Here is a 121896-nt window from a genome sequence, read left to right as displayed (position 1 = left end):
CACGCTATCCCTTACTACTCCTGTTCTCTCCCACACAGACAATACACACATACAGTGTCTACTGACAAATATTTAAAACCGCTTTATGCTTTGTTTATTTTGTTGAATCACGGCCTATCTTTGAGATAACACAGCAACTTGGGAGTAGATCCATTTGCAGCTAAGTGCCCCCTCCCCACCCAAGTGGAAGCTGAACATAGTGAAGCACCCCGGACCCTGGACTCCCACCCCCTTCCCAGGATGCACTTCTCCAGCCAGGTCGTTGGGTTTATCCTCCATTGGTCTCGTCACACTGATGGACAGGGACAGTTGGGTTTCCTGGCTCCGAATCAAGGCCGGTACTCTGTCTGGGAGACAACGCTCTATTCAATAAGGGGGACCATTCCACAACGGAGAACGCAGAGTTGGGTTATTCAATACACTGCTGTCTCACATGCCCTACCCAAACAACTCTGTCGAAAGAGGGGGTGGTGTGTGTGTGTGTGTGTGTGTGTGTGTGTGTGTGTGTGTGTGTGTGTGTGTGTGTGTGTGTGTGTGTGTGTGTGTGTGTGTGTGTGTGTGTGTGTGTGTGTGTGTGTGTGTGTGTGTGTGTGTGTGTGTGTGTGTGTGTGTGTGTGTGTGTGTGTGTGTGTGTGTGTGTGTGTGTGTGTGTGAGAGAGAGAGAGAGAAACACACACTCATTCAGGTTGACATTTATTGTCATGTGTCTTGTCCTGGAGGCAGAACTGTGCGATTTCCCCTTAGATATGCCAGGCAAAGTCAAAATTGGCTATATTGTAAAAATGAATGAAAACAAAAATGTGCTTTTTGGTCTTAATTTAAGGTTAGAGTTAGGCATTAGGGTTAGCAGTGTGGTAAGTTTAGGGTTAAGGGTTAGGTTGAGAACAGATTTTATGCCTTTGTGGCTGCGCCAAGTAGTTACCACTCTGCAGAGCTGCCTCTAGAACAAGATTCATGACGAAAAACACTAACCTGCCGATTGCACACACACACACAAAAACTCTGGATTACAGAACTAAGGACTTCATGAACAAAAACATTGTCAGTCGTCTGTGTCCAGTGTTTCTGCAACCTGAAAAGACCATTATGAACAGAGAGCTGAAGCTTTAGTTTTGATTTTATGCGATCAAGATAGAGTACTATGACCCTGATGCTTGAAACAGCAAACATCAGCTTTAGAAGGACTAAAACTGTAATTGGGTTCTCAGAGAGAAAAAGGGGACTCTCAGAATGATGAACAATGCCAGATCCTCCATTTGCTTTTGTAAGCCATAGTTTATCCACATAATGATGTTATCAGATCCTCTGTGTGTGTGTGTGTGTGTGGGGGGTGACCTGCAACACAACCTCTGTGACTGTCTATTTATTATTTAATACATAATATTTCTATATGTTCAGGATAATAAAAAAAAATTAACTTCTATGCCACCAATCCACATGAAATAAATTGCCTCTGAGATTCAATATGTATAGTATAGTACATCCCAGCTTGACTACATCCCAGCTTGACTAACCCTATGCCAGGTTTTACAATATATACAGTTGAAGTCGGAAGTTTACATACACCTTAGCCAAATACATTTAAACTCTGTTTTTCACAATTCCTGACATTTAATCCTAGTAAAAATTCCTGGTGTTAGGTTAGTTAGGATCACCACTTTATTTTAAGAATGTGAAATGTCAGAATAATAGTAGAGAGAATGATTTATTTCAGCTTTTATTTCTTTCATCACATTCCCAGTGGGTCTGAAGTTTGCATACACTCAATTCGTATTTGGTAGCATTGCCTTTAAATAGTTTAACTTGGGTCAAATGTTTCAGGTAGCCTCCCACAAGCTTCCCACAATAAGTTTGGTGAATTGTAGCCCATTCCTCCTGACAGGTTTGTAGGCCTTCTTGCTCACACACTTTTTTTCAGTTCTGCCCATACATTTTCTGTGGGATTGAAGTCAGGGCTTTGTGATGGCAACTCCAATACCTTGACTTTGTTGTCCTTAAGCCATTTTGCCACAACTTTGGAAGTATGCTTGTGGTCATTGACCATTTGCAAGACCCATATGCGACCAAGCTTTAACTGTCTTTAGTTGTTGCTTCAATATATCCACATAATTTTCCTCCCTCACGATGCCATCTATTTTGTGAAGAGCACCAGTCGCTCCTGCAGCAAATCACCCCCACAACATGATGCTGCCACCCCTGTGCTTCACGGTTGGGATAGTGTTCTTCGGCTTGCAAACATCCCCCTTTTTCCTCCAAACATAACAATGGTCATTATGGCCAAACAGTTCTATTTTTGTTTCATCAGACCAGAGGATAATTCTCCAAAAAGTACGATCTTTGTCCCCATGTGCAGTTGCAGACCGCAGTCTGGCTTTTTTATGGTGGTTTTGGAGCAGGGACTTCTTCCTTGATGAGCGGTCTTTCAGGTTATGTCAATATAGGACTTGTTTTACTGTGGATATAGATACTTTTGTACCTGTTTCCTCCAGGTCCTTTGCTGTTGTTTCTGGATTGATTTAGCATTTTTTGCACCAAAGTATGTTCATCTCTAGGAGACAGAACGCGTCTCCTTCCTGAGCGGTATGACGGCTGTGTGGTCCCATGGTGTTTATACTTGTGTACTATTGTTTGAACAGATGAACGTGGTACCTTCAGGCGTTTGGAAATTGCTCCCAAGGATGAACCAGACTTGTGGAGGTCTACAATTTTTTTCTGAGGTCTTGGCTGATTTCTTTATATTTTCAAAGAGGCGCTGCATTTGAAGGTAGGCCTTGAAATACATCCACAGGTACACCTCCAATTGACTCAAATGATGTCAATTAGGCTATCAGAAGCTTCTAAAGCCATGACATAATTTTCTGGAATTTTCCAAGCTGTTTTAAGGCACAGTCAACTTAGTGTATGTAAACCTCTGACCCACTGGAATTGTGATACAGTGAATTATAAGTGAAATAATCTGTCTGTAAACAATTTTTAAAAAAATGACTTGTGTCATGCGCAAAGTAGATGTCCTAACCGTCTTGCCAAAGCTATAGTTTGTTCTCAAGAAAATTGTGGACTGATTGAAAAATAGTGTTAATGACTCCAACCCAAGTGCATGTAAACTTACGATTTCAACTGTACATATACAGTATGTATATATATCATCCTTTATTTAAGCATGAAGTCATGCTGAGACCACTGTCTATTTCACATATTAGCCCTGCATGAACACATCAATAAACAACAATTACATTATACACACTGTATCTGTACAAGGACTTTTGGAGATCATTCCACATGAGAAGTGCAAAAACTAAAAGCACATTGACCTATCTCACTTGAGTCCAGGTCTGGTAACTTAAATGTTTGAAGGTTAACAATGAGGTTTAGGAGGAAGGAGGAAGTTTATGCAAGAGGGCTTTATAGACAAAAAGTCTTCAACACGTACTGTTGCTACAGTATGGACCCCACTCTATCAAACACTAGGTTATGCCCCCAGTCTAATATATTGCCCCCCCAGTATAAGCTCCACAGAAAGTTCAGCCCTAACCATGTATTTGACCCTCCATTTACACTCCTTAGATAGGACTTACCATGTCTAGTGGGAGAGAGGGGGCCCCGGGGACATGAGACTGACTGGGAGCTCCGAGGGAACACGAGGCGTGAGAAATTATGCATGGTCCTGCTATTCCTCAAGCAGGGCCAGTGACAGCTCGATTACGGGCGGCAATACAAACCATTAAGTGCTATTAATCTTACAGGCTGGCGACGAGTCATTTTGGGCCATTCATTTCGCTGGGCCGGGGTGTGAGTCATTATGTGTCATTACTCTCCTACCCGCTGGGCGCTGGGTTAGGGGGGCAGGCAGGACAGGGGGGCAAGTGGGGGTGAGGGCTCCGCCTGTGGGACCCCAAGCTGAGCGGGCAGGTCTACCAGGTCAGCTGGTTGGCACTGGTTCTGAAATATGTATGGAGAACTCATGAATAACAGCCAAGCCAAAGAAGCCCTTTTTGGGGGTAATTGTTTCCTTACACTGTCAACGTGTCACAGGGGTTAATCGGACGACTGTGGCTCCCCGTTCAGTCTTAGTCCCAGTCTCTCTAGACTCTCTTTCTGCTCTTTTTCTCTCTCTGGTTTTTTTTCTCTGACTCTCTCTCACTATCTCTTTTTGCTTTCTCTTTCTCTCTCCACTCTCTCTATCTTTCTCGACCAGTGTGCTATAACTTTCAATCACCCATTTTTTCCCCAATGCGCACTCAGAGAAAGGTTTAGGGCCATGTCAACGTGCATAAAGCCAAGGCATTAAACTGACTATGTGGCAAAGTGGGGTGGTGACCTCAATGAAACCGTAAAGCTATTTCATGGTTGTAGGGTGGGAGTTGAGGGAACTCATTCGACCTCACACCTGGACAAGGACCCTCTATATAAGGCCTTATGGTGGAAATATAGTAGACCTCTCCACCCCTTGCCCCCCTAAGCGTGTGTGTGTGTGTGTGTGTGTGTGTGTGTGTGTGTGTGTGTGTGTGTGTGTGTGTGTGTGTGTGTGTGTGTGTGTGTGTGTGTGTGTGTGTGTGTGTGTGTGTGTGTGTGTGTGTGTGTGTGTGTGTGTGTGTGTGTGTGTGTGTGTGTGTGTGTCCAGCCCATAAAAGTATGGGAAAGTCCCAGTGCTGCTATGTGTCTGTGTAAAACATAATACTGTCTGCAGGACTATGCCTGAGTCCTCCGCCACTACAGCGGCAGATGTTTTATTTAGAATCCAAAAACACTGGCAAGGTAATTTGCTTAAAGGAGGGGAAACAGAGCAGAGAGTGCTGTTGCGGTGTGACGACCATGCCAGAGCACGCGAGGGACAGAGAGAGCGAGAGACCAGCCTTGTAGAGTTTCCATTCCTCAGCTCTGTCATGATATTTCCTCTATCCAACATCAGCTCTTTCTCACACTCCTGTTTTTCACTGTCTCTCTTTCTCTCTCTCTCTCTCTCTCTCTCTCTCTCTCTCTCTCTCTCTCTCTCTCTCTCTCTCTCTCTCTCTCTCTCTCTCTCTCTCTCTCTCTCTCTCTCTCTCTCTCTCACAAACACTGTTAATCTCTGTCACAATCTCCCTCCTATCGCTTTGCTCTATGTCTATCTAGCCTTGTCTCTGTCAAGCACTCTAATTCTCTCAATTTCTCATCCATTTCATTCCCTCTTTCATTGTCTGACTGACTGTTGGCTATAGGACCAGGTGGTGTTTCCTCCTCTCGTCTCCCTCCACCCTCTTTTTTCTCCCCTCCTCCCTCCGTCTCAACAGGGGGTGCAGGTTGACCCTGCTCATTTAAGTGTGCCTCATGGTGGGGGTGGGGGGGTCTAGGAAAATGGGCAAGTCACTCACACACAATCACCAACACATATACTGTAACTCACTAACACACTTACCTACACTATTGAGATGTTTCAAAGGGTAAAACATGGTTGTTATTCATTTACTAGTGAGTAATACCACAGTGAGTGTCATATACTGTAAATGTGTGTATGTGTGTCTGTGTGTGTGCATGCATGTGTGTGTGCGTGCCATATTGTTCTAAGCAGAGCTCTGGTCTAGTGCGCTGTACCAGGGAAGAGTTAAACTCCACACTGGTTGCTGTGGACGTCTTGGCAGCCTCCCGATAATGACAATCCCAGATCGCTATTATCAGAGGTAATATGGATGCCCAGTGCAGCCCGCTCCTCTACACCCCACTCCTCTACACCCCACACACCTCTCCCTTCTCTGTCGCCAATGGGAATCCAGCTCACTTTCAACAGCTATCCACGTTGAATTATTATTGTTTATTGTGGTAAATGGGATTTTACACGCACCACTCTAATATTACATGGTGGTCACTCAACCAATATGGAATGGCTGTTACTCAATCCGCATGTTCTCATCCCCGACCTCCACAAACACAGACGTGCACACAGAGACGTACACACACACGAACAATCACCCACACACATATACAAACGCACATACGCACATGCACACACACCCATGCATACAACATGCACGCACACACACACACACACATACGCACACACACATAGCCCTGGGCTACGCTTCTATGCGTGGCCCACCCGCACCACACACCAGGAGTTTCCCTTACACACTCACCCTGGGAGAGAACGTGGAGCTAAAGTCTTCAGCAGACCCCGGTTCTCAACCCAACTCAACAACAGGCTAGAATCCACAACAGCAAATCACTCCAACAATGAATGCAGCTGTCTACCGGGTCTACTCTGTGAGTATTTGGATGTGGGTGTTATGTAAAAGTGTGTGTGCCCATTTTATACAGGTATAAATGTAAATGTAAACGAATGAAGATGGCGAGGGAGTGAGTCAGGGAGTGATTGAGTGACTGAATGACTGACTGACTAAATGTGTGACTGTGTTCTTACATACTGTATAATGTATGTGTGTGGGGGGGGGGTTCAGTAGCTTGGTTTAGAGCTTTGTTTAGAGAAAGGCAGGCAGAGTGTGTGTGTGTGTGTGTGTGTGTGTGTGTGTGTGTGTGTGTGTGTGTGTGTGTGTGTGTGTGTGTGTGTGTGTGTGTGTGTGTGTGTGTGTGTGTGTGTGTGTGCGCAGGCCGGGGCCGGAGGGATTGAATGTCCGGGGTTCCAGGGGTCCCTTCCTGCCTCTCTCTATCGTGATATCTCCAAGACGCTTGTCAAACTCAAGGGGAAGGGAGACAGAGGGGGAAAAAACACTTTGTACTTGGATTCTGTGTGCTACTTCAATCTGCCTCCTTTTGTGCCTCTTTCTGTCTGCTCACAAAGAGAGTTGCTAATCCGGAGCTCAAAGGAGAGCTGGCTTTTCCTGTGTAATTACAGACGCAACACAACACTCTGTCTGCCAGGCAATTGCAGCTGCCACACGGGAGAGATGGAGGGAGAGGGAGAGAGAGAAAGTAAGGGGGAAAGGGGGAAAAGAGGTTGAAACTGAGTAATATTGAGTTCAGTCAAATTGCTATCAAAGGAATGTCTTGGCCACACACACACATGAACCCACACGCACGCATGCACACGCACACACACACAATCATTGTGGGGACTTAAAATTGACTAGGTACTTGCAAGCTGACATTCTGTGAATGAATGGTTAGTCCAGGGAGGATCATTAGCTACCTTTTGATACCCATTCTCAACTGGATCCACCTTGACAGGGTCAGAACTGCATTCTGAAATCTCTATGAATTCTGAATATTGTGGTTTGCTTACAGCCAGGAAATGTAGATGGCCCGTTTCTATCAGTGAGATGCTTGTATTTGCGTGTAGGGAGGAAATTCTCGATTTATATGACACATATATTTCAATAGCATATTAATGGACATATACAGTGAAAGAGCAGCAGGTGAAATGTCCCTTTAAGGTTAGGGTTAGGATTAACGTGAGGTTTAGGGTTAGAGGTTAGGGAAAATGGGATTTTGAATGGCAATCAATTTTAAGTTAATGACAGCAAGACACAGACCATGTTTATGCCCAGCTCCAGTATATTTATTTGCTCATCATGGAGTCATGGAAAGATTTAGCAAAGGTTCCTGGTGCTGAGCTCGATGTTTAATGCCGCTGCAGATGTTGATGGAATCGGACTCTGTGAATAGAACACATAGGCCAGTCACGTTAGCCTCTGCGGTAGTTAGTTAGCTAGCTTAACGGTTAGATATGTTCTGGTAGTCTGTAGCTAATGAGTCCAAGGTCAGCTGCTATTGCCCAACACAAAACGAGGTTCACGCTGCCATGAAGATTCAGCCAACACAACATCCATATTCAGTTAGACTGATGTTGTAGTATAATATATAATGCCTAGTATACTCACAATAGCATTGTGGTATAGATATTGCTAGCTATTGTACATAAAGTGTCTTCGGAAAGTATTCAGACCCCTTGACTTTTTCCACATTTTGTTAAATTACAGCATTATTCTAAAATTGATTATATTATTTTTTCCCTCATCAATATACACACATTACCCCATAACAACATAGCAAAAACAGGTTTTTAGAAAGGTTTGCTCATTTATAAAATGTACAACAAAAAAAACTGAAATATAACATTTACATAAGTATTCAGACACTTTACTCTGTACTTTGTTGAAGCACTTTTGGCAGTGATTACAGCCTAGAGTATTCTTGGGTATGACACTACAAGCTTGGCACACCTGTATTTAGGGAGTTTCTTCTCTGCAGATTCTCTCAAGCTCAGTCAGATTGGACGGGGAGTGTTGCTACACAGCTATTTTCAGGTCTCTCTTAGAGATGTTCGATCAGGTTCAAGTCCGGGCTCTGGCTAGGCCACTCAAGGACATTCAGAGACTTGGGTGTGTGCTTAGGGTCGTTGTCCTTTTGGAAGATGCAGGTTTTCTCCAGCTGTTCTCTCATTTTCCCTCGATCCTGACTAGTCTCCCAGCCCCTGCCACTGCTAGAAAACCTTTTTCAGGTCTTACCATACATGTTCAAATAGATGAAAGTGAAAAGTGAAAGCTGAGAAAGTGAAAAGTGTAACAGCCCCTCAGGAACTTTCACAGACTTCTTGGTGAGCACCTACAGTGCTCATTGCCTTGGGTTTTATGTTGTGTCCTGCTGATAGGTGAATCCTTCTCCCAGTGTCTGGTGAAAACCAGACTGAACCAGGTTTTCCTCTTGGATTTTGCCTGTGCTTAGCTCCATTTAGTTTGTTTTTTATCCTCAAAACCTCCCCAGTCCTTAACGATTAGAAGCATACCCATAACATGATGCAACCACCACTATGCTTGAAAATATGGAGCGGGGTACTCAGTAATGTGTTGGATTGGATTTGCCCCAAACATAATACTTTGTATTCAGGACAAAAAGTGAATTGCTTTGCCACATTATTTGCAGTATTGCTTTAGTGTGTTGTAGCAAACAGGATGCATGTTTCGGAAATATATTTCATCTGTACAGCCTTCCTTCTTTTAACTGTCAATTAGGTTAATATTATGGAGTGACAGCAATGTTGTTGATCCATCCTCATCCATTCTCCTATGACAGCAATTAAGCACTGTAAAGTCTTAAAGTTTTAAAGTTGCCATTGTCCTCATGGTGAAATCCCTGAGCGGTTTCCATCCTCTTTGGCAACTGAGTTAGGAAGGACTCCTGTATTTCGGTGTTGTCACATCTTCTACCGAAGGTAACTCCTCTCCCTGTTCAGGCGGCGCTCGGCGTCGCCGGTTTACTAGCCGCTTCTCAGAAATCCCTGCTCTCCTGCGCCTGACTCCTACACCTCTCACCGAGACGCACCTTATCACAGAATCCTGCACCAATAAATGATGCAGTCAGCAGGAGCAGACGCACTCCCAGGGTCCATGGAGGAGCGAGTGCAACACCACACGGCAGTGTTACACCAGCTGGGGACCGCCATGGATCAGGTGATAGCGATGATGGAGAGATGGGAGAGAGGTGGCCTTCCCACACCTTTATCAGCCACACCCCAACCAGTACCACTACCCTCTCCTTCATTGCCTGAGCACAGTGGTATTCGAATCGCTCTCCCGAGGGAGTACGATGGGACGGTGGCCGGGTGCCATGGACCTATACCTGGCGACCGTTCGTCCGGCTCCTTCGGGGGTGAAAGCGTGAGAACGCCCTCATCTCCTGCCTCTCAGGTAAAGCCCTGTAGTGGGCCAACGCGGTATGGAACAACCCTGACTCGGCGAAGGACTACTACCCAGAGTTCACCCGCTGCTTTCGGGCCGTGTTCGATCACCCACCTGCGGGTCGAGCGGCAGGTGAACGGCTGTTCTATCTGAGGCATCTTGCTCTAGAGTTCCGGACCTTGGCCGCTGGCGCGGGATGGAACGACAGGGCCTTGATCGATCACTATAGGTGTAGTTTGTGTGAGGACGTCCGTAGGGAGCTGGCCTGTAAGAGACACCACGCTCTCCTTGGACCAGTTGATCGACATGTCCATTTGGTTGGACAACTTGCTGGCGACTCGCGGACGTCCAGATCGGGCTCTGTCAGTTCCATCCCCCAGCTCCACCACTCCAACACCCATGGAGCTAGGAGGTGCTGCAGCGAGGGCGACCAGAGGAGGGGGCCTTTCCTGTGCCATCTGTGGTCGCAGAGGGCACACTGTTGACAGGTGCTGGGGGGGTCCTCCAGGGAGTCGAGACGCCAGGCCGAGCACTGCCCGGACACCTCAGGTGAGTCGGCACCAGGCTCACCCAGAGCCCCCTGTTGGTCACATGTATGTATGGTTGTTTTTCCTGAATTTTCCAGTCTTTCCCGGCATAAGGCGCTAGTAGATTCAGGTGCGGCGGGGAATTTTATTGACCGCGGTTTAGCGCACAGGTTAGGGATTCCACTTGTTCAGCTTGACAAACCCTTCCCAGTGCACGCCTTAGATAGCCGACCATTAGGGTCAGGGCCAGTCAGGGAGGCCACAGCTCCACTGGGTATGGTCACGCAGGAGGGTCATGAGGAGAGAATTAGTCTCTTCCTCATTGATTCTCCTGTGTTTCCGGTGGTTTTGGGGATCCCCTGGTTGGCCCGGCACAACCCCAGGATTTCGTGGCAACAGAGGGCTCTACAGGGGTGGTCGGAGGAGTGCTCAGGCAGGTGTGTAGGAGTTTCCATCGGTGCTACAATGGTGGAGAGTCCAGACCAAGTCTCCACTGTGCTCATTCCCTCAGAATATGCCAATTTGGCTATCGCCTTCTGTAAAAAGGAGGCGACCCAATTACCACCTCATCGACGAGGGGATTGTGCGATAAATCTCCTGGTAGGCGCTGCACTTCCCAGGAGTCACGTGTATCCCCTGTCACAGGAGGAGACGGTGGCTATGGAGACATACATATCTGAATCTCTGGGGCAGGGGTTCATTCGGCCCTCCATCTCAAATGCCTCCTCGAGTTTCTTTTTTGTGAAGAAGAAGGAGGGAGGTCTGCGTCCGTGCATTGACTATAGAAGTCGAAATTCCATCACGGTGGGGTATAGTTACCCACTACCTCTCATTGCCACGGCGATTGAGTCATTTCACGGAGCACGGCTTTTCACAAAACTGGATCTCAGGAGTGCATATAACTTTTAGTACAACATCCGGCCATTATGAGTACCTGGTCGTGCCGTAGGGGTTGAAGAATGCTCCAGCAGTCTTCCAATCTTTTGTAGACGAGATTTTCAGGAACCTGCACGGTCAGGGTGTGGTGGTTTACATCGATGATATTCTGGTCTATTCCGCTACACGCCCCGCACATGTGTCTCTGGTACGCAAGGTACTTGGGCAACTGTTGGAGCATGACCTGTACGTCAAGGCTGAGAAATGCTTGTTCTTCCAACAGGCCATTTCCACATTGGGGTTGGTGATGGAGGGTGACCGCATTGCAGCCGTGCGTAATTGGCCGACTCCAACCACCGTAAAGGAGGTGCAGCGCTTCTTAGGGTTTGCCAACTACTACCGGAGGTTTATCCGGGGTTTTGGGCAGGTGCCTGCTCCCATTACGTCACTGCTGAAGGGGGGGCCGGCGCTTCTGGGATGGTCGGCTGAGGCGGACAGGGTTTTTGGTCGCTCTTTTTACCTCAGTTCCCGTGCTGGCGCATCCGGACCCCTCTTTGGAATTCATAGTGGAGGTGGACGCATCCGAGGCTGGGGTTGGAGCCGGGTATGCCCAGCGCTCGGGTACGCCACCGATGCTCCACCCCGTGCTTTCTTTTCTCGGAAGCTCAGTCCGGCGGAGCGAAACTATGACTTGACTTCTTGACCGATCTGCCACCATCACAGGGCAACACCACGATCCTGGTCGTTGTGGATCGGTTTTCTAAGTCCTGTTGTCTCCTCCCTTTGCCCGGTCTCCCTACAGCCCTACAGACGGCGGAGGCCCTGTTTACTCGCGTCTTCCGGCACTACGGGGTGCCTGAGGATATTCTTTCTGATCGGGGTCCCCAGTTCACGTCCAGGGTGTGGAAGGCGTTCATGGAACCTTTGGGGTCTCGGTCAGCGTTACCTCTGGGTTTCACCCCGAGAGTAATGGGCAGGTGGAAAGAGTGAACCACTCCTCTACGAACCTGTCGCCCTTCCAATGTGTGTTGGGCTATCAGCCGGTCCTGGTACCATAGCATCAGAGCCAGACCGAGGCTCCTGTGGTAGACGATTGGGTGAGACGCTCAAGGGAAACCTGGGAGGCCGCCCACGGGTACCTTAAACGGGCCGAAGGGCGGCAGAAGGCCAGTGCCGACCACCACCGCAGCGAGGTGTACACACCGGGGGACCGGGTCTGGCTCTCGACCCCGAAACCTGCCCCTCCACCTGCCCTGCCAGAAGCTGGGTCCATGGTTTGTGGGGCTATTCAAAGTCCTGAGGAGAATAAACAAGGTGTGTATAGGTTACAGCTCTGCCCTTATTACCGTATTAACCCCTCGTTTGATGTGTCTCTCCTCAGGCCGGTGGTGGCTGGTCCGCTTCAAGAAATGAGGTGCCTCCTCGGGGGGGCGCCGGCGTATGCAGTTCGGTCCATACTCGACTCGAGGCGTCGGGTGGGGGGTCTTCAGTACCTCGTGGACTGGGAGGGGTACGGTCCGGAGGAGAGATGCTGGGTGCTGTTGGAGGACACCCTGTGCCTCGTCGTCCTCGAGGCCGGCGTCGTCGCGCTGTGGGAGCCGGGCGTCAAGAGGGGGGGTACTGTTACGACTTCTACCGAAGGTAACTCCTCTCCCTGTTCGGGCGGCGCTCGGCGTCGCCGGTTCACTAGCCGCCACCGATCCCTTTTTCCTTTTCTGGTTGTTTTGTCTGTGTTCCTTTTCACACCTGGTTTCAATTGCGTTTATTTCTGTGTGTATATAGGGCACCTGTTGCCTGCAGGATTAAGCTTGTGTGTATTTGCGTTCAATGATCTATGATGTTTATTGTTTTCGCTATTACGTACGTGTAGTTAAGTTTCGGAACTGAGTTTGTTCCTCCGTGCGTTTGGCACGAGTTTCTGTATTATCTTCACTATTTAGGCACTTGTATGTAGTGTCGAAACTGTGGTTGCTCCTCCATGTATTGGCATGAGTTTCTGTTCCTTCGAGAGCGTAGTTTTGGATTTTCATCTGTGCCAATTTTGTATTGGTAGACTATGCATATATATATATATATATATATATATATATATATATATATATATATATATATATATATATATTAAACATGCTTCTCAGAAATCCCTGCTCTCCTGCGCCTGATTCCTCCACCTCTCACCGAGACGCACCTTATCACAGGTGTATTCATACACAATCGAAAGTAATAACTTCACAATGCTCAAAAGGATATTCAACGTCTGCTTTTTCTTAACCCATCTACCAATAGGTGCCCTTTGTGAGGCATTGGAAAATCTCCCTGGTCTTTGTGGTTGAATCTATGTTTGAAATTCACTGCTCGACTTAGGGACCTTACAGATAATTGTATGTGTGGGGTGCAGAGTTGAGGTAGTCATTAAAAAATCATGTTAAACACTATTAGTCCATACAACTTATGTGACAAAGCAATTTTGCACTCTTGAACTTATTTAGGCTCTCCATAAAAAAGGGGTTTAATACTTATTGACTCGATACATTTCAGATGGTCGGCTCCTCTCCTTGTTCAGGCGGCGTTCGGCGGTCGACGTCACCGGCTTTCTAGCCATCGCCGCTCCATTTTTCATGTATCCATTTGTTTTATCTTGTTCCCTGCACACCTGGTTTTCACTCCCCATATGTATCCATATGTATTTATTCCTCTGTTCCCCATCATGTCTTTGTGTAAGATTGTTTGTGTTACGTGTTTTTTGGAATTGTGGATATTGTTACACGCATTTGTTTTTGTCTATGTTCCGTGTTTGGGCACATTACTTTGTGTTGTCATTTTGAACCGGAATAAAGTGTTCACTACTGTTCACTACACTCTGCTCTCCTGCACCTGACTTCGCCTCTAATACACACTCCTAACACAGATTTTCATTTTTTATTAATTTGTAAAAATTGTGAAAAACATAATTCCACTTTGACATGATGGAGTATTCTGTTTAGGCCAGTGAAAAAACATCTACATGTATTCAATTTTAAATTCAGGCTGTAACACAACAATAAAAAGTCAAGGTGTGAGTATACATTTTGAAGGTGCTGTAGCTACTATCTTACTGCTAAAAAAGTTGGTTTATCATTTCAACTTGTATTTCTTGGCAAGTAAACATATTTCAATAAAACAGTAGCAAATAAATATAAATAGATTGTATTCAGATAATGCTAATTTGCTCAGGAGACCTAGGTGAGTTTACACAGCGGTATGCAGGAAAAGTTATGGCAAACCCACTGGCTCCAGATCATCTACAAGTCTCTGCTAGGTAAATCCCCGCCTGGTCTCAGCTCACTGGTCACCATAGCAGCACCCACCTGTAGCACGCGCTCCAACAGGTTTATCTCACTGGTCACCCCCAAAGCCAATTCTTCCTTTGGCTGCCTTTCCTTCCAGTTCTCTGCTGACAATGACTGGAACGAACTGCAAAAATCACTGAAGCTGGATATTCGTATCTCCCTCACTAGCTTTAAGCACCAGCTGTCAGAGCAGCTCACAGATCACTGCACCTGTACATAGCCCATCCAACTACCTCATCCCCATACTGTATTTATTTATTTATCCTGCTCCTTTGCACCCCAGTATCTCTACTTGCACATTCATCTTCTGCACATCTACCATTCCAGTGTTTGATTGCTATATTGTAATTACTTTGCCACCATGGCCTCCCTTATCCTACCTCATTTGCACATGCTGTATATATAGACTTTTTCTACTGTATTATTGACTGTATGTTTGTTCATTCCATGTGTAACTCTGTGTTGTTGTGTGTGTCGAACTGCTTTGCATATGGTGTGTTTGGTGGGTGCAGTGAGGTGTTCGGAGTCACTTTGATACAACAGGAGATTTCACATCTTATTTGTATCCAACATACTGTCCATTGCGTGAGGGATGTATGGCCCCAACAGGCAAGGGGATTCAGTGTCCTGTGCCTAGCTTCTCCCCACATACAACTAACTGCAAAAAGAATCCGTAGGCCATCAAACGGTATTGCCTGTACGAGAATGACAATTAAACGCTACTAGACTTTCCTACTGTTGCAGCACAATGAATGGTATTACACATATCACAGACACACGTTAGCAATCTAGCTACAACACACAGGTATAGTTACTCAAAGACTAATATGTGTCATAAAACCAAAGACTCTTACATTACTCTTCGTCGTCGTCGTCATCATCGTCATCATCATCAAAACATTTCTCCAGTTTTGCTAATAAGAATCTCCTAATAAGATGCACTGAGGGTATCTAGGCTTGCTAATAACGTTAGCTAGCTATCTAGCTATAACATTAGGCTACAGTATATTTTGGGTATAGAAAACAATTCTTCCTAGCTCAACTTGGCTAGCTTGCCTTGTAGTGGTACTAGCAAGCCCCGTTACGGCCGACTCGGTCACGAAATCACACTGCACTGGAGAACAATGCCTTGTGTGAAAAGAGAGATTATAGTGCTAGCTAGCTACTGACAGCAAAACAACTTACTCATTTGTCATTTAACCTCCTGGTCAAGCTGGTCTAGGCTGCTGCCGCCAGTTGATCTTGGAGGTTCTGAAGAACGTCTCCAACACACCTCTATCTATATCTGCATCGAAACATTGATGGTCTGTCACAGACGCACGATCCATGGGGTCTGTGACCCTCTCCAGTAAGAACTGTCCGCCCCGTTTGAAAATTCTGCCATTTTATAGCTGTCAGGCTGCATGTTGTGGCAGATAGGAACATCGTTGAGACAAGTCCAATGGCTCTATTGAACAAGAACAACCATATTTACGCACTGCTAGTGTGATTGTGTAATCGTTGACACACAATCGGCCTCCATAATTGCTACAAAAACATGACTCCATTCAATTTGCGATCATACTGCTATGGTGGATAATTATGTATGAAACACCTCTCATCACTAATAATTATGTAGGTAGACTAGACTGAAAAAAAAACCCCATTCCAAATAGTTTTGTTTAGCGGTGAGGTTTCCGTTTAACCCCTAACCCACGAGGGAAAATGTCCCTTGTTTTACTATCCTTGTGGGGACTTTTGGGGATTTCCAGTACCCATACCCGGCCAGGTCGCAATTGTAAATGAGAACTTGTTCTCAACTGGCCTACCTGGTTAAATCAAGGTGAAATAAGAAAATAAATAAAAAATTAGGGTAGCAATACACGCACACATGCGCGCGCACGAACACGTGTAAGCACGCATGCGCACACACAAACTGTCAACAGACATACATTTTCTGACAAGTAGCCTGAGATTTTCTCTGTGATAATCAGGGCCTGTGCATTGCTTCATGCTGATGTCACCGTTCAGAGTGCCTCTCTCTGATTTCATATTATTGTGTGCCGCCAGCTGCGGCTGAATCACCAAATCGCTTTACTCCCTCAGGAGGAGGAGCCCTTTCACCCCAAAACCCCTCACTCTGATCTGCTGGATACTCTCAGGCTTTCACTCTGTGTGTGTGCATGATTGCCAAGGAGGGAGAACACTTCTGAGGTATTGCAGACATCTAAAAGTGTGTGGTGTGTGCAGTATGGGTGTTTACAGTATAGGTGTGTGCAGTATGGGTGTGTGTGTAAGAGAGACAAATAATGCATGTGTGTATACGCGTGTGTGCGAAAGATTGAATGTGTACGTGTATGTGCATATGCATGCGTGTGTGTTTAGAGCAGAAAAGTGTGCATGTGCGTGTGTACGTTTGTGTATGTGTGTGTCAGCGGGGGGGGGAAGCTGAGAAGCAGATAAGACATTAAACGGTGTCGCAGAATTAAATGTGAAATCTCCAGCATTCCCACTATGTTTACAAACCCTGAGAGAGAGACTGGACACAGTAAGACGCGATGTGGAGAATCAAAGAAGAAAATGACAACCCAGTTACTCTGCTGTTCACTGCTCGTCCTGCCACCACAGCTGGTCAATGTCTAAAGCCCAAGAGCACTATACTCACTGAGCTGTGTGTTAGTGTTTCTCAGTTGAATCCCATAGCCCTGCACCTGTCAACCATTGGTAATCTTGTGCCGTTGTTCATCATGTTTATGACTGCCTATAACAGATGTCATAATGTCTTATGTAGCTATTATAAAGACTTTATGAATGCATACATATGGGAAGATGCATTAAAGTGTTCCCAACCCTAACAGGTTAGAAGTTCTTAGCTACTGTAGGTCTGGCAATGATCGAAATGCTATCTACTACTTTAGAAGAAAAATGATTATTTCTAATGGTTTCAAAGTTTTAATGTTACTTGCACAAGTAACCCAACTATGCAATAATCAATAACAATGTATTACTAGAAAAAAAAACACGAGAAATAAGAATAAGAAATATGAAATACACAATAAAGTAAGTAAGCATACTAAACTCAGCAAAAAAAGAAACATCCTCTGTGTTTATTTTCAGCAAATTTAGCATGTGTAAATATTTGTATGAACATAACAAGATTCAACAACTGAGACAAAAACTGAACAATTTCCACAGACATGTGACTAACAGAAATTTAATAATGTGTCCCTGAACAAAGGGGGGTCAAAATCAAAAGTACCAGTCAGTATCTGGTGTGGCCACCAGCTGCATTAAGTACTGCAGTGCATCTCCTCTTCATGGACTGCACCAGATTTGCCAGTTCTTGCTGTGAGATGTTAACCCACTCTTCCACCAAGCACCCGCATGTTCCCAGACATTTCTGGGGGAATGGCCCTAGCCCTCACCCTCCGATCCAACAGGTCCCAGACGTGCTCAATGGGATTGAGATCCGGGCTCTTCACTGGCCATGGCAGAACACTGAAATTCCTGTCTTGCAGGAAATCACTCACAGAATGAGCAGTATGGCTGGTGGCATTGTCATGCTGGAGGGTCATGTCAGGATGAGCCTGCAGGAAGTGTACCACATGAGGAAGGAGGATGTCTTCCCTGTAAGCACAGCGTTGAGATTACCTGCAATGACAACAAGCTCAGTCCGATAATGCTGTGACACACCGCCCCAGACCATGACGCACCCTCCACCTACAAATCGATCCAGAGTACAGGCCTCGGTGTAACGCTCATTCCTTCGACGATAAACGCGAATCCAACCATCACCCCTGGTGAGACAAAACTGCGACTCGTCAGTGAAGAGCACTTTTTGCTTTTTGAACACTCCTGTGTTCCAATGGCACGTTATGTTAGCAAATCCAAGTTTATAATTTAAAAGGCTAATTGATCATCTCAGACTGGCCAATGAAAATAAAACATTAAGGTATGGCAAAAGAACACAGACACTGGACAGAGGAAATCTGCCTAGAAGTTCAGCATCCCGGAGTCGCCTCTTCACTGTTGACGTTGAGACTGGTGTTTTGTGGGTACTATTTAATGAAGCTGCCAGTTGAGGACTTGTGAGGTGACAGTTTTTCTCAAACTAGACACTCTAATGTACTTGTCCTCTTGCTCAGTTGTGCACCGGGGCCTCCCACTCCTCTTTCTATTCGGGTTAGAGACAGTTTGCGCTGTTCTGTGAAGGGAGTAATACACAGCGTTGTACGAGATATTCTGTTTCTTGGCAATTTTAAAGCAATATCAGTGGGTTTTGTGACAAGGAACCATCTGATGCAATGAATGATGGAGGGGAGTTTGCCTTTTTGCCCAAAATTTCAGTTAAGGTGCTCCAAAGCTTTTTACTATCATTCTTTATGTAATTTATCTTTGTTTCATAGTGTATTCCTCTTATCTAGGTGGGTGAGAGCACCGTGGAGAGCTATTGAAATTGCGTCATCTATGGATCTGTTGGGGTGTATGCAAATTGAAGTGGGTCTAGGGTGGCTGGGATGGTGGAGTTAATGCAGAAGTGAGTGCTACAGGGTGGTAGTCATTGTGGAATGAAACCATAGAGTTCTTAAGAACAGGGATGACTGTGATCATCTTAAAACGTGTGGAGATTACAGACAAGGAGAGGTTTAAAATTACTGTGAATATATATGCCTCCCAGCTGTTCTGCGCATATGCCTCCCAGCTGGAACACGCCCTGGAATACTGCCGGGGTCCGCGGCCATGCGGGTGTTGACCTGATTAAAGACCTTTCTCACGTCGTCCTTGGAGAGCGAGATCACCCAGTCCTCTGGGTCGGTGACGGCCCTCACACCCGGCTCGATGTTGTGGTTTTCAAAGCGTGAATAAAATGCATTGAGAACGATGTGTTGAACATTGCAGTCGTATCCAACTTGATCATTTGAGAATAGAACTGTCCCCCCCCATTGGTTCAGGCTCAGATGATGCCAGAGTCTCGTTGGGTCCAGCAGAGATGTTGAGAAATGTTTTATGAGGGGCCAGATGTCTTTAGAGTGGAGCCAGGCACTAGGTTGGTCTAAATGGTGTGTGCGTGTGTGTCTTCCTGAGTTACCACACAGAAAGTCCAGCTCTGCCTAGGACCACACTGTCTTTATTTATCTCGGCGGTTACTTAGATATCTGCCATGTCATATTTCTACCTGGGCAGCCTGCCTGTCTCCCTTTCACTCTCAAGGTGAGAAGCGTCATACCAGAACGGACTGACTCAAACCTCCCACGTCCTATTAATACTCCTTCCATCTCTCTTTCCTTTCCTGCACCCTATCTGTGCACACACTCCCTCTTTTCTCCTCATCTGCAGACTCCCTTTCGTTCCCTTCTGAGTCCATCTCTGGTAGTTACCCTTCTGGAGAGTTATTCAATTCTGACAGACACTGTAAATGTACATTCGTGGAGTACTAACAACGTGCCATTCTAGCTTACCTCCGTAGCTTTTCACAGTAAGAAATAGAGAGAGATGCATTAGGTGCTTGTGTTGGAGATGTAAATGACAGCCCACTCATGCAGCATAAGAAAATCATACGGTTATTGTTTTGCTCAATAGGAGTGGCAAATTAATCTGTTTTTGAAACTTCTCTCTCAACATCTTTCTCAAGGTTTGATAACATTTATGTAATATCCTGCTTTGATTAACACAGATTAACAGCAAAAAGGAAAGGCGAATTGTGTTATTCCCTTGTAATTTAAATAATTTATTTACCACTAGAGTACAACAACAATAATGTGTTACAATACATCATAGTGGGTCAACAACAACAAAAACATAATCATCATAAACAACAACAACGAAAAATAATAGCTCTATCATGACAATATTGGTGCCTCGCTCCTCTTCCTGGTGTTCCAGGAAGTCCTCTGGCGCGGGTGCACAAAGGGGGGTGGGGTTAGGGGCGGGGTAGTATCACCTACACTTCCTGCGCTAAGTCACATCATCAACACTCCTCATTTAATAAGGGGGAAGTAACGACTATTAAAAAATAAAGAAATAAAAAAACAGAATCAAAATAGCGTCAGTGCAATTCTTTGTATCCAACAATTTTTATTCCACAAAAGGACAAAAACCTTTGACTGAATAATGGCTTTACACTATGAGGGAGGCGGGCGAGACAAAGCTTTTCGGATGCAAATGAGCAGATACAATGCTGGTGTCCATAACAACTACTGCACACCTGTAAATATGACCTTTTGACCTCTGACCTAAAGTAATCTCAGACCTAATGGAATGGTCTCAAAGGTACATGGATAATCTCTGAACCAGGTCACATCTACTGTCCATTCTCACCTATTGTAATCCCTTCTCTCTAATTGTCACGACAACACTAGTATACCTCCCTAACTAACATACTTCCACATTCCCATACCACTGCATCATATAGACAACGACAACCCGGTTCTACTCAGAACAATCCAACATATCCACACAAATCTTAAACGTGTGTTTATGATGACATACCTTGTGTCGTTGATGGAATCACTGTTGGGCTTCCTAAAGCATTCAAGATTCAATGCACAAGGTAAACAGAGTTCAACATTACTTTGGGACACTTTTCTTGTTTAGTTGTTTTGTTATCAAAATGTCAGGACTGTTCATTCCAGCAGAGTTTGAATATGTTGCCTGCTGCAGTGTTTAGGATGGGTGTGTGTGTGTTTTTTTTATGAGTATGCCTGTGTGAGGATGAGTCTGTGTTGAAAAGGTAGGCATGCCAGGTGTGCTTATTTTCTTTTGTTCTCTGTCTCTCTCTTACAGTCTCCTAGCCTCTTTCTGCCTAAAGTGGCTGTTACAGCACATATAAACAGCATATGGGATGCGATTATAACATTACTATGTTATAACATATTAGTAAACTGACATTGGGAAGTGGATTCATCCACCACTTCTCGAGAGAGTTGAAAACGTGTTGGGGGCTAACCATAAAACACTGGATATTAAATAGGCAATACAATTATCAAAAATCTAAACAAAATATAAAATTACAATAGTTTCAAAAGGATGCAAAACGAGACAAACAAAATCAAGGAGATGGCTTGCTTTGAATGTTGAAACCGGGGGGTCCTCTTTGTTTCTCAGACGTATTATTTCACATATAGACACGTATACTTTTTTCCAGTGTTTGCCGTACTCTTGTGTCTTTGTGTGACAAGTGTGTGAGGTGAGGCATGTTAACATGGCCTTTCTAAACACAAAAACACAGGCATACCTGTACAAAAGCCACAGCTGCGTGTGTGTGTGTGTGTGTGTGTGTGTGTGTGTGTGTGTGTGTGTGTGTGTGTGTGTGTGTGTGTGTGTGTGTGTGTGTGTGTGTGTGTGTGTGTGTGTGTGTGTGTGTGTGTGTGTGTGTGTGTGTGTGTGTGTGTGTGTGCGCATGGATGTTTCGGGAGACATGTTTTCTGTACCTAGATCTGCTCAGCAACTTTTCCACTTGTGCTTGTAGGAGATCAAATATGTCTGTACAATAGTGCAGGAGACTAATAGTGTGACTGACTGTGTGAATGTACAGTATGTGTTTGTTGATGAATGTGTGTATGTGTATATGTACAGTATGTATATTTATATGTGTGGGTGGGTGGGTGCATACACGCGTGTGTGCATGTGTGTGTGACTGAATGTGTGTGTGTGTGTGTGTGTGTGTGTGTGTGTGTGTGTGTGTGTGTGTGTGTGTGTGTGTGTGTGTGTGTGTGTGTGTGTGACTGAATATGCACAGTTCCTAGCTGCACTTGCAGGACTTGACGATCATGTTGGAGAGCTGCTCTATCTTGGGGGTCTTGCCGATGTAGTAGAGGATGGTGAGAGGTTCCAGATCCTGAGACACACAGCAGGGCGATGCTGACGCCTCTGGGTTGATGGTGTTGTACAGGCCTAGCACCTGAAGCGAAGAATCACACACAGAGGTATGAGTATGAGGCTTGATGTTGACAAAGCCAGTGGTCTTTGACCAGTGCTGCTTTGAAACTATGAACAAACTAAAAAGAGGAATAAGACGATCTACAGAAGAACTCCACTGCACAATGCTGCCACAATGACCACTACTCCACACTACTACTCTCACCACTTCTCTACTACCACTCTGACCTCTGCTGGCTCTAAACCAATCCCTTTGGATTATTTAACCTTTGACCCTTGACTTCTCACCTTGGAATGCTGGGTGTCAGCGCTCCATAGATAGGGACAGGCCCCGGCGCAGAAATTAGCATTGTAGCCCTTGGGCTCATGGATCCACCTCCAGCCCAGATCTTTCTTGAAGTCGATGTAGAGCGACCGCAAGCAGCAGTTATCCTGGACATTTCTGTGCGTAGGAAGACAGAGAGAGTTAGGAGTGAGGGATGGATACGGTTCTGTGGGAGCCACGTGTGTGTGTGTGTGTGTGTGTGTGTGTGTGTGTGTGTGTGTGTGTGTGTGTGTGTGTGTGTGTGTGTGTGTGTGTGTGTGTGTGTGTGTGTGTGTGTGTGTGTGTGTGTGTGTGTGTGTGTGTGTGTGTGTGTGTAAGAGAGAGTGAATACATGCATAGCTGTGAGCAGAGAGAGTTCTGCAATAAGAACAACTGCCAAGCCAAGTGTGTGTGTGTGTGTCACTGAGAGGGTGAGCTGCTGACAGAGAAGGTAACAATTTACTCGGTGTGTACAGTATCTATTAGCTGTGAGTGTGCATGCTTGTGTATGTGTGTTGAGTTCCCGCCAGCAGAGTGGTGTCGAAGTCAGGTGAGGATCAGTGGGGTCAGTAGGGGTCATTATGGGTCAGTACCTGGAGCAGAAGGCAGCATCCAGGGCTCGTTTGGAGCGGTGGCTCTTGTGCTGGGACTCTAGGCGGTAGGAGGGCAGCAGCATCATGAGCAGGTGTGGAGCCTGGGCGCTGTGGCGCCGCTTCCGATACACCTTCAGGTCTCCGCTGTGGTGGAAGCTGTCATCTATACCTGTCAATCACACACATACATATCATCAAAATCCATCATGTTCATACAATGTCAAATCAAGTTAGGGGAAATCAAGTGTGACATTTTAAAGTGGAAATGACACTTTTTGCATTTCCTGCTGTGCAGAGTGATCAAATTAAGATGTGTACCAGTGAATCACACAAACTGCATATCTGCTACTTACTGCACTTCTTATTTACACTTGCCAAACACATTGCTGCAGAAGTATTCATGTCAGTTAGCTACATATGAAGGAAAGTAAAATACAATGTACTTATCTCTCAATGTACAGATATTCTATCTTTATTTGATCACTCTGTTGTCGCAGAAAATGTTCCTGCACTGCAGGAAATGCAAACGGTAGTGTTCAAGGCTTCTAAAGTTTTTAATTTCCACTTAAACATTTCAGACTTGATTTTCTCGAATGAAAAATGTATCATCCCGTTCAAAAAAATTCCATAATAATTCACATTTCCTTTAACTGCAGGTTTCTTCCCCTGCCGTGAGAAACTAGTCGAATTAAGACAGCATCTGTATGCCTGTAGAGTAACACACATATACTGTCCAATACATACCTGCAAAGCGGGTTTCCAGCTCCTCACTCTTATTGGGGATAATGTAGTTGTTTGAGGGCACAAACGTACAGCACGGACAGTGCAAGCTGATCTTGAATCCACTGTTTCTGTCTGGGGGGAAAAATAGACAGGATTGTTAATATACAACAGGCCAATTAGATTTCCGCATCATGTATGATCAGTGATTCAGCTGTAGTATAGGAGGTCAAAACCTCTGCGTCCTACCTCTATGAAGCAACCATTCACTGACTGCCTCTGTCACGTCAAAAGACAGCCACTCCCCCTCCGTGCGCGTGCGCACCACCTTGCTGTCAATGTAGCGCTGCGTCGGGGACGCCAGGTCCTTGTGACTCAAAATCTGTGGAAACAACATGTGTCCTATGTATGAGAACAATCTGGAGGGAAATTCTGGCAAGAGTCCCAGAAGTCGCTCCTGGTTCAGTTACTCGGGTCTAGTAGTGGTCCCCCCATTCTCCAAGACTGCTCTCTCCCTGATCGATTGAGCAGGTCTAGGAGGAGCTGAGCTGGGCCGGAAACAGATGCCGGACAGAGCGTTGTTATTCTGCTGTCCTTCATAACCATGTATTTATGTTGGCCATGCTCTCCTTAATGTGAGAAACACTGCTTCTCTACTCCACCACTGTCTGCTACACCACTGTGATCTACTGCTGCTACAGGGAAGCCTAACGAGAGAGGGAGGGAGAAGAGGCAGAGAGAGATAGAGTGAGAGAAAAAGGAAAGAGAGGTTGAGACGAGTCAAAATCTCTGAAAAGTAAGCTTACAGAGACTGGGGCCAATTGATTACAAACCCTTGAGATGAGAGACCGACAAGGGGGCCCATCTACCTGGATGGTCACTTACTTCAACATATATAAGTCCTAGCTATCTTTCCTCTAGGCCCTGGCGAGTGAACCATCTCAGGGCCCGATCACTCCTCAACAGTCATGGCAAAGGGAGAACCTTCCTAGTAGTTAATGTATAGTAACACTGTTTCTCTGAGACACACATCATCGTGTATCGACTCAATTCCACTCTGTATCTGAATGTGTGTGGAACTACACACGTCCCTGTAATGTTTTGGGTGTCCAGTTCATGTAGAGCACGACTTAAATGTATTACTGAATGTTATCAGTTCATCTCCTTGGAGAAACTCTCCCTGGTTGCACCGGCTCTATCTGTCCTCCCTCACACGCTTTCAACCGCCTGTGTTGGCGTGAGAAAGTCCTCCATGTTGAGCTGTGTTTAGGTCACCTGTCATTCCCCTGGCTGGACATAAACACCACCACGCCCTGGGAATGGGCTGGTGCCGACGGTCCTACACCGTGTGGAGGCAGGAGACGCTGGGCCGGAGCGCAGCCCCCGGAGACTCAGCACTGGCTCTAAATCACCGCTCTGCATTCCACACTCCTCTCTCCACTCACAAATACTCCACTCACATTTCTAACAGGCCCACACTGGACTTCATAATGTGTGTGTGTGTGTGTGTGCACGCATGTACACTCAAGTATGGCATATACTCATTTAGTGGTAAGCATTTAGTCATCTATTTCATACTGGTCTCAAGTGGTAAAACTTAAAAAACAAAAGTAGTATATTTGTGGAATTCACCATATTATCATTCATCCTGTGTCAGGTGTGCTAATAGTGCTAATTGTTTTTATTTGTCAAATGGCAGCCAAGCATCGATGATCATGTGACTCAGCTCCAATGCATGCATTTTTAGCCACAAACATGTAGAGTTTGTTGCGTATATTTGTATCCTCTGGAAAGTTGAATAATTAGGGTCCCTCTATAATTGTCTTTCCCTTCTTTATACTCGATAAGACCCTCAATGTTTATTGGAAAGGAGCATCAAGCTCATCACATTGCACTTTCACAAACCTGTGTTCATCAAGTTCATCATCATTTATTTAATCTGTAACCTAATGACTCCGGTTCTATTTTGTGGGTTTTTCTTCTGAACTGGGGCCATGATTGAGAGGGCATATGTATTGTGCAGCTCCAGGTGAAATTCTTGGACCTGCGCTAGACAGACGAAAGCATTTGCCAAGAATGTTTTCATTAATCAAGAACGAAAGTCGGAGGTTTGAAGATGATCAGACACCGTCGTAGTTCCGACCATAAACGATGCCAACTTGTGATCCGGCGGCGTTATTCCCATGACACGCCGGGCAGCGTCCGGGAAACCAAAGTCTTTGGGTTCCGGGGGGAGTATGGTTGCAAAGCTGAAACTTAAGGAATTGACGGAAGGGAACCACCAGGAGCCTGCAGCTTAATTTGACTCAACACGGAAACCTCACCCGGCAGGGACACAGAAAGTATTGACAGATTGATAGCTCTTTCTCGATTCTGTGGGTGGTGGTGCATGGCTGTTCTTAGTTGGTGGAGCGATTTGTCTGGTTCATTCTGATAACGAACGAGACTCCGGCATGCTAACTAGTTATGCGGCCCCGAGCGGTCGACGTCCAACTCCTTCGAGGAACAAGTGACGTTCAGCCACACGAGATTGAGCAATAACAGGTCTGTGATGCCCTTAGATGTCCGGGGCTGCACGCGCGCCACACTCAGCGGATCAGCGTGTGTCTCCCCTTCGCCGAGAGGCGTGGGTAACCCGCTGAACCCCACTCGTGATATGGATTGGGGATTGCAATTATTTCCCATGAACAAGGAATTCCCAGCGTGGGTCATAAACTCGGGTTGATTAAGTCCCTGCCCTTTGTACACACCGCCCGTCGCTACTATCGATTGGATGGTTTAGTGAGGTCCTCGGATCAGCCCCGCTGAGGTCGGTCACGGCCCTGGTGGAGTGCCGAGAAGACGATCAAAAAAATAGTTTTCCGTAGGTGAACCTGCGGAAGGATCATTAACGGATTGCCAGCCGCAGGCGTGGGGCTGTGCTCCAAGAACAAAACTGCTGTGGGTTGGGTAGGGTGCTCACGCCCCCTGGCTCTCCCTTCCCTCGGCATGGGGCTCTTGACCTGGAGGGTGGCTTTGGCCCCAGCCTGAGCCCGGTTCCCCGCATCTCCATGTCGCCTGGGTTGCACCCGACCGTCTCCATCCCCCCTTTCCCCATTAGGCACGGCCACATGGCGCACCTCGGTCACGTCCGAATGGGATTGGGGTTTGCCGGTGAACCGGGTCTTCATGACTCAGTCTCCATATTTAAACTGCTTGGGTCTCACCCAGGGCCCTCGCGAGGCTCTGGGAAGCCAGCCAACCGCTCTGCGCCCCAGTGCAGGTTTAATGTCTCCCCTCCCGGATGTTTTTCGTTCAACCTCAAACCTTTTTGCTCCATAAACTGTGGCCTCTTGCTCTGGTGAAGGGCGTGCGGGGAAAAGGAGGGCAATCTCCTCAACACCGCCTAGCCACTAGCCTCTGCGTAAAACAAGAGTACAACTCTCAGCGATGGATCACTCGGCTTGTGCGTCGATGAAGAACGCAGCTAACTGTGAGAACTAATGTCAATTGCAGGACATTGATCATCGACACTTCGAACGCACCTTGGTCCCCAGGTTCCTCCTGGGGCTACGCCTGTTTGAGGGTCGCTTTGCCATCAATAGGAACCCCCAGATTTCCACGGCTGGGGCAGTCGCAGGCCGCCTCCGGGCCTCGGCTGTCTCTCCTCTGCCCCGTGCTCTCTTCCTTTCCCTTCCCACCTCGGCCGGAGGCGCCCACGTTCCCAGCATGGTCGGGCGAGGCTGCCAGGGGACTCTGTCTTTCTGTGCTGCCCACATTACGCATGCAGTTCCCGGGGTAGCGCTCGGGGTTAGGTTTGGGCCGTGGAGCTCCGACCGCCGACCTGATCTGGATTGAGAAGGTGACAACGCCACACTCCATTCACTTTGACTACGCCCGCAGATCAGACAAGACAACCCGCTAAATTTATGCATATTACTAAGCGGAGGAAAATAAACTAACCAGGATTCCCTCAGTAGCAGCGAGGGAAGAGCCCAGCGCCGAATTCCCGTCCATCCGGCAGGCGCGGGAAATGTGCATGCTTTTCCGGACAAGTCGTAGTGGGAGTACCACACAAGTTTACTTCGATATGATGGTTATTATATCAATATTTGTGAATAAAAGCATTTCCACTGACATTTCTCGCATGATTAATTATACTGACACAAAAAGATGCCAACTTGTTTAGCATATTTTGTTTAGTCTACATCTGGAAAGTTTACCGACAAATGTTCTGTTTACATCAGGCTGGTCGTAAAATGTTTTATCCAACATGTACTTCACTCACATCAAAAGGTTGGATTGGCCTCCCGAGTGGCGTCACTACAGACCTAGGTTCGATCCCAGGCTGTATCACAACCTGCCTTGATCGGGAGTCCAATAGGGCGGCACATAGTATCCGGGTTAGGGGAGGGTTTGGCCGGGGGGGGGCTTTACTTGGCTCATCGCGCTCTAGCGACTGCTTGTTGCGGGCCGGGCGCCTGCAGGCTGACTTCGGATGTCATTTGAACAGTGTTTCCCCCGACACATTGGTGCAGCTGGTTTACAGGTTAAGCAGACAGGTGATAAGAAGCGCGGTTTGGCGGGTCATGTTTCGGAGGACGCATGACTGGACCTTTGTACTTCCGAGCCCGTTGGGGAGTTGCAGCGATGAGACAAGATCAAAATTGGGGAGTAAAAGGGGGTTAAAAATGTTTTTACTAAGAAAATAAAAAAAGGTTGGATGGAAACCTGGTTAGAGATGAGGACAGAAGGGAGGTTTACCTGGTACAGTTCAATCCTCTGTTCAGACACGCGGGCCTTGGGGTTCTGGAGGCGGAAGACTCGTAGTTCAGCCTTGACCAGGTTAGAGGCATTCTTCTCCATGGAGGTCACGTCGAAGGTGAGCCGTCTGTAGTACGGGTTATAGTGCGTGGGAGAGATAACATCTGAAACAAAGGAAGGAGGACGTAGTTTAGCAACACAACTGACGATTTTGTTTATGTGTGTGTAAAGACAGACCAATCCAAATGTAATGGCTGACAGGGTGGAAATTCTTCCCTACTTTTACTCTTCCCCACTCACTGTGTTCAGTTGAGAGGTAATAAAAAGACAAAGAATGGTCAAATTCTCATAGTTTCACAGCAGTTATCAAAATGGCTCACACACCAGATTAGAATTTGATGACATTCGCTCACTTGCAATGTTAACACACACATCTCCCTGTCTCCCGCGTGGGTCACTTGGGGGTAATGCTGCAGTTCACATGGTTCCTATAGGAACCCGGTACCATGGTAACGCTCACTGAATACTCCCGAACATGTGCGTAAGTATCTGATACGGGACTTGCACAGTAGTACTGTAACGCTCACACAACTCAAAACCATGTGTGGTGGAAGCGTGTGTTTGACAGAAGCTTACACAGTAGAACCGGGTGACACGCTTAGCACTAACAACCTTGTGTGTAGTGGTGCGCCTGACAGTCGTGTGCTTGGGCGCAGAAAGTAATGCAACACACGTAATGCTGGGAACCATGTGTGCGGTGGTGTGTGCTTGACAGTTCCCTACACCACGGTGTATTAGGAGGCCCGGAGCCTTAAATTGATGGCTGCAACGTTAGGCAGAAGCCCAGGATTAACCAGCCACCATGGTTTGTTTAAAGAGAGTATACAACCGCAACGACCATCAGGACAGGATGGAGAGAAGGGGGAGAGAAACTGCTAAGCAGTTGTACTTGGAGCCAGACCTTAAAGGACAACGACAGCCAAAATACCATTTACTTTACTCAACACTGAGATAAATTAGTTGAATCATAATAGCTTGCGTGTGTGCGGTTTGTGTGCGTGTTAATCACAAAGCTGTGACAATGCTCTTGTGTCAGAGGGAGCATGTGTGAGGTGACTGTGTCTAATGTGACCTTTGACCTTCTTAGTGAGAGACCCATTCAGGTCTCTCACAGGCACCTACCAAATACCCGTCCCAGGGTCATGTTTCAGAGCAGATCCTGTCTTTTTTTTTATCAGCCTATCAATCTTTTTTCTCTCTCTCATTTTCTCTCTCTCTGTGTTGCGCCAGTGACCAATGGACTGGGCGCGCCAACACTAACCCTTCTCTGTGTGACCAGAGAGTCAGATGAGCCAAGACTAACTATGCTCTTGCTCGCTTCCTTCCCATCTGTCAACAGAGAAAGTCACACTTCCAAGTCCCAATGGGCCAGCTTAAGGCAGTGTGTAACTTCTACACAGCGGCGCTGCCTCATGAATGATGCCGCTGTGCTTAACACAACTGAGGGCACAGGAAATAGGGCAGCTGGACTAACCACAATGAACATACTAATGTACAGGGCAGCTGGACTAACCATAATGAACATACTAATGTACAGGTCTGGATATCCATTCACACACATACAATCTATTTGCATACACTTCAAACAGACATATACTACAAGTCAAAAGTTTTAGACCACCTACTCGTTCAAGGGTTTTCCTTTTTTCTGACTATTTTCTACATTGTAGAATAATAGTGAAGACTTCAAAACTATGAAATAACACATATGGAATCATGTAGTAACTAAAAAAGTGTTAAACAACTCAAAATATACTTTATATTTGAGATTCTTCAAATAGCCACCCCTTTGCCTTGATGACAGCTTGGCACACTCTTGGCATTATCTCAACCAGCTTCATGAGGTAGTCACCTGGAATGCATTTCAATTAACAGGTGTGCCTTAGAATTTAATTTGTGGAATTTCTTTCCATCTTAATGTGTTTGAGCCAATCAGTTGTCTACAAGGTAGGGGGTATACAGAAGATAGCCCTATTTGGTAAAAGACCAAGTCCATATTATGGCAAGAACAGCTCAAATAAGCAAAGAGAAACGACAGTCCATCATTACTTTATGACATGAAGGTCAGTCAATAAGGAACATTTCAAGAACTTTGAAAGTTTCTTCAAGTGCAGTCGCAAAAACCATCAAGCACTATGATGAAACTGGTTCTTATGAGGACCACCACAGGAATGGAAGACCCAGAGTTACCTCCGCTGCAGAGGATAAGTTCATTAGAGTTAAAAACCTCAGAAATTGCAGCCCAAATAAATGCTTCACAGAGTTCAAGTAACAGACACATCTCAACATCAATTGTTCAGAGGAGCCTGTGTGAATCAGACCTTCATGGTCGAATTGTTGCAAAGAAACCACTAATAAAAGACACCAATAAGAAGAAGAAACTTGCTTGGTCCAAGAAACACCAGAAATGGACATTAGACCAGTGGAAATTTGTTCTTTGGTCTGGAGTCAAAATTTGTGATTTTTGGTTCCAACCGCCGTGTCTTTGTGAGACGCGATGTGGGTGAATGGATGATGTGTATTTCCCACCGTAAAGCATGGAGGAGGAGGTGTTATGATGTGGGGGTGCTTTGATTAAAAAACTGATTAAAAATACATGGTGTATCACAGCACCTCCTCTTTCTAAAGATGTAATTTAACTGTACTGTATATAAGAATATGAATATGTATATATGAATAGTGTGTAAATTGTATTTTTTGTTGTCTCCATGTGTCTTTCCTATATAACATTTATTTAATATTTGTTATATATAATTTCATGTGATATCTCATGTTGTTCTTGTCTATAACTGTTCTCTACTTCGTTACGTATTTGTAAGTTTTATATGGACCCCAAGAATAGTACCTGCTGCATGTACAGTAACTAATGGGGATCGTAATAAACTAAAAACCACACGCAAGCACGCACACACATAAAGCTACTGTATATCCGTTATATAGATTTGGAATGCTCTCTCACACACAACTACTGCACAATAGGTCATTTTACTCAACAAAACATAAACAGTCAAGCAGACGCACACACACACACACACACACACACACACACACACACACACACACACACACACACACACACACACACACACACACACACACACACACACACACACACACACACACAGACACACAGACACACACACAATACAGTAATACATCCTCCCTCAAGTCAACTGGGGAATTCTGGGTGACTCAATAAGCCAACCACTGGTTGACATGAGGTTCAGTGGCAGAGAGAGCGAGAGAGAGAGTCAGTCAGACCACGGTAACACTGATTTATACAAACGTGACACCAAAATGATCCACCACAACTGGCGCCGCTGTGGTCTGTCTGTGTGCACTGCACCCGAGCTCATTTAGGGAATTGAGAAGCGAGGAGGCAGTGGTGATGTCACACATGGGAACGGAACACACCAAGCACAGGCTCATTGGGAGGGGGTGAGTAGGTTGGTTAGAGGGATGGCACTATACTTTCATTAACCAGACCAAGGCCTCCATTCCCTCTTTCCTCCCAGAGCAGCCTGATGTCACATGAGAGCTGTCACACACAGCGTATAGACAGCCCCCTGATCCCTCTAATCATTCCCTTCATTCATTACTCATCACTTCCATGACATCACAGGCCAATGGCAAAATAGTCAGGCATGTGCTGCTGGGAGAAAAAGACTATACTGCTCCCATGTATATTCAGAAGCCAAGCAATGATTGTCACAGACTTTTCAAAAATAAACAACAAGCACATACTCTTTATATATTATCACATTTTTCAAACAGGCAAGTCAGTTATTTTTTAAATTGTTATTTTACCTTTATTTAACTAGGCAAGTCAGTTAAGAACAAATTCTTATTTTCCAATGACGGCCTAGGAACAGTGGGTAACTGCCTGTTCAGGGGCAGAACGACAGATTTGTACCTCAGCTCGGGATTTGAACTTGCAACATTCCGGTTACGAGTCCAACGCTCTAACCACTAGGCTACCCTGCCGCCCTGGCAAGTGGCAAGTCACACAAGCAACTGAGGGAGGAAAAAAAACTAGGCCCACCTTTCAGGGATCATACTGTTTCATAATAATACAGCAGGAATGTCTCTCTCTTCACCTTGTGCTGCCGACACAGAGTATTGCCATGGCAGGTTAAAGCAACACCAGTGGGCTGGTGTGGTTACAATGGCTGAGTTAGCTGGAAGAGGGTGCCTGTGACACCAGGGTTGTGGGGTGGGTTCTTGTATATTAGGCCACATCCAAGACTTAGACAATTTAATGTGCCCTGTTATAACATGTATTGATTCCAACCTTTCCGAAGGCACTGTATAAACTTGCTCACCAAACATCTAATTCCAAAATTATGGGCATTAATATGGAGTTGGTCCCCCCTTTGCTGCTATTAACAGCCTCTTCTGCGAAGGCTTTCCACTAGATGTTGGAGCATTGCTGTGGGGACTTGATTCCATTCAGCCACAAGAGCATTAGTGACGTCGGGTACTGATGTTGGGCGATTAGGCCTAGCATGCAGTAGGCGTTCCAATTCATCCCAAAGGTGTTCAATGGGGTTGATGTCAGGGCTTTGTGCAGGCCAGTCAAGTTCTTCCACAACAATCTTGACTAACCATTTCTGTGTGGACCTCGCTTTGTGCACAGGGGCATTGTCATGCTGAAACAGGAAAAGGCCTTCCCCAAACTGCTGCCACAAAGTTGGAAGCACAGAATCAACTAGAACATCATTGTATGCTGTAGCATTAAGATTTCCCTTCACTGGAACTAAGGGGCCTAGCCGAACCATGAAAAACAGCCCCAGACTATTATTCTTGCTCCGCCAAACTTTACAGTTGGCACTATGCATTCGGGCAGGTAGCGTTCTCCTGGCATCCGCCAAACCTATATTTGTCCGTCGGACTGCCAGATGGTGAAGCATGATTCATCACTCGCGTTTCCACTGTTCCAGAGTCCAATGGCAGTGAGCTTTACACATTTACATTTACATTTAAGTCATTTAGCAGACGCTCTTATCCAGAGCGACTTACACCACTCCAGCTGAAGCATGGCATTGCGCATGGTGATCTTAGGCTTGTGTGTGGCTGCTCAGCCATGGAAACCCATTACATGACGCTCCCAACGAACAGTTCTTGTGCTGACGTTGCTTCCAGCTACACCATGGTGCTACCCTAGAAGGTGCTGTTGAAGCTTCTGTAGACATTCATTGCAAAACAGTGAGTTTTATCAGTTATTTGGTGACATAGTTTTATCTAATAAGGATAACTTGTTATTCAGCCACACTATGTACATTTCTATGAAATTCACTGAGTATGATGGTGCCCCCCTTCCTCCTTTGAAGAGCCTCCAGGAGCGTTAATCTTGGGGGAATTACATTAAATATGCATCTTTCCCACGGCTCCAGAGCCGGGAGGCCTGTGAACTGCTCAATGTCTGCCGTGCAGTTATCAAAACAGCAGAGTCACAGGGACCTGTGCCAACCAATGCAACCCCTCCCAGCGTCCTTCACTCCTCACACTGTCACTGACCTCCACTGACCCTACACACACTTCCTGCGCCCTGGCTCCACCCACTTGCTTCCTGTCCCCGGAGCGGTTCCAGAGCTGCAGCCAGCATCATCTTTGTCCTTTAATGCACTCCAGACATGCAGGTTTTATACAGTACACCGTGTGTGTGTGTGTGTGTGTGTGTGTGTGTGTGTGTGTGTGTGTGTGTGTGTGTGTGTGTGTGTGTGTGTGTGTGTGTGTGTGTGTGTGTGTGTGTGTGTGTGTGTGTGTGAGAGAGAGAAGTTAGACTAGCCTCCAGCTGCCCAAACTCTCTCAGTTTATACTGAAATGACACTAAAACTGGCCTTAATTGCAGACTGTTTGACAAAGAGCGATGTTTCAAGCTGTGTCTGGCTTCTACTTTACAGAGCGACATTAAGGAGATTTTGTTTTACATGAAAGGGACTTCACGGTGCTTGGCACAGCTCAGTGAAACACCTGCAGTGGGCAAACATTTGACCTTCGAGAAAGAAGAAAACAATTTAAGGCCTAACTGTTTCAATTGGAATTGGTCTGTGCTGGTTTCGGCTGAGCCCACTGCTCCAGCAGTACTAGACTCCTTTTGCTAATGGTTAGCCAATAAATATGTCTGCACAGTTTTTTACTTAGGATCTACACACTATATTTAAATCTCATTCAACAAGCTCTTTGAATGAAAGATTTTTCCTGCCCTTACTCCCTGATAATAAACAATGCAAATCAGTGAAAAACAGCCGAAGAGTGCCTACAAAAGTTAAAATACCTAACTCACAAGGTTCTGCTCTGGAGAAAACTTGCCTGGTCCCAGATATGTGTGTGCTGTCTTGCCAATTCCTATGATCATTGTCATGCCAAACATTTAGCATGACAACAACCAGAAGTTAGCTATACAGCACAAGCAGATCTGGTACCAGGCTAAAAACTGCGGTTTCAATAAAATCCTGTGATATTAGCACAGGCTATTAGGATTTCATAACAACACCTGCAAGTGTTTTAGCAGATGAATTGGCATGGTGCATGCAAACACAGTCACACACACACACTGGGGGATATTACAGGGTGTTTTGTGTAATATTAAAACATTTGAGTTGCCTGGAGACCTTTATGGCATAACATGTGGCTTTAATAAAATATGACATTAAGTGGTATATATTTTACGAGGAGACATTCATTTTCTTCATTGTTGGAATGGTCCTACAAGCCCTGAATTACGAGGAAAATATCAAAATGTTTGTTCAAATTCCCCAAAAGTCTGATTTATGACTTTTGTAAAATTACCGGATGCAACTGTTTGCTACCTCAGAGTCATTTTTACCATTTGAAAATGGAAATTGAGACCAAATATTGGTTTGCAGGGCTGAGATATCCCGGGATAGACCGAAGGGGAAATTATTTGACCTACTTTGGAGCATTTCTCACTTCTATAAGATATGCTCTCAGATTCCCCAGGTTTCCTCTATGCACTGACAGTCTGTTCTCTCTCACACACTCTGGACCGGCAAGTGGTACCGATGCACCGAGTCTGGAACCAACAGGACCCTGAACAGCTTCTACCAGGAGTAAGCCATAAGACGACTTAATAGTTAACTAAAGAGCTACCCGGACAATCTCAGGACTTTACAGTGCGACCATTTTACTCACATATGTGCCTAAACATTTTCCTGTGCAACCTGGAATTTTTATTTTAGGAGCACCAGTGCACCTAGAAAAATTAAGGAATCTAGCTTTATTACCTTACATATTTATCATTGTGCTCCAACATATCTTTGTGCCAGTCTTACATTTTCCCACTTAGGCACCTACGTGTTCCTTGTAAAAGAAAAGTCAGGATAGAGCCCTGTATCTGCATTTGACTCTCTTCGCACTAACTATATTGACTCATCACATACACTGCTGCAGTTACTGTTTATTATCTATCATGTTGCCTAGTCACTACCTATATGTACATAAAGTGCATTCAGAAAGTATTCAAACCACTTGACTTTTTCCACATTTTGTTACGTCACAGCCTTATTCTAAAATGGATTAATATGTATTTTCCCCTCATCAATCTACACACAATGCCCCAAATGTATTGCAAAGAAAAAACTGAAATATCACATTTACATAAGTATTCAGAACCTTTACTCTGTACTTTGTTGAAGAATCTTTGACAGAAATTGCAGCCTCGAGTCTTCTTGGGTATGACGCTACAAGCGTGGCACTCCTGTAATTGGGGAGTTTCTCCCATTCTTCTCTGCAGATCCTCTCAAGCTTTGTCAGGTTGGATGGGGAGCGTCGCTGAACAGAAATGTTAGATCGGGTTCAAGTCTGGGCTCTGACTGGGCCACTCAAGGACATTCAGAGACTTGTCCCGAAGCCACTCCTGTCGTTGTCCAGTTGGAAGGTGAACCTTCACCCCAGTCTGAGGTCCTAAGCGCTTTGGAGCATATTTATTTAATTTCTGTTTATTCAGTTTTACACACAAGACAACACAAAACAATATAAATAATATGCTCAACTAGAACAAATACAAATAAAAAAGAATAGCTTTAAAGATACCGTACTTTAGACAAGTTAAACACACCGGGCAGAAGGCTACAAAGGTTAAAGGGCAGTAGTACAGGGACAGAGCAGACACCTCACCATTGTTCCTGTAAGCAGGCAAGGGATAGGAGTGGAGAAATGCAGTCACTCACAGACAGTCATGGCCACAGACCGACCATCCACTGGAACGAAAACAAAGTTGACAATGCTTTAAAAAAAAAAGAAGTAATAATCATTTAAAAAAATTATACGCGTGAACAAAAATACAAATAAAAACAGGGAAAAACAAGCTCACATTTTAGTCTCTGACCGGGCAAGATGAACAAGGCATCCGCAGGTCACAATCAATAAGCACATCATCAACCTTAATGCCCCCCCCTCACAGGGGACTCAAATACAGTCTTATTTTTGTTTTAATATGAATGCCATCAAAGGATGGACTGTTTAAAGTAAGACCGGAATGGAGCCCAAGCCTCATAAAATAGTTTGGGGTTCCCACGTGTATTGAATATAATTTTTTCTAGTTTCAGAGAGCACAACACATCTCTCACCCAATATTTATAAGATGGGGGAACTGCCATCTTCCAGTTCTGTAGTATTAGCCGTCTAGCTAAAAGAGTTGTATAAGCAACAGTGTCCAACTGGATTCTTGACAGTGGGGTACCCATGGGCAGTACTACAAAAAGGGCTGTAAGGGGAGACGGATCTATAACAGTGTCATATATATCAGAGAAACATTTAAATATTAATTCCCAGAAACCTGACAATTTGTGACAGCCCCAAAACGTATGATACAGTGTGGCTGGTTCCGTTTTACATCGGACACAGGTAGGATCAAAATCAGGGAATATTCTTCCAAGTTTGGCCCCGGACCAGTGGATACGGTGAACCACATTGAATTGAATGAGGCTGTGTCTAGTGCTAAAAGAGGACGAATGCACACCGTGCAGCACAGATTCCCAGGTGTCTTCCCCAAGTTCCTCCCCTAAAATCCTTTTCCCATCGAGTCTTTAAAGGTACCAAACGGGGGTTCTGTAAGTCATGAATGATTGCATATACATCTGATATTGCGCCCCTAGGAAGCTTGTTCAGCTCCAAGATGCTCTCTGTAGCTGTATTCGCAGGGCTATGGGGAAATTCAGGTGTGTTAGCTCTAATAAAGTTCCTAGTCTGGAGAAAAAGTGGGATTGGGGAGGTTGAACTTTTCCTGTAGCTGAGCAAAAGAGGCAAATGTATCATCAAAGAATAATTGGGCGGGCGAGGAGAAGCCTGATGCCAAAAGCCCCATCATTTAAAGATGGAGGAAATAAAATGTTCTGATTGATTGGGCCTGATAGAGAAAAGCTTCAGAGGCTAAAGGCTAAATGGAACTGATACCAAATTTTAAGATACTGCTTTACAATTGGGTTGACACACCTTTTGCCTGGGGACACTGGGAGAGACGAGCACAACACAGAAGAAAGTGCAGCAGGTTTACACGATTCAGACTCCATCTGGACCCAGAGTGGTCTAGGGCCAGTAGGCTCAGTCTGCAGCCAGTACAAAAGGGCTCTGAAATTTGCAGCCCAATAGTATGTCTGAAGATTTGGTAGAGCTAAACCACCCAATGCCTTAGGCTTCTGTAAATGTTTTCTACCAATCTGGAGCAGATTTTCATCAACGACCTCTCTGTGCTCCATCCATCTTTCCCCTAGTCTCCCAGTCCCTGCTGCTGAAAAATCCCCACAGCATGATGCTGCCACCACCATGCTTCACCGTAGGGATGGTTCCAGGTTTCCTCCAGACATGACGCTTGGCATTCAGGCCAAAGAATTCAATCTTGGTTTTATCAGACCAGAGAGTCTGGTTTCTCATGGTCTGTAAGGCCTTTAGATGCCTTTTGGCAAACTCCAAGCGGGCTGTGCCTTTTACTGAGGAGTGGCTTCTGTTTCTCCCAACTCCACAGAGGAACTCTGGAGTTATGTCAGAGTGACCATCGGGTTCTTGGTCACCTCCCTTCTCCCCCGATTGCTCAGTTTGGCTGGGCGGCTAGCTCTAGGAAGAGTCTTGGTGGTTCCAAACTTCTTCAATTTAAGAATGATGGAGGCCACTTTGTTCTTGGGGACCTTCAATGCTGCAGAAATGTTTTGGTACCCTTCCCCAGATCTGTGCCTCAACCACAATCCTGTCTCGGAGCTCTACGGACAATTCCTTCGACCTCATGGCTTGGTTAAAAAAATGATCTAAAAAACATTTTTTTCATTGTCATTATGGGCTATGGTGTATAGATTGATGAGGGAAATTTTTTATTTAATCCATTTTAGAATAAGGCTGTAAGATAACAAAATGTGGAAAAAGGGAAATGGTGTAAATACTTTCAGAATACACTGTGTCTTCCGCAATTACCTCGTACCCCTGCAGATCAACTCGGAACTGGTACCCTGTGTATATAGCCAAGTTGTTGTTACACATTGTGTATTTATCCCTTATTATTTATTCTATATTTGTCTCTGCATTGTTGGGAAGGGCCCATAAGTAAGCATTTCACTGTTAGTCTACCCCTGTTGTTTACGAAGCATGTGACAAATAAAATGTGATTTGAGATGAGGAGACGTGGAGAGGAGAGAAAAGATAGAAGGGAGGTGAGGTGGAGAGAGGGAGAGACAGATCCTGTGTGGAATCAAGATGACCATCTGAGGATTAAAAAAAAAGCATGCGCAATAGGAAAGGAGAGAAACATTAGTCAAGAAATGGTAACGAAGAGGTAGAGGAAAGGAGAGGAGAGGAGAGGAGAGGAAAAGGCGACTGGCTGAGAAAGTCAACCTCGTCAGGCGGAATACGAGAACAACGAGACAGCGATAAAGAGAGAAGTTAAGAAGGAAATAGGGACAGACAGACAGGAGATCACAGAGGAAAGAGTGGGGGAAGAGTGAGAGTAAAAGGGGGGAAGAGTGAGAGTAAAGGCGGGGAATAGACGACAGAAAGAGCGAGAGGGAATGTGAGACGGAAGAGAGCTCCCGCCTGTCTCGTTCCCTGCAGACGCCTCCGCCCAGCCACTCACCTGCCAATAGCAAATTGAAAACAACTCTGCACATAATCCCTGGGAACTAAAAATACCCGGTGCTTTGAAGCCCCTTCCACGAAGGCCTGTCAGTCTCCACAGGCCTCTTTCCCAGCAACAGACCAACACACACACACAGAAACGTATATACACACATACACAGAAACACACAGTGTGAGAGTGTGAGAGAGAGAGAGAGAGAGAGAGAGAGAGACAGAGACTCAGATGAGAGGGGCTTTTGGGCTTCAGGCAAGAGACAGACACATGGTCCCTCTCCACTGTTGCTGTATGGCAACCAGAAAACAAGCAAGCAGCATAATAGAGCAGCGAGGGAGGAAGATGAGGTGAGATAGTGTAAGAGGGAAGGAGAAAGAGAGAGACCCCATGGCGGCGTGTGTATGTTTGTGTTTAAATGTGTGTATGAGAGAGAGAAAGCGAGAGCGAGCAAGAGAGAGTGAGAGTGAGAGAGAAAGAGGGCGTGCATGCATGCTGGGTAGCAGTGGCCTGGTCCAAACTCAGTGGGAGAATACCTCACCTCATTAATCGCTGAATACATAAACCTTCGGAACACTATGACACACACTGCAATTCACTATCCTCTGCTCGACGATTGCATAACATTACAAACCGCAATCACACATTCAACAGTCCCATAAAACGTGCCTCTCTGCAGTACACATTCACTAAACTGCCCTCCACTAACAACAGCACTAGCTCTCACTCCCTTCTATCACTGTCATGTTAGAGTAGCATCTTACACGGGAACCTGTCCCATTGTTGTAAACAACACCAAACGTCGTTGGAGGAACCGTGGTTACTCTTTCTCTCTCTTTCCCCCGTTTCTTTTTCTCTCTTTCCCTCGGTTACGCAATGCTGCTTGGCCACGGTTGTCCTCCAATTCAAATGGCAGCAGCGTCCAGGTCTTGCGTAAGTTTTAGCGGAGGATCAAGCCCCATTCTCAACAACAACCCCACAGTGCTGCTGCTGCTGATACCTCCTGGCTCTGTCTCTCTCTCTCTCTCTCTCTCTCTCTCCTTCTACCTCTCAAAGAGCACCAATGAGACATCAACAGGGTGCACAACAGCAGAGAAACTGAACACTGACAAAGACCTACTGTAGACCTCAAAGAACTACACAACACCAAGGCAACATGGCATTATGATTACATAGCAAACACAGTTTCATTATGATAGAACTCAGCTCCATGACACAGCAACAATAAAGCCCCCAGTACAAATAAAGCCATATACCTGAAAACAGGGATACAGGGGCAACACGTTGACTATAGGAGTTGCTTTCGGACAATATCCCTTCAAGACCGATGTGCAATTGCTTGAGGTACCGTGGCACCAAACCCAGGAAAGTCCCTCTCCCTTGAAACAGCTTGGTGAAAGTCAGATGGGGCTAAAAAATAGTGGCAAACAGTGTGAGGCTTTGACCTGCCCCAAAATAGTTCAAACGGGCCAGCTCTCCACAGTGTGTTTGTGTTCATCTGTTTGGCTGTTGTTTGTACCGCCTTCTCCTCACAAAGCAGCAACACGCGCGCGGACGCACACACACACGCCCATGTTTATTTACAGCAGTGCAGGGGAGATAGGCAAGAGTGGTCTCTTACACTAAACACAATCCATCACACACATCGAGCCACACCAGGATCAACACATACGAGGCCTTCAGCATACTGAGCTAACACATCCGAACACACAAACACCAGGAGTCAAACACAAACTAACAACAATGCTGATATTATAGAAAAGGTCCAGGGCAGAGTCAAAATCTAGATTTGTCTGTACTTCATATTTCTGCACTACGAGGGAATAATACTGTGAAATTGTGCAAATAGTGTAAGAGCTGTTTCAAAAGACCACCTGAAATTTCTGCCTGTTTTGGTGGGATGGAATTTTGGCCTGTCTGGTGACATCACCAGGCGGTAAATTAGTTAATAGACCAATAAGAAAGATAGTTTCAAACCTCTCTGCCAATAACAGCTTGTTTTCAATCTCCCCTCTCAGCCCACTGCCAGACAGTCCTAGCGAAAATCTTGCTTGAGAAATTGCTCTTTGCTAAGATGCTATTTTAGTTTCTTTTTGACCCTTTTAATTTAAAACAATCTCAGTAACGTACTTAATTGTTACCCAAAAATGATTTGATATTGAGATACAAAACGGCTGTATTGGACCTTTAACATACTAGACAGGCACACAGACATACTGTACACACACAGACAAGAACACAAGCACATACAGTACCAGTCAAAAGTTTGGACACACCTACACATTTTTTATTTTTACTATTTTCTACATTGTAGAATAATATTGAATAAATCAAAACTATGAAATAACACATATGGAATCATGTAGTAACCAAAAAAAAGTGTTAAACCAAAATATATTTTAGATTCTTCAAAACAGCAGCTTAACACACTCTTGGCATTCTCTCATCCAGCTTCACCTGGAATGATTTTCCAACAGTCTTGAAGGAGTTCCCACATATGCTGAGCACTTGTTGTCTGATTTTCCTTCACTCTGCAGTGCAACTCATCCCAAACCATCTCATATGGGTTGCGGTTGAGTGATTGTGGGGGCCAGGTCATCTGATGCAGCACTCCATCTATCTCCTTCTTGGTCACATAGCCCTTACACAGCCTGGAGGTGTATTAGGTCATTGTCCTGTTGAAAACAAATTATAGACCCACTAAGCGCAAACCAGATGGTATGGCGTATCGCTGCAGAATGCTGGGGTAGCCATGCTGGTTAAGTGTGCCTTGAATTCTAAATAAATCACTGACAGTGTCAGTAGAAAAACACCTCCACACCATCACACCTCTTCCTCCATGCTTCATGGTGGGAACTACACATGCGGAGATCATCTGTTCACCTACTCTGCGTCTCACAAAGACACGGCGGTTGGATTCAAAAATCTCACATTTGGACTCATCAGACCAAAGGACAGATTTCCAACAGTCTATTGTCCCATTGCTCATGTTTCTTGGCCCAAGCAAGTCTCTTCTTCTTATTGGTGTCCTTTAGTTGTGGTTTCATTGCAGCAATTCAACCATAAAGGCCTGATTCACACAGTCTCCTCTGAACTGTTGATGTTGAGATGCGTCTGTTACTTGAACTCTGTAAAGCATTTATTTGGGCTGCAATCTGAGGTGCAGTTAACTCTAATGAACTTATCCTCTGCAGCATAGTTAACTTTGGGTCTTTCTTTCCTGTGGCGGTCCTCATGAGAGCCAGTTTCATCATAGAGCTAGATGGTTTTTGCGACTGCTCTTGAAGAAACTTAAAAATTTCTTCTAATTTTCTGGATTGACTGACCTTCATGTCATAAAGTAATGATTGACTGTTGTTTCTCTTTGCTTATTTGAGCTTTTCTTGCCATAATATTGACTTGATCCACATCTGTATACCACCCCTACCTTGTCACAACACAACTCATTGGGTCAAACACACTAAGGAGGCACACCTGTTAATTGAAATGCATTCTATGTGACTATTGCATGAATCTGGTTGAGAGAATGCCAAGAGTGTACAAAGCTGTCATCAATGCAAAGGCTACTTTGAAGAACCTCGAAAATAAAATATATTTTGATGTGTTTAACCATTTTTTGGGTTACTACATGATTTCAAGTGTTCATTCGTAGTTTTGATGTCTTCACTATTATTCTACAATGAAGAAAACAGTCAAAATAAAGAAAAACCCTTGAATGAGTAGGTGTGTCCAAACTTTTGACTGGTACTGTACATGCTTGAATGCACATAAGCACACATGTAAACAAACATGGACACACACATGCATGCCCACAATACACACCATTACATCTTAATAAAAGCAGTGCTATTCATAAATGTGCATTTGTCTTTAAGACCTATGTAAGTCTGACATGTTTCCCACAGAAAGTTTAAAAAGCTGATTAGATGTCATTATGTAACTCAAACACTTGGCACACACACACTGGGCCGTTCTTATTATCTGGCCCCTCTGCAAACTCTCACCAGAAGAATGTCTCTACACAGCGCTAGGCTAGCTAGCTCACCTTAGGAGAGTTATATTATGAAGAACAAAAAACTGGACAAAAGCAAAATATCAAATCAAATTGTATTTGTCACATGCTTCCTGAACAACAGGTATAGACTAAGTGAAATGCTTACTTACGGGCCCTTCCCACATTTGATTATGTTACAGCCTTATTCTAAAATGGATCAAATTGTTTTTTTCCCCACTCATCAATCTACACACAATATCCCATAATGACAGAGCAAAAACAGTTCAAACTGAAATATCACATTTACAGAAGTATTCAAACCCTTTACTCAGTACTTTGTTGAAGCACCTTTGGCAGCGATTACAGCCTCGAGTCTTCTTGAGTATGGTGCTACAAGCTTGGCACACCTGTATTTGGGGAGATCCTCCCATTCCTCTCTGCAGATCCTCTCAAGCTGTCATGTTGGATGGGGAGCATTACTGCACAGCTATTTTCAAGTCTCTCCAGAGATGTTCGATCGGGTTCAAGTCCAGGCTCTGGCTGTGCCACTCAAGGACATTCAGAGACTTGTCCCGGAGCCACTCCTGCGTTATCTTGGTTGTGTGCTTAGGGTCGTTGTCCTGTTGGAAGGTGAACCTTCGCACCAGTCTGAGGTCCTGAGTGCTCTGGAGCAGGTTTTCATCAAGGATCTCTCTCTCTGTACTTTGCTCCATTCAGCTTACTCTCGATCCTGACTAGTCTAGAAGTCCCTGCCGCTGAAAAACATCCCCACAGCATGATGCTCCCACCACCATGCTTCACTGTAGGGATGATGCAAGGTTTCCTCCAGATGTGATGCTTTGCATTCAGGCCAAAGAGTTCAATCTTGGTTTCATCAGACTATAGAATCTTGTTTCTCATTGTCTGAAAGTCCTTTAGGTGCCTTTTGGCAAACTCCAAGCAGGCTGTCATGTGCTTTTTCCTGAGGAGTGGCTTCCGCCTGGCCACTCTACCATAAAGGCCTGATTGGTGGAGTGCTGCAGAGATGGCTGTCCTTCTGGAAGATTCTCTCATCTCCACAGAGCAGAGGAACTCTAGAGCTCTGTCAGAGTGACAATCGGGTTCTTGGTCACCTCCCTGACCAAGGTACTTCTCGCCCGATTGCTCAGTTTGGCCGGGTGGCCAGCTTTAGAGTCTTGGTGGTTCCAAAATGTTTCCATTTAAGAATGATGGAGGTCACTATGTTCTTGGGGACCTTCAATGCTGTAGAAATGTTTTGGTACCCTTCCCCAGATCTGTGCCTCGACACGGTCCTGTCTCGGAGCTCTACGATCAATTCCTTCGACCTCATGGCTTGGTTTTTGCTCTGACATGCACTTTAAGCTAATGGACCTTAATAGACAGGTGTGTGCCTTTCCAAATCATGTCCAAACAATTGAATTTAGCACAGGTGGACTCCAATTTGGAGTCTCACAGCAAAGGGTCTGAATACTTCTGTGAACAAGGTATTTCTGTTTTTTTATTTTTTTTAATACATTTGCAAAAATAAAATGTCTTCCTGTTTTCGCTTCATCATTATGGGAAATTGTTTGTAGATAGATAAAAAAGTATTTAATCAATTTTAGAATAAGGCTGTAACGTAACGAAACGTGGAAAAAGGGGAGGGGTCTGAATACTTTCCGAATGCACCGTACACATACAGTAGGTAGGGATAAAGACAACAGGATAGATAATAAAACAGTAGCAGCAGCGTATGTGATGAATCAAAAGAGCTAGTGAAAAAGGGTCAATGTAGATAGTCTGGGTAGCTATTGGTTAACTAATTTACTAATTTAGCAGTCTGATGGCTTGGGTGTAGAAGCTGTTCAGGGTCCTGTTGGTTCTAGACTTATTAATCAGCATCATAGTTTGTCACAGATTAGCAACATGGACATTGTTCTATCAGGTTAATTTTCAATTAATTTAACTTAGTAGAGTTGTCTTACTGCACCCCAAAAAATGGTTACTTAACTATACTAAACTACAGCGTATATCAATGAGGCTTTCTGAGAAAATAACACCGGTGCACTCCAAATCTAAAGTGATTCAAACTAATGCCTTTTATTTGAACCATGTAAAGTTTGATGTTCAGAACCTATTTGAAGTGTAATGTACTGGCGTGTTGTTGAAAGGCTAGGTAATTAGTGCTCCTTTGAATCCACATGACTGAAGAAAAGGCAGAATCAACATGTGGTCTCTATTTACGCTGGTACAGCACTCACTGTGTTAGCTGACCTCTCTTAAAACACTTTGAAATGTTTGCCCAACAACAACTCATTAAATTGCAAATATGTCTAGTGATTTGCTGTGAGTACAACATATCAATGTCTACTGCATTGAGTGTGGTTTAGATTTACTACACTATACTATATACAACGTAATCGTGTTTTCTACAATGTACATTTCCAAAGTTAACGTTAATGTAAATCAAATGCCACATATAGCTTAATACAAAACACTTCCAGTGATATGACTAAAATGATGGGAGGAGTAGGCTGCTCTGAACGAGGATTGCACTTCTATATTGTACAAAAATATAAACGCAACATGTAAAGTGTTGGTTCCATGTTTCATGAGATTAAATAAAATATTATAGAAATGTTCCATACGCACGGAAAACGTGTTTCTCTCAAATTTTGGGCAGAGATTTGTTTACATCCCTCTTAGTGAGCATTTATCTTTTGCCCAGATTATCCCTGCACCTGACAGGTGTGGCATATCAAGAAGCTGATTAAACCAGCATGATCATTACACAGGTGCACCTTGTGCTGGGGACAATAAAAGGCCACTCTAAAATGTGCCGTTTTGTCACATTTTTGAGGGAGTGTGTAATTGGCATCATCACTGCAGGAATGCACACCAGAGCTGTTTCCAGATAATTTAATGTTGATTTCTCTACCATAAGTCACCCCCAATGTCATTTTAGAGAATTTGGCAGTACGTCCAACCGGCCTCACAACTGCAGACCATTTGTAACCACGCCAGCCCAGGACCTCTACATCCGGCTTCTTCACCTGAGGGATCGTCTGAGGGGTGCTGAAGAATATTTATGTCTGTAATAAAGCCCTTTTGTGGGGAAAACTCATTCTGAAAGGCTGGGCCTGGCTTCCAAGTGGGTGGGCCTATGCCCTCCCAGGCCTACCCGTGGCTGCGCCCTTGCCCAAGTCATGTGAAATCCATAGATTAGGGCCAAATTGATTTATTTCAATTAACTGATTCCCTCATATGATCTGTAACTCAGTAACATCTTTGAAATTGTTGCATTTATATTTTTGTTCAGTATATAATGAGCAGAATGTTCTTTATTCAAGTACAGCTGTAACAGTTTGCATTGTAAAGTTTGCATTGTAAAGTGTAAAGTGCTTAAGTAAAAAATACTTTAAAATGTTTTTTTGGGGTATCTGCACTTGACTTAACTATTTATATTTTTAACTACCTTTACTTTACTACATTCCTAAAGAAAATAATGTACTTTTTTACTCCATATATTTTCCCTGAACCCCAAAAGTACCTGTTTACATTTTGAATGCTTATCAAGACTGGAAAATGGTCCAATGCACGCATTTATCATCCCTACCGCCTCTGATCTGGTGGACTCAATAAGCACAAATACTTTGTTTGTAAATTATGCCTGAGTGTTGGAGTGTGCCCCTGGCTATCCGTAAATGTTTTTTAAAAAATGGTGCCATCTGGTTTAAGGGATTTTAAATGATTTATAGTTTTACTTTTACTCTGATACTTAAGTATATTTTTGCAATTACATTTACTTTTGATACTTAGGTATATTTAAACCAAATACTTTTAGGGAAAGGGGGACACCTAGTCAGTTGTACAACTGAATGCATTCAACTGAAATGTGTCTTCTCAACCCCTTTTATTCGAGTAGTATTTTACTGGGTGACTTTCAGTTTTACTTGAGTCATTTTCTAATAAGGTATCTTTACTTTTATTCAAATATGACAATTGGTACTTTTTCCACCACTGCTAAATATGAACCAACCAGCATTCCTGTCTTATCACAAGGACAAGATGCTACTCTCACGGTGATGCTACTCTCACGATGCCACCCTTCTAAGTCGAGGCTATAATGCTTTCTCCTCTCCAACCATTTATCATAGTCAATAAAGGTTTGCGCATGAAGAACATGTCAGAATTAATGTGCGGATAAATGAATAAGGTCATTCGTTTCACCCCTGCCCTTGAACGATGCTGTGTGTATGACATCATCTAAATCCCATTTTATAAAAGCAAGCAACACATATAGTTTAAACATATATACACCCCGGTAAAAGGGAATGGCAAAACTATCCCCAACAGACACACACACACACACACACACACACACACACACACACACACACACACACACACACACACACACACACACACACACACACACACACACACACACACACACACACACAAACACACTAGGGTCACTGTGAGAGCTCTCGTCCACAGGAGAGCTATAGCACACTGGAGACATACAATAACTTAGAGAGTAGGCAGGGCAAATGCTAAACAAGCTTTTCTGTATAGGGCAATGAGGGCATGCTAACAGGCCAATGTTGTATCAGCTTTTACAGTGGCAAGAAAAAGTATCTGAATCCTTTGGAATTACCTGGATTTCTACATAAATTGGCAATCAAATTTGATCTGATCTTCATGTAAGTCACAACAATAGACAAACATAGTGTGCTTAAATTACCAACACAAATTATTGTATGTTTGTTGTCTATATTCAATACATCATTTAAACAGTTACCGTGTAGGTTGGAAAAGTATGTGAACCCCTAGGCTAATGACTTCTCCAAAAGCTAATTAGAGTCAGGAGTCAGCTAACCTGGAGTCCAATCAATGAGACGTAATTGGAGATGTTGGTTAGAGCTGGCTTGCCCTATAAAAAACACTCACAAAATTTGAGTTTGCTATTGCCTGATGTGAGCCATGCCTCAAACAAAAGAGATCTCAGAAGACCTAAGATTAAGAATTGTTGACTTGCATAAAGCTGGAAAGGGTTACCAAAGTATCTCTAAAAGCCTTGATGTTCATCAGTCCACGGTAAGACAAACTGTCTATAAATGAAGAACGTTCAGCACTGTTGCTACTCTCCCTAGAAGTGACCGTCCTGCAAAGATGACTGCAAGAGCACAGCGCAGAATGCTCAATGAGGTTAAGAAGAATCCTAGTGTCAGCTAATGACTTACAGAAATCTCTGGAACATGCTAACATATCTTTTGATGAGTCTATGATATGTAAAACACTAAACAAGAATGGTGTTGATGGGAGGGCACCACGGAAGAAGCCACTGCTGTCCAAAAAAAAACATTGCTGCATGTCTGAAGTTTGCAAAAGGATGCATCTGGATGATCCACAGAGCTACTGGAAAAATATTCTGTGGACAGATTAAACTACAGTTGAGTTGTTTGGAAGGGGCTGCTTTGTTACCTCTGTGGGTGGACAGCTTGCTATCATCGACAGAAAAATGAATTCCCAAATTTATCAAGACATTTTGCAGGAGAATGTGTCCACCAATTGAAGCTCAACAGAAGTCGGGTGATGCAACAGGACAACGACCCAAAACACAGAAGCAAATCAACAATATAATGGCTTCAACAGAAGAAAATACGCATTCTGGAGTGGCCCAGTCAGAGTCCTGACCTCAACCCGATTGAGATGCTGTGGCATGACCTCAAGAGAGCAGTTCACACCAGACACCCCAAGAATATTGCTAAACTGAAACAGTTTTGCAAAGAGGAATGGTCCAAAATTCCTCCTGACCGTTGTGCAGGTCTGATCCGCAACTACAGAAAACGTTTGATGGTCAACCAGTTATTAAATCCAAGGGTTCACATACTTTTCCCACCCTGCACTGTGAATCTTTGCACAGTGTGTTCAATAAAGACATGAAAACATATAATTGTTTGTGTGTTATTAGTTTAAGCACTGTGTTTCTCTATTGTTGTGACCTAGATGAAGATCACATTCTATGACCAACTTATGCAGAAATTCAGGTATTTCCAAAGGGTTCACATACTTTTTCTTGCCACTGTACAGTCCATAATGCAGCATCATGAGAGACTGTCGCATGACATAGCCTAGGTGACAATGTTGAAAAAGATGCAGCACACCTACACGCAATGCATGCAGCACGCACACACACACGCATACATACCTGTACATATGAGATTGGGAAAGCGGGCGTGAGAGAAGGCAAACATTGCGAAGAGTTTAAATGGGTGCCAATGAGTATCAATGAGGGGCAAAAATGAGTGGGGAGATGAGAAAGAGAGAGGAAGAGATTGGGATGGGGGAAGGATATGTTATCTTTCTACCAACCACTCCACAGCCCAGAAACAGTGCGTCTCCTGCTGGAATTTTCCATGCAGCAAGTGGCAGAGCAGAGCCCAGGGCAGCATTCGGTATTATATGTATAATGCCTGCTTGCTGGTTTAAATAGTGTACTTTGGGCCTGCCAGGCTTCTGTCTCTGCCCCCACTACACAGCCCCTCAACCCCAGCCATCCCCCCCTTGTCCAATCCACTCCACAGCCCATCCTCTCCCCAGTGCACATTTTAGTGTGAGTTCCAGTGCCATGGTGCCCCACAGTGCTGCCTCTGAGGACTTCCTGGCACCCTACCAGATAAGATTGATACCCTTGTGTGTATGTGTGTGCATTATTAACCGGCAAAGACATTCACACTTTGACACTGGATCACACACACACACACAGTCGACTGTTACAAAAATAGCCATCCGTATCGTCTTTGGCTGTGCATTTTGGGACTAACAACTGGTGGTTTGACTCCCTCTCCCTCTCTCCTGTCTCTCTCTTTGTCATCTTTCCTCCCAGGAGCTAAAGAGTAGAGCAGCGTCAGAAGAAGATTAAAAAGGATAAATAAATAAAATAATTCAGCCTTTTTCTCTGAATGTTGACTCAGGATTATTTATACCCTGTAAATGCCTTCCTGACTGCGCTTGGCACTTCGCCTGATCTATACATATTTAGGTGTATTTATACAACGGGCAGGGCCAAGGATAATATTTAATGCAAAATATACCTTGGGGCATATAAAATATCTCCTAATTAATTTTTTCTCTGTGCCGTGTACTCACATTTGATCTGGAGGAGAAAAAAATGATTACAGAATAAATGGCACAATAGCAGTGTTTAATATGATTATGTTTAGGCAACCATGACTTTGAAAACATGAATGTGTGTGTAAAGATGTAGCTAGAAACACAGTGGTTTATTACTTGAAAGCAGTGAGGGGGAAAAAAACAACTTTAAATTAGGTAATTGTAGTGACTCTGGGAGCCCAGGGTTAGCCGTCTCAGACCCCTATTAATCCAATTTGGGAGTGTAGGTCTACACATTAAACACACACACACCACTTTCTCAATATCACCCCCTGCCTCCTGAGATGAAAGGAATAAAACTTGATATCTCAAACCTGTTCTGACAATATTTTAGATTGCCCTGCTCTTCATGCTTTTGACATGTAAACAATGAAGAACGTGCCGTGGGAGTGTATTATCAATTTTGATAGGGTTTATAGCAGTCAGGGAAAATGGGAATTCAGAGGCGGCCCACTGAGAATAAGAGGTTATCACTGATATAATCCACTCTTTCAATGTGATAAATACTCATAGGCCTCTCTATGAGGTCAATGAGTCCTTGGAGCTCACCCTGTCCCTGTCTACAAAGCAGCTCCAGGCTGGAGAGACTCAGGCAAGGACACGCTGAATTAACATAACATTAGGGAAAACTTGCGTGTTATGTTACAAATGTACCAACATACACAATACGAACTCTTTCTTTAGAGTGAGATGGGAGGAGGGGGTAAATATTGAATCAGTGTTTCATTGTAGTCTGCTTCTACTACCTCATAACTATGCAATAACACATTGTCAAGGCGGCGCCGGGAGTCAGCCTGGGAGGAAATCGATCCCCCTATCCCACGAGAGGTTCATGTCAGGCTACTTTTTTCGATGACAGCTCTAGCAGCACAGGCCGACCTGCAGGGTTCGCATTATCGTTGTTTTGCTTGCCTGGCTGCAACAGTGCCAGGAATAGTTTGTATAGTTTCCCCCAAAATAATCACAAACACACATGAAGTACATAAAGGAAATGGGGATCTTTGAAAACTTTGCAGATAATACTTCACTGAGCAACAACCTGCTGAATCAACGTTGTTTCCATGTCATTTCAACCCAAAAAGGAACAGGGGAAAACTGATTGGATTTGCAACTTTTAACCTAAATCCAATGACATGGTGACATGTTTTGTTGATTTCACTCTAGCTGTCAACTCAACCAAATGTACGTTGAACTGACTTCTGTGCCCAGTGGGTAAATTACTGGTTATTGGAGCTTTTCAATTATGCATTAAACCGTTACACAGGTGCGCGTGCGCTCTGGCACGTATTCAGGCGCGCACACACACACAAACACACACACTTACTCTCAGAGGGGTAGGGGGGTTGCATGTCGATTTTGTGAACCTCTTTTGCGTAGTACTCCTCCTCGCTTCGTTGGCGCTCACACGTCGCCGCCCGATCGTTGGCTTTCTCCTGCAACAGGTCTCTCGTGCTGTTATAGATGGCGATGATATCCCGCGACACCTCCTCGGGCTTGGGATATGTCTCCGGGGGGCTCGTGAGCTTCAACTTGCTCAGTATCTGTCCACGGATGGCTTCTATGCGCTTTTTCATAAACTGATCCATGTCCAGCGTACTGCATGTAGACAAACTGACGGCCACAGTGGCTAAATCCATGGTCAGGAGAAGACTTAAAACGCAGTAGTTCATTGTGAACTCTAAAAGTAGACTACAGCAGCGTCTTGAAATCTTGACCAAAAAAAAGATAACAGCGGCCTTGGAAAGTATATTTAAATATAACGGAAAGGCAATATAAACATGAAAAAAAAGCCTAAATATTGGATATATCGGCTTGCACACTTAACTACCTGTGGCCTAAATATTGGGAAACGTGGTAGTTTTGTGATCCCAGTTTCAGCACAGTATTTCAAATTGTACCTGGAAATCCATTCAACCATGGAAGTGAACTAATCTGTAAAATCCGTTATACGGGCAGCGGGGAGCAGACAGCAGCAGTAGGCAATGTATGATATTACCAATCACTTCACAATAAACGCATACTAAACGCGCGTAAATTTACAATTGTCCAAACGAAAAAGACCGAATTGTGGCCATTAAATGCCAATCAAGGTTTAATATAAAAACCTTGAAGCAAAAACACACTACAACCAGCTAGCTCGCTATCTCCAGTTGTGCAGAACAGACGTGTAGCCGTGGGTTAGCGCACACCTCTACCGCATCAGAGCGCTGCGAGCTTTCCAACTGTGGCCAGTACCGCGCTCAGCACAAGTCCGTCTTTGATTTCTCTATCTCAAGATCAAGGTGGGCTTCGCTGAGCAGTTGCATCGCGGTTCTTGACAGAATAACATACAACAGTGCAAAAATCAACCCGTTCTGGTACTCGCAAGGTGTCGTCTCGACGAGATATAACCTATTAAAGTTGTTATAACGCATGTGTTGGGTCAATGTAAATTGAGAAAATGCGGGGAAAAAGTGTATCAAAAGTATGGCAAGTAGGTTGAAGTATAAAGATAATCGGTATTTCCTTTTAATACAATGGTAGACCGTTGACGCGTTCCTCCATCTCTTCTTGCTCTGAAAATCGGTCCGCAGAGCTGATGTTGCCAGTGGCACAACAGCATGCGGCCGGTTGTAGAGGGATATTTATAAGACTTACTTAACCACGTGCTCCTTCTTCTTCAAATGGATGTTGTGGTCGTCACTTTCAGGCCGGGGGACTCCTTCAACTTCAGGTTACGAGACGATTTATTGTAATGAGTGTTTAGTGTGCCCATCCGGACAATGCAGCGGGCAATGTCCCTGCGCGCAACCACGGGTCCTAACGCCAGATGGATAATTTGGCGTCCACTAGCTCAATAACCATATCCACAAGTCCGTTGTAAAAACATACACTTATTTTGGTACCGCATTTTGCAATGGATAAAGTAGACAATAAATATTTCAGATTCGAGCTGGGATGGTTCTAAAGAAACGTCTTGCAGATGAAAACTTACAAGAACTTTACAATAACATAAAATTGAGCTTCCTGAGAAATTATATGAACGGGATAAATACGTGATAAAGGCTGATTTGATTTGTGGGTTCCGGGTATGCATGCTCTTTTCGCAATCCTCCTCAATAACACGAAAGAAGTTGGCAAGAATACTGCTTTCCGTAAGGTTTGAATAACTTCAATAAAAACAACATCACCACTACAAGTAATTTGTTATGCCCATTATTTTTAAAACCCTTTATCCAGCTCTTAAATGGGGGATGTTTAGAATGGTTCTCCCCTGGGTCTTTGTTAGGGAGTGGTACACTACAGCTCTCTTGTCATCCCTGCACCTGTTTTAGGGGGACTGCACCATGTCAGCCATGAGAGTTTATGGACATTCCCGCATCCACTCTGTTTCTATTTTCTTGGATTCTCACTCTCACAGTCATAATGCGCCAGGTTGATTTACATTTACGCTCCCAAGAAAACCCCACTGTTTTCATCCTTTGCCAAGGCTTTTTTTCCTGTCTCTGCTAAAACCTCCCCCTCTCTCACCCTGCCCCCACACCTCCGACCCCACTCCACCCAAACCAAAGCCTGCAATTCATCAGCAATGACAGGCTCTCAGAAACTCTCTCAGAGCCCGGACTTACTGGTGTAAACCAGATGTTGTCACTAAATCAATACCCACACAGACATCTTAGGCCAACAAGAGGTGTGAGTGTGTGTGTGAGATGCATTGGGAATAGAGGTAGATATCTCGCACAGGGAAGGCAGTTCCTGCATGTCCTCTCCGACACCTGCTCACTGTGTTGAACACACCACGACCGGTCAGAGTATACGATACAGTAACACAGACAGAACACCATTATTACTTTAAAGCCCTCTAAACATATGTAGTGAGTGACCCTGTCATGTTTAATCTCCTTCTGCACCTGTAGATATCCCTATATCATTATTTTACACCCAGTGAACCTGTATTAGTAACTCCATCTCTACAATCCCTGTACACCGGCTCAGGAAAACCCTTGGGTCGTGTTCATTTGGGCACACTGACAAAAGGACAGAAAACAAGTGTGTCTTATTGGGCACATTCAGGTAGTACCTCGCTAATTACCTACATTTTCTTCCACTTTGTGCTTAATGAACATGGCCCAGGTCAGAGCAGCAAAGGGACAGCTGGACCTAATAGAGAGGGACAGAGGACAATACCATATAGACTGAAGAGGATGAGATGACATAGCAGGCTGGTTCTCTAGCAGTGTGTCAACAGAGCCAGGAGAGCCCTGGCATTCCATAGTGGCAGGTCGCAGTGTTGCCATGACGAATGGGCGCTCTAAGCGGTGGAGACAGGTCGGCTGAGACGTGGCGGCATTCTCCTTGCGGCGATAAGGGCGCTTTGCAAATATTTCCACTACTTGTGTGAGTGTGGCAAGGGTCAGACAGGAATATATTTTTTTTAGTGAAAAAAGAAGCGAAAGGGAGAGAAAGAGAAAAGAGGAGTAGGCAGAACTGCCACTGGGCAGTCGCCACATCAACTTGGCGCTCAGGGTCACTCCGATGTGAGGGCTGTCACCTTGGCAACCGTCCAGTAGACACACGCAGGCAAGCAGTGTGTAAAACGGGGTGGGCGCCACAAAACGAGGTTTATGTAGTGGGACAGCATCTCAATGTCACCAGCTGTTCTATGCTCTCTGGCACACACACACACATTTCCTCTCCGAGGGGTCATCAGTAGGGCATCTCACATTCTCTGACAGTCAGGGAGCATGTCTACTACATCTTTTGTTTGTCATATGATCACTACAACCATACCACATAAAAACCAGTGGTGTCAAGTGCTTAAATAAAAAAATACTTTAAAGTACTAAAGTAGTGTTTTGGAGTATCTGTAGTTCACTATTTATATTTTGGACTGGTACTTTACTACATTCCTAAAAGAATGTTTTAGTTTTTACTCCACACATTTTCCCTGACAACCAAAAGTACTAGTAACATTTTGAATGCGTAGGACAGGAAAATTGTCAAATTCATGCACTTATCAAGAGACTCAATAAACACAAATGCATCTTTTGTAAATAATGTGACCCTCAAATTTTACTCAAGTATGACAATTGGGTACTTTTTCAACCACTGCATTAAATAAATATCTAAAAATGTATGAAATAAACTAGATAAACACAGTGTACAAAACATTAAGAACAACTTCCTAATATTGATTTGCTCCCCCCCGACCTCAGAGCAGCCTCCACAAGGTGCCGAAAGAGTTCCATGGTGATGCTGGTCCATGTTGACTCCAATGCTTAACACAGTTGTGTCAAGTTGTCTGGATGTCCTTTGGGTGGTGGACCATTCTTGATACACACAGGAAACTGTTGAGCGTGACTGTTGAGGTGCAGTTCTTAAATCTTATGTGTCTTGCCCATTCACCCCCTGAATGGAACACATACACAATCCATGTCTCAATTCTTAAAAATCTTTCTTTAACCGCTCTCCTCCCCTTCATCTACGCATTGAAGGGGAATTAACAAGTGACAATAAGGATCATAGCTTTCACCTGGATTCACCTGGTCAGTCTCATGGAAATAGCAGGTGTGCATAATGTTTTGTACACAGTGTATAAAAACATCAATAAGTCTTTAGTTAAACTAGTGCTATAACTCAGTTCACCAAAAAACAATTAAAACACAAAACTGGAAAGGGAAATGTTTATCAACTGGCTTTTTATTGAGGAACATGCAACTGTTAGGGGGGGAAAGGGTCTATATACACAGCAGAGTTCAGATGGAAAAATGTTCCGTGGGACCTTAACAAGCCAGAGAGCACCAGCATTACACAAACTTAGGTATCCTGACCCAAAGCATTGTGGGCCAGAACAGGACCTGGACCGCAGTCTTTCTTCAGCTCCTTGTTCCATATAGAACATTCAAAGAGGGGTTTTTGGGCCTGGTAGAGCTGCCTCTGGGGGAAGAGGAGAGGGAGGCTGGGTTGAGCCGATCTCAGCGATGCAGGACCCTTCAGCTCCATTCCTCACAGTGGACTCAAAAGGCACGGTCTTGTGTACACACACACTCCTGGGCGTGCTCAGTCATATACACACTTAGATGGGCCAGTCTGCTCAGTCCGACTCGCTGTTGTCGTCCTCCACACCCTCTGGTGCCTCCTGCTCGCCCCCCTCCTCGTCGCTCTCCTTGTCCCAGTCCTTCATGGAGGCTCCCATCATAAAGTCGTCTCTCAGCACGCTCCAGGCTGGCTTCTCTTCTGCCTCCCAGCCAGTCTATACACAAACAAAATATATCAGCATTTTACAAAGATGGTACTTATTACCCATACATGGTTAGTTTCTTATAGAATAGACCACCACTATAACTCCCAACTCCTCAGTCTCATAACAATAGTCTCCAAGAAAGTTTCACAACATCCCACAGCCAATAGTGCCACCACGTGGACATCAAGGGAAACTACACTTCACAACAGGCCACTACAGAGAATATTTATTAAATTATTACATTAAATAAGCGGTTATGGTGGAAATGATTACAGACCTGCCCTATACAAGACGCATTTATTAATGTTAAAATCCCATGTCAATCACCAGAAAAATATCCTGGATTTGGGCGTCTGAAAATCCCCAATCTAAACCCTTCAATCTCCAGTGCCAGCCCAGCTATAACAATGATCCTCTAACACTGAAGCTCAGAGGCCCTGTTAGTATGTCAGACTGTCCCTATGGTGCTGCTGTTAATAGGACAGCAGCAATTTACTCTCTATATTTATTAGAGGTTGGCCGATTAATTAGGGCTGATTTCAAGTTTTTATAACAATCGGCATTTGTGGACACCGATTACATTGCATTCCATGAGTCAACTGCGTGGCAGGCAGACCATCTGTTACGCGAGTGCAGTAAGCCAAGGTAAGTTACTAGCTAGCATTAAACTTATCTTAGAAAAAACAACCAATCTTCACATAATCACTAGTTAACTACACATAGTTGATGATATTACTAGGTTAATTAGCCTGTCCTGCGTTGCATATAATCAATGCAGTGCCTGTTAATTTATCATCGAATCACAGCCTACTTCGCCAAACGGGTGATGATTTAACAAAAGTATATTGCTGAACAAAGCACAATCGTTGCACGAATGTGCCTAACCATAAACATCTTTTGCCTTTCTTAAAATCAATACACCGAAGTATATATATTTTTAAACCTGCATATTTAGTTAAAATAAATCCATGTTAGCAGGCAATATTAACTAGGGAAATTGTGTCACTTCTCTTGCGTTCCTTGCACGCAGAGTCAGGGTATATGCAACAATTTGGGCCGAGTGGCTCGTTGCAAACTAATTTGCCAGAATTGTACATAATTATAATTATTATTATTTTACCTTTATTTATACAGGTTTTTTATCATTGAGATAACATCTCTTTTCCAAGAGAGACCTGGTCCAATAGCAGCAGGGGGAACAACGTTTCAGACAAAACAACTTACATACACTACCAGAACATTAAACAAAACTATAAACACACATACAGCACAAAAATTACATATTACATTAAAAAAAAAACATCTTTACCAAAAACAGCCTAAAAACAATTACACTCTTCTATGATTATATACATTGATCAAGTGTTTAAACGATCAAGTGTTCTAAAATGTTCAGGAGAGAATTCCAGGACCACGGAGCTAAGTAACTAAAACTATTTCTACCATGAACTTAAACGTAAGCTTTTTTACATGGCACATATTGCACTTTTACTTTCTTCTCCAACACTGTTTTTGCATTATTTAAACCAAATTGAACATGTTTCATTATTTATTTGAGACTAAATAGATTTTATTGATGTATTATATTAAGTTAAAATAAGTGTTCATTCAGTATTGTTGTAATTGCCATTATTACATTTTTTTTTTTTTTTTACAGATTAATCGGTATTGGCTTTTTTGGGTCCTCCAATAAATCGGTATCAGCGGTGAAAAATCATAATCGGTCGACTTTACTACTACTCTACTTTAATGTACTACTTAAGTCGTTTTCTTGGGTATTTGACAACTTTTACTTCATTACAATACCTAAAGAAAATAATGTACTTTTTACTCCATTCATTTTCCCTGACACCGAAAAGTACTTGTTATATTTTGAATGCTTAAGCAGGACAGAAAAATTGTCCAATTCACACACTTATCAAGACAATATGCCTGGCCATCCCTACCGCCTCAGATCTGGCAGACTCACTAAACACAAATGCTTAGTTTGTAAATTATGTGAGGGTTGGAGTGTGACCCTGGCTAGCCGTAAATTTAAAAAATAAGAAAATTGTGCTGTCTGGTTTGTTTAATATCAGGAATTTGAAATGATTCATAGTTTCACTTTTATTTTTGATATGTAAGTATATTTAAAACAAAACACTAAGACTTTTACTCAAGTATTATTTTACTGGGTGACATTCACTTTTACTTTTTTATGAAGGCATCTTTACTTTTACTCAAGTATGACTCAAGTACGACAATTAGGTACTTTTTCGACCACTGCATATTGGAACATTTGCACGTAGCCTACTGCCGTGTGCGCATTGCTTATAATGTAAAAAAAAATCTAATCTAAATTAAGCTAAACTTGATATATTGCTTAAAAAAAATATTTAAAAAAATGTGTAGTGGTTGTATGAATTTGGGATCCATAGTCCCACAACGGCCCCAGAGTCTGATTCAAATGTTTTTTTCTCGCACAGAACGACAAGCTAACCAACAGATTAGGTTAACTTTCCTACTATGGGGTATAGAACATTGACATAGGCGAGTGATATTGCCATTTGTTTACTTGTCTTGTTGGCTGAGGAAAAGCAAATGTGGACAGTTCTTCTAACATCTTCAAAGTGCGCATCAGAATTTGATAAGAAGTAGGTCTGTCTTCACTTGTAGGCTACTTCGGAGCTGCTAGGCCTGTGAGAAGTACCCGACTAATAAGAAATGATATAGCTGAGAGAGCCATGTGAGTGAGGTACATTGGTGCACAGCGACTGGCATCCGGGAGAATGGAATTATAACTATTATATTCAGGCCAAATACAACTGGCTGCAATTTACACTTTAGCTGCAATAAATATTTAGTGGGGGGGTGAATATAGCACCTGCCCTAAGACCAACTCTGGGAAAACAACACATCAGTGGGAGTGAGAGGTATCGGGGATGAAACTCACCACCTGTCTCTCTGTCTTGGTGACAACCTCGCTGCCTCCCTCTGTGCCACGCAGCACGTTGATGAAGTCTTTCTTGGAGACAGAGGAGAGGAGCTTGGTCTTCTTCCTCTCCGAGCCGCCCGCCTCCTTCACCTTCTCATCCACCATTTTCTGGTGCTTCCTCACAGCGTTGAACAGCTGTACTACCCCCCTGTGGAGAGGAGAGGTACACACATCACACTGTCATTCTGGTAGAATTTAAAGCCAATTCACTGTAAGATTAATTGTAATATTTTGTGGCTCTTATATTTAGCACAAAATCATAAATGCAAAATAACCAATTTACACACCACTAAATCAATACATGTTAGAATCACCATCGGCAGCAATTACAGCTGTGAGTCTTTCTGGGTAAGTCTCTAAGAGCTTTGCACACCTGAATTGTACAACATTTGGCCATTATACTTTTCAAAATTCATCAAGCTCTGTCAAGTTGGTTGTTGATCATTGCTAGACAACCATTTCCAGGTCTTGACATAGATCTTCAAGGAGATTTAAGGTGAAACTAACTCTGCCATTCAGGAACATTCACTGTCTTCTTGGTAAGCAACTCCAGTGTATATTTGGTCCTGCTGAAAGGTGAATTAATCTCCCAGTGTCTGGTGGAAAGGATTTTGCCTGTGCTTGGCTCCATTCTTGTTTAGTTTCTCATCCTGGAAAAATCCCCCAGCCCTTAACGATTACAGGCATACCCATAACATGTTGCAGCCACCACTATGCTTGAAAATATGGTGCATGGTACTCAGTAATGTTTTATTTATTTTTATTTTACTAGGCAAGTCAGTTAAGAACAAATTCTTATTTTCAATGACGGCCTAGGAACAGTGGGTTAACTGCCTGTTCAGGGGCAGAACGACAGATTTTGTACCTTGTCAGCTCGGGGATTTGAACTTGCAACCTTTCTGTTACTAGTCCAATGCTCTAACCACTAGGCTACCCTGCCGCCCCGAGCTGTGTGTTGTATTGGATTGTCCCAAACATAAACATGTTGTATTCATGACAAAAAGTGAATTGCTTTGCAGTATTAATTTCATGTGTTGTTGCAAACAGGGTGCATGTTCAGGAATAGTTGTATACTGTACAGGCTTCCTTTTCACTCTGTCAATTAGGTTAGTATTGTGGAGTAGCTACAAAATTGTTGATCCATCCTCAGTTTTCTACTATCACAGCCATTAAACTAACCATTTTAAAGTCACCATTTTAAAGAGAAATCCCCGAGAGGTTTCCTTCCTCTCTGGCAACTGAGTTAGGAAGGACTCCTGTATCTGTTGTGACTTGGTGAGCCCATGCAAGTTATCATGAGACTCCTTACAATAATGGGGTTGAATACTGTACATTCAGAAAGTATTCAGACCCCTAGACCTTTTCCATGTTATATTACAGCCTCACTCAAAAATGTATAAAATTCAAATCCCTCAATCTACACTCAACACCCCATAATGACAAAGCAAAAACAAACACCTTATTTACTTAAGTATTCAGACCCATTGCTATGAGACTAGAAATTGAGCTCAGGTGCATCCTGTTTCCATTGATCACCTTTGAGATGTTTCTACAAATTGATTGGAGTCCGCCTGTGGTAAATTCAATTAATTAGACATGATTCTGACAGTGCATGTCAGAGCAAAAACCAAGCCAGGAGGTCAAAGGAATTGTCTGTAGAGTTCCGAGACAAGATTGTGTTGAGGCACAAATCTGGGGAAGGGTACCAAAACATTTCTGTAGCATTCAAGGTCCAAAAACAGTGGCCCCCATCATTCTTAAATGGAATAAGTTTGGAATAACCAAGACTCTTCCTAGAGCTGGCCGCCAGGCCAAACCGAGCAATTGGAGAAGGGCCTTGGTCAGGAAGGTGACCAAGAACCCGGTGGTCACTCTGGCAGAGCTCCAGACTTCCTCTGTAGAGATGAGAGAACCTTCCAGAAGGACAACCATCTCTGCAGCACTCGACCAATGAGGCCTTTATGGTAGACTAGCCAGACAGAAAGCCATTCCTCAGTAAAAAGGCACATGATAGCCCACTTGGAACGCCTAAAGGACTCTCAGACCATGAGAAACAAGATTCACTGGTCTGATGAAAACAAGATTCAACACTTTGGCCTGAATGCCAAGTGTCATGTCTGGAGGAAACCTGGCACCATCCCTACAGTGAAGCATGGTGGGGGCAGCATCATGTGTGGGGATGTTTTTCAGCAGCAGGGACTGGGAGACGAGTCAGGATTGAGAGAAAGATGGAAGGGACAAAAGTACAGAGAGATCCTTGATGAAAACCTGCACCAGAGCAGTCAGGACCTCTGACTAAGGCGAAGGTTCATCTTCCAACAGGACAACGACCCTAAGCACACAGCCAAGACAATGCAGGAGTGGCTTTGGGACATGTCTCTCTGAATGTCCTTAAGTGGCCCAGCCAGATCGGGCTTGAACCCGATCGAACATCTCTGGAGTGACTTCAAAATATCTGTGCAGCAACGTTCCTCATCTAAAGAGCTAAAGAGGATCTGCAGAGAAGAATGGGAGAAACTCCCCAAATATAGGCATGGCTAAGCTTGTAGCAGCATACCCAAGAAGACTCAAGGCTGTAATTGCATCAACAAAGTACTGAATACTTATATAAATAAGGTATGTGTTTTACTTTTAATACTTTTGCAAAAAAATCTAAACTTTTTTTGCTGTCATTATGGGGTGTTGTGTGTAGATTGAGGGGGGGGTAAAAACAATTAAATCAATTTTAGAATAAGGCTGGAAAGTAACAAAATGTGGGAAAAGTCAAGGTGTCTGAATACTTTCCGAATGCACTGTACTTATTGATTCAAGACATTTCAGCTTTTCATTCATTTGTAAAAAGAACAAAACAAAAAAACAACATAATTCCACTTTGACATTATGGGGTATTGTGTGTAGGCCAGTGACCAAAAATCAAAATTGAATCCATTTTAAAATCAGGCTTTAACACGACAACATTTGGGAAAATTCACGTGGTGTGAATACTTTCTGAAGGCACTGTAGGTTTGTAAGCGGCACACGTGTGTTTGTACCTGGTAGCAACTCTCTGCAGGTTCCTCTCACTCTCTCGGTCTTTTACAACGTCTGGTTTCTCTCGACACATCATCTCCCAAGCTCGCTTCTTATCAGTCTGGCGGCCAGAAAAAAAAAAGTTATTAAGCACGTACATACAGGCAAGCTGTACTGAATAAATGTCATGGGTGCAATTTAACACCAGGTGAACTGGTCTAAGGACATTTCTGTTATCAGGCTATCATCTGATTTCAATAACCAGTTTAATACCTGTGTTCATTAAAGTGAGAAATTAACATACAGGTACATACACAGAAACATTTACAGACATGAAAATAAACAGTACCTGTTTCTTCCTCTCCAGACTCTCCTTCTTCTCCTTCTCCTTCATCTTGTCCAGCTCTTTGTTCTTCAGCAGGATGCTGGGTTTGCTCGCTGGCGTTTTCTTCTGCAGAATCTTGGCCATGGCCTCCGCCCATCCAGCATTGGGGTTGGTGTCTACATCATCTGCTTCTCTGTTGCCTTCACCCTCTTCTTTCTCTCCTTCGCTCCCTCCATACTTAGCCTGCTCCCCATCACTCTCTCCATCCTCTTCTCCGTCATCACTTCCTCCATCCTCTGACACCTCTCCATCCTCTGACCCTCCGCCATCGCTCCCTCTGTCAGAATCATCACTCTCAGCACTGTGGTCCTCCTGGGGCTCAGAATCCTCTTCTGATGTGTGAAAATAAGGCATTTATCATATTGACTTATACAAATAATAGCTAGGCTTGAATAGGTTGCAAATTCAAAACAATTTAGCTTTGCCATTTCAGATCTAGCTTAACCGAGCAGACAGTTAACACCTAATGTTTGTAAGTCGCTCTGGATAAGAGCGTCTGCTAAATGACTTAAATGTAAATGTAAATTGTTCATGCTTCTCTATAAACACTAGCTACAATCTAAGGCTGGGCATTAAGTATTGATTCGATCAAATGTTTAGCTTACACAGACAGCTTACTAACCAATTATCTAAGTTAGCTCCCTAAACTAGCCAAGTTACGTCACATAGGCTAGCTACTTTTTAGGTTTTGGTTTATTATTTCACTTTATTACCTAGGCAAGTCAGTTAAGAACAAATTCTTGTTTACAATGGCGGCCTACACCGGCCAAACCAGGAAGACGCTGGGCCAACCTATGGGACTCCCGATCACGGTCGGTTGTGATACAGCCTGGATTCGAACCAGGGTGTCTGTAGTGACGAATCAAGCAATGAGATGCAATGCCTTAGACCGCTGCGCCACTCGGGAGCCCCCCCAAAACGGGGACCTTTCGCGTGTAAAGCGAACGCTAATGCCATTTGATATTTCAAATGCAGAGCGAAGACGACTAAAATCAAGTACCATAGCTAGCTAGTACGTTGATCTGCCTACTTAAGACTCCACAGGGTTTAATGTAACTTTTTAGATACTTAACGTACAGCCATAGATTCTGATCATGCTAGAGTGCCAATGCTATAGCTAGCCAAGCTACCAGGCTTGAGTCCAGTCTATTGAGTCTGGGAGACCAACGATACAAGGTTAATCATCTAGCTAGCTGCCTATACTTCTTTTGAACAATTATAAGAAAAACTATTAAAGCTTACCTAATACCACAGCTGAGTTCTCCACATGTGCCTTTTCCACAGATGCCATTATTGTGCAGCACTGAAACCATTCCGTGAACAACATTCCGTTCCGTGATGTTTAGTTCCGTATAAAAAGTTCCCACTTGACTTGATTGTAAGTCCAAAGGCCGGCAGATGGCGATATTGAGCCGCTTCATCTTACCATCCAAATGAACTGCATGCAGCCAGCTATACACTTGTATCCCCTGTGGACCGGTTCATACGTAAAACATTCTCTATTCAGGCTACGAAGGTGTCGATTTCCTCCTTAACTCGATTTAATGGTGAGAAGGCAGGAAAAAAATTGGGGAAATATATGTACTTTCTTTATGAAACTTCACTTTCCACCATCATGCTTTGCTAATGGATAGGAATGCTCGACCCAGATGTTGCGTATCGCGCTCAGTGATTTGGTCCAGTACGGACCGACAAAATTGGGTCCTGTTTAGTGCTGGAGCTCATTCAAAAAAAAATACCCAGTGCTTTGCAAGTATTAATTTTACATTTACATTTGTCATGTCGCAGCTGTTTTTTATCCAGAGCGATTTAGTCAGTGCATTAAACTAAGTTGCTATAGCTAGCCGACCTACCTACCTACCTAACTACCTACCTACCTACCTACCTACCTACCTACCTACCTACCTACCTACCTACCTACCTACCTACCATTAGCCACTCTAGCATGGTGGTGGAAAATGGTGTTTCACAAACAGTATGCAGCCTGAATGGAGAATGTTTAATGTACGAACCAGGGATATGAGTGTATAGCTGGCTGCATGCCTACCCCAATATCGCCATCTGCCGACCTTTAGGCTAACTTGACTGAAGATTATTATTGGCTAATTTAACTGAGGTTCTGCTTTCTGTTAGGGTCGCGTCAATTCGAATCTGGTATCAGGATAAGTATGACATTGAGTCACCGATTGTATACTATGTATTTTTTATTAGCTAAGCAATAAGTGGTAAATGCAATTTTCGTATATACAGACTCCCTGTCCCACCTCGCAGGGCAAAACAGAACTGACTTGTTCTTGACAAAGATATTATAAATATACTCTCACAGAAATAGTTCCTGCTTCCCAGCCAGCCTGTCAGAGTAGAGACTGGGCGTGGTTTAGACCCACCCAGCCTATCGTTGATTGTTGGCGCAGAGTTGGTCCCAGCCCCCTAAGCGCTTCAGTGGTCAGTGTTGTAGCTGTGTAGAATATGCAGTTATCAGGCACCTGGCTCCTGTTATCTAACAAAAGACTGTTTGTTCTCGCAACACTACGTTATGAATGTACTCCCCCCAACTCATTGCACAGTTCCTGTCTTCATGTTATTCTGTATTTTTCCATCATGAGAAAGGCCCATGGCCCTGAAACTGTTAACTATGTTTCAAGTCAGCTATGTTGCATAACACATACATACATCCACACAAGCCAACAGCAGATAATATTCATTCACATATATGGTAACGGGCTATATTGCATAACACAGAATCCTCATAATCCCCCTTTTTACACCCTGTAACCACACCATCCGATATACTAGGTTGCTGATGAACCCAGGAACTTTAAACCTTTGTTTATTAACATATGGAGTTTTTGATTCCCCCTTTTGACACACACAAGGGTGTCACTCATTATCCTTTATTTCAGCGGTCCCAACATAGTAATATGTTAATAGCATTTCATGAAAATAATAAAACGTTTATTATTAATAAAACATTATTTTGTACTTTTTTTTTTACAGAAAAACAGAAAAGAAAAATCAACCAAGAAAAATTGAAAAAAATCAACAAGTGATATATGCTTTTGGCTCCCCCTTTTGACACCTATAAGTATAAAACTGTATTGTTTATTGACATGTAAGATATAGGATAAAACTTTGGTCATGGAAAACAGAGTAAAGCAGAGCACAGCAAAGCATTATTTATAAACCATCTGGTCCGCTCAGCTACTCCTATCCTGTACCAGGTGGGCTCCTTGCCACCCAGGGACTCTAAACCTTCACATAAGAGAGGACAAGTTATATCGTACACGTTATGTATTTAAGAAGTTATCATTCCACGACCACACCCACAGCAAACCAGGGGTCATCCTCAGTCAGCCCCATCTGTCTCCGGAAGTTAGATTCCGTATCTGCATCTCCTTCAGGAGCATCAAGCAAGGGCATCATACCTGAAGCCTGTACCACATCTGTAACAGACTTCTTCGAACAAGGTATGATGCAAGCAGCACAACACATCAATAACAAAAATACAAGAATTAGGGTCAGAAATCCAGTAACCACCATACCAGTGTACTTACCAAACCAGGCTCCCAAACAAGAGAACAGTCCAGAATCCTCCACCCCCACCATGGTCCTCATCTCAGCAGATAGTGCATCAAGCCCACTAAGGGCCTTAGATATACTACCATCTGGACTGGTGTTATTAGGAATAAACGTGCAACAATGTTCACCGAACATCTTACAGACGCCCCCCTGACTGGCAAGAAGCATATCCAAAGCAAGTCTATTCTGCCTGACAACCCTAGATGTGGCCTCCAGCTGTTCAGACATACCACTGAGTACAGCACGGGAGTAATACACAAAACGCTGTTGATTATAGTAGATATAATTAATCCATGCAGTCTGTCTTGCATCCACTGTGGCTGGACCTATAATAGGTAGTAAGTGCCAGAGTCCATCATTCCTACCCTTCTCTAACTCCTGGCTTGCCATTATTTATCGTATTTTATTAAATCCTATAAAGTACTTATTTACCAAAAACCTTAGCTATGTATCAACAAAATTTGGAATCCTCAATTTAAATAATAAAAATGCGCAGTTATTTATCCTCCCTTACTCTTATGCAATATAACCAGGTACTATAACCCTTATAAGGATCTATAAACCTTTCATTCAAACTTGATACCAGTTACAACTGAAATATCTAATGTATGCTTCAGCAACCATCCAATGTAACACAGGTCTTTTTAATTTGTTGGCCTGCAAATTCAATCCGTAGATCATTCACTCTGATACAGCGCGCCCACTTATATCTCAGTGTTATTGCACTCGCTCTAAATTTACCCAAAGTAAATATCCATTTATACTTGAACATTTCCTCATGCACACCAGTACACAGCATTCATTGTTACATTGCGATACTGCTCACACACACACTAGTGAATTCCTTTAACCAATCCGATTCACCGGCATTCAAACAACTGGTAAAATGTACTGATTATTTGACTGATTAATTGTGACACAGCTCGAATACTTTTCATTTTGTAACAAGTCGTATGTATTGTTGTGATTGCATTGTGTTAATAGAAAATATCATTTCTATTCTGCCCGCTCGACCCTATCCCCTCCTCTCTTCTCCAGACCATTTCCGGAGACCTTCTCCCTTACCTCACCTCACTCATCAACTCATCCCTGAACGCTGGCTACGTCCCTTCCGTCTTCAAGAGAGCGAGAGTTGCACCCCTTCTGAAAAAACCTACACTCGATCCCTCCGATGTCAACAACTACAGACCAGTATCCCTTCTTTCTTTTCTCTCCAAAACTCTTGAACGTGCCGTCCTTGGCCAGCTCTCCCGCTATCTCTCTCAGAATGACCTTCTTGATCCAAATCAGTCAGGTTTCAAGACTAGTCATTCAACTGAGACTGCTCTTCTCTGTATCACGGAGGCGCTCCGCACTGCTAAAGCTAACTCTCTCTCCTCTGCTCTCATCCTTCTAGACCTATCGGCTGCCTTCGATACTGTGAACCATCAGATCCTCCTCTCCACCCTCTCCGAGTTGGGCATCTCCGGCGCGGCCCACGCTTGGATTGCGTCCTACCTGACAGGTCGCTCCTACCAGGTGGCGTGGCGAGAATCTGTCTCCTCACCACGCGCTCTCACCACTGGTGTCCCCCAGGGCTCTGTTCTAGGCCCTCTCCTATTCTCGCTATACACCAAGTCAATTGGCTCTGTCATAACCTCACATGGTCTCTCCTATCATTGCTATGCAGACGACACACAATTAATCTTCTCCTTTCCTCCTTCTGATGACCAGGTGGTGAATCGCATCTCTGCATGTCTGGCAGACATATCAGTGTGGATGACGGATCACCACCTCAAGCTGAACCTCGGCAAGACGGAGCTGCTCTTCCTCCCGGGGAAGGACTGCCCGTTCCATGATCTCGACATCACGGTTGACAACTCCATTGTGTCCTCCTCCCAGAGCGCTAAGAACCTTGGCGTGATCCTGGACAACACCCTGTCGTTCTCAACTAACATCAAGGCGGTGGCCCGTTCCTGTAGGTTCATGCTCTACAACATCCGCAGAGTACGACCCTGCCTCACACAGGAAGCGGCGCAGGTCCTAATCCAGGCACTTGTCATCTCCCGTCTGGATTACTGCAACTCGCTGTTGGCTGGGCTCCCTGCCTGTGCCATTAAACCCCTACAACTCATCCAGAACGCCGCAGCCCGTCTGGTGTTCAACCTTCCCAAGTTCTCTCACGTCACCCCGCTCCTCCGCTCTCTCCACTGGCTTCCAGTTGAAGCTCGCATCCGCTACAAGACCATGGTGCTTGCCTACGGAGCTGTGAGGGGAACGGCACCTCAGTACCTCCAGGCTCTGATCAGGCCCTACACCCAAACAAGGGCACTGCGTTCATCCACCTCTGGCCTGCTCGCCTCCCTACCACTGAGGAAGTACAGTTCCCACTCAGCCCAGTCAAAACTGTTCGCTGCTCTGGCTCCCCAATGGTGGAACAAACTCCCTCACGACGCCAGGACAGCGGAGTCAATCACCACCTTCCGGAGACACCTGAAACCCCACCTCTTTAAGGAATACCTAGGATAGGATAAAGTAATCCTTCTCACCCCCCCCCCCTTAAAAGATTTAGATGCACTATTGTAAAGTGGCTGTTCCACTGGATGTCATAAGGTGAATGCACCAATTTGTAAGTCGCTCTGGATAAGAGCGTCTGCTAAATGACTTAAATGTAAATGTAAATGTAATACTGTTAGGTGAACTAAACTGGGACTTGCTTAACACCCCAGCCACCCAACAGTCTAAGGTAGTTGCCCTCAATCTCACACAAATTTTCAAGGAACCTACCAGGTACAACCCAAAATCTCTAACCATGAGCACCCTCTTAGATATCATACCGACCAACTTGCCCTCTAAATACACCTCTGCTGTCTTCAACTAGGATCTCAGCGATCACTGCCTCATTGCCTGTGTGCGTAATGGGTCCACGGTCTAACTGACCTGGCCCAGGTATCCTGGAAGGATATTGACCTCATCCCATCAGTAGAGGATGCCTGGTTGCTCTTCAAAAGTGCCTGGTTGCTCTTAAAAAAGCATACTTTCGGACGCAGCCCGGCCCCGGTAACGGTCCACCCGGTCGGTTGTTCGTGCCTGAGTCGGTCCGTTCTGCTGTTCTTCAGTGGTCCCACGCCAGCAAGATAGCTTGTCACCCTGGCGTTGCTCGGACTATGGCGCTACAGCCCAGACGATTTTGGTGGCCTGCCATGGGAGAAGATACCCGGAGGTTTGTTGCCGCATGTCCTGTTTGTGCTCAGAACAAAAGTACCAATCGGCCCAGCTCTGGGCTTCTTCACCCCCTACCTATTCCTCGGCGACCTTGGTCGCATCTGGCCCTGGATTTTGTCACGGGATTGCCCCCTTCTGTTGGGAACACGGTCATTCTGACCATTGTGGACAGATTCAGCAAGTTTGCTCATTTTGTCCCTCTCTCCAAGCTTCCATCTGCCACGGAGACGTCTGAGATCCTGGTTAGGGAGGTTTTCAGGGTCCACGGATTGCCCAGTGACATTGTTTCTGACCGTGGTCCTCAGTTTACCTCTGCTGTCTGGAGATCCTTCTGTTTGGCCATTGGAGCTACAGTCAGTCTCACTTCTGGATTTCACCCACAATCTAATGGTCAGGCGGAGAGAGCCAACCAGAAGATGGAGTCCACGCTGCGTCGTCTTGTCTCCTCTGATCCCACCTCTTGGTCATCTCAATTACCCTGGGTCGAGTATGCCCATAATACCCTTCCTTCATCTGCCACTGGGATGTCCCCCTTCCAATGCCTGTACGGATACCAACCTCCCTTGTTTCCTTCTCGGGAGAGGGATCTTTCGGTTCCTTCTGTCCAGGCCCACATTCGTCGTTGCCACCGGACCTGGCATCGGGCCAGGAAGGTCCTCCTTAGAGTTTCTGACCGGTATCAGATCCAGGCGAATCGTCGCCGTATTCCTGCTCCCGCTTATACCATCGGAGATAAGGTTTGGTTGGCTACACGGGATCTTCCTCTACGGACTGAGTCGAGGAAACTTTCACCAAAGTTCATTGGTCCGTTTGTGTTGGAGAGAATCATTAACCCTGTTGTGGTCCGACTCAAATTGCCGGCAACGCTTCGAGTACACCCCACCTTTCATGTCTCCTGCCTCAAGCCGGTTCTCCTCAGTCCTCTGTTGCCCCCTCTTCCTCGTCCTCCTCATCCTCGGATGAGGTCCTGCCTACACGGTGCGCCGCATAATGGATTCCAGACGGCTGGGTCGAGGTTGCCAATATCTCGTGGATTGGGAAGGATATGGTCCAGAGGAGAGGAGTTGGATTCCTCTGTGTCAGATCCTTGATGACGACCTGCTTCGTGACTTCTACCGCCTCCACCCTGCGCTCCAGGTAGTCCGCCCGGTGGCGTTCGTCGGTTGGGGGGTACTGTCACGAATCCCATTTCCTGAGTCTGTGTTTGCCTGTGTTTCTGTCCTGGAGTGTGTTTCCGGTGTCCTGGAACGCACCCTGTCTGGTTGCCGGGCGAATTAGCTTGTTGGGAGATCGATGTTCACCCGCACCTGTATCCCATCAGTAATCTGCACACCTGTCCTGATCATCACCTCTCCCCTTCAAAAGCTCTGACCTGACATCCATTCCCTGCCGGATCGTTAGCCATGAACAGTATGTTGTGCCATAGTATCAGCCTCAAGTTGGATATATTTTTTTTAATTTTTTTTACGTATTACTTGCCTTAAACCTACCTCCGTTTGTTCTGTCTTCAGTTACTCACCCGGATCATTTACCCCATTCCCGCCTGGTCGTCGGAGGATTCCGCTACCCCATTGGATCCACCTATTTACTCCCATCAACTCACCACCGCTGCCCGCTACGCCACCTGGATATATCTACCCATTCACATTCACTTGTAAATAAATACTCACCTTCTTCCTACTCTCCTTGTCCTGGTCTGCTTCTGGGTTCGATTTTGAAAGAACGTGACAGAGATATCCTTTATTGGACCAGTGTTTAGGGTCTTCGTCATTGGTGCTGGTGGCCTGTGTTCAAGACCCGCAAGGGGAGTTACCCTACTCTCACATTCCAAGCAATGTATTGTGGCAGACCAAGGGGTTTGGTCAAAATGTTTTTACAGATCAGACACAGACAGAGTTGGATTAGCTTGTTTTCAAGGGTGTTTTTTTCAATAACAAACAAAAATAAAATCATCCTCTTGGATACTGTCTTCTGGGTCTCCGGGTCTTGCTGTATCCTGGGGGGAACAAAACTGAGCTCCCTCCGTTATCTCCGGGACTGAGCACGACTATAAGGGAGTAACCTCTTTCCCCCATCCCCTCTCCCGTGTGCTGCCCTTCTGGCAGCTTTATGGGACTTGGTGAGCAATCAACCCCTTGATTACTCACCAAACACAATTACTCCCGGCCGGAGAGCCTGTCGAGACCTGGCATGTCCAGCAGAGGGAGCCATCGCCTTGTGATGTAGACGCCGTCTGTCACAAGGCCTCGATGAGTCTCCCCCTGGTGGCTGACCTGCTGTATGCCACAGTATGTTAAAGTCATTGCCGCTTTGAATTGCATTTATCAGACACTTCGATTGTTTGTGTGGACATTTCGTTAGAACACATATATTATTTATGTATAAATAGTATTTATGCACCTATGTTTATTATCATAATGTGTATAGATTTGTCCTCTTTAACAGATTTCTGGATTTTTATGGATACCAGATGCTTTTCAGGTTTGGATTTCGTGTTTCTGGACGAAGACATCAATGCTGCCTTTGCAGAGTTTGCATTTGACTAAAATGTTGTTCTCTTTCACCTCGATTAACTCAAAATTATTGGGAGCATTTCCATAAGGAAAACGTTAAGCAGCTGTTGAATCTTAATATGACAAATGTCATCGCAGGAGGAAAATAATCCTGCAGCAGGAGGATTAAATAGGTAAATAAATATCCTACCTACAGGTTAATAAATATCTCAAATGTATAATCGCCCCAAGGGGGCAGCTGGAAGCAGTGTTTGTAGGTTATACATTGCAGTACCGTACCTAGAGGGTTATGGTTTGGGGAAGGCTCTGCAGTGTAAACCAACCGACGTCATACCATCATCAAGTACTCTCACGGCCTGCTAGAGCATTGTGAACTGCATAGTGCAGTGGTCTGAGTGTCAGGAGTTCACACCCGGTGCTGAGAAATCATTTTGACAGTTTGTATGAATGGAAACTAATATTGGTGTAGTATACTGTCATGCACAAAGTAGATGCCCTAACCGACTTGCCAAAACTATAGTTTGTTACCAAGACATTTGTTGAGTGGTTGAAAAACAAGTTTTAATGACTCCAACCCAAGTGTATGTAAACTTCCGACTTCAACTATTTGTGTTGTGATAATTGCATTGTTTGCTCTATAACCTGCTAGTTCATATTTCTAGCCACCATGATATATAAGCATAAGGCCAAGACAATAAGACAGTGGCAGAATAGATTCAACCACACCTTTGTTCCATCACAAAACCGGAGAACAACATCTGTACAGTGAAGTCCGTAAAGCATATTGTACGTAAAGTTACATGATCTACATCATGGTCAAGCAAGCTAATGTTCCTGACATTTTCGGACTCTAAACAACTTTAGATTTAGAACCACGGAGAGTTACCACTAGTTGCAAAGAAAACAGGAGCTTCCTCCACTATTCCAGCACAATTTCAAATTCAGCAAATCACCTATGCTTACAGTGACTACTAAAATATACCAAAAACGATTTAGTCCAATCAACGTAAACTGAATATGTTATGGCTGTCCATGGTTCTGATTTGTTTGTTAGTGCATTTGTAGGAGTAGAAAACACATGTTGACTCACCCTACTACAATGCCATCCTCCTATCTTGCATGTTGACGAAAGGTTGACGAAAGACTGTCATACAGTACAGAATTACATTTTTTGTTGTCCTCGGCTACGTGGCTCAAATGTTTGGTTGCTAGCCTAACTTCCTTTCATGGGCAACATTAGCTAGTTACATTAGCCTTCTACATCTAGCTACAAATTGAACATCCATCCTCTTAGGTCAGGGGCACAATGTATGACTTTGTGGTTGTATCAGAATCGCCTTTATAATCATTGGCCTGTACGGAGAATTACGTAAAACCAGAAGTCCAAATGTTTATCTCCATCCATGGTTAATTTCGGAAAGGGAAAATTTTAGCTAGCTAGCCACTGGAGGACAACATAATGAGATGCAACAATTCAAGTTGTTTCTGTCAATGACGTGTTGCTCTCAGTGTGATTTGGAGTGAAGCCAAATCCAAACTGGATTTCCTTGACACTTTCTTTTTTGGTGCTCCAGGACCATTCACAGTTGAGCTTACTCTGTTTAGCTCAACACTGATTGGATATGATTTAATACTTTTTTATCATGGGAAGCCATATGCTCTTTTTGACCAGACGCATCAGATAGATGGCCTGCACAGAGACAGAGGGGGCGCTGTTTCGCTCGCTCTGATACTTTCTCCAGTGAGATACATTCAGCCTCTTTTGCGAACTAAAGGAAAATGATGAAATAGAGAGACGAAAGATAAACCATTTTTGTCTTGGTCACTTTTAAGGGAAAGCCTGGCTTTCCTTGGCATCCATGAATAGACACCACTGCATACAATGGCGAGATGTAGCTAGCTAATATTTTTTGTTTGTTTTTCATTTTCTAAAATGTACAGTATTTACTCATTTGTATACCTACGCTCACAAAGCTGCAATTTTTTGGAGCAAAGAGTCAAGAGGAGGCCGCTTCTGGCCGCTTCTGGTCGAAACATACTGTAAAAAAGTGCACTGCACATGCAAGCGGTTTCATGTGACACAGACGTATATATCAGTTATGAACAGGGGAGATCTACAGATGTAACAAGCAACATGGGTTGCTAATATGACCAGGATTGTGAATGCGGACTGCCACCGCTCAGATTGTAAGGTGGGTGACGTGTGCAGGGCAAAAACAGGCACCATCCTTTCTCTCCGCTCCCTTCTCTCTGCTCATGACCATTTGATTGGAATGAACTGTGCCTCAAGTAGGCCTATGTCAACAGAATCAATCCTTTAGATGTTAATGTTAATTATCCTACATTATAGTTGTCAAAGATAACTGGCATTTAGCCTATATTTTTGTAATTAAAAGTCTCAACGTTTGGCTACATTTTGTTGCCTCCCTCATGTCAGCATCAGTGTGGACATGAGGCTGAAGCCAATACACAACCTAGGCTGCACTTTTACATTTAGGATAAATTATGTATGCTACATTTATGCTAAATAGATTTAAATATGATTGCAATGTTCTTTCTAGAGGCGTTCATTTTCATTAGAATTTCTGGCTCAGTTGACAGCCCATTTAGCCCTCTCTTACTATGCTTTTAAATCACTATGCATTACCTATAGGTCCTAGAGCAGACACAACCTGGCATATAAAAATATAGATATATATTGGGATGGTGATGAAAAAGGTACGTCTTGAGCCATGCTAACATTGGCCAGAAAGTTTAGGTCAAAGGGGGGCTGTGCGCTGGGGTGAGGACAGGGAGGAACCGATTAACTCCACTATGATCAAATTATAAAACAATATAATATAGATTCATTAAAAGTATAATTAAACTCCCTTGATGTACTGGATTCATGAGGGATCTCCTCTCGCTCTCTCTCCAGAGGGATGATGATTGGGACATAAGGCTGCAGCCAGGCATTCACTTGTTTGTACTCCAGTTGATAATACAAAAGACCTGCATCAGTTTACTAAGAACAGGCAGCAAACTGATTGGGCAGCTTTTAGGGATTGTAATTGGTTTAGCTTCTATCCACAATTGTGGATAAACCCTCCTTTTGGCTTTGGTTAAAGATATAGCATATAGGGGGGCAATACAGTCTGCTACCATTCTCAATAGTTTCCCATCAAGGTTGTCTATTCCTGGTGACTTATTATTATTATTATTGATGGATCACGATAGCTTACCACCTCTCCCACATGGACTTGACCAAATTCAAAACAGCAATCCTTTTCTTTCATTATGAGGGTTCTCTTTTCAATGTCATTTCACTTAAGTTTTTCTACTGTACTCGTGAAATAGTCATTGAAATAATTGCCAATATCAAAAGGTTTTTGTTGTAAATGAACCATCAACTTGAATGAACATTGGAGATTAATTGGGTTTTCTACCCTTGATATCATTTAAGGTACTTCTCCATTTGTTCATGTCATTTATCTTGGCTTACTGTTACAAGGAATTAAACTCCTCTGTTTTAATATCCAATTAAAATTAAACACTCTGTCAATTCCTAAGAATTTGTAAGACTCTTATTTGCATAAAATGGACAGAGACCAGTCTCAAAATCAACCAGCAGCGTTGATTCTCGAGAGTACTGAACATGATACAGTTTACCACAGGTTATAAACTGAAAATGACGTCATTAGTTTTCGAACTGTCTCGTCTCTTCTTGACACTGGTACAAAGGCTGTATAGTTCTCAAGCCTTCCCACATCGTCTATGCTAATTTAGATAATTTACGACCGCGCCAAGGCCTGCCTGTGTAGATTAGCATTCTAGCCAGTCTGGCGATATAGTTAATTCATTTCTACCAAGGAACAGACAGTCATTGTTCTAATTCTTGATTATATTTACACACATTATATTCAGTACTAGGGTTAAAAGAAAATTCATACATCTATACAGTAACATAATAGTATTCTGATTAGTCAGTCCTGATTGAAATGTATACATAATTAAGTCATTATTGATTTAAAAACATCCCTTAACACTTACAAATACCTCCAGTGCTGCATCTGGATTCACTTCCTCATACACATTAAACCAACATTATCGTTTTACATCTTCAACAAAAGAGTCCTGATAAAACATTTTGCATGATCTCTTATAAAATTACTTTAGGCCCACCCTTTGGTACTTCTTGTTATAGGAACTGATCCAAATACTGATTTAGCACTTGGCGGCCTACAGCAGCACCCCAAAACAAAAGGCGTTAGATGAGGCAGGTAAACTTGCAACCACAACACTTCAACATGACATAAGGTCCTCTAGGTGGCGTGGCGGTCAGGGGGCAAAAGCAGCCTCAGGAGTAGAGGTTGTTCTCAACATCAGCAGAGGGCTGAAGTGAGCTGGGAGCTCCTTTTTGAACAGGGCACATGACTCATTAAGGGCATTAGTCTCAGGTGTGTCAATTAAGGGTGTGCTGATCCCCATGGAGACCAGCCAAAGGGGAGGAGACTATAATTAGGAGACACACAAATGAAAGGCACAGCAAACCAAGGAAATGCAAAGGATAAAATAATGCATGCCAATAAAGATAGCAGATGTAGAATAAAGATCACTGCAAACTCAAAATAAAGAATAAATATACACAAAACGGGCTGGTCTCCAATTAGGGGTAAACAAGGGCGAGCAACACATGGGGGCGATGAGAATGGGGGCGTCTCCCGGGTGGCGCAGTGGTTAAGGGCGCTGTACTGCAGCGCCAGCTGTGCCATCAGAGTCCCTGGGTTCGCACCCAGGCTCTGTCGTAACCGGCCGTGACCGGGAGGTCCGTGGGGTGACGCACAATTGGCCTAGCGTCGTCCGGGTTAGGGAGGGCTTGGTCGGTAGGGATGTCCTTGTCTCATCGCGCACCAGTGACTCCTGTGGCGGGCCAGGCGCAGTGCGCGCTAACCAAGGTTATGTGCATGGTGTACCCTCCGACACATTGGTGTGGCTGGCTTCCGGGTTGGATGCGCGCTGTGTTAAGAAGCAGTACGGCTGGTTGGGTTGTGTATCGAAGGACGCATGACTTTCAACCTTCGTCTCTCCCGAGCCCGTACAGGAGTTGTAGCGATGAGACGAAGATAGTAGCTACTACAACAATTGGATACCACGAAATTGAGGAGAAAAAAAGGGGTAAAATTAAAAAATAAAATAGAGAATGGGGGCGTGCTCGGTCCTCCTTTTCCTGTAGTCCACAATCATCTCCTTAGTCTTGGTTACGTTTGTTATTCTGGCACCACCCGGCCAGGTCTCTGACCTCCTCCCTATAGGCTGTCTCGTCGTTGTCAGTGATCAGGCCTACCACTGTTGTGTCATCTGCAAACTTAATGATGGTGTTGGAGTCGTGCCTGTCCATGCAGTCGTGGGTGAACAGGGAGTTGGATGTCACTCTGGTCATGGTCCCTGATTAACTATTTCCGAGTCTAATTTGCCATAATGTACTTATACAATGACATATTTTGTCATTTTAGCTGCCTTTTTAAAAATTCAAACCCATTTATGCAACAGCACAGGCACTCACTCTATTACACTCATGAAAGAAAGCAATTGATTAATAAAGATGAAAACTTTACTACTGTAGCGTGTGTGTATATCTTTATCTTATTTTACCTTCACAAACTACAGAATAGTTCAACTCAACTTGCCCGCACCAAGACAGTAGGGAATGGATGAAAGTCAGGATAGGAACAGGGAGGAGTCAGGGCATATGCCAGATAAAGGAAGAACATCGATGCTCATGTGAGTGTTGATACTAATTTGATGTAGTAGAGATCCTGGAGATGAATTAGTATGAACAGAATGATGGGTGATTTCGTGAAACAGTTAACGGGCATATCCTGTCCTGGTCAGGCTCTCAACTAGGGAGCGGAGGAGTATTTTCACCTGTATCACATACAGACAGAGCTAGGGTCTCACCTGAGACAAAGAGCTGGTGGAGAGGCTGCACTGTAATTGCTGGAAGAAGAGGGAACTCATATACTGTACACTGAGCTTCCTGTATCATCATGGTTCCATCAAAGCTGAGTAAGTCACCTGCATTTTACTGAACCGTTAATGTCATATAGTGGGGGTGGTGGTGAATGATTTCTCTATGCTGTATAAGGTAGTGTTCAACACATTTAGCATATGAGGCAAATTGTTTGATAGGTGGTTTTGAATTTACATGTTTGGCATTAAGTACTACACCTTGGAAGATGTAAATGATTCATTTTATCAATGAGATGGAAGCTCATGTTTTGTCTTGGCAATCACGTGAAGACAGCACACTGTGAATAATATTGACCATGTACTTATTTTGGGACATCTTATAGCAAACAAGTATTGGAGAGCAACTTTGTTGCTTCAGAGAGAAGGCATTGGGACATATACAGTATATCCAGTAAAGTGCTTGAGCTAAATCCTAGTATTGCAAGTGTTGGAACCATGTGAGCAACGTGAACAGTATTTACAGTACATATCATGGCACCATGCATGGCAGTTCTGCTGGTTAAACCTGATCAGCAAGTCTGTTGACAGTCATTTGTCACGGTTGAAGTGACAAATGGTGGTTTCATTCAGTTGCATGGTACAATACAAATACGATAGGCCTACAGTATAAATACTGTCAATACTGTTAGTACAAATATGATTAATGTACTCAAATTTCCAACCACTTAACAATTACATATCAGGGATGGTCCTTCTGTGGCTCAGTTGGTAGAGCATGGCGCTTGTAACGCCAGGGTAGTGGGTTCGATTCCCAGGACCACCCATACGTAGAATGTATGCACACATGACTGTAAGTCGCTTTGGATAAAAGCGTCAGCTAAATGGCATATATATTATATTATTATATTAGGGATGATTGGATATATTTACTTACTTTTTCATAATATTTCATTGTTACACATCTTCAGGCAATATATATAAACTATAGCACAACGCTGTTATACCACATCCAGTGTTTTTGTAAGTGACCCTCTCTTTTCTTGCTTTGTTTCAGAGGCCAGGAGCCCCATGTTGGAAGCAGCTCTGGGATTTGTCCTGGGAGTGGTGGGAGGCTGTGTGCTGGGGGCCACTGAGAAGCCGGTGAATGCCAGTGATGACCTCAGGGTCCCTGCTTCAGCCTGTGTCTGACGGAGTCCAGACTGTGAGGCCCTTGGGACTGGGTACCCTCCTGGGAGCAATGGCACTAACCACAGTCATGACCTCAGTGGTGGCCGGGGTCATATTCGCAGCAGCTATGGCTTCCATATTGCTGGGTGCCAGGAGCAGTGGTGGTGGAGCATCCCAGGGAGAATCTGTGGTTGTGTGAATCACAGTTGGGCTAGCTGGTGCTTTCAGGACCACAGCCAGTGGAGCAACATTTGGAGTCGTCATTGAGGCAATCGTGGTGGGCTCAGGGATGGTGGGACTTCTCTGGGCACTAAGCATGTTCACCCTGCTCACACCTGCTTTGCACTTCCTTTTCAAGTTGATATGGAGACAAAGAGAGTCCTGTGTCCGCCTGGGACAGAGCTCTCTGGAGGCCAGGGAGTGAGAGCTCAGAGAGATGGAGGTGAGGGAGGTGAAGAAGAGAGACAGAATGACAGAGGAGATTGAGCAGAGGATTGTCACATTGGAGAAGGAAGGAGAAAGGACAGAGGGCCTGGAGCACAGAATAACCTCGGAGGCACAGCGCAGGGAGAGAAAGGAGATGGAGAGAAAGAGGAGAAAGTGGATGGAGGTAAATGAGCAAAGGACCATTCAAGAGCAGATCAACAAAGTGGTGGTGAAATACGTGGATTTCCTGACGTTTTCGTGGATACCCATGATTATGACCGCCATGGTCACAGCAGGATTTGGGGTGTTTGCATTCGGGGACTACCGGTGTGTGTTTGTGGTCCTTTTAGCTTTGGTCCTGTTCATGTCCTTCATGTTCATGAAATTGTCAAATTTTAACTTCTGGATGTTCGCAGGGTGCATGGGAATGTTTGCCACGTTTGCCATAGCGGTGTTCACTGTGCACGCAGGTCAGGAAGTGGTGTCGGAATCTATCAAAATGCACAGGGTTGGTTAGGATACTGTATATCAATTAGCACCCGGATGAACCACAGATCTTCTCTAGAGGCCTTGGGTGCAGGCTTTTTTGTGTCAAAGCTATGTCAGCTATGCTTAGGGGCCCTTTGGGCAGGGGGAAAGATAAGGGGAAGGTTATAGTAGGATCAGCTGGGTTGGCAGTGGTCATTCTGATAGTAGTGAGGGTCTCTTCGCTTGTGGTGCTGGGTGCGGGAGGGACCTCAGGGGCACTGTTAGGGGTGGTAGAGGCAGCAGGGGTGTCTGTTGGGGCAACAGCACCAGTGGCAGTGGGGTGGTCCACATGGGCAGGTACGATAGGGACTACAGCAAGGATGGTTATAGGAGAGTTGGGGATGGGTAAGTGGCACTTTGTCAACATTGGATTGCAGATACCGGTGGCTTATATCTTTTCTGTGAGCAGTCTTTTTTTGACAGAGCATCCAATAGGAGAATGAGGTGTGGTGTTGTGGCTTTGTGGTATGTGTCGCAATCACGAGCAATGCAGTAGAACCTGTTTTATGCCAGCACTCCCACTTGCCTCGGTAAGCTAATCAAACAACCTATAAATAAATCACGCTCAGGCATTTTTTTTATTTTTATGAAATGTTCATCGTCAAGCAAAGACGATACTGTCAAACAAGTGTACACCATTTAATTTCATCACAGATTGTAATGATTCATTGTGTTAACGTTTCATTTAATGTAAGTGTAAATAGAGAAATGCCTCTTAACAAATGTCATTTTCAGATGAAAACTTAATTACACTTCTCAAATAGGCTACTGAAGTGAAACATTGTTAGTTGTAGTCAAATGCACTTATAGCTATGGTAACAGAACCATTCTATTGAAAAGCTGAAGTGAAAACACCAGCTGTATGTCTACACTTCATGAAAGTACAGAGATAGAGATGCTACTCCTCCATCACACACTGGTTCCTCAGAAGGGTTCCAGTCATGGGCTCCCTCTGGCTCAATGCAGGACCTGGCAGACTGTCACGATTGTTGTAATAACATTCGGACCAAAGAGCAGCGTGATATGGGTTCTACATGTTTATTGAATGAAATGTACAAAAACAATAAAGAACGAACGAAACGTGAAGTAAATGAGGTGCTCACAGGCAACTGCACATAAACAAGATCCCACAAAAACACAGTGGGGGAATGGCTGCCTAAATATGATCCCCAATCAGAGACAACGAAAAACAGCTGCCTCTGATTGGGAACCATACCAGGCCAACACAGAAAAAACTACCTATTAGTCACACCCCATCCTAACCAAAATAAAGACTAAAAATGCTCTCTATGGTCAGGGCGTGACACAGACATACTTCTCTCCAGACTCCTAGGTGGAGCTGGGTAAAGTAAGAGTGCTGCTTGTACTGTAAGTCCTATCAGGAATAAGTACAGACTGGCTGTCTTGTAAGTGTCCGGAGACACTCTTCCCATCCATTGTCCAGCTCACAGTGACTTGATCAGTGTAGAAGTTGTTGATCAGACACAGCAGTGTAGTCTGACCACCAGTTCTGGTCAGGTACTTCAGTTGGGGCAAACACACTGACCTGAGGGGCAGCTGTGGCACGACCTGTGAAAAATATACTAATGAATCAATGGAAATACAAAGCATCAGCATCTGGTAATATACTACTACATTATGGTAATATAAAACATATTTAAAACAATTATCTTGGAAAAAAAGGTTAGACATACAACCAGAAAATCAACTAGCCTGTGTTTAATCCGTAAACTAGACATATCTGGGGGAGGTTTATGGGCTGCGTCTCAATCCACCACATCCTCCTATGTTGGCCTTCTGCATCTGCGGTGGAAAGTGGCTACAGTACAGCACTGTTTGTCAGACCAGGAGACCTCCCGAAAATCAGTCTTCTCATGAAAACGTTTGCAGCAGCCGAATGGTATAACCGCTCGTTGGAAAGGGGAGACTCTGACGAACACGATGGTGTTCTCTGTTTTGCTCTACGACCCCCACTAGTGTCACGTGACTCGTCTAAAGGTAACCCGGGACTGGATAAAAAAATAACAGAAGTATGTAAGTAGTTTTGTGCCAACAAATAAAATAATTAAATATGTGTCCAAAAATATATACATATTTCCTGAGCTTTCTTATATCTTCTAGATATAGGACAGACACTTCAAAATCTTATTCCTTATTATTTATTTTTTGTTTGACCATTTATGAATGTGTTATTCTATGTGTTTCTATGGTATAAAGTAGACAAAGCCATATTCTATAATATTTTATCAAACATTTAAAATGTTGATACCTATAGGGGCCTCAAAATTCAACATCAAATAGCTAAATGATCCATGGTATGACCATCTAAAAACAATTCCATATGTTAGCTTAATAGAACCCCCCTTTAGTATTTTCATAGCCTCCAGCATAAACAAAATTAAATATGTATAAATGCAGATAAAGACAATATGAATATATCTATTCTTGATTTACATAAGAATAAAATATATTTTATACATTTGTAGAATACAATATAATTATTAACATGTCACACCCTGACCATAGAGAGCTTTTATTCTCTATGTTGGTTAGGTCGGGGTGTGATTTAAGGGTGGGTTATCTAGGTGAATTATATTTCTATGTTGGCCGACTATGGTTCCCAATCAGAGGCAGCTGTTTATCGTTGTCTCTGATTGGGGATCATATTTAGGTAGCCATTTTCCCATTGTGCTTTGTGGGATCTTATCTATGTACTGTATGCCTGTGAGCATTATATTAGCGTCACGTTTCGTTTTTTTTGTTTTGTTCTTTAAAGTTTTTTATTCTAAAATAAAGGATGGAAACATACCACGCTGCATCTTGGTCCACTCCTTATAACAATCGTAACAGAAAATCCCACCACAAACGGACCAAGCTGCATGGCCAGGAGGACATCCTGGACATCCAACCCGTCCTGGCTGGATGCTCACTTTCGCAAGGCAAGTGCGAGGAGTTGGCACAGAATGCACCGGGCTGTGGATGCGCACTGGAGACACATTGCGTATCTCCGCACATCATGGTGCCTGACCAACCCGTGTGCCCCCCCCCAATTTCTTGGGGGGGCTGCCTCTCGGGCTTCCGTTGTGGTCCTGAACTTCGAAGTCGCCGTTGATCCTCCTGCGTCTGCTTCCATGGAAGGCTTTCGTCTCCTGCCATTATCTCCTCCCAAGTCCAGTGCTTCCGGCGACAGTTCCCAGTCCAGAGCTTCCGGCGACAGTTCCTAATCCAGAGCTTCCGGCGACAGTTCCTCGTCCAGAGCTTCCGGCGACAGTTCCCAGTCCAGAGCTTCCGGCGACAGTTCCCAGTCCAGAGCTTCCGGCGACAGTTCCCAGCCCAGAGCTTCCGGCGACAGTTCCTAGCCCAGAGCTTCCGGCGACAGTTCCTAGCCCAGAGCTTCCGGCGACAGTTCCCAGTCCAGAGCTTCTGGCGACGTTTCACAGTCGGCATTTCATGGCGACGTTTCACAAGACTATAATTACCAATTGGGGAGAAAAAGGGGTAAAAAGAACCCAAAATATAAGCTTGTTTTACTCCCATGTTTGTAAACAAAGAAAACAAACACTATATAGCCTCAAAACATGGTTAACAATAACGCTGTCTATGAATTTCAGAGTGGTTACATTTTTCCAGACCCATCCCTCAGCTTATTACAGAAACAGGGGTGGGGCAACCACTTTACTATTGTTTCTACTTCTGATTGCTGCTTTAAGTTTCGTAACTTGTATATGTACTTTTTGTCCACAGGGCTAAAAGAAGGAGGAGCTGAAATGCTGACATCATGGTGCTCACTGCTCAATTAACACTGTTGGAAGAGTCTGAAGTAATTGGGGTGTACTTCGTTGTACTGTGTTGAGGTGGTATGGGGAAACAGCTGTAGTTTAAAGACACGAGAAGCAAAACTGCATGCAAATATGTTGGATAATAAGGTGATACAAAAAAATGGAAATGTTAAAATTGAATAGACACTATGATCATAATAACTATCTTTTGTGTTGCACTACACCAGCATGCTATTTTATATTCTCATACTCAATTAGTTTAGGCTCTAATGATATTTTAAATTGCTGCCCCTCAATTGAAGTGGTAATGGACATGTTTATAATATGGATTCATTATTAATAATGGATTGCATTTCCATAGTGCTTTTCCCCAAGATTTAAATCGCTTCAAAATGTAATTTACTTTACTGTAAAGGCAAGGGTTATTGTTTCTCCACGCCATTGGAAGGAGTGAAAATTTGTCTCCTGCCTTTCCCAACACCCCCAGCTATATACTCACAGAAAAAAGGTTCCTGAAGGGTTCTTCGCCTATCCCAATAGATAACACTTTTTGGTTCCAGGTAGAACCCTTTTGTGTTCAATATAGAACCCTCTGTGGAAAGGGTTTTACATGGAACTAACTGTTTTTTAAAGGGTTTAGGTTCTAGATAGATTTAGATTTCTAAGAGCGTATACACACACATGTTGAGAAGCGCAGGATGAGCTGTAGTGCAGTGCCCCTCGGCGGAGAGCAATTGTGGTGGGTTGAGTGCCTTGTCCAAGTGCACAAGGGCAGGAGATGGTATATGAGATCAGAGACCAGCAGCCTTCCAGCTGCCAGTTCAGTTCCATTCCCAAGTTTGTGTTGCTTTGCCCGGCTACTGCCGCAGTATTGCCAGTTATTTATGATTGTGAAATGCTTACAGTACAGCTACAGCTATGATGGAAAGAGGTCAGAAGGTTCTCTGATGCTTGGCCGGGCACTCGCACGAACTCCCCGAAGTGAGAGAAGCTAACAGAGATTTTTGTACGGCCATATTTCACTGTGGGAATGGAAGCTGTTCACTTTGTTGGCAATATTACTCAGCTTCAACCTCAACCTGGACCTCTGTGATAGGGATGGTGAGAGTTCCATTCAATAAGCCACTGAACCGACTAGGTGTGTATGGATACTTCTGGTTACTATCATGAATGAGGCCTCTGGGTGCCTGTCCAGGTTTGAAGTGGTAAAGCTCCATATCGTTACCAATGTCTTGTGAGGCTCTACAGAGAATTTGCAGTGTCTCCAGGCTGGACAGAGAGGACTGGTGCACTGTGATTATGCCCCATGAACCTGCAATCAGGACAAGGAGGACACAGAGACACATTAGGACTCTACAAGATTGTCATTCTACAAGAAACATGGTATAGAGGAGACGGACCCACTGGTTGCCCTCTAGGTTACAGAGAGCTGGTAGTCCCATCCACTAAACTACCAGGTGTGAAACAGGAAAGAGACTCAGGCGGTATACTAATTTGGTATAGAGCAGACCTAACCCAAACTGTTAAATTAGTCAAAACAGGAGCATTTTAATTCTGGCTCGAAATTAATAAGGAAATTACCTCAACAGAGAAAAATGTCCTCATGTTTACTACCTATATCCCCCCAAAATAATCCCCATACTTTTAATGATGACACCTTCATCCTAGATGGGGAGATCAACTATTTCCAGGCCCAGGGACATGTACAAGTCTGTGGTGACCTAAATGCCAGAACTGGACAAGAACCTGGCACTCTCAGCACACAGGGGGACAAACACCTACCTGGAGGTGACAGTATTACCTCCCAAATATGCCCCCCATAGACACAACTATGACAAAACAACCAACAAAAACGGGTCACAACTCCTGCAGCTCTGTCGCATGCTGGGTCTGTATTGTAGGCTTCAAGGAGTCTCCTATGGTAGGTACATCTACAGCTCATCCCTTGGCAGTAGTACTGTAGATTACTTTATCACTGACCTCAACCCAGAGTCCCTCAGAGCGTTCACAGTCAGTCCACTGAAAATCCCTATCAGATCACAGCAAAATCACAGTCTAATTGAACAGAGCAATATTCAATCATGAAGCATAAAGCCAAAGGAACTGCACAATATTAATGCTATATAAACCTACCAAAAAAACAACTAGGCAAGAACAAAATCAATCCCTTTATAAAACTTCCTGGACCAAACATTTCACTGTAATAGTGAAGGTGTAAATCTGGCTGTAGAACACCTAAACATTTAAGCTTTCCTATCAAATCCCAAAAATTCAATGAGACAACCTAAGAAAATCTAAAACAATAACAAATGGTTTGATGAAGTGTAATGGTTTTCCTCCTCTTCGTCTGAAGAGGCGAGAAAGATCGGAGAACCAATATGCGGCGTGGTAAGTGTCCATGGTTGTTTATTAAACACATAAACTGAACACTGCATACAAAACAATAAACGCACCGTGAATAACGAAAACCGAAAACAGTACCGTGTGGTGTAAAACACAGACACGGAAACAATCACCCACAAAAACACCAGGCTACCTAAGTATGATTCTCAATCAGAGACAACTAACAACACCTGCCTCTGATTGAGAACCATACTAGGCCGAACACAGAAAAACAACCTAGACACACAAAACATAGAATGCCCACCCAGCTCACGTCCTGACCAACACTAAAACAAGGAAAACACAAAATAACTATGGTCAGAACGTAACATGAAGAATGCAAAAAACCTAAGAAAGAAATTAAGAAACCTATTCAACCAAAAACATAGAGACCCAGAAAACCTGAGTCTACGCCTTCGCTATGGTGAATCACTAAAACAATACAAAAATACATTACGGAAAAATCATGAACAGCACGTCTGAAATCAGATGAATGTAATCTATAGAATCTAACACTAAACAAAACACTAAACAAAGAACAACACAAAGAGTTATCTATCCTAAATGGAGATGTATGGATAAACCACTTCTCCAATCTTATTTACATTTACATTTAAGTCATTTAGCAGACGCTCTTATCCAGAGCGACTTACAAATTGGTGCATTCACCTTATGACATCCAGTGGAACAGCCACTTTACAATAGTGCATCTAAATCTTTTAAGGGGGGGGTGAGAAGGATTACTTTATCCTATCCTAGGTATTCCTTAAAGAGGTGGGGTTTCAGGTGTCTCCGGAAGGTGGTGATTGACTCCGCTGTCCTGGCGTCGTGAGGGAGTTTGTTCCACCATTGGGGGGGCCAGAGCAGCGAACAGTTTTGACTGGGCTGAGCGGGAACTGTACATCCTCAGTGGTAGGGAGGTGAGCAGGCCAGAGGTGGATGAACGATTATTTAGCTCTATAACAAAGAACAAACAGCAAAAACATATACATGATCAATTACAAATCTTAGAATCAGCTATTAAAGACTACCAGAACACACTGGATTCTCCAATTATACTGAATGAACTACAGGACAAAATACAAACCCTCCAACCCAAAAAGGTCTGTGGTGATGACGGATTCCTAAATGAAATGATAAAATATACTGACCACAAATTCCAATTGGCTATACTTCAACTCTTTAATATCATCCTCAGCTCTGGCATCTTCCCCAATACTTGGAACCAAGGACTGATCACCCCAATCCACAAAAGTGGAGAAGAATTTGACCCCAACAACTACCGTTGGATATGGTTCAACAGCAACCTTGGGGAAATCCTCTGCATTATCATTAACAGCAGTCTCTTACATTTCCTCAGTGAAAACAATGTACTGAGCAAATGGCCAATTGCCTTTTTGACCAAATACCGTACCACTGACCGTGTATTCACCCTGCACACCCTAATTGACAAGCAAACAAACCAAAAAAAAGTTAGTCTTCTCATGCTTTGTTGATTTCAAAAAGCTCTTGACTCAAATTTGGCATGAGGGTCTACTGTTGCTGATGATCTGGTGCTTCTGCTCCCAACCAAGGAATGTCCTTGAGCAACACCTAGATCTTCTGCACAGATTATGTCAGACCTTGGCCCTGGCAATAAATCTCAGTAAGACAAAGATAATGAGGGTTCAAAAAAGGTCCGACTGCCAGGACCACAAATACAAATTCCATCTAGACACAGTTGCCCCAGAGCACACAAAAAAATATATTTACCTCAGCCTAAAAATCAGCATCACAGGTAACTTCTAAAAAGCTGTGAACGATCTGAGAGACAAGGCAAGAAGGGCCTTCTATGCCATCAAAAGGAACATGAAATTCGACATTAGGATCTTGCAAAAATTAGGATCTGGCAAAAAATACTTGACTCAGTTACAGAATCCATTGCCCTTTATGGTTGTGAGGTCTAGGGTCCGCTCACCAACCAAGAATTCACAAAATGGGACAAACACCAAATTGAGACTGCATGCAGAATTCTACAAAAACATTCTCCCTGTACAACGTAAAACACCAAATAGTGCATGCAGAGCAGAATTATGTTGATACCCTCTAACTATCCAAATCCAGAAAAGAGCTATTAAATTCTACAACCACCTAAAAGGAAGCGATTCCCAAACCTTTCATAACAAAGCCATGACCTACAGAGAGATTAACCTAGAGAAGAGTCCCCTAAGCAAGCTGGTCTTGGGGCTCTGTTCACAAACACAAACAGACCCCACAGACCCCCATGACTGCAACAGCAACACATTTAGATCCAACCAAATCATGAGAAAACAAAAATATTATTATTTGACACATTGGAAGGAATTTACAAATAAACAGATCAAACTAGAAAGCTATTTGGCCCTAAATAGAGAGTACACAAGTGGCAGAATATCTGACCACTGTGACTGACCCAAAATTAAGGAAAGCTTTGACCATGTACATACTCAGTGAGCATTGCCTTGCTATTGAGAGAGGCCACCGTAGGCAGACAAGACTCTCAAGAGAAGACAGGCTATGTGCACACAAAATTAGGTGGAAACTTAGCTGCACTTCCTAACCTCCTGCAAAATGCATGACCATATTAGAGACACATATTTCCCTCAGATTACACAGATCCACAAAGAATTTGAAAACATATCCAATTTTGATAAACTCCCAAATTTATTGGGTGATATACCACAGTTTGCCATCACAGCAGCAAGATGTGTGACCTGTTGCCACTTGAAAAGGGCAACCAGTGAAGAAAAAACACCATTGTAAATACAACCCATATTTACAGTATGTTTATTTATTTTCCCTTTTGTACATCGTTTGTACATCGTTATAACACTGTGCATGGCCATAATATGACATTCGAAATGTCTCTATTCTTCTGAAACTTTGGTGAGTGTAATGTTTACTGTTAATTTTTAATTGTTTATTTCACTTTTGTTTTATCTACTGTATTTCACTTGCTTTGGCAATGTAAACATGTGTTTTCCCATGCCAATAATGCCCTTTGAATTGAATTGAATTATATGGTGTGATTAGAATCACTCATATTTCAGTAATGAACATTTGATATATGAGACGTTAGAAGCTGTGCACACAATATGTGCAAAGCAGCATTCGTAGTTCAATTGCTATGTGCTGCTAAATTAGAAGGCAGCAATCCCTCCCCTTCTGGTTGCCATGTGACAGAGATAAGTCACATCACCAAGGCTCTGTATACAGGAAATGGAGACCAGCAAGAGAAATAGAGAGAAAGTAGTTGCAGTGACGAATTTGCCCTAATAAAATGGGTTTACTGACTGCAAAAGTGAAACATTGAGCAGGTATAGTACCCCAATGTAGTTTTGTAATATAATTTGTTATACATCATTATTGAATAAGGACTTATTTCCTTTTACTGCTTCTATGTTGGTTGTTCACTGACCAGAATCATGCAGGCTACATGATTCGATTGTTGGGAACTACATAGAAATGCGTTATTATGGTATGTAATAAACAACCCATGTGCAGACACAGGGCTGCTATCCTGCTTTCTGGCTAAACAGTTTTTTCACTTTCCCAGTTAACCAAGATCAGTATTGTAGTCACCACAAATATGATCCATGCCTTTCGACCTTCGTCTCTCCCGAGCCCGTACAGGAGTTGCAGCGATGAGACAAGATAGTTATTTACTAACAATCGGATACCACGAAATTGGGGAGAAAAAAGGGGGTCAACTTTTTTTAAATTAAAAAATTAAAAATATGATCCATGCATCAAATCTGAGCGGTGCTTTCAGTTTCTCTTTGCTGGGCAATTCAATTTGTTGTTTGTTTTGCAGAGTTTTTCTGCGACCTAAATATAAACAACTAGGACAAACCTTACAGTTGCTTTGCATATCACTATTTCTCCTCAGAGATGAAGCTGTTGCCAATTCTTTTCCTGCTGGAATTTAACCTCAGCTACCTCTGCTTTGGACAATGGTTTGATGAGGACCCCACCCATGGGATGGATGTCTTGGGAGCGTTTTTGCTGTAATATCGATTGTGAGAATGATCCCAAGAACTACATCAGGTACATAATGGTAGACATATTTATGTGCAGTTTTACATAGTGACTCTGAAGTCACCCCTATTGTAGAGCTACCATGGGTTAATAAAGGACATTGACTTGAGTTTGAGGTCTTATCTACTACAGCATTATGAACGGACAGTATTAGGTATGAGATTCATGACTTCACTGCCATCTCTAAAACCCCAGATTCCCTGGGGGCATTGCCAAGCTGGCGAGGTACCTCCATGACTGCGGCCTGAAGCTGGTCATCTATGGGGACCTGGGCACACACACACCTGTGGAGGGTACCCTGGCACCACGCTGGACAAGATTGAGACTGATGCCCAGACGTCCGCTAGTTGGGGTGTGGACTTCCGGAAGTTGGATGGCTGCTACTCCAATGAAGAGGAGCAACAGAAGGGTGTGTGAATCTTGAGGGTGAACTGCAACTGTACATTGGGAGTTACTATATAGAGTGTATCAGCATTGGTGGTCCTTTAGTATCCTGGCATGGTGGTATTTAAAGAGATGGGTGCAAGAGAGGGTAGAGGGAAATAGACTCAGAGGGGCATAGAGTGGATTTTTATTGTTCTCCTGTCATACAGGTTACCCTCTCATTTCCCAAGGCTTTGAATGAAACAGGCCGTCCAATTGGCTACTCCTGTAGTTGGCCAGCCTATCGGGGTGGACTCCCTCCCAGTGTGTGTTTCATTATGCTACCAGTGACACAAGCCCCGGCTCGGCTGACTGTCTGTGCCCTTCCTCTCTGTCTCCCTGTACTGTACATACCTGTCTCCCTTTGCTTACTACTGTACTGTCATGAAAATAATAATATATGGAAGGAGATGGGGGGGGGGGACAAGGGTTAGTGAATAGCTATGTGCTGCAAAGATTTTGGGTTTTACAATAACAATTATTTTTTCTGCAGGTGAATTACACTCTGCTGGGGGAGATCTGTAACCTGTGGCGTAACTATGATGACACTCAGGACTCGTGGGACAGTGTGCAAGACATTACAGACGGGTTCTTTGACAACCAGGGGATACTGCAGCCTGAAGCCGGCCCTGGACGCTGGAACGATCCTGACATGGTCTGTCCGCTGTCTGTCCTACGTCCGACCATTGTCTGTCCCTTACTTACACCAATCCCTCTGTCCTTCTTTCTGTGCTCTCCTCTCTGTTCACGTCTAATACTGTACTCTCCTCACAATTGTATTGGTAGAGTTTTCTCCCTATTTCACATGTACTTTTTACTATTTCACATTTACTCTTACCCCTTACACCTGTCTTGCCAATATTAACCTTGTTCCTGCATTTGGAAGGGACTAGGAGTCACTCTGCTCACATTGTTTTATTTATTTACATTTATTCACATTGTTGTACATCTCATTAACCTTACATATTTGTCATTTTTCTCTCCCAGCTGATCATAGGAAACGTTGGCCTCAGTGTGGACCAATCACGCACTCAGATGGCTCTTTGGGCGATCATGGCTGCACCTCTCATTATGTCTAACAACCTTCGGACCCTAAGCAGTGAGGCCAGGGCCATCCTGCAAAACAGAGCTGCCATCGCCATCAACCAGGATCCTATGGGCGTCCAGGGAAGACGCTTGCTACAGGTGACCCTCAATGACAAAACTACACATTTGTTTATGAGTCACATAGATCAATTCTGGCAGTATGAAATTCACTTCCTTCAGACAGTTAGGAGACAGGCAAGTGGGAGAACAGTAGGAAGGGGACTGAACCCTGGTCACCGATTGGTAGTAGAGTATGTGACTGGCTGGGAGCATTATCACTAGACCACGGTCTCTGCACGAAATTCACTGTTTTACTCTCCTTTTCTTTGTCTTTATGTCACTCTCTTTTTTACAGGAGAGGAGGTCATGTTGAAGTGTACTGGCGGCCCCTCTCCCAGTCGGCTAGTGCTCTGGTGTCCCTCAGCCGTCGCCAAGACATGGCCTATCACTGCCACACCTCCCTGGCCAAGTTAAACTACACAGCAGGCAGCTACGAGGTGTGCTCCTCTTTCCTGATTCCTTTCCTAGTTCTCTCCAACCACATTGTAGTGCATGATGACTCGATTTCTTCCAGCGCATGATGACTGTATTTATTCCTGTTGAGGGAAGTGGAAGTTTGAGCTGTGGGCTGTGTTTTTGTAAGTGACAAAGTGTTGTACCTCTACATTTGTACTCTTCTATATCTTTCAGGCTTATGACGTGTTCACTGGGAAAACATTGAGCGGACTGTCTGCCAGCACAGAGTTCACCGTCTCCATCAACCCCTCAGGAGTCGTAATGTGGTACGTCTATCCCAAAATGCACTACGAGCATCCACAGGATGATGGTAGATACCCCTACATCCGACAGAAATACAGGATGTCCTTCTCGTTCGACTTCCATAAGCCGAGAGTTGTGCCTCCTAGTCTGCTCTGAGGAGACATGAAGTAAGCACGCAGGAACTCCATCAATCCAGATCCAATCAAAGATATTTGAGTCAGGAAGAATATAGATTTTGTTTGCACCTTTGTATTTTACCCATATGTAATCTCGGCAACCCAGAACTGAAATCTTGCGCCAGCTACTCGATTAAGTTCTTGGGGTAGACGAAAGAGAAATCATACTAGAAGCAGTGGCGGAAACAGGTCGGCAGCTTCATCACCGTCTCTGTCTGCAACAATTAATGTTATGTGCGTCTGCCCATGAGGAGATTAAACCATGTGTAATATTTCAAAATGTATAATTTATTTGTATTTTGTTGTGTGACCTCTATTCTAACAGGAAGGAGCGGTTCATATCTTGCCTATGTATAATAAAAGGAGGGTGTAATGAGGTGCAGAATTGAGACTGCATAGAGTAAGATGATGAACTTAACATGCAACAAGACTTTCAGTCATGCAATAGTGTACAAGGTTCGGAGCTGTGTCAAGAGGAATTGTGTCCATAGCAGTCAATCCCCCTTTCCACCACTGAGGGGCAGTGTAGACAGAGTTTCACAACAACCATTAGTGGGTTCCCTTTACCCTTGAAACACCAGCATGGCTATATCACAGTAGATTAGGTTGCACAAGGAAATTAGATGTTGTGCTCCAGAATAGGCCAAGCATGTTTATTTGGTGATGGGATAAACAGCTGGTGATGCCGGTCTGGTAGGGCTTGTGGATAAGCGATACAGTCTTGTTGGTACAGTGCCTTGCAAAAGTATTCAAACCCCTTGGTTTTTCCTATTTCGTTTCATTACAACATGTCATTTAAATGGATTTTAATTTGGATTTCATGTAATGGACAAATAAGTCCAAATTAGTGAAGTGAAATGAAAAAAATTACTTGTTTAAAAAAAAAAAGGAAAAGGTGCATATGTATTCACCCCCTTTACACCTAAATAAGATCTGGTGCAAGCAAATACCTTCAGAAGTCACATAATTAGTTAAATAAAATCCACATGTTTGCACTCTAAGTGTCACATGATCTGTCACATGATCCCAGTATATATACACCTGTTCTGAAAGGCCCCAGAGTCTGCAACGCCACTAAGCAAGGGGCACCACCAAGCAAGTACTATGAAGACCAAGGAGCTCTCCAAACAGGCCAGTTGTGGAGAAGTACAGATCAGGTTTGGGTTATAAAAAAATAACAGAAACTTTGAACATTCCACGGAGCAACATTAAATCCATTATTAAGACATGGAAATAATAGGGCACCACAACAAACCTGCCAAGATTGGGCTGCCCACCAAAACTCGGCAAGGAGGGCATTAATCAGAGAGGCAACAAAGAGACCAAAGATAACCCTGAAGGAGCTGCAAAGCGGAGATTGGAGTATCTGTCCATAGGACCACTTTTTAAAATGTATTTTACCTTTATTTAACCAGGCAAGTCAGTTAAGAACAAATTCTTATTTTCAATGATGGCCTAGTGGGCAGAATAGGGGTAGAACGACAGATTTGTACCTTGTGGGTTTGAACTCGCAACCTTCCGGTTAACCACTAGGCTACCCTGCCGTACACTCCACAGAGCGACCTGAAACAAATAAGCAAACATGTTTGTTGTTTGCCAAAAGGCAGGTGGGCGACTCCCCAAACATATGGAAGAAGGTACTCTGGTCAGATGAGACTAAAATGTAGCTTTTTGGCCATCAAAGAAAATGCTTTGTCTGGCGCAAACCCAACACCTCTCATCAACCCGAGTACACCATCCCCACAGTGAAGCATGGTGGTGACAGCATCGGGAAACTGGTAAGAATTGAAGGAATGATGGATGGTGCTAAATACAGGGAAATTCTTGAGGGAAACCTGTTTCAGTCATCCAGAGATTTGAGACTGGGACGGAGGTTCACCTTCCAGCAGGACAATGACCCTATGCATACTGCTAAAGCAACACTCAAGTGGTTTAAGGAGAAACATTTAAATGTCTTGGAATGGCCTAGTCAAAGCCCAGACCTCAATCCAATTGAGAATCATTTGTGATATGACTTAAAGATTGCTGTACACCAGCGGAACCCATCCAACTTGAAGGAGCAGGAGCAGTTTTGTCTTGAAGAATTGGCAAAAATCCAAGTGGCTAGATGTGCCAAGTTTTTATAGAGACATACCTCAAGAGACCCCAAATCTATTCTAATTCCAGGTTGTAAGGCAACAAAATAGGAAAAATGCCACAGGGGGTGAATACTTTTGCAAGCCACTGTATGACCTCTAGGTAGGTATGCCTTTTTTCAGTTCTGTGAAGGTGGCACACATGCACATACACATCTACCCGGTACAACCAGAAGAGGATGCGTCACCCCTCTGAGATGGGTTCGATTAAACATGATCAAACCCGCACATCAAATCACATTATACAAGGGACACCAACCAATTCACTTATCTATACCTCTGAGACTCTCACACACATACATGTAATACCAAACCATCACACATCCTTATTCATCTTCAGTCCATATACAAAAACAAGTTATCCTGTTCCTCTCTGTCTCTCTTCCAAATGGTCCTCTTCTTTCCCTCCTCTAGCCTTGCTCTGGTTTGGCGTACGTGTAAGGAAGGAGCATCAAGGCTGGCAGGAGTCCAGGAATCTCTCCTGGTACAGAGCATCTCTGTCCACAGTGCTTTGTCTGTGTGTTTCTGTGTATGTTATTTTCCATGTGCCCATTACAGTAAGCAGAACAAAATGTTTCACTGTGGGTGCATGTGTGTGTGTCTCATGCCATGCCATGTCATTGTGTCTATATGACACTGAAATTAGCAGGTTTATGTGTTGGCTGTGCTACACTGCAGTCCAGATCTCAGAGAAGGCCTTCCAACTGTCATCCATGCATTATCACAGACTTTATCCTAATTTCTAGAGGCAAGTGCTGTTTTTGGGCAGCAATAAGCAATTTATCCACTTTACCCATACCCTAACTAAGCCTAAACCTAGCCGTAACCTTAATCCTAATTGTAACATAATTCTTATGCCTCATTTTTAGCTAATTTCAGGAAATTCCAGGTTTGCAATAATGGTGAACGGGAGAGGTGGCAGGAGGAAGAGGCAAACTAGCCAACCAGAGCTCAGATCGTAGCATGTTGTGGCAAGTTTGTAGGTCTACTGTATGTTTTACCTCCAGATTTTCCTCCATACATTACCACAGAAATCCTCCTGAACACAGAATAGTCACAACAGCCAGGTCACACAGCAGATGCTTCCTAGTAGGACAGCGTCTCTCGGGTCGCTGTGCAGTATATGACATCCACTGCCAGCTCCATCCGCAGCCCCACACATCCACAGTGCTCAGCATGGTCTTTATTGTGACGTAAAACAGGAGGCATGCGGTGCCCAGGTCTCATAGAGGATGTCACACAGGTGTTCCTATGCAGCCCTGTGATGTGGACTCTGTGGATGCTGCACAATGGAGATTCTGTGGGATGCGGTTATGAGCAGTTCTCATATACAGTTATCAGCCAGATCTATGAGGGCCTTGTGGAACTGAATTAAAACCACAGAGAGGGAGGAATCCAAATTGCATCATCCACTGGTCACGTGGCCAACAAAATGGGCTCACGTACAAGAGACACATGCAACAATGACAGTGTTGCATTCAGAAGCTTTTGGATAATGATTAGGAGTTAGATCGTCTTTTTTAGTGATATAGGATGGAAAGATTGAGCATAATATGCAGTGGGGGACTTTGTGAACTGCTTTGTGTTGGTGAAATGGGCCGGTGCCTCCTGCTCCATCTATGACAGCGAACAGATGAAGCGGACGATTGTCACTCTGTTGCGGAACCCATCGGAGCTTGGCAAGGACAGCTGCTCCACAAACTCTGTGGTCGATTTTGTGTTTGGTGAGTTCAATGTTTCTGAAATGCTGTATTGGAAATGTCATCAAGATTAAGCAGTAATACACCATGCACACATACACATTCTCAGCCATGCACACACACACACACACACACACACACACACACACACACACACACACACACACACACACACACACACACACACACACACACACACACACACACACACACACACACACACACACACACACACACACACACACACACACACACACACACACACACACACACACACACACACACACACACACACACACACACACACACACACACACACACACACACACACACACACACACACACACACACACATACTGACACTCACTGGGGACGTTCGTCATGTGCAGTGTCTGATTAGGCCCCATGTGGGAATCAAACCCCTCCGCTCTCTTCCGATGTCCGGAAATCTCGTCTCTTCAACACTTGCCCCATTGTTACACTGTCTCATTACGTTAGTGTAGAGAGAGAGAGAGAGAGAGAGAGAGAGAGAGAGAATTGAGGGAGCGAGACAGACTGGTATTGAGAAATATATCCTTGACTATACTCACATAGACACTGTCTCTCTTTCTCCCTATTTCTCTGCTACATTGCTGTGAGGAGATGGCTTTATCCTGCCTCTTTCTTTCCTCTGTCTGTTTCCTCCTCAGGGTGCTGCAGGTGGATGAAATAGGCCATGCCCGTTAAGGGATGAGTGGTTGAACAGTGAGAGTGACTGAAAGAGCTGAGCAGCTCACAGTCACAACACAATGATGGCTGACATGGTGGAAAAGATATACAAAAATAGCCCACTATCCCAATCACTGATTTTTTGCTGTCTAGCCACAACACAGCACTGGACGTAAACACCCACATCATAGCACCTACAATCACAGACGCGACATCTTGCACTTTTCAAATATAGCCTAGTCTTCCAAAGTAACTGAGTCAGACTAAAAACCATATATATCATCTGAAGAGAGATGGACCAGTCTAGTTGTCTCCTCATGTCTCCACCCCATCTTCTTCTTCGGCTGCATTTTCCCGCAGATGTCTGGCACCTCGGTGGTTCTCTGCCCTATTGCGGCGTCCTGGCCAGCTTTTATTCATGGCCCCTGAAGGGAAGACATATGTTCAAATAAACCTGGAGACTGTTCAGCAAACAGGATTCAGGTGTTTCTTAAACTTTCCGCTTTTTTTACTGGAATTCTTTACAGGCTGCTAGGTAAACCTGCTGTTATTCTAGCTGGAGTCACTGAAAAGGGGTGCGCGGGTGTGTGCGTGGGTATTTATGTGTGTGGGTGTGTGAGTTTGAGTGCATGTGCTAAATGACAGCCTTAAGTAGTTTGGAAGGGTGGGCGCTTTCTATAAGAGAATTTTCCCTGGGGGAAATAAAAATGCCAGGGTAGAGCACATCCCTGAAATCCCTCATCATTCAAATGTATCATCTCCTGTAGCTTGCACCAGACATTTAACATAAGCCAAAGACAATCATCTGTACAGAGCTCTCCATCGTGGATTAAACCTCTCCTCTCATGTGGTTTCGAATGTTTCTGAAGATGCTGGGGGTTGTCAATATATATCTGGGAAACTATCTGAAACCAAATTCCACAGATGACATACACGAGGGAAAAGGTCTTCCAACTGTGTGATCTCAAGTATTTTTTCTGAAGAGATCCATAGCGCATATCCAATTGAAAACCCAGGTCAATGCATGAATCCTCTGAGGTTGCAGTACAGAGAACATCCTATAGGGCTCCCAGTCAATGGGAAGGCTGGAAAAAAAAGAACATCGGTGAGACTAGACCCAGGTGCCTTTATAAGAGGGACATTATGTGCTAGTGCAATGCTATTTGTAGCTATTTCTTTTAGTGCTCATGCATTGTATGGCCCCTCTAATGCTTTCTACCTCTGTGTGTGCTTTGGGCTTGAATACTGATTACTGGATCACTGTGTTCTGATCCAAAACTTCCTGCGGGAGATTAACCTGGGTGACCTTGCCATCGGCACTAATCCAGCCCATCATTATGACTTACTGCACTTAATACGGCCCCCGCACCTTCCATCCCCTCCGCCCTCCGCCCTCTCACCCCACTGACCACCGTCTGAGGGCAGAGTAGGGGGAGAGAGGTGCCAGGGATGGGGCCATGTGACACACTCACCATGATAATGTAATACCAACAAGATGAAAGATTCTCACGCTTGCTTTCCTAGAACCCACTGCTGCGGGGCTGACATACAGCTAACTTACAGTTCCACGTAGGATCGAATCTTGACCCCACTGCTCGTCTACACTGTTCCCCCTCATATCTGTCTCCTCTTGGCCTACATTCATGTCTATCCCTATCAGTAAAACAATAAAAATACCTAAGGAGAGTAGAATTCCACTACCACTCTCCTTTAAAAAAAAGTTGACTGAAGCTGTTCTTGTGGCCTGGCTTTTGGCTATACACTGTCATGTTTAGATGTTGACGTCATAGTCGAGGTGTTGTGGAATTTCCAGATCCTTTTTTTGTGACAAATGCTTTGCCAAGACTCTGGGTCCCTCACCATTATGGCCAGGCTTGGTGGCACTGGTGCTGACACTAGAGCCACTGCAAGTGACGCAGAATGACACTCTGGACCCGACAGCCGGCACAACCAAATCAATTAACAACCTCAAATGACCCATTATATAACCAATTACAACACACAATACAGTCTTCCTGCTTGGGTGGACCCAACTCAACCCCACAGCCACAATAAATACCATGTAACTCCATTACATTTAACCTCTGGTGAAGCAGAACATCACTCTGTGGGTGGCCTGGATATCCTTGAGCTGCTGGCCGTGGTAGTGGTTGGAGGCAGTAGTTGATCATATACACATCAGCATACAGTCCAGTAAGTATTCTCTGTTTTTATGAATGGGTCTCTGGGTTTGCCCAGCAGTGGCTGCTCTTGACCTGTGAGGACAGACTTGTTAACCTCCGCACCACTCCACCCCAACCACCTTCACCCCCCAGCCAAGCCTCTTCCCTGGGATTGTGCCCAGGCGTATACATGGCCGGCTGCACGTTGCAGCAGCTTAAGTCCTTGTTGGCAGAAGGCCAGCCTGTCAGCTGCCTCCTGGCAGGAGAGAGTAGGTCAAAGTCAGAGCCACCTGCCAGTAACCAGCTCAGAGAGCAGCAGGCTAGCAAAACCAAACCACACAGAACCAGCTTGTTAACCCTAGCCTAGAGCATGCTAGCAAAGTAGGGCATACAGTAGCATGTTAGCAAAGTAACATAGCACATACCAGCAAAGCAGCATAAGTTAGATCAGGCAGCATAGAGTGCACTAGGCAAACATGTCCACATTGGCACGATGTGTGTCCGATGTGGGCTGAAATATTGGCCCCATGTAGGCTGCCAGCATTGGTTGTCGCTATCATACATATGTTGTTTTACAAGAGAAACTGGAGGAAACCTGGCACCATCCCTATGGTGAAGTATGTCGGTGGCAGCATCATGCTGTCGGGATGTTTTTCAGCGGCAGGGAGTGGGAGACTAGTCAAGATCGAGGGAAAGTTGAACGAAGCAAAGTACAGATAGATCCTTGATGAAAACCTGCTCAAGAGCACTCAGGACCTCAATGAATGTTCACCTTCTAACATGACAACAACCCTAAGCATGGTGTGGGACAGCCCATGTTGGGCTTGGTGTATGCTGGCCCGTCTTGGACTGCTGTGGGCTAGCCTGTCTTGGACTGTTGTAGGCTAGCCCGTGTCGGACTGGTGTGGGATAGCCCATGTTGGGCTTGGTGTGGGCTGGCCCGTGTTGGTCTCGTGTGGGTAGCCTGTGTTGGGTTGGTGTAGGCTAGCCTGTGTTGGGCTGGTGTGGGCTTGGTGTGGGATAGGCCATGTTGGGCTTGGTGTGGGCTGGCCCATGTTTGGCTGGTGTGGGCTAGCCTGTGTTGGGCTGGTGTAAACTAGCCCATGTTGACCTGATGGGGATTGGTGTGGGCTAACCCATGTTGGGCTGGTATGGGCTTGTTGTGGTCATAGGAACCATGTGTTGGGCAGATGTGGGATTGCTGTGGGCTAGCCCGTGCCCACCTTGCCCACAAAATACCCACAAAGGGCCGATGGGATCATGTTTGCTGGGTGGCCTATACTAGCAAAGCAGCATAGATCATGCTAGCAATGCAGCATAGAGCATGCTAACAAGCAGTGCAGATTTCAGTTTTGTCTCTTATCTGATTATTGTAATCCTCTTAGGAATGAAGTGACAAAATAACGATTGGATTTGAAGAAGTGGAAGCAATTCCAGCATTTCACCATTCAAACATTCAACCATTCATAAAATGACTTTGTAGGCTCACAGGAGTACATACAGTACATTGATATGGTGAATGGAAGTTAAAGTACACCTATGGAACAGACTTTGAACATACTGTATTATGTCATCCACCGTCAGACTGAGACTGGGACCTCAGGTTCCAGCTGGCAATGAAGGAAGGGTGTGGACATGTCGGGCTGATAGATGCGGTTTCGTGATTTCACACTGAATTACCATGACCAGGAAGTAAGGTGATGTGACACACTAAGCAATTCGACAGAACTGGAGTGAAATATGACGATGATCAGACAATCAGATTGTACACTTATGGTTTCTGGTCTAGTGTGTCCTAGGTCAGAGTAGTGGGCGTACTTTTGTGTACAGAGTCCGGGAGTAGACTATTGGGGAGAGGGGTGCGAGGCCTATTAGTCCAGAGGACGTGCAATGCTGCACTGCTGCCACCCGCAATATTGTACGCTTCAAGCTCCACCTAGCTTCAATACCACAATCATCCCCTTGTTTAGTAGACATGTTCAGTGGTCAGCTTCTACAGGGCCTTTCCTATATGCCAACTTCATGTATAATTATTTTATCAATCACTTGATACTTTGCAATGTTTTGCAAATAAATTATGCATACAGTACCAGTCAAAATGTTGGACACACCTACCCATTCAAGAGTTTTTCTTTCTTTTTTTTTTTTACTGTTTTCTGTATTGTACAATAATAGTGAAGACATCAAAACTATGGAATAACACATATGGAATCATGTAGTATTTTGTATTTGTCTTTATTATGGATCCCCATCTATTTATTATGGATCCCCACCACCCCTACCTTGTCACAACACAACTGATCGGCTCAAACACATTAAGAAGGAAAGAAATTCCGCAAATTAACTTTTGACAAGGCATACCTGTTAATTGAAACGCATGCCAGGTGACTACCTCATTAAGCTTTTCAAGAGAATGCCAAGAGTGTGCAAAGCTGTCATTGTACCAATGGCTACTTTGAAGAATATCCAATATAAAATATATTTTGATTTGTTTAACACTTTCTTGCCTTAATTTTGCTGGACCCCAGGAGGAGTAGCTACTGCCTTGGCAGCAGCTAATGGGAATCTATAATAAATACAAATACAAGGTGTTGAAAGCGTTCCACAGGGATGCTGGCTCATGTTGACTTGAATGCTTCCCACAGTTGTGTCAAGTTGGCTGGATGTCCTTTGGGTGGTGGACCATTCTTGATACACAAGGGAAACTGTTGAGCATGCAACTCAGCAGCGTTGCAGTTCTTGACACTCAAACTGGTGTGCCTGGTACCTTCTATCATACCCCGTTCAAAGGCACTTATTTTGTCTGGACCATTCAGCCGCTGAATGGCACACCTACACAATCTGTGTCTCAATTGTCTCAAGGCTTCAAAATCATTATTTAACCTGTCTCTTCCCCTTCATCTACACTGATTGAGGTGACACCAATAAGGGATCATAGCTTACACATGGTTTCACCTGGTCAGTCTGTCATGTTCCCAATGTTTTGTACACTCAGTGTAAATGACATCCCAAATGGTAGAATGAAGTCAAAATAAGGAATAAAGCTTTAAAGTTACCGTCTCCCCAACTGCCTCCACTACTGCTCCTCTCTCTCCTCTCACTCCCCTCTCTTTTGTCTCTCTCTGTCCTCTCCACTCATCATAGGTTGATAAGATTATCCTCCTGGTCGAGGCTGGTTTATACTTCTAACCTGTGAGGGGTTCCCATATCACTAATGAAAACTGCCGTCACACTGCCTTCGCCACTGCTGGCTGATATGACCACACCGTTGTGTGCACCATCATCACTGATCATTGTTAGAGTAGAATAGACCCACTGTATACTGTTATCTCTGCTCATGGCTCTGCCATCAGCCATTAAGTATCCATGGGCAACCTATCTAGGACTTATTTTAAATGACGTTATGGTGAATGGACTTTGGATGTGATTCCTATTTTCTTGCTGGGATGATTGGTACTGGTATATTGATCATGTAAGAGTCTGAAAAACAGCTTCTATCTCAAGGCCATCAGACTGGTAAATAGCCATCACTAACTAGCACATTAGAGGCTGATGCCTATGTACATAGACTTGAAATCACTTTAATAAATGGAACACTAGTCACTATAATAATGTTTACATATCTTGCATTACTCATCTCACATGTATATACTGTATTCTATACTATTCTACAGTATCATAGTCAATGCCGCTCTGACATTGCTCGTCCATATATTTATATACTCTTAATTCTATTCCTTTACTAAGATTTGTGTGTATTAGGTAGTTGTTGTGGAATTGTTAGATATTACTTGTTAGATGTTACTGCACTGTCGGAGCAAGAAACACAAGCATTTCTCTACACCCGCAATAACATCTGCTAGACACGTGTATGGGACCAATAAAATTTGATTTGATTTGATTTGAGTCATGAATGACATGAACATCAATTATGCAGTGCCCAATGCCACCAGAGAGCTGATGCTAATCATGTGAGAGGACAGTGGACTCATGTAATATATTTCAAAGAAAAACCAGAGTCAGTGGCTATGATTCCTTTTGGCTGGCTCCTTGGTAGTTCTGGTAAATTGATGGGTGGAGTGGATGGTTCAAATTCAGGTCCAGACCAGAGTCCCTGTACCATAGGAATTCGATAGCAATCAACTATAAATTGCCAAATGATATCAGAGTGCTGATCAGAGTTCTGATGCTAGTGCTGTAAGGTTCAGTGGACTAGGATGCTCCCTAGATAAATTCTCCCTCAGCTCATCACAGTGATGAATCATTCTAAACAGAGCTTTGCCACGCTGGCATTAGTGTCCTACTGCAGCTTTTACGTGGGTGTTTATAAAGTTACACTGTAGAGTTTACTTTGAGGCATCCAATAAAAAGAACAGCTGATGTGATAAGAACATCTGACATCTGTCTGGGGCCAGGTGTGTGTGTGCATGTGTGGGTGTGTGTAGGTGTGTGCGTATATACAGTTGAAGTCAGAAGTTTACATACACTATAGTTTTGGCAAGTCGGTTAGGACATCTACTTTGTGCATGACACAAGTAATTTTTCCAACAATTGTTTACAGACAGATTATTTCACTTATAATTCACTGTATCACAATTCCAGTGGGTCAGAAGTTTACATACACTAAGTTGAGTGGGCCTTTAAACAGCTTGGAAAATTCCAGAAAATGATGTCATGGCTTTAGAAGGTTCTGATAAGCTAATTGACATCACTTGAGTCAATTGGAGGTGTAACCTGTGGATGTACTTTCAGGCCTACCTTCAAACTCGGTGCCTCTTTGCTTGACATCATGGGAAAATAAAAAAAAATCAGCCAAGACCTCAGAAAAAAAATTGTAGACCTCCACAAGTCTGACTTTAAATGTATTTGGCTAAGGTGTATGTACACTTCCGACTTCAACTGTGAGTGTGATTGAATGATTATACATTTCCACATTGCTTCTGTCACAGGCCACACACAACTCTCCTGACTCATCACTTCTCCTTTTCGTGCAGACGTCCAGTGACCTTACTGATGTCCGTCTGTCTGATGTCCAGTGACCACAAGTGCCACTGTGAGACAAATGTTTTTATTTTTTAGACGTTTTTTATTTATTAATTAACTAGGCAAGTCAGTTAAGAACAAATTTGTATTTACAAGGACGGCCTAGTGGTTTAACTGCCTTGTTCAGGGGCATAACGACAGCTTTTTATTTCAGGGGCACAATGACTTCACTTTGAGTTCAGAGTTAAAGAGGGAATCCACTATACATTGTCAACCCCTCCGTTAGGAATGGGTATAACTCACACATTGACTCACCTTACAGGGGCTCCCGAGTGGTGCAGCAGTCTAAGGCACTGCATCTCAGTGCTAGAGGCGTCACCACAGACCCTGGTTCAATTCCAGGCTGTTTCACACCTGGCCGTGATTGGGAGTCCCATAGGGCAGCACACAATAGGCCCAGCGTCGTTAGGGTTTGGCCATCATTGTAAATAAGAATTTGTTCTTAACTGACTTGCCTAGTTGAATGAAGGTTAAATAAAACAACAGCCAAAGGTCTTGACTGACTTGATGGCTGTCATAGAAACCAACGGACAGAGGCCAAGCTTCTCACAATAATATCTGACGTTGCCAGCTCTGGCTGTCTTACATGTCTGCACGATGACAGAGTCAATATTGGAAAGTTGGCCGTTCTGCCAAATGGGAGACGTCCACTTTACAGACAGAGATAAACAGTTACCAATTTAGCTATGGTCACACACAGAAACAAATACTGTATTCAAACAGTTGATGTCTACAGTAACGAGGGGAACAAAAAGGCATTTTTGGATCCTGATTATGTGATCTTTTTTGTCTGAGTGCTAACATGGATACTCTTGTTTATAAGACCGATTTAAACATTCTAAAATATAGCAATGTCATTGAAAAGGCGCGTTTGATATGTGTGATATTTAGCTACACATTTGTAAACAAATTCACAGATACTTGGGTCCTCGTTCACCACAATGTATTTGCAACGCGAGATTGTTGCGCTTTGGTGCTTGGATACCAGATACTGACAAGTGTTGATTACTTTTCAACACTTCACCTGAGCGTCCCTGTTGCTTATTGCGGAAAGGTCGGCAGACATGGTAACATCACCAGTCGAGATGCAAAAAGGTAATCCGTAAATGAAAAGTTTGATTCTAATTGGTCAACCTTCCCCGAGAGTGGCAGTTGGAAAGGTCAGTGATATGTTGAGAGAAGTGTAACACAAAGAGAATTACACCCCCTGTAACTGTGGCAGGCAGGGATCTAGGGCAGAATTTTGTTTGACGTGAGTCACTTTGGATACCCTCCAGTGTCACATTGTGCGGGGGTCAAAGCCAAAGCATTGTCCTATCGCTCTATCAACCCCCCAGCTCACATTTCTGGCAGGGCTCTGAGATCAAGGCAGATGGTTTAAATGCAGTGGATATCAACTTCATGGGACTGATATGGGTGATATATGACTGGAGAGGGCAATATATGACTGGAGAGGGCAACAAGCTCTGTTATCCTCCATGGTCCCAGTCACGGGATTGAGAACCATTATGACCACCTTTAAAGGACCACATTATTAGGGGTCAGCCGGATGGTCTCTGAGACCCGAGGGGTTGGAGATTTTAGATTGCTGATTTGGACATGTGTAAATAAATACCAACACAACCCAACTTGCACACACATACACAACTAGCTAGCTCATTAATTCATGTTGACATAATAGAGAATGTGTACACACACAAACACACACCAATACAAATTATCTTTACGATTGCTCACACTTGACTCTCCTAAAGCCTAAAGTTCAAGACCAGCCATGACCAGAACATGACCTGGGCAGTGTTGACAGTTGGCAGAATTGCTGAAATGCCCAGGCAGGACTGGGAGAGCCTGTCCGAAGTAAGAGCGTTAACTGATATGCTCTGCCATAATGTGGCTCAAAGGTTAGATATAAGAGTGGTCAAGGACCCTCAAGCCCGGATGAGAGCCTTAAGAGTCTTTCAAAATCAGGGAAGCTCACAGTCTGATCCACTGGTCCTAGGGCTGCATGATATGGCCCAAAAAATCGAATTGCCATTTTTGTACCAAATTTTGCGATTTTACTTGTGATTATAGATAAAAACTCTTGGGTAATTATAGATATAGAATGATCGTTCTAAGTTCATAGTTGGAATACAGTGGGCATTTGGAATGCAGTTTTGTTTGTCATGCCAAGCCAAACTGCTTTCCAAGTGCTCACAGTATTCAAACTACTAAATGATGTAAGAAACAAAGTGAATAGCTGCTTCGTTCTTGTTTGGAAAAATCTGTTGACTGCATGCTGTTGTTTACGGAAGTCGAGAGAGGACATACAGTGGTTGAGAACAAGTATTTGATACACTGCCGATTTTGCAGGTTTTCCTACTTACAAAGCAGGTAATGGTCTGTAATTTTTTATCATAGGAACACTTCAACTGTGAGAGACGGAATCTAAAACAAAAATCCAGAAAATCACATTGTATGATTTTTAAGTAATTAATTTGCATTTTATTGCATGACATAAGTATTTGATCACCTACCAACCAGTAAGAATTCTGGCTCTCACAGACCTGTTAGTCTTTCTTTAAGAAGTCCTTCTGTTCTCCGCTCATTAGCTGTATTAACTGCACCTGTTTGAACTCGTTACCTGTATAGAAGACACCTGTCCACACACTCAATCAAACAGACTCCAACCTCTCCACAATGGCCAAGACCAGAGAGCTGTGTAAGGACATCAGGGATAAAATTGTAGACCTGCACAAGGCTGGGATGGGCTACATGATAATAGGCAAGCAGCTTGGTGAGAAGGCAACAACTGTTGGCGCAATTATTAGAGAATGGAAGAAGTTCAAGATGACGGTTAATCACCCTCGGTCTGGGGCTCCATGCAAGATCTCACCTCGTGGGGCATCAATGATCATGAGGAAGGTGAGGGATCAGCCCAGAACTACACGGCAGGACCTGGTCAATGACCTGAAGAGAGCTGGGACCACAGTCTCAAAGAAAACTATTAGTAACACACTACGCCGTCATGGATTAAAATCCTGCAGCGCACGCAATGTCCCCCTGCTCAAGCCAGCGCATGTCCAGGCTCGTCTGAAGTTTGCCAATGACCATCTGGATGATCCAGAGGAGGAATGGGAGGAGGTCATGTGGTCTGATGAGACAAAAATAGAGCTTTTTGGTCTAAACTCCACTCGCCGTGTTTGGAGGAAGAAGAAGGATGAGTACAACCCCAAGAACACCATCCCAACCGTGAAGCATGGAGGTGGAAACATCATTCTTTGGGGATGCTTTTCTGCAAAGGAGACAGGCCGACTGCACCGTATTGAGGGGATGATGGATGGGGCCATGTATCGCGAGATCTTGGCCAACAACCTCCTTCCCTCAGTAAGAGCATTGAAGATGGGTCGTGGCTGGGTCTTCCAGCATGACAACGACCAGAAACACACAGCCAGGGAAACTAAGGAGTGGCTCCATAAGAAGCATCTCAAGGTCTTGGAGGGGCCTAGCCAGTCTCCAGACCTGAACCCAATAGAAAATCTTTGGAGGGAGCTGAAAGTTCGTATTGCCCAGCGACAGCCCAGAAACCTGAAGGATCTGGAGAAGGTCTGTAAGGAGGAGTGGGCCAAAATCCCTGCTGCAGTGTATGCAAACCTGGTCAAGAACTACAGGAAACGTATGATCTCTGTAATTGCAAACAAAGGTTTCTGTACCAAATATTAAGTTCTGCTTTTCTGATGTATCAAATACTTATGCCATGCAATAAAATGCAAATGAATTACTTAAAAATCATACACTGTGATTTTCTGGATTTTTGTTTTAGATTCCGTCTCTCACAGTTGAAGTGTACCTATGTTAGAAATTACAGACCTCTACATGCTTTGTAAGTAGGAAAACCTGCAAAATCGGCAGTGTATCAAATACTTGCTCTCCAACCGGCTCAAACTGGTCTTATGTAGAAACATTTGAAATGGTGTTTACATTGGCTAATAATAGAGACTTAGACCTACAACATTGTATATCATACACTACAGTTGAGGAACAATGTTGCCTTAAGTTGCTAAACTTGTAAACTCACTTTGAGAAAATGGCCTTTGAATGTTTTGGTACTACTATTGGAGAGCCCTTCTTTGTCTACACCCATTCAGCATCATTCACACCCTCTTAAGCTTTAGCCCCAAACATCTATTTAAGGGTTGATCCGAATGTACTAACAACAGCAGTCAAGCACCCACGCTAACTTGCTAGCTACTTCTAGACATTTGAGTGAGAGAGAGAACAGCACACTGAACATTACTCACACTAGCAGAGCTGGTTGTGCTGTTATGTTATCCAGAGCCCTGATCAGATTGTCCATTCGTAAATTCAGCGCGTTTCACGTTGAGTGCACAGCGGATGCTTTGGCCGATGAGTTTACTGACATATTTAACGGGTGTTGAGCATTCGTAAATTCATCAGTTATTCTGCGCTCTCTGGCAGCTATCGCAACGTATTCATCTCATGATCACAACATAACAAAAGATGTTTTGTCGAGATCACAAGATCAAAATTTCCACGCATCATCCATTAATTTGTTTAGATACACAATAAGCACTTCATTAAGGAGCCCCGTGGCTGCGTTGATTGCAATGCGGGGCATTTAAGCCCTGAACGATACCTATCAGGCAACATTGTCTCCCAGACAGTTTGCCGACCCAACACCACATCTAATCGCATGCAAGGAACAACGCAGCTAAATTGGCTAGTCTTGTTAGCTAGCTAGCAAGCTAGCGTGTTATATATTCTGGTTGTTAGCTTGTATAACTGATGTGTGTAATTATAAGGGACACTTTTGTGGATACTATTTACATTTACAGTGGGTGAGCTCCATTCCTGACAGGCTGATCAGATTCAATTTCAGCCTCAGAGGCTGATAAGTCAGGAGGCTGCATTGTAGGCTGTTTCATAGGTAAGGCTCCTTGCAGGCAGATTAGCTGTCAAAGTGCTTTATATGCATATGCAGATCTGATCCATGGGGTGAGCTCTATTCCTGTCAGGCTGATCAGATTCAACAGCAGCCTCCTGACTTATCAGCCTCTAAGGCTGCTATTGAATCATATTAGCCTGACAGGAATAGAGTGCATCCAGTCTTGATCATATACATAATGCATCTGCCTGCAATGACCTTTCCCTATAAAACAGCCTATAAGGCAGAATCCTGATTTATCAGCCTCTGTGTAACGATTCTCGTCCTCCTCTTCGGAGGAGGAGTAGTAAGAAGGATCGGAGGACCAATGCGCAGCGTGGTAAGTGTCCATATTGTACTTAGGTAGCCTTGACTCAGACTTTTTATTAAACTATATCGAATATCCCATTCTTCTTAATTGTTTGAGAAAAAGATGTTGCACAGCGACTCACTGCCTTCCTGAAGACAAATAATGTATATGAAACGCTCCAGTCTGGTTTTAGACCACATCATAGTACTAAGACTGCACTCGTGAAGGTGTTAAATTACATTTTGATGACGTCAGACCAATGCTCTGCATCTGTCCTCGTTCTCCTCGACCGTAGTGCCGATTTTGACACATTCTTTTGGATAGATTGAAAATCCTAACTGATCTACAAGGACAAGTTCTTGCCTGGTTTAGAGCTGATCTGTCAGAAAGATATCAGTTCATCTCTGTGGATGGTTTGTCCTCTGACAAATCAATGCTAAGTTTTGGTGTTCCTCGAGGTTCTGTTTTTGGACAACCTTTTTTTCACTCATACACTACCATTCAAACGTTTGGGGTCACTTAGAAATCTCCTTGTTTTTTAAAGAAAAGCTCATTTTTGGTCCATTAAAATAACATAAAATTGATCAGAAACGGCAGATTTTTTTAATGGAATATCTACAGTCATGGCCAAAAGTTTTGAGAATGACACAAATATTAATTTTCACAAAGTTTGCTGTTTCAGTGTCTACATATTTTTGTCAGGTGTTACTATGGAAAACTGAAGTATAATTACAAGCATTTCATAAGTGTCAAAGGCTATTATTGACAATTACATGAAGTTGATGCTCTGCAGTACAGCGCCCTTAACCACGCCACCCGGGAGGCAAGGAGAATTTTTAAAGATATATTTAAGTGTTCCAAAACCGTTAGAATCAGAGGACTCAAAAAATACTGTGTAGAAAAGTTTAGGGACGATGTGGGTAAAATTGACTGGTCACCTGTGCTAGATAGTGTAGTGGTAGACCGTGCCTGAGAAGTCTTTAAATGTAGATCCCTTGATGTGGTGAATGTGATGGCTCCCATTAGACTGGTCAGGGTAAAGCAGAGATATAGCCCTTGGTTTAATCATGAGATTCTAGAATCTATCCAAGCAAGGAATAAGGCCTTTAAGAAAAGGAAGAACTCTCAAGAGCAGCATGATTTTGTACAATAGAAATGTCCCATCACAGAAATAATATATGCCATTTAGCAGACGCTTTTATCCAAAGCGACTTACAGTCATGTGTGCATACATTCTACGTATGGGTGGTCCCGGGAATCGAACCCACTACCCTGGCGTTACAAGCGCCATGCTCTACCAACTGAGCTACAGAAGGACGAAGCACAGAGCAGGATGGATGAAGCTAAGAGGGGTTACTTTGCTGAGAAAATAATTGAAAACCAAAATGACCCTAAAAAGCTTTGGAAATCATTAAAGGAACTAGGCTGTAGACGTACTACCAAAAACAAACTAAACAGTATTGGACTGAACAGGGGAGATGGTATATGAAAAAGCAGAGGTTGCCAATGAATTCAACAATTATAATTTTTTTCTGTTGCCAGCAAGCTGGTTAGCAAGTTGCCCACCAGTTCTGGTTTGTATGGAAGCAACCAAGTCAAGAAGTATTATGTAGAGTTAGGGGTTCAGCCAAACTCTTTTTCTTTTGCAAAGATTGCAACACTCAAAATAGTCAGTATGCTGGCAGAGCTTAAATGCTCCAAAGCCACAGGCCTGGAAGGTTTCTAATAGATTCTGCTGAGCAAATTGGCCCTTGTATTACGCATATCGTTAATCTCTCTCTTGAACAAAGCACCTTTCCCAGGGACATGAAACAAGCTAAAGTTATACCTCTATATAAGAAGGGAATAAAGTCTGACCCTGGGAATTATAGGCCTGTATATATCCTCTGTAACATCAAAGATCCTGGAGAGAATTGAACATGAGCAAATGTATGAATATGTTAACAAACAGGGTCAAATGTATTATTTTCAGTCAGATTTTAGAAAAACATACTCCACTGATTCATGTCTACTTTACTTGATTGACTTCATCAGGAAAGAGATTGATGAGGGAAATCTGTGTGAAATGGCATTGCTTGACATACAGAAGGTTTTTGATACAGTTAACCACTGTCTCCTAATCTCCAAACTGGAGGCACTGGAGTTAAGCAGTATCCCTCTAGGCTGGGTAAAGTCCTATTTTTCAGCAAGGGAGCAAGTAGTAGAGGTTAATGGTTCAATGTGTCAGGCAAAACCAATGAGTTGTGGCGTTACGCAGGGGAGTGTGCTTGGGCCTCTGCTGTTTTTATTGTATATTAACGATATGAAAGATGCTTGTTATTGCCGTCTTTTTCTTTATGAGGATGACTCTACACTTCTGATGTCTCACAAAAGTAAAACTATGTTGGAGAGCATACTTAGCACAGAGCTTACCAACATTTGCAAATGGCTTGGAGATAATAAGCTATCTCTGCACTTAGGGAAAACTGAAGCAATTATTTTTGGATCCAGACCTAAATTGTGTAGGTCGTCTGAAATCAGAGTGGAGTTAGGGGGTGAGGCGCTGACTACTAAAACCTCTGTTAGCTACTTGGGATGTATCCTTGATGGAAGCTTGGGAGGTGTGAGCATGGCCAGTAAGGTGCTAGGGAAGGGACTACGTTTTTGGGCCAGGTTTTTGGCTAGAAGGTCCAAGCTGCTTGATAAGAACTCCATGAAAATGCCATTTTGACTATACTAGTACTTCCTGGTTTGGGGGCTTATCTAAACTTATGAATACGAAGCTCCAGATAGCCCAGAATAAGCTGATCAGGGTAGTATTGAAGGTGAGTCCACGTACTCACATAGGCATGAGCTGCTTTCAGGAACTAAACTGGCTGCCTGTTGAGGCTAGGGTGTCCCAGATCAAACTAGGTTTGGTTTACAGGAGTATTTATGGTCCTGCGCCCAGATATCTAAGTGATTACTTTCCTCGTGTTAGGGATGCACACAATCACAGCACCAGATCAGGTGTTACTGATGTGTGCTTATATAGGTTCAGAAGTAATGCTGGCAAAGGTACGTTCTTGTATACTGGAGCTTCAGAATGGAATGAGTTGCCTTTGCCTATAAAAAACAACGTCCTCTCTGGACAGGTTTAAAAATACAGTTAAAATATGTTTGATGTCTTCTGTGCCCATATGAATAACCCCTATGGTGTAACTGGGAATGACGAGATAGATGTTCTTCTTCCATGATTTTGTTTTATTATTTCACTGCCATACTGTGTTCGATCTTGTCTAGCCATCTGTCTCAAGAGGACCACAATGGAAATAAGTTCCAGACTTTATTGTGTGTTATACTCAATGATTTTATTCATGTGCATGTATAGCTTTGAAGTTTTATGTGTGCTTGTTTTTTTTAAATGGTTGAATTAATAAACTAAACTAGAGAGGGAGGTGAGCATCTGCTTCAGCTCCAGCAGGGGAATCAGACGGCTGCTGAGTATGCGCTTACCTTCCGGACAGTTGTAGCTTCCAGTGAGCCGGCGCTCAGCGCGTTATTTAGAAGAGATCTGAAGCGAGGAGGTCCAGATGGAACTGGCTTTCCAAGATGACAACCTCAACCAGGACGCACTCATTGCGATGGCCATCCGTCTGGATAACCTCCTCCGGGAGCGTCGGCATCTCCATCGCTTCTCTCCCTCCTTTGGTGAGTGTTCAGGATCAGAGCCTGAAGCCATAGAGGTAGGGGTCACATGCCTTCCCGTGGCGGAACGATGCAGATGGATACAGCTGGGGCACTGTCTGTACTGTGGCCAGGGAGGGCACAAGCGCCAGCGGTGTACGTTACGTCAGAATCCTGGATCCACTAGAGCAGAGGGACGGTAACATGATGTTACATCCCCTAGAACAGGAGTGAGTATTCCAGCTACTGCTCTTCCTGTTAGACTCTTTTTAATACCCGTCACTCTGGCTGACTGTCCCTCGTGCCCTGTGTCTACAGCTTTAGTGGATTCCGGTGTCGCGGGCAACTTCATGGATCAGAACCTTGCCTCCTCTCTCAATATTACTACCTACCCGCTCTCCTCTCCTTTTCCGGTTCAAGGTCTCGACTGTCGGCCTCTAGGATCTGGAACCATCACACATCACCCACCCACTCACCCTCACTGTGGAGCCCAATCACCAGGAAAACATTCCCTTCATCACCAGTACACCAGTTCACAAGATCATCCTCGGCCTACCTTGGCTTCAGCACCATAACCCTACCATCTCATGTTCGAGGATGAGAATCTGGTCACCTGAATGCCGGAAGACCTGCTTTCCTGTTCCCTGTGGTTCCACGTCGGTTGAGAGTCATGTGGTTTCCCTCCAGCCCTACATCTCGGAGGTATTCTCCAAGATATTCTGCAAGACCCGCGCTACCTGAAACCTGTCGAACGCTGAAGCCTGAACTAAAGACCTCGGTTTAAAAGCTGACAGTGTTTTAAAAAAAATACTTTTATTTTATTTTGAATCCTGTGGCTCTGTTGGGCTAAATTGCTGTGAGCGCTGCTATCTGTTTCGGGATCCTGCCAGGTTCCGTATAGGGGGAGAGACTCAAAAGCCCAGCCAGCCTAGCTAGAATGGCGGGCTCAAATGGAGGCCGCTATTGAACGTTTCCAACATTAAAGCAAGCAAGTAACAAACCTACATAAGCTACTGGGGAACCCACACCCACCTACTTTTTATTTTTCTTCCACCCCAGTATGATGCCGCTCTGGTCTGGTGGAAGTGTCGCTGCCGTGTTGGTTCTCCATAGCCGACTGGCCGGTGCTAGGCAGTGTTCCATCCCCAAAGGGGTCTCCCACTTCCCTGGAGAACAGAGCTGATCTCGACCCAACTAACCGGCCGTGGGAGTTGAAGAAGGCATCCTCTGGCAATGGGGGGCTCCATGGAGATGTTGAGCCTGGACCAGAAACAGCTTTTGCCGCCTTGGATCCAGAGGTTCCGGCGCCTTCGTCTGTGGCTCTGTCTCCCTCTCCGGTGGCTTCTACCTCGGGTTCAGATCCTCGGAGCTCACCTCACTAGACCGTGAGGCTGCCTGAGAGACCGGCCCATTCAACATCACCAGCTGTCATCATAGGCAGCCCTATGCTGAGAAACATCTCAGTCCCCAAGGCAAAAACCCTGTGCTACCAAGGAGCACAAGTACAGGCCATAACAAGGCTGCTTCCGACTGTTCTACCACAGATGCAGGGAGCTGACACTGTCATAGTCCATGTGGGGTCAAACTACATCAGGAGGGCTAGCTCAGAACATTTGAAAATTGATTTGAATTAACTAAAATTACTCCAAAAAACATTGGGCCGCGGGTGTGAAAGATTCAGCAGACTGCTGGCATTACACACCTGGAAAAGACTACTGTAGCTCTGCTGGAGTCACTTTTATTGATAACTTTGACACCTTCTGGAAACAGAAGATACTCTACAGGAATGACAGAGTAATCATCTTGGCTCCTGGACTCTGTACACGCATTTCAAAGCTGTGTTGAAACAATGACTGGTAAATGATCCAAAACCACCTCAGTTAATCCCTACCATTGTTACAATGAGTTGTCATAATGCTGCATCAAATGTACATGATCTTAGGGGCATTGGCAAACACAATGTAAGTCATTTAATTATTGTACCCCTAATTGCATCGAATACATCTGTTTATCCTACGCCTATTGTAAGCAGTAATCGTGAGCCTATAAACCAGAGTTACACTGTAAGCACTGAGTCGGTGTGCAATAGTAGGAAGACCACTTTATGCTGCTCACCCTGCACTATCAACTCCAATGTAAATAACATGAGTAAGTCTACCTCTGATAGGCTTCACAGTAAAGAATTAAAAACAATCAAGCAACCCAGAAAGTGCTAAGAAATAGCCCATATTAACATATGTAGCCTAAGAAACAAGGTCCATGAAGTCAATAACTTTCTTGAAACAGATGGCAGTCATATACTGACTATCTCAGAAACTCACTTAGATAATACCTTTGATGATAGTGGTAGCAATACATGGTTATAACATCTACCGAAATGCCAACAGAGGCAGTGTTGCAGTCTATATTCAGAACCACACTCCTGTAAAGCTTAGAGACGATCACATATTAAATACGGTTGAATATGGCTACAGGTTCATCTGCCTCACCCAAAGCCCATTCTTGTGGGAAGCTGCTATAGACCACCAAGTGCTAACAGTCAGTATCTGGATAATATGTTGAAATCCTTGATAATGTATGTGATATCAACAGGGAACTATATTTTTTGGGTGATTTTAAATATTGACTGGCTCTCATCAAGCTGCCTACTCAAGAAAAAACTTCAAACTGTAACCAGTGCCTGCAACCTGGATCAGGTTGTCAGTCAACCTACCAGGGTAGTTACAAACAGCACAATAATTAAATCATCAACATGTATTGATCACGTCTTTACGAATGCTGCAGATATTTGCTTTAAAGCAGTATCCAAATCCATAGGATGTAGTGATCACAATACACTAGCCATATCTAGGAAAGCCAAAGTCACAAAGGCTGGGCCTAATATAGTGTATAAGAGGTCATACAATATGTTTTGTAGTAATTCATATGTTGATGATGTAAAGAATAGTTGCTGGTCTGTGGTGTGTAATGAGGAGCATCAGACGCTGCACTTGACACATTTATGAAACTACTTATTCCAGTTACTAATAAGCACGCACCGATTAAGAAAATGTCTGTAAAAACGGTTAAATCCCCTTGGAATGATGAGGAACTGAAAAATTGTATGTTTGAGAGGGATGAGGCTAAGGTTATGGCAGTTAAGTCTGGCAGCCCAACTGATTGCCAAACGTACTGCAAATTTAGAAATCATGTGACTAAATTAAATAAAACGAAAAGGAAACTACACTATGAAACAAAGATAAATTATAGAAAGAATGATAGGAAAAAGCTTTGGGGCACCTTAAATGAAATGTTGGGGAAAAAAGCCAACTCGGCTACTTCATTCATTGAATCAGATGGCTCATTCATCACAAAGCCCACTGATATTGCAAAGTACTTTAATTACTTTTTCATTGGCAAGATAAGAAAACTTAGGAATGGCATGCCAGCAACAAACGCTGACAATACACATCCAATTATATCGGACCAAATTATGAAAGAGAAGAATTGTACTTTTGACTTCCGTAAAGGCAGTGCGAAAGAGATGACAAAATGATTGTTGTCTATCAACAATGACAAGCCACCAGGGTCTGACAATCTGGATGGAAAATTACCGAGCATAATAGTAGACCACATTGCCACTCCTATTTGCCACATCTTCAATTTAAGCTACTAGCTAAAGTCATTCCGCTAACCAAGAATAGTGAAGTCCCCTTTACTGGCTCAAATAGCCGACCAATCAGCCTGTTACCAACCCTTAGTAAAAAAAATGGTGTTCTGGAAAAAATGGTGTTTGACCAGATACAATGCTATTTCAAGAACTTGACAACAGAATTTCAGCATGCTTATAGGGAAGGACACTCAACAAGCACAGCACTTACACAAATGACGGATTATTGGCTGAGAGAAATGGATGATTAAATTATTGTGGGGGCTGTCTTTTTAGACAGCTTTTGACATTTATTGATCATGGTCTGCTGCTAGAAAAACGTATGTGCTATGGCTTTCCACCCCTTGCTATAATGTGGATAAAGAGTTACTTGTCTAACAGAACACAGAGGGTGTTCTTCAATGGAAGCCTATCAAATATAATCCAGTTAGAATCAGGAATTCCCCAGGGTAGCTGTTTAGGCCCCTTGCTTTTTTCAATTTTTACTAACAACATGCCACTGACTTTGAGTAAAGCCAGAGTTTCTATGCATGCGGATGACTCAACACTATACACGTCAGCTACTACAGCGAATGAAATGACTACAACACTCAACAAAGAGCTGCAGTTATTTTCAGAGTGGGTGGCAAGTAGTAAGTTAGCCCTAAATATTTATAAAACTAAAAGCATTGTAGTTGGAACAAAACACTCACTAAACCTCAACTAAATTTTGTAATAAATCATCTGGAAATTGAGCAAGTTGAGATGACTAAACTGCTTGGAGGAACACTATATTGTAAACTGTCATGGTCAAAACATATTGATGCAGTAGTAGTTATTAAGATGGGGAGAAGTCTATAATAAAGTGATGCTCTGCCTTCTTAACAACAGTATCAACAAGGCAGGTCCTGAATTAATCACTGATCACAATCTTGATGTGATGGCTTAAGCCTGATGAATTTAAATGTGTGACTAGTGACCATATCCCCCGCAAAGGTGGAGTTGTTGCTAACATTCATGAGAGCAATTCAATTTACAAAAAAAACAAAACGTTTTCATATTTGAGCTTCTAGTCATGAAATCTATGCAGCCTACTCAATCGCTTTTTATAGCTACTGTTTACAGGCCTCCTGGGCCAGATACAGCATTCCTTACTGAATTCCCCGAATTCCTATTGGACCTTGTAGTCATGGCAGATAATATTCACATTTTTGGTGTCTTTAATATTAACATGTCCAACATGTCTCCAGACCTACTCATTGCCACAGTCATAGTCTGAACCTAGTTTTGTCCCGTGGAATAAATGTTGTGGATCTTAATGTTTTTCCTCAAAAACCTGGACTTTAGGACCACCATTTTATTTAGTTTGCAATTGCAACAAATCTGCTCAGACACAAAACAAGGATCATCAAAAGCCGTGCTATAAATTCTCAGACAACCCAAAGATTCCTAGATGCCCTTCCAGACTCCATCCACCTACCCAAAGACGTCAGAGTACAAAAAAATCAGTTAACCACCTAACTGAAGAACTCAATTTAACCTTGCGTAATACCCTAGATGCAGTCGCACTCCTAAAAACCCAAAAAATCTTTGTCATATGAAACTAGTTCCCTGGTATACAGAAAGTACCCGAGCTCTGAAGCAAGCTTCCAGAAAATTGGAACGGAAATGGCGCTACACCAAACTGGAAGTCTTCCGACTAGCTTGGAAAGACAGTGCCGTGCAGTATAGAACTGCTGCTCGATCATCCTATTTCTTCCAACTTAATTGAGGAAAATAAGAACAATCCAAAATGTATTTTTGATACTGTCACAAAGTTAAATAAAAAGCAGCATTCCCCAAGAGAGGATAGCTTTCACTTCAGCAGCAACTTCTTTGACGAAAAGATCATGATCATTAGAAAGCAAATTACGGACTCAGCGTATTAAATCAGCGTATTCCTTCAAAGCTCAATTGTCCTGAGTCTGCGCAACACTGCCAGGACCTAGGATCAAGGGAGACAAGTTTTTTTTAACAACAGTGGCTTGCAAAAGTATTCACCCCCTTGGCATTTTTCCTATTTTTTTGCCTTACAACCTGAAATTAAAATAGATTTTTTGGGGGGGTTGTATCATTTGATTTAAACAACATGCCTACCACTTTGAAGATGCAAAAATGCAACCCCCCCCCCCCCATAGTCAATAGTTTGTAGAGCCATCGTTTGCAGCAATTACAGCTGCAAGTCTCTTGGGATATGTCTCTATAAGCTTGACACATCTAGCCACATTGATTTTTGCCCATTCTTCAAGGCAAAACTGCTCCAGCTCCTTCAAGTTGGATGGGTTCTGCTGGTGTACATCAACTGTTAAGTCATACCACATATTCTCAATTGGATTGAGGTATGGGCTTTGACTAGGCCATTCCAAGACATTTAAATGTTTCCTCTTAAACCACTCGAGTGTTGCTTTAGCAGTATGCTTAAGGTCATTGTCCTGCTGGAAGGTGATCCTCCGTCGCAGTCTCACATCTCTGGATGACTGAAACAGGTTTCCTTCAAGAATTCCCCTGTATTTAGAGCCATCCATCATTCCTTCAATTCTGACCAGTTTCCCAGTCCCTGCCGATGAAAAACATGATGCTGCCACAACCATGCTTCACTGTGGGGATGGTGTTTTCGGGGTGATAAGAGGTGTTGGGTTTGCGCCTGACTTAGCATTTTCCTTGATGGCCAAAAATATACATTTTTGTCTCATCTGACCAGAGAACCTTCTTCCATATGTTTGGGGAGTCCAAACCTGTTTACTTATTTTTTTCTTTAAGCAATGGCTTTTTTCTGGCCACTCTTCTGCAAAGCCCATCTCTATGGAGTGTACGGCTTAAAGTGGTCGTATGGACAGATTCTCCAATCTCCGCTGTGGAGCTTTGCAGTTCCTTCAGGGTTATCCTTGGTCTCTTGTTGCCTCTCTGATGAATGCCCTCCTTGCCTTGTCTGTGAGTTTTGGTGGGCAGCCCTCTCTTGGCAGGTTTGTTGTGGTGCCATATTTGTTAAATTTTTTAATAATGGATTTTTAATAATGGTGCTTATGTGGGATGTTCAAAGTTTCTGATATTTTCTTATAACCCAACCCTGATCTGTACTTCTCCACAACTTTGTCCCTGACCTTTTTGGAGAGCTCCTTGGTCTTCATAGTACCGCTTGCTTGGTGGTGCCCCTTACTTAGTGGTGTTGCAGACTCTGGGGCCTTTCAGAACAGGTATACAATATACTGAGATCATGTGACAGATCATGTGACACTTAGATTGCACACAGGTGGATTTTATTTAGCTAATTATGTGACTTCTGAAGGTAATTGGTTGCACCAGATCTTATTTAGGGGCTTCATAGCAAAGGGGGTGAATACATATGCAAGCACCACTTTTCCGTTTTTATTTTTTTAATTTACCCTTCACCAATTTGGGCTATTTTGTGTATGTCCATTATATGAAATCCAAATAAAAATACATTTAAATTACATGTTGTAATGAAAGAAAATAGGAAAAACGCCAAGGGGGTTGAATACTATTGCAAGGCACTGTAAATCTCTCGACATAATGATGAAAATAATCCTTGTCTCTAAACCTTCAAGCTGCATACTGGACCCTATTCCAACTAAACTACCGAAAGAACTGCTTCCTGTGGTTGGCCCTCCTATGTTGAATAAACGTCTCTCTATCCACCGGATGTGTACCAAACTCACTAAAAGTGGTAGTAATAAAGCCTCTCTTGAAAAAGCCAAACCAAAAACTAAGCGGCCTATATCGAAGCACCCATTCCCCTCAAAATGTTTTGAAAAAGCTGTTGCGCAGCCACTCACTGCCTTCCCGAAGACAAACAATGTATACGAAACACTTCAGTCTGGTTTTAGACCCCATCATTGCACTGAGACTGCATTTGGGAAGGTGGTAAATTACCTTTTAATGACATTAGTGCTGCTTTTGAAACTATCGATCACCACATTCTTTTGCAGAGATTGGAAACCCAAATTGGTCTACACGGACAATTTCTGGCCTGGTTTAGATCTTATCTGTCGGAAAGATATCAGTTTGCCTCTGTGGATGGTTCGTCCTCTGATAAATCAACTGTAAATTTTGGTGTTCCTCGAGGCTCCGTTTTAGGACCACTATTGTTTTCACTATATATTTTACCTCTTGGTGATGTCAT

At 43.8% G+C, this 121896-nt stretch overlaps 3 protein-coding genes and 1 non-coding gene across 4 annotated transcripts; 2 read left to right on the top strand and 2 right to left on the bottom strand.

The window, feature by feature from the left end:
* Nucleotides 1-20018: 20018 nt before the first annotated feature.
* On the bottom strand, nt 20019-53459 carry LOC118367254 (transforming growth factor beta-2 proprotein-like). The gene is made up of 7 exons (XM_035750513.2): nt 52168-53459; nt 28558-28721; nt 24064-24196; nt 23839-23949; nt 23095-23263; nt 22486-22639; nt 20019-22219 (listed from the first exon to the last, which is right to left on the bottom strand). The coding sequence occupies exons 1-7, from the start codon at nt 52511-52513 to the stop codon at nt 22061-22063; spliced, it is 1236 nt and encodes a 411-aa protein (XP_035606406.2). The 5' UTR covers nt 52514-53459; the 3' UTR covers nt 20019-22060.
* Nucleotides 27233-27383, top strand: LOC118367964 (5.8S ribosomal RNA). Its single transcript, XR_004822227.1, has one exon. It is a non-coding gene; the product is annotated as a 5.8S ribosomal RNA (ribosomal RNA).
* A 3045-nt stretch (nt 53460-56504) lies between the features above and the next one.
* Nucleotides 56505-64802, bottom strand: LOC118367253 (RRP15-like protein). The gene is made up of 5 exons (XM_035750512.1): nt 64677-64802; nt 63399-63766; nt 63073-63170; nt 59999-60188; nt 56505-57075 (listed from the first exon to the last, which is right to left on the bottom strand). The coding sequence occupies exons 1-5, from the start codon at nt 64759-64761 to the stop codon at nt 56917-56919; spliced, it is 900 nt and encodes a 299-aa protein (XP_035606405.1). The 5' UTR covers nt 64762-64802; the 3' UTR covers nt 56505-56916.
* A 23612-nt stretch (nt 64803-88414) lies between these two features.
* On the top strand, nt 88415-94461 carry LOC118367570 (alpha-N-acetylgalactosaminidase-like). Its single transcript, XM_052492651.1, has 7 exons — nt 88415-90296; nt 90869-91026; nt 91213-91426; nt 91934-92095; nt 92428-92625; nt 92715-93023; nt 93217-94461. The coding sequence occupies exons 2-7, from the start codon at nt 90941-90943 to the stop codon at nt 93439-93441; spliced, it is 1194 nt and encodes a 397-aa protein (XP_052348611.1). The 5' UTR covers nt 88415-90296; nt 90869-90940; the 3' UTR covers nt 93442-94461.
* Nucleotides 94462-121896: the final 27435 nt, after the last annotated feature.

The sequence above is a fragment of the Oncorhynchus keta genome, chromosome 34 (genome assembly GCF_023373465.1).
Source record: "Oncorhynchus keta strain PuntledgeMale-10-30-2019 chromosome 34, Oket_V2, whole genome shotgun sequence".
Taxonomy (NCBI): domain Eukaryota; kingdom Metazoa; phylum Chordata; class Actinopteri; order Salmoniformes; family Salmonidae; genus Oncorhynchus; species Oncorhynchus keta.
The sequence above is the reverse complement of the archived record's forward strand: the minus strand, read 5'-3'. Positions and strand labels throughout refer to the sequence as shown.

Bases quoted from the DNA above. Each gene is read 5' to 3' on its own strand.
- LOC118367570 (XM_052492651.1), top strand. From the start codon at position 90,941: ATGAGGACCCCACCCATGGGATGGATGTCTTGGGAGCGTTTTTGCTGT. The intron at 92,626-92,714 runs GTGACCCTCAAT...TCAGACAGTTAG, and splicing joins AGGGAAGACGCTTGCTACAG to GAGACAGGCAAGTGGGAGAA. The intron at 93,024-93,216 runs GTGTGCTCCTCT...TATATCTTTCAG, and splicing joins ACACAGCAGGCAGCTACGAG to GCTTATGACGTGTTCACTGG.
- LOC118367254 (XM_035750513.2), bottom strand. From the start codon at position 52,513: ATGAACTACTGCGTTTTAAGTCTTCTCCTGACCATGGATTTAGCCACT. The intron at 28,722-52,167 runs GTAAGTGTGTGT...CCTTTGTTTCAG, and splicing joins ACCCCCCTACCCCTCTGAGA to ATGTTATCTCTCCCACGCAC. The intron at 23,264-23,838 runs GTATGTATTGGA...TGTGATTGACAG, and splicing joins GCTGGAAACCCGCTTTGCAG to GTATAGATGACAGCTTCCAC.
- LOC118367253 (XM_035750512.1), bottom strand. From the start codon at position 64,761: ATGTTGTTCACGGAATGGTTTCAGTGCTGCACAATAATGGCATCTGTG. The intron at 63,767-64,676 runs GTAAGCTTTAAT...TTCACACATCAG, and splicing joins GAACTCAGCTGTGGTATTAG to AAGAGGATTCTGAGCCCCAG. The intron at 57,076-59,998 runs GTGAGTTTCATC...GTTTGTGTATAG, and splicing joins CCAAGACAGAGAGACAGGTG to ACTGGCTGGGAGGCAGAAGA.